The sequence below is a fragment of the Lynx rufus genome, unplaced genomic scaffold, assembly GCF_022079265.1.
Source record: "Lynx rufus isolate CCGP_SWC_20201006 ecotype Redwood Valley unplaced genomic scaffold, mLynRuf1.p SCAF_24, whole genome shotgun sequence".
Lineage (NCBI taxonomy): Eukaryota > Metazoa > Chordata > Mammalia > Carnivora > Felidae > Lynx > Lynx rufus.
In genome coordinates this window covers 22,218,336-22,358,198 of record NW_025814839.1, presented here as the reverse complement: position 1 = coordinate 22,358,198, position 139,863 = coordinate 22,218,336, and the positions used below count along the sequence as shown (strand labels likewise).

At 45.5% G+C, this 139,863-nt stretch overlaps 3 protein-coding genes and 1 long non-coding RNA gene across 5 annotated transcripts; 1 reads left to right on the top strand and 3 right to left on the bottom strand.

Annotated features, from left to right (window-relative positions):
• Window positions 1-20,978: 20,978 nt before the first annotated feature.
• On the bottom strand, window positions 20,979-131,699 carry LOC124518522 (uncharacterized). The gene is made up of 30 exons (XM_047088517.1): window positions 131,449-131,699; window positions 124,734-124,848; window positions 124,400-124,573; window positions 118,293-118,399; window positions 114,289-114,359; window positions 105,816-105,852; window positions 100,346-100,418; window positions 93,007-93,154; window positions 71,381-71,655; window positions 70,991-71,051; window positions 69,998-70,080; window positions 69,263-69,359; window positions 69,065-69,151; window positions 68,668-68,791; window positions 68,447-68,581; window positions 68,133-68,250; window positions 67,899-68,000; window positions 66,993-67,089; window positions 66,772-66,907; window positions 66,433-66,535; window positions 66,297-66,331; window positions 64,188-64,853; window positions 54,483-55,074; window positions 44,445-44,627; window positions 41,401-42,357; window positions 39,471-39,617; window positions 29,900-30,190; window positions 29,145-29,362; window positions 26,784-27,012; window positions 20,979-21,082 (listed from the first exon to the last, which is right to left on the bottom strand). Exons 1-30 carry the CDS (start codon window positions 131,697-131,699, stop codon window positions 20,999-21,001), a joined length of 5,796 nt encoding a protein of 1,931 aa, XP_046944473.1. The 3' UTR covers window positions 20,979-20,998.
• On the top strand, window positions 31,006-37,643 carry LOC124518456 (uncharacterized). Its single transcript, XR_006963674.1, has 3 exons — window positions 31,006-31,044; window positions 31,877-31,977; window positions 37,514-37,643. It is a non-coding gene; the product is annotated as an uncharacterized LOC124518456 (long non-coding RNA).
• Window positions 63,913-65,235, bottom strand: LOC124518453 (platelet glycoprotein Ib beta chain-like). 2 transcript variants are annotated; one of them, XM_047088479.1, is made up of 2 exons: window positions 65,033-65,235; window positions 63,913-64,797 (listed from the first exon to the last, which is right to left on the bottom strand). In XM_047088479.1, exons 1-2 carry the CDS (start codon window positions 65,040-65,042, stop codon window positions 64,181-64,183), a joined length of 627 nt encoding a protein of 208 aa, XP_046944435.1. In that variant the 5' UTR covers window positions 65,043-65,235; the 3' UTR covers window positions 63,913-64,180. The 2 variants fall into 2 exon arrangements, with proteins under 2 accessions (XP_046944435.1, XP_046944434.1); XM_047088478.1 differs by lacking the exon at window positions 65,033-65,235 and adding an exon at window positions 64,888-65,026.
• Window positions 66,159-69,303, bottom strand: LOC124518451 (septin-5-like). The gene is made up of 10 exons (XM_047088474.1): window positions 69,263-69,303; window positions 69,065-69,151; window positions 68,668-68,791; window positions 68,447-68,581; window positions 68,133-68,250; window positions 67,899-68,000; window positions 66,993-67,089; window positions 66,772-66,907; window positions 66,433-66,535; window positions 66,159-66,331 (listed from the first exon to the last, which is right to left on the bottom strand). Exons 1-10 carry the CDS (start codon window positions 69,270-69,272, stop codon window positions 66,293-66,295), a joined length of 951 nt encoding a protein of 316 aa, XP_046944430.1. The 5' UTR covers window positions 69,273-69,303; the 3' UTR covers window positions 66,159-66,292.
• Window positions 131,700-139,863: the final 8,164 nt, after the last annotated feature.

Below are 139,863 nucleotides of genomic sequence, written 5' to 3'. Positions count from 1 at the left end.
CGTTGCTTGGGCAGGGGGCAATGGTGTGCTGGCAACAGGCCCTCTGGGAGAAAAAGGTACCTGATCAACAGCGTTGGCAGGTTTCCATGGTGTAAATCTTCCGGCAAGGCCCATTGGATGCTACCAACAGCTTCACCATCTCGCAGTGGGAGCTGGTCCATGCCAGCTTTAGCACCCAGGCATTCAGTAGGTGCTTAATAAATGATGGTTGAATAAGGAGAGAAGGCTCCAAAGACTTGGAGAGCTGCCAGGCCATACTGTAGCTGAGAGAGGGAGGCATCAGACAGGCTGAGGCCAGGACAAGAGACCACTCTGAATAAGTAACCCGTGGTGAGATGGAGGGCAGAGGGGAAGGAGGACTGGTGTCCTCCCTTCCTGGGAACCTCTGCACCTCTGACCCTGCGTCACTTCTGCTCTGGATCCTCTTGACCTTGGCCTGGTTTGGGCTGTCTGCACAGAATGACCTAGCTGGATCCCAAGCATTAACCTGACAGAGCTCTGAGAAATGGTCCAGACGGGTCTCAAACGTCAGATTCTATTCCCTTGCTTATGCTGTTCCCTCTGCCTGAATGTCTGCCCTGAAACTCTGTCATCCTTCAAAAGCCCCCTCCACCCCAAATCCCACAGACCCTTCTCCCCTTCTGCTGTTTCTCTGGCCTTACAGCCCCTCTCGTGTGCACCCTGCCTGCCCGTAAAAATATTAGTAGCTAACATTGCATCTGTACAGCAACCTGTGATAGAGGTACCGTGATAATCCCTTTTGTAGATGGGGGAATGGAGGCTCTGTCTTGTTAACGACCACCCATCCTTTGCCTCTCGGCTTGAGCATCCGTTCGTTGTGCAGGGAGGCTCCTTGCTGTGGGCTGGGCAGAGCACCACTTCTCTTTCTTCAGTGTGTTTGCTGTGGTATGTTCCACTAGGCCGTGAGTTCCCTATCCTATAGGAGCTCAAATGAATGAATGAATGAATGAATGAATGAAAATGAATGAGTGAGTGAGTGACTTTCAGCCCCAGGGAGCATCCCTGTTCTTTTACCCATTCCTCCTCCCTTTCTATCCCTGTGGGAAGAGACCGACCCTCCAGAGGGCAGCCTCACACCATGGAGGGATAGTCACAGGGACCCTGCTTGGCCACACCTGCCAGAAGGGAAGGGGAAGTGAGGCTTTGGGTGGGGCTGAAAGCAGGCATGGTAGAAGGGTAGTGGACCACCCTCCTGTGGCCTAGAGCGGGGCTGACATGGGCCCACAGCCCTGCCTGTAACCCAGGAAGTTAACGGGGTCCCCAAATACTTTTTCTTGCACCGCCCCAAGTGGAAATTCCCCTGTTGGCCCACTTATTTTCGTTTTATCTAGAGAAATAAAGTTGGAAATAATCAGTCACACACCCTAATTACTCCGTTGCTTTCTGAATTTAGAGCCGGTTTGGCTCTAGACTTTGGCTCCTGCTGAAGGAGGAACCCCCTGGGAGGGGCAGGGTGAGGGCCAAGGCAGGAGGCCAGAGTCTGCGCTGACACTGGGGCCTCCTCAGGGTCTGCCCTCCAGTTGCCCTCTCCTAGCAGGCTGGGAACTTCCCAGAAGCAGCAGCCCAGATGGGGGTCTGAGCGAGGGAGGGTGGCCAGAGGCAGTCTCCAGGATTCTGGTTGACCGAGACCCACAATGGATGACTTCCCAGGCTGTTCTACCCCACCTCGACCTCTGAGTCATAATAATTTGCTGCTATTTATCGAGCACTTACTATGTGCTGGGCGCTGGGCCAAGCACTTTGTCTGCATCATCCCAGCTAGGCCTGCTAACTTCCCTTGAAGCAGGTACTATTATTCTCCCCATTTGGCAGTTTGAGGGTGCCTGGGGGCCGGGGCTCAGGGCCGGAAAGTGGTGGGGCTGGGATTGTATCCAGCCTGTAGGACCCCCAGAGCCCGAAGGGGCCCCTCGGATAGGCCCCTCAGTCACTCAAAAGGGAACGGTCTCTGAAGCCTGGACGCCCGAGACAACCACGTCACTGGTGTCCTGGCCTCCAGGCCACCCTCCTTGTGGCCCTGACTGCCACTCCCTTCTTCCCCATAGTCCTGAGGCTCTGCGTCTGGAAGCCCCGTGTAGCCTCACCTGGGCGGCTTGGGGAAAATACAGATTTCCCAGGCCCTGCCACACCCCACTGAGTCAGAATCCCACTGTGGGAGAGGGGGCTGGAAACCCAGATTTTAAAATGTTGTCCTGGGAATACAGAGGCCTGCGGACTCCCAGAACCACTGCCCGGCCCAGTGGTGTTCAGGCTGCTTTAAGAGACTGCCTTGCCCTTAACCCAGATCCCTATGACCCTGCCCCCGCTTGTGTTCTCAGCCTCTGCCCCCTGCTACCCTAACCAAGCTCTGCACACACCACACCACACTGACCCGCCACGCCCCGATTGGCCTTTATCCAGGCACCTGCTGCCGCTGTTTCCTTCTGGAAACAGGTCCCAGCTGGCCACAGACCCCACAGAGCTTGTGTAATACTGTGGACCGGTCGATCGCGGCCCCGCTCTTGCTAGCCCGGGCCTGGCACACAGCCTGGGGGAATCGTGGTGGGTGAGCGATGGTGGCCGGGGAAGGCAGAGCAAGGGAGGGCTGCCCATGACAGGTGGGGCTTCTAGGCTGGGCGCACAGGCACTGTCTGGGGGCCGGCACCTTGCCTAACATGCAAAAGGCATTTCATGACTGTTTCTTAACTGCTTAATGAATGGTGATGGGTCGTGTGACAGGTGAGAGCCACTTTCGGAAGCAGCGCAGATTGGCCGCTTTAGGCAAAAGATGGAGAAGGTGCCTTCCGGGCCATCTCTGAGGACCGTGAATATTAATGGTCCGAACTCATTTATGGCTCCGATGGGAGTGAGGGGCTGGTGCTTTCTTGCTTGATTTCATTTCAGTATCTCAGGAGCCCTGGGAGGGGTGCTGATGTAATCCTTATTTCGTTCAATGGAAACTGAGCCCTAGACAGGTGACTTAGTAGGGTCACACAGCTGGGAGGGGCTCCTGCAGAACGGAGCCTTGCCCTTTGTGTGAAAAAAAATCAATGAGTCTGCACTCTACAGTTTATGAAGCAGTAACACCTTATCTCAGTTGGTTCCAGCTGTGGCTTGGAGGCGTGGCTCTACGTTTTCACCTATGCCCACATCCCAGGGTCAGAAAACCTGCATCCAGGGGCCTTCTGTGTCTGTAAGGGGCGGTGGTGGGAAGAGATCCCGCCTCTGTGCTGGCAGGAGAGAGAAACAAAGAAGCAGTGCTGGGGGCTCTGGCACACAGTAGGTGTTTGGGGACCCCTGTGGTCGTTTCAGGCAGAGCCAGCTCTGGTCCCATCTGGACCTTGGAACAGCCCAGATCAGGCTTCAGTCTTTGAGCCAAGGCCCACAGGGTGTGGGTGACGGGTCCAAGGTCATACCTGCCATAAGGACTAGAGCAGAGGGTGTGAGGCTCCTCCACCACGGCCGAGAGGTCCAGGGAATGGGTCAGGGGGATTCTGTCTGTGCCGGATGACCTCTTTCAGAGCCAATAAACCACAGAGCCTGGCCCCAAAGGGTCCCCAGGCAAACCCCTCTCAGGGGTGTCCAGGACTGCTGTGGGGCCTGGAATGTTTTTGCTGTCATGGAAGTTCGGGGCCATACGTGAGTAGGGGCAGTGGTCCTGCAGCCACGAGTGGGGGGTGTAACAGACTCTGTGGCCTGCCTCCAAGCACTGGCATGTGGGGAGGGCGAAATGCACCAGCACCCCACCCAGACTAGAAATCCAGGTGCTGGCTTCCCCCACACACACCTCCCTCACCCCTGCCCCGCCCCGCCGCCGGGCCTTTGCAGATGCTATCCCTCTGTCTGCAGTGGCCTTCCCCTCCTCTCCTGGCAGGTGCTGGCTCATCCTTTAAGACCCCTCCAGGAAGCCCTGCCTGACTCCCACCCCAAGGGCCAGGCTGGTCCGCCCTGCCAGGATTTCCATCTGGCTGCTCCACAGGATGCTGAGAACCTTGAGGGCCTGGTCTGAGATGCCAGTGGAGTGGGCAGGGAAAGCAGCTGTAAGGTGCAGTCCAGTTGAGGCGACTGTCCCTGCAGCCCAGAGAGGAGACCAGGCTGGGGAGCCTTGAGGCCAGATAGCTAGCCAAACATGCCCATTTCACAGAGGGAACGTTGAAGGCCCGAGGTGCTTGGGACTGACCTAGAGCACCCTGGGGAGTGGTTGGTAGTCCCTTTGTGGCTTGTAAGAGGAGAGCCCAGGGCTATGTGGCCGTACCCCTCCCCCACTCCGGTCCCCAGCTGGAGCATTTGTCTGTAGGATCCAGGTCAGGTCTGGGGGGGATGGGAAGAAGCCCAGGAGAGCAAAGTCCCCAGGGCTCAGGTCTGCACTCGGTCTTCCCATGTGGAGGACAAAGCTCCTTAGAGAAAATGCTTGCTGTCCTAAAGCTGGCAGGAAATGCACATCGATAGCTCATTCCAGCAAGAAGGTGCGCAGGGGGAAAAAAACCTGTGAGAACTTAGGCCAAAATGTTAGCCCCGGGGATGGTGGGCGATATTAGCCTTCTTTTGCTGTGATTTTCACATTTCCTAGGTTGTAGGTGAAACCTTTATAACCAGAAAAATGAAGTTACCATGGAAAGGAGAGAGGTCTAAGAAAAGGTGCCCTGAGAACAGCCAGCTCCCCATTCATGAGACTCTGGGGTCACCATGTGTGAGTGGCTTCCAGAGGGACCTTGGCCCTGGGCCCATCCCCCAGAACAGGCGCACCTGGGGCAGACAGCTTAGCCCGTGTGTCTCTCTTTCTCGGAATTTGGGTCAGCGAGAGTCCAGACCTGGGGCTACTGGGATGTAGCACACCCAGAATGCCATTCAAACCTCTGCTGTCCTTCCTGTCGTGTGGGTTAGGCCTCAGGGCCCTCACCTTCCCACCTCCACCTGGAAAGCCACCCCACCCACCCCAGGCTGCCCTCTGCCCCTCCCAGCCAGAGGTGGCCCTAGGGCTATTTGCTTCACCTCCATCCGGGTGCCCAGGTGGGTGCGTAGCACTGTTGACTGCCTTCCTTACCGACTCTGGCCCCGAAGTGCCTTTCCAGGGGGTCCCCCTACAATGTAGTCAAGTTCGACCTCGTGCAAATGGTCTTTGGAATCACAGCTGAGCCTTGATCCTGGGTGAGGATTTGATCTCCGTCTCCCCCATATACCTAGTACAGAGCACCCATTCATTCGGTCAGCTGTTATTCAGCCAAGTGCCAGGGCCCAGGCTAGGTGCCAGGGGCACAGATCTGCTGACTTGAGGGTGTGACGTGTCTGTGTTTTTGAGCACGTGTTTTGTGCGCATCACCTGCACGCACACACAGCACGAGCATCTCTGTCATATGTGAACTCTGGTCTTTGAGGCTGTGACAGTGTGTAATCCTGCCGGGACTCTGGGCACACCTGGTGAATTCATTCTGCAAGTGTTTGACAGACGCCCACTAAGGAAGTACCAGGCTCTGACCCCAAAGAAAAATGACCCAACGTCTCTGTCCTCGGGAAGTGCCATCTTGGGGGCTGTCGCAGTGCGGACTGGTGGGGGCAGTGGCCGGCAGGGCTGGGGGTGGTCAGAAACGTGGTCCTGGAGACACGGGGAAGAGTGGGGAAGGGTGTTCCTGCCCAGCTGTGAGGATGATCTCCAGTATCCCCTTCAGCCCAGTGATCTGGGGCCTGGGACAGGCCTCCCCAGCCATTTTCATGCCCCAAAGCAGCCCCGAGGGCCGACGGAACCGGAGCTCCAGGTGGTGACCCGTGGGCCCCGACTGCTGGGGGCTGGGAGAGAATACAGGGAATGAAAATGAAGCATGTTGGCTGGAGGACCTGCCTGGGCTGCAGACCTTTCTGAGAGGCGAACTTGGGGACCAGGCACCAGAACACAGCACCTGGAAAGTAGAACCCCGTGATCCAGACCAGAGAAGCGGGATCACGGAACTTAGAGGAGGAAGATGGAGCAGCAGACCTAGAATGTGGGCCTTCTAGAACCTGGAACACTCAAGTGGGCCGGAAGCTGGAAGATCCAGTCTGTGCCCCTGGTGGTCAGTGGGGGAAACTGAGGTCCAGCAGGAACGGGGAGGCCTTGAGCATTGGTGAGCTGCAGTGGCACGCACGTGGTCTCTGCTGAGCCAGGACCTCCCCACAGCTCGCTGCTGCCTGACCTCGGGCGAGTCCTGTCCCCTCTCCAAACCTCAGTATCCCCCTCTGTGAAATGGTCACGTGATGGTGGGACAAGATGGAGCACCTCACCTGGTGCTCAGGCTCTCCCGGCAAGCTAGTGGCATGGCTAAGGCCTGGACCCTGGCCACCTGACTCCTGAATGACTCTGTCCCCTTGTGGTGATGGTCTGGTCACTGCTGTTCCTTTCTCTTCTTTCTCACACTCAGTGGGACATTTGGGCACTTGCAGCCCTTTTCTGGAATGCTCTCGGGATCTAGCAGAGGGAAAAGACTAATCAGAGGAGCAAGAACAGACTGGCGGCTCCATATGAAGGAACAGGGGCCCGGTGCCTACAGCCCTGCATGGTGCCCTGTGCCATTTGGTGAGGGCTTCTTGAGTGTCCCCCGGTGGAGATGGCCGGGTCCTGAGCCGAGGGCGCCGCGGCCCCTCGAAGGCAGGGGTGGGCAGAGGTGGATTGGGAAGGGAAAAGAGAAAGGGCTCATTGTTCCAGCTCCACGGAGGCTCCCCAGGTGCACCTGCTCCAGGCCACCTCTCCTGAAGGAGGTGGACGACCTTGCTCGGGCTCCCAGAGAGCTGGAGCTGTAGGATCTGGGCCAGAAGCAGCCCGGTCACTTCCCCAGATCCCTGTGAGGCGGCGTTACCAGCCCCCGCTTTTCTGCCTCCAAGAGAGCAGGATTCCAGAGTTGGGGGCGGGGAGCGTTGGAGCCAGGGTTCCAGCCCGTCCTTTGAGCCAGCAGCAGCCGGGCATGGTGCCAGGCACTGAGCACCCAGGGGGGAACCGAGATCCCTTCCTGTTTCCCCTCCTTCCTTGCCGGGTCTCCTCCGGACCATCAGCCATCCTGCTCAGAGCGCTTGGAAGGCTGGAGTCCTTCCCCGTGTCTCTGCTCTCCACCACTTCCCTCCCATTGTGGGGGACCCATCGAGTTCCTGTACATGAACCACCTCATCGGGGTGTGCCTTGCCCAGGCAGGACTAGACTTTTTCGAACCCCAGACCAGTTCTGAGAGCCCAGCAGCACTGACTGCAGGTGCAGGTGTGTGGATTTGGGAGTGGAGGGGGGGGGGTGTCGTTTATTCATTCAACAGGCCAAGGTCAGCGCCTCCTTTGCATCAGGCTCTGCTGGGGACCCAGGAGAGTTGGGCAGCACCGCCCAGTGTGGGGTGAGGCAGCTCAGTCCTTCCTCAGCCTGGGGGAAGTGCAGTTCAGCTGAGCCTCCCTGGGCAGGGAGTGAAAGATGACACAGAAACTTGGAGCCTCCTAGAGGATTTGGACTTTATCCTGGGAGCAGGTGTTCCAAGCTGAGAGGGGCAGCATCAGATGTGGCTTTTGCTTGGCTCGTGGGGCTCAAGCCAGGAGCCCCTTCCCTGGCAAGGCTGCTGCTGTTGTCCAGGTGAGTGTGGCTGGTGGTGCAGGCAGCGTGGGACAGGGGCACAGGGGGCCGGGTGGGACGACAAGTACCTGGGCATGGAAGAGACGTGCCTGGCGATGGGGAGCGCGAGGTCAGCGAGAAGCCAGATTCAGGATGGCTGCCGGGGTCCTGGACTGGGAGACTGGGTGGATGGTCACATCTCGGGTTATCAGCTCAGGTTTAGGGAAGCACTATTTGAGTGAGTTCTTTGTGACTGGTTTTACGGCAGAGGGTCCCAGGCAGGATGGGAGCCGACTCTGCACCCAGGCCTCTGCCCTCCAGCTTGGCCCAGACCCTGCCAGGTCTGCTCCTCTCTCTCCCTTAACCCTACAGGCACTTTAGCGTCTTGAGTGCAGGGCTGCACCTCGCAACTGTGCCCTGTCCACGTGGGGGAGCGCCACTCCACTCCTGCTGCCTGGGTCCACGGGAACCGCCCTCTGCCCAGGCAGGCCGACCCTGTGCTTTGATGTGTCTCATCCCCTCACTGTGCAAGGGCATCCCCCCCCCCCCCACTCCTCAAGGCGCGCAGGTCCTGGAACAAAGCCTCTCCGCACTACAGCTTGAATCTGTCACCCTCCTGGCCCTGTGCTAGAGCAGGCTCCCTGAGGACAGAGGGTGGCTGGGGCACACCCTCCCCCCCCTCCCCCACCTCAGGCCTGTGGGCTAGAGATGGAGCTGAAGCTCCTTGCTGAAGTGGCCCTTTGTACATTGACCCCTGGGGGAGGGGGGAGCCTGGTGGGAGGGGCTGGCACTGCCCAACACCCTGTGCTGATCTCAGTGGCACTGAGGATCCAGGTGGGGAGTGGGGGGGGGCAAGGGGGTGGGTTCTCTGGGCTTGGGATCAGGGGAGAACACCCTGCCAGGTTGGGCTTGCACTGGCCGGCCCTGCCACCCCACACTAGAAGGTACTTGTCATTCAGAGTCTGTCATCACTTCTCAGGCAAGGTGTGTTGTCACACAACAGTTGTTTAGGGAGCACTGCTCCTGGCCAGGCTTTGTCCTAGGGGGTGGGGTGCCACCTCGACCAGTGACCTGTGAGTGAGGCTTACAGGCTTAAGATGACCCTGCTCTCCTGTTGACATTCTGAGTGCCAGGGTGTGGGTGGGGGAGACAGACCAGGAAGAGGTAAACAAGGAGCAGGCTAGCTTCCGCTGTGAGTGCTGGGGAGCAGAAGACCCGGGCGGGGGACAGCCACTGTAGCTGGAGGCCCAGGAAGGCCCCTCTGAGCAGGCAGCCACATTCCAGGCCAAGGAGTAGCCAGTGGGAGCACCCTGCGACGGAAAGGTGGGGACTGTGACTGGAGCCCAGTGGATGAGGGCGGCGAGGGCAGCAAAGATTCGAGGACCAGCTTGGCGGGGTCTGTGGGCCCAGAGAGAAGTTTGCATTTCATTCTGAGGGAGACTAGTGTGTGGGTGGGGTCGAGGGGAGGGGGGACGTGGCCTGGTGGGGACTTTGCAGTGACAGAATTTGTGGGGCCCAGTGCCAAATGAAAATGTAGGCCTCGAGGGGCGCCTGGGTGTCTCAATGGGTTAAGCATGTGACTCTTGCTTTCTGCTCAGGTCAGGAGTCCAGGGTTATGGGATTGAGCCCTGTGTGTGGCTCCGCATCGAGCCTGGCGCCTGCTTAAGAATCTCTCTCTCTCGGGGCGCCTGGGTGGCGCAGTCGGTTAAGCGTCCGACTTCAGCCAGGTCACGATCTTGCGGTGCGTGAGTTCGAGCCCCGCGTCAGGCTCTGGGCTGATGGCTCAGAGCCTGGAGCCTGTTTCCGATTCTGTGTCTCCCTCTCTCTCTGCCCCTCCCCCGTTCATGCTCTGTCTCTCTCTGTCCCAAAAATAAATAAACGTTAAAAAAAATTAAAAAAAATTCTCTCTCTCTCTCTCTCTCTCTCTCTCTCTCTCCCTCTGCCCCCTCCCCCACTCTTGTGTGCTCTCGCTCTCTCTCTCGCTCTCCCTCTGTCTCTCTCTGTCTCTCTGTCTCTCTCTCTCTCCCAAATAAAATAAAATAGGGGCACCTGGGTGGCTCATTTGGGTGACCACTTCTGCTCAGGTCATGATATTGAAGTTCGTGAGTATGAGCTCTGCGTCGGGCTCTGTGCTGACAGCTCAGAGCCTGGAGCCTGCTTCAGAGTCCGCATTTCCCTCTCTCTCTGCCCCTCCCCTGCTCATGCTCGGTCTCTCTCCCTCTCAAAAATAAACATAAAAAAATAAAATAAAATAATGAAAAACACCGAATGAAATCACAACTATATTCAGTTAGTCTGAGAAATGCAAAGTTGGTGTAACATGAGCAAATAATGTAATTCCCCACAGTAACAAATACTTTATTTTGGTTTTTTTATTTTTACTTTTTTAATTTAATTTTTTATTTTTTAGAATTTACATGCAAATTAGTTAGCATAGAGTGAAACAATGATTTTTAGGAGTAGATTCCTTAGTGCCCCTTGCCCATGTAGGCCATCCCCCCTCCCACTACCCCTCCAGCAACCCTCAGTTTGTTCTCCATATTGGTGTGTCTCTTCTGTTTTGTCCCCCTCCCTGTTTTTATGTTTGTTTCCCTTCCCTTATGTTCATCTGTTTTGTCTCTTACAGTCCTCATACGAGTGAAGTCATATGATTTTTGTCTTTCTCTGACTGACTAATTTCACTTAGCATAATACCCTCCAGTTCCATCCATGTAGTTTCAAATGGCAAGATTTCATTCTTTTTGATTGCCGAGGAATACTCCATTGTATCTAGATACCACATCTTCTGTATCCTTTCATCCATCGATGGACATTTGGGCTCCTTTGCATACTTTGGCTATTGTTGATAGTGCTGCTATAGACATGGGGTGCATGTGTCCCTTTGAAACAGCACACCAGTATCTCGTGGATAAATGCCTAGTAGTGCAATTGCTGGGTTGTAGGGTAGTTCTATTTTTCATGTTTGGAGGAAACTCCATACTGTTTTCCAGAGTGGCTGCACCAGCTTGCATTGCCACCAACAATGCAAAAGAGATCCTCCTCCTCCACATCCTCGCCAACATCTGTTGTTGCCTGAGTTGTTAATGTGAGCCATTCTGACAGGTGTAAGGTGGTAGCTCAGTGTGGTTTTGATTTGTATTTCCCTGATGATGAGTGATGTGGAGCATTTCTTCATGTGTCGATTGGCCATCTGGATGTCTTCTTTGGAGAAGTGTCTACTCATGGCTTTTGCCCATTTCTTCACTGGATTATTTGTTGTTTGGGTGTTGAGTTTGAGACATTCTTTGTAGATTTCGGATAGTAACTCTTTATCTGATATGTCATTTGCAAATACCTTCTCCCCTTCTGTCAGTTGCCTTTTCGTTTTGCTGATTGTTTCCTTCGCTGTGCAGAAGCCTTTTAGTCTGATGAGGTCCCAGTAGTTCATTTTTGCTTTTGTTTCCCTTGCCTCTGGAGACGTGTTGAATAAGAAGTTGCTGCGGCCAAGATGAAAGAGGGTTTTGCCTGCTTTCAACTCGAGGATTTTGATGGCTTCCTGTCTTGCATTGAGGTCTTCCATCCACTTTGAGTTTATTTTTGTGTATGGTGTAAGAACGTGGTCCAGGTTCATTCTTCTGCATGTCGCTGTCCAGTTTTCCCAGCACCGCTTGCTGGAGAGACTGTCTTTACACCACTGGATATTCTTTCCTGCTCTGTGAAAGATTAGTTGGCCATAGGTTTGTGGGTCCATGTCTGGGTTCTGTATTCTGTTCCATTGATCTGAGTGTCTGTTCTAGTGCCAGTACCATACTGTCTTGATGATTACAGCTTTGTAGTATAGCTTGAAGTCTGGGATTGTGATGCCTCCTGCTTTGGTTTTCTTTTTCAAGATTGCGTTGGCTCTTCGGGTCCTTTTCGGGTTCCATACACATTTTAGGAGTATAGGTTCTAGCTCTGTGAAGAATGCTGGTGTTACTTTGATAGGGATTGCATTGAGGATGTAGATTGCTTTGGGTAGTATCGACCTTTCAACAATATTTGTTCTTCCTATCCAGGAGCATGGACTCTTTTTCCATTGTTTTGTGTCTTCTTCCATTTCTTTCATAAGCTTTCTATAGTTTTCAGTATATACATTTTCCACCCCTTTGGTTAGATTTATTCCTACGTATTTTGTGGCTTTTTGTGCAACTGTAAATGGGATCGATTCCTTGATTTCTTTTTCTGTTGCTTCATTGTTGGTGTATAGGAATGCAACCGATTTCTGCGCATCGATTTCATATCCTGTAACTTTGCCGAATTCATGAATCCATTCTAGCCGTTTTGTGGTGGCATCTTTGGGGTTTTCTGTATAGAGTGTCGTGCCATCTGCAAAGAGGGAAAGTTTGACCTCCTCCTGGCCGATGTGGATGCCTTTTATTTCTTTGTGTTGTCTGATTGCAGAGGCTAAGACTTCCAATACTATGTTGAGGAACAGTGGCAAGAGTGGACATCCCTGCCTTGTTCCTGACCTCAGGGGGGAAACTCTCCCATTTGTCCCCACTGAAGATGATATTAGCGTCGGGTTGTTCATATATGGCTTTTAGGATCTCGAGGTATGCTCCTTCTCGCCCTACTTTCTTGAGGGTTTTATCAAGAAAGGATGCTGTGTTTTGTCAAATGCTTTCTCTGCGTCTATTGAGAGGGTCCTATGGTTCTTGCCCTTTCTTTTCTTGATGTGATGAATCACGTTAATTGTTTTGCGGATATTGAGCCAGCCCCACATCCCAGGTATAAATCCCTCTTGGTCGTGGTGAGTAATACTTTTCATGTATTGTTGGATCCGGTTGGCTAATATCTTGTTGAGAATTTTGGCATCCATGTTCCTCAGGAAAAGTGGTCTATAGTTTTCCTTTTTAGTGGGGTCTCTGACTGGTTTTGGAATCAAGGTAATGCTGGCTTCATGGAAAGAGTTTGCAAGATTTCCTTCCATTTCTATGTTTTGGAACAGTTTCAAGAGAATAGGTGCTAACTCTTCCTTAAATGTTTGGGAGAATTCCCCCTGTAAAGCCTTCTGGCCCTGGACTCTTGTTTTTTGGCAGAGTTTTGATTACTAATTCGATTTCCTGACTGGTTATGGGTCTGTTCAAATGTTCTATTTCTTCCTGTTTCAGTGTTGGTAGTGTATATGTTTCTAGGAATTTGTCCATTTCTTTCAGATTACCCATTTGATTGGCATAGAAGTGCTCATACTATTCTCTTATTATTGTTTTTATTTCCGCTGTGTTGGTTGTGATCTCTTCTCTTTCATTCTTGATTTTATTTATTTCAGTCCTTTCCTTTTTTTCTTTTTTGACCGGACTGGCTAGTGGTTTATCAATTTTGTTCATTCTTTCAAGGCACCAGATTCTGGCTTGATTGATCTGTTCAACTGGTATTTTTGTGGGGTTTTTTGTTTGTTTGTTTGTCTGTTTCGATAGCATTAATTTCTGCTGTAATCCTTATTATTTCCTCTCTTCTGCTGATTTGGGGTTTTATTTGCTGTTCTTTTTCCAGCTCCTTAAGGCATAAGGTTAGGTTGTGTATCTGAGATCTCTCTCCCTTCTTTAGGAAGGCCTGGATTGCTATCTATTTTCCTCTTATAACCACCTTTGCTGTGTCCCAGAGGTTTTGGGGTGTGGTGTTATCCCTTTCATTGACTTCCATATACTTTTCAATTTCCTCTTTCACTGCTTGGTTGGCCCATTCATTCTTTTTTTTTTTTTAATTTTTTTTTTCAACGTTTATTTATTTTTGGGACAGAGAGATACAGAGCATGAACGGGGGAGGGGCAGAGAGAGAGGGAGACACAGAATCGGAAACAGGCTCCAGGCTCTGAGCCATCAGCCCAGAGCCTGACGCGGGGCTCGAACTCCAGGACCGCGAGATCGTGACCTGGCTGAAGTCGGACGCTTAACCGACTGCGCCACCCAGGCGCCCCCCATTCATTCTTTAGTAGGATGTTCTTCAGTCTCCAAGTATGTGTTACCTTTCCCAATAGTTTCTTGTGGTTGATTTCGAGTTTCATAGTGTTGTGGTCTGAAAATATGCACGGTATGATCTCGGTCTTTTTGTACTCAGGGCTGATTTATGTCCCAGTATATGGTCTATTCTGGAGAACGTTCCGTGTGCACTGGAGAAGGATGTATATTCTGCTGGTTTAGGATGAAATGTTCTGAATATATCTGTTAAGTCCATCTAGTCCAGTGTGTCATTCAAAGCCATTGTTTCCTTGTTGATTGTTTTGATTAGATGATCTGTCCATTGCTGTGAGTGGGGTGTTGAAGTCTCCTACTATTATGGTATTACTATCGATGAGTTTCTTTATGCTTGTGATTAATGGATTTACATATTTGGGTGCTGTCACATTTGGCGCATAAATGTTTACAATTGTTAGGTCTTCTTGGTGGATAGACCCCTTGATTATGCCATAATGCCCTTCCGCATCTCTTGATACAGTCTTTATTTTAAAGTCTAGATTGTCTGATATAAGTATGGCTACTCTAGCTTTCTTTTGTTGACCATTAGCATGATAGATGGTTCTCCATCCCCTTATTTTCAGGCTGAAGGTGTCTTTAGGTCTAAACTGGGTCTCCTGTAAACAGCATATAGATGGACCTTGTTTTCTTATCCATTCTGTTACCCAATGCCTTTTGATTGGAGCATTGAGTCCATGGACATTTAGAGTGAGTACTGAAAGATATGAATTTATTGCCATTATGATGCTTGTAGACGTGGAGTTTCTGGTGGTGTTCTCTGGTCCTTTCTAATCTTTGTTGCTTTTGGTATATATATATATATATACACACATACATATATACACATATATATGTATATGTATATCTGTGTGTATATGTATATATATGTATGTATGTATGTATATGTAATTTTTTTCATCTTTTCTTGCCTCCGAAAGTCCCCCTTAAAAATTCTTGCAGGGCTGGTTTAGTGGTCACAAATTCCTTTAATTTTTGTTTGTCTGGGAAACTTTTTCTCTCTCCTATTTTGAGTGACAGCCTTGCTGGATAAAGAATTCTTGGCTGCATTTATTTTTTATTTTTATTGTTTAATGTTTATTTATTTTTGACAGAGAGAGAGACAGAGCATGAGCAGAGGAGCGGCAGAGAGAGAGGGAGACACAGAATCCGAAGCAGGCTCCAGGCTCTGAGCTGTCAGCACAGAGCCCGACGAGGGGCTCAAACTCACAGACCGCGAGATCACGACCAGAGCTGAAATTGGACGCCTAACCGATTTAGCCACCCAGGCTCCCCCGCATATTTTTCTGATTCAGCACACTGAATATATCCCGCCACTGCTTTCTGGCCTGCCAAGTTTTTGTGGGTAGGTCTGCTGCAAACCTGATCTGTCTTCCCTTTGAGGTTCGGGAACTTTTTTTTTTTCCCCTTGCTGTTTTCATGATTCCCTCCTTGCCTGAGTATTTTGTGAATTTGACTATGATATGCCTTGTTGATAGTCGGTTTTTGTTGAATCTAATGGGGGTCCTCTGTGCTTCTTGGATTTTGATGTCTGTGTCTTTCCCCAGCTTTTGTACATGTTTTCCGCCATGATTTGCTCACATTACCCAAATACCCCTATTTCTCTCTCTTCCGCTTCTGGGACCCCTATGATTCTGATGTTCCTTTTTAATGAGTCAATGGTTTCTCTAATGCTTAAATCGTGCTCTTTTGCTTTAATCTCCCTCTTTTTTTTTTCTGCTTCGTTATTCCCTATAATTTTGTCCTCTATATCGCGGAATCTCTGTTCTGTCTTGTCCATCCTTGCCGCCACTGCATCCATCCGTGATTGCAGCTCAGTTATAGTATTTTTAATTTCATTCTGGCTATTTTTTACTTCTTTTATCTCTGCATAAAGGGGTTCTAATCTATTCTGGACCCCAGCTAATATTCTTATTATCGTGATTCTAAATTCTGGGTCAGACATCTTGCTTCTATCTGTGTGGGTTAAATCCCTGGCTGTCGTTTCTTCATGCTCTTTCCTTTGGGGTAAATTCCTGCTGAATTCTGTGGCTCAGGTTGTGCAGATTGTTGTGTTAGTCCTCCAATCAGTGTTCTAGGTGTGCAGGATGGTTTCGTGTTGGCCTGGCTGTATTTCATGGATGCGAGACACACACAAAACTTCCATGCAGTTCCGCCATCTTGGCCCCTCCCCCATTCACAAATATTTTAAAAACACATCTCAGGGTGCCTGGGTAGCTCAGTCGGTTAAGCATCCAACTTAGGCTCGGGTCATGATCTCACAGTGTGTGAGTTTCAGCCCCACGTGGGGCTCGCATTGGGCATGCCACTGTCAGCGCAGAGCTTGCTTCAGATCCTGTCTCCCTCTCTCTCTGCCCCTCCCCTGCTGGCTTGCTTGGTCTCTCTCCAAAATAAACAGTTAACAAAACCTATCTCAATAAATGTGAAATAAACATCTGTTAGCATTCAATATTCATTCATGACAAAACTTAGAAAACTAGTATTATAAGGGAACTTCCTCAATATACTTGTAGCAGAAAGACCCTAAGTGACTCCATGATATCTGCCCTTTAGTGTTGTCACCTTTTGTTTATAATTCTTTTCTCTTAAGATCTATGATTTGACTCTAGCTATGATAATATGACAAAGATAAAGGAATGTTGCAGACCTATTTCAGTTAATTCAGAGTCAACCAAAAGGAGGATTATGCTAGGCAAACCTGATCTGATCATGTGAACACCCTTCAAGGAGGACTGAGCCTTCTCTGAAGTGACATTCTCCTTGCTGGCCTCCTAAACTAAGCGGCCATATCGAGGAAGTCTACATGGCCACAAACAAGGAACAGCCTTGCTCTAGGCTGAATATTTGTGTCCCCACTCACCGAAACTCATGTGTTAAATCTTAATGTTCAACGTGATAGTATTTAGAAGTGGGAGATTTGGGAAGTGATTATGTCATGAAGGTGGAGCTCATGAATGGGATTAGTGCCCTTACCAAGGAGGGCTGTGAGAGCTGCCGTGGCCCTGCGCCAAGCATGAAGACCACCGTCCATGAACCAGGAAGCAGGCCGTCTCTGGACACTGAATCTGCCAGTGCCGTCATTGTGGACTCCCCAGCCTCCAGAACTGTGAAAAATAAAACTTCTTTTCATAAGCCGATGGTATTTTGTTAGAGCAGCCCAAAAGCAGTAAGACAAGTGTCTGGGAATGCTTCGGACCTAAGCCTCCAACTAGCCAACAACTAGCAAAGACCTGTGGAAATGAGTCCAGTCATACAGTCTCCAGGAGATTCTCTTAAAAACAAACGCAATGGGCTTGGAAGCAGATTCTTCCCCATCGAAGCACCCAAATGGGGAAGCACAGTCTAGCGGACACCTTGGGTACAGCCTTGTGAGAACCTGAACAAAGGACCCCGCTAAGCCATTGCTCAGCTTCTGACCCATACAAATGTGAGATACATGTGTGTGGCTGTAAGACACTGTGTTGATGGTGATCTGTTGTAAACGGCAAGAGCAAACTAAGAGACTGATAAAAGATACACACTTTTAAAAACCCCACTATCTACATAGTTCTAGAAAACTAGTTTTACATGTTGCAATTTCAAGAAGACATGAACACTCACTATCCTCACATTTACTCAACGTCATTCTTGTAGTAGGAAAGAAAAAAAAAAGAAAGCTCTAGGAATTGGAAAGAAACGAAAATGCCACTATTTATAGATGATATGTCACTGCATGCCCCAAATCCAAAGCAATATGCAGATAAGACACTCGAGTAAGAAACAATATATTGTGGGGAATAAGCTTAGACAATTAAAAGACTAGTTATTTGGAAAAATCAATATACGAAATGTCTTTCCTGACAAACTATTGGCAGATTCAATGCAACTCCGATGAGAAACGGCTTTGGAGAGCTTGCTAAGTTGATTAAAGAAGACCTGTGGAGTCCTTCCTTCCTTTCTTCTTTCTCATCCCCAACAGTTTAGTTCCCAGTCCTAGAAACAGAGGCATGGAGTTGTGGGGGTCCAGAGTGAGGTGCTGGAGCTTAGACAGAATGGGGAAGGCATTACGTGTGGGACGGTCACCCTGCACAGTGTTGGAGCTCAAGTGAGAGCATCCCTGAAAAGTGAATGATATAGAATAATGAAGTCCACAGACTGGACAGGGTGGGGAGGCATCTGCACAGGGGAAGAATAGCCCAGCGTGGGTTTTTAGAACCTGCAGGGGGGCAAACCGTCTGCAGAAGAGGTGGCCTGCCACAGGGTGTCTGAGAAAGGAGGTATGTACGTGTCTCAAAGTACTTCCCCACAAAATACTAAATAATTGGAAAGTGGAAAGTTAACATTCCAGGGGAGAAACCTGGCAGATACTACCTCCGGTGGCCAACATTAATATCCCAGTGTTGGGACAAATCAGAATTGTAGGTCTCATGATAGGATGCAATGAAAAGGGTAGGTTGTAGTGATACTCTTGCTAAAAATGTATGATCTGAATTTTACCGTAAGGAAACCTAAGAAAAATCCACATTGAAAGACATTCCACATTACTGGAGTTTACTCGTCAAAAAGGTTAAAAGTCATGAAAGTCAAGGAAAGACAAAGGAACTGTTCTAGAGTGAAAGAGACTAAGACACACAACTGAATTCAATACATGGCTCTGAACAGGACCTTCCTTGGTATTACGTATACTACAGATAAGTGAGCAAACTTTAAAGAATTATGAGGAATAAATGATAGAATTATACTGAACCTTGAACAAAAGAGTTTTAATGGGTGCACTGACTACACACAGATTTTTTTTCAGTACTGGAAATGTATTTTCTTTTATAATTTTCTTCACGGTATTTTTTTCTATAGCTTACTTTATTTTAAGAATATAGTACGATACATATCATATACAAAAGATCATTGGTAGTAGCAGTGGTTAAGTCTTTGGGGGTCAAAAGTTCATGGCTTTTTGACTGTGGGGGCCAGGGCTCTGAGCCCTTAACCCCATTGTTCAAGCGACAAGTGTATTAGAGTTAATGTTCTGATTGTGAAGGTTGTATGGTAGTTATGTGGAATGTACTGACTTGTAGGATTTAAATGCTACAGGAATCAGGCATCCCATTAGTAATTTACTTGCAAATGGCTCTGGGGCAAGGGTGGGGGGGGAGTTCTTTTTTTTTGTTTGTTTCTCTATTTTTTCTTTTCTCTAACTTTGTTTCCAAAAAGCAAATCAAAAATAACTAACTAAATAAATAGAAAAGGTGAAAAGCCTTAGGCAAATCTCATTTCTCCATGTGGAAAGAGCTATGAATCACTGTTTACAATTAAAGTTATAAATAGGTTTTATGGCTCTATAAAAAATTCTAATAGGTACAAACATTGGCAATAGCCATAGCAGGAATACATCAAACTAACGTCTAAATCTTTAGGCCCACATATAGTGATAAAAATTGGAAAATACAAAAAAGCCATCCATAGACACTACTGAAGTATTAATGACAACTTGGTTGTTTGGGTGCTGTTCAAACAGCAGGGAGTGGAACAGTCTGATGTATGTCAAACCCTCTAGTGCTGGTTTCCACGTACAAAATGTGCTTAAAAGTTAATGAGATGCCAAGAAACATAGTTTAAAATATTATACAGATTTTCATTACACACATATGACACAAAAACATTATCCTTTAATCAAGATTTTTCCATATAGTGTGTTCAGTTGGGAAACAATGAAAATGTTTTGTAAGCACCCAGTAAATTTTTTCTATTTATTTTTCAAATCAGATAATTTTTGTTCAAAATCTGTACATATTCTCGTGATGCTTTCCATACTGGATCTTGATTTAGAATTGAATCATCAGTAGATACTAAAGGAGTTCTACAGGATCTTCGTTCAAATTCGGTAGCAGCTGAAAAGGAAAAGAAAGAATTATCTTCTGTCTCCAAAATACTTTTCACTACAAGTCCTTAAAAAAAAAAAAAAGAAAGAAAGATGGGGCGTCTGGGTGGCTCAGTCGGTTAAGCGGCCGACTTCGGCTCAGGTCATGATCTCGCGGTCCGTGAGTTCGAGCCCCGCGTCAGGCTCTGTGTTGACAGCTCAGAACCTGGAGCCTGTTTCAGATTCTGTGTCTCCCTCTCTCTGACCCTCCCCCGTTCATGCTCTGTCTCTCTCTGTCTCAAAAATAAATAAACGTTAAAAAAAATTAAAAAAAAAAGAAAAGATAAGAAAAGAAAAAGAAAAAAAGAAAGTTGGGGCCTTTATGAAAAGGTGTCAAGAAAATTGAAAAATAACTATGTACAACTGCAATTTGAAACCCAAGATTAGTATTAAATATATTTTGCTCAGGGTTGCACACTGAATGAATTGCTATTGTGGATAAATATCAGAGTTTCTGTTTTTTTCATTACAAGGTGAAATTACAAGATGAGGACACAGTCCACCCTGAACAATCATAAACTATAAACTGAAAAATCAAACAGGCATTTCCAAACATTTCTGAACAGGACCTTCCTTGATATACAGATGTAAGTGACAGGTATAAAACACAACACTACTGGAACATACAGAAGGGACATCCCAGTTTTGCATCAATATTGTCTGCTTTTTGGTGAAGGTGATATGTAAGCTGACACCTGAAGGACAAGAAAATAGTATGCTCGGTAGAGTGAAGAAGCACATAGAAAGAGCTAGATGTGAGGAAGAACACTTGTGCAATTATGAGTAGTTTAGTTTGACAAGGTGCTAGAGCAAAGCAGGAGAGTAGGGCAAATAGTGAGACAAGGCTGAATAATCTGGCAAGAAGCAAACTGATTTGGGTGTTTTCATTCCATGCTAAGGAATTTGAAGTTTTACCCAAGGGCAAAAGCAATGACAAAGTCAATGAGTGAAGATTGAAACCTGTTACCTGTCAAGTGACAGCTATATGACCTCTACTTACTTAACCAAGCATTACTAAGACGACTTTGGCTTTTTGGGTCTTCTATCACTAGCGGAAACAACAATTTGATAAAGCACACCTTTTCTGAGACTTGTGCAGGTTGACAGTTCCATAGGGATGGCACCAGTGAAGGAAGATTATCGCCAGAAATAATAACAGATATATAGACTTAGGGAGATTGAAAAAACTTCTTTAGCGTTTATTTATTTTTGAGAGAGAGACAAACCACGAGCAGGCAGGGGCACAGAGAGAGGGAGACCCAGAATCTGAAGCAGGCTCCAGGCTCCGAGCTTTCAGCACAGAGCCCTCTGTAGGGTCTGAACCCACCTGAGCTGAAATCAGTCGCCCAACCGACTGAGCTACCTGGGTGCCCCTAGACTTTTGGGAGATTTTAAAAGAGCTATGGAACATGAGGACTAAATGAGGAAGAAGTGTGTTCTTCATTATGCTCATGCTTTTACATTTTTTATTAGATATGTACAAAAAAAATGTGAATGCAGTATCCATTATCCAAACAATGGAAAGGGATGCCATTTACTATTTATAGTTTATTTCAGAAATCAATGATATCTAACTTCATACATTTTTGGAAACATACCTTCTTCTAGTGCTCTGGTTACTCCTTTGTCCAACTCCCGCTGCATCTGAGAGAAGTCAAATATTATTTAGAATGTGTAAGGTAAACAAAAGACATTGTAGGAATTATATATAGCTTACGACATGTGGTCTTGAAACAAAACTTGTAGAGATTAAACCAAAGTTAGGGATTGCTTACATAGAAAGACAATCACATGAATAAAATAAATTCCTACCTATTTTATGTTAGTTTTAGGTAATGGAGAACAGATACATACATACACACACGTATATATGTGTGTATATATGTGTGTGTGTGTATGTATACGTATATATAATATGTGTATATTATATATATATGTGTATATATATATATATATATATGTATAATGCTATTTAAGTGAATCTGATCAAAAGCACAATTAATATTGATCTATTAAATGTGTATAATCTCTGAAAGGTGATGTTTGATCTTACTGGTACATAACAGTTTAAACAAGAATCATATTGTATACTGAATTATTACTTGGAAATGATTAGAAAACCTGCCATTTATGAAAGTTTAATCAGTTTTTTACCTGAATGAATTGTTCCTTAAAATGGGCTTTCCATTCTTTCACTTTTAGAAAAACAAAATTTGAAGGAATGCTTTTGCTACTAATTTTTCAGGACTGACTCTTAAATACATATAAAATGAAGAAAGTGGGACTGTCATACTGTCATGTGGAAAATTCTACTGGCAAAAAATTGAGTGATAATATTTTGCTATCTGTATTATGACTAAAACACTTATTTCTTTTCATATGCACACAAAGATTTCAGAAAATCTCTTTGAAGAAAGGAAAAATAGAGGGTTGCAACAGTTTTCAAACTTAGCTTCTGATTTATAACTTTCTCAATTAGAGATAAGGAAAACAATATACAATTTTCAATTGTAACTTTGTTTCCTTTCTCCAAATTAGGACCAAGTTTGGAAACACTTATTAAAGTTATGGTTATCTACTAACTTATGAAATGTGTACGAATATTTCCAACTACAGGTGACCCTTGAATAACACAGGGGTTGCGGTGCAGTCAAAAACCTGCATATAATTGTTTCATCCCCCCAAAACTTAATTACTAATCGCCTACTGTTGACCGGAAGCCTTACTGGTAACATAAACAGTCGATGCGTACATGTTTGTACAGTAGAATAAGCCAGGGCAAAAAAATGACATTGAGAAAAACAGAAGGAAGAGGAAATACACTTACAGTACTATAGAGTATCCAAAAATAATCCATGTGTAAGTAAAGTAGGCCCTCACAGTTCGAAACCATGTTGGTCAAGGGTCAACTGTATATTACAACTGTTCCTGTCTAGAATGTTCTTATTTAGATCTTTCTTATACAAGGGAGCCTCTCCCTGAATGCCCCAAACGGGCCCCAAAATAGCGTACTGAACATAATCAACACTGGTGATAAGGATTCCAATGTCTTTACAAATGTAGGTGTGAGGACAAATGTTTTGGCTGACATGTTTCCCAATATTTTCAGAGACTGTTTTCCCTAATACCTTTTTTTAATTGAAGTATAGTTGACAGACAATGTTACACTCATTTCAGTATACAAATTCAGATTGGACAATTGTAGACACTATGCTATGCTCACTACCGTACGTGTAGTTACCCTCTGTCACCATACAACATTAATACAATATTATTGACGATACTTCATATGCTGTATTCTTCATTCCTGTGACTTACCTATTTTATAACTGGAATTTGTACCTCTTCCTCCTCTTCACCTATTTTGTCCTTACTCTCTACCCACCTCCCCTCTACCAACCACCAATGTGTCCTCTGTAGTTATGATTCTGTTTGTTGACTTGTTTGGTTTTTTTATATTCCACATGTAAGTGAAATCAGATGGTATTTATTTGTCTTTCTCCGATTTATTTCACCTAGCATAATACCCTCTAGGTCTATCAATGTTGTCACAAATGGCAAGATCTCATTCTTTTTGATAGCTGAGGTATATTTCATTGTATACATATTACACATCTTCTTTATCCATTCATCTATCGATGGACGCTTAGGTTGCTTCCATATTTTGGTTATTGCAAACAATGTTTCAATAAATATAGGGGCGCACACAACTTTTCAAATTAGTGTTTTCATTTTCTTTGGGTAAATACGCAGTAGTGGAATTAATGAATATCTATTTTTAAGTTTTTGAGGAACCATAACACTTTTTTGACAATAGCATTATATTCAGGCCTTATAAAATGAATGGGACAGCATTACTATACCAGACTTATAAAATTAATAACTCAATACCAGATGATGGGGGAAGGCTTTATTCAAACAATTTTATATTACCATTAATAAATTCGATATAAAATATAAACCACGTTTTTTACATGACATGACTTAAGGAACTACCAAGGTAATGTTGCATCTTTTCCCCAAAAGCTCTGTTCCTAAATATTTACCTCTGTGACCTTTATGTTTATTTCTAGGTAAAAACTGTGTTTCGATGGTGAAAATAGCTTTCAAGTCCATGAATGAGGACACATGTGTACCTTTATGTACACCTTTCCATTTATCAGAAATATAAGAGGGTGAGAAAATTATACACAGAAAAACTATATATCAGCAAATTTTAATTCAAAGAACACTTTTAGAGAATTTTTAATTAGAAGGATTTTCTCAATACTGTTAGCATTCAAATATGGCCCACAGAAATCTAAGGTTCAGTTGGGGACACTGCAGGATTGAGGGACAAGGAAGTCACAGCCATAGCCTCCATCTCTCCTTTAGTTAGACAGCTCTACTTCTCTCTGTTTTACACAATACAGTTTAATGCAAAAAAATTACGTTCTATTCTTAGAAAAAAAATTATTTTGAAGGTATTAAAATCACTAATTTAGTCAAAATCCCGAATTTTGCGTAATAGACAAAAAGGGCTCAGAGAGAGTGTTCTTTGCCTGAGGTCATGAAACCAACTAGATGCAGACCAGGAATACACTTCTGGTCTTACCAAGCCTAGAGTTCTATGCCAGTTACTTCCTCATAGTCAGGAAAAATATGTGTATTTTAAGTATAACTCAGAGGAAATGAATACATAAAACTCTGTCATGTGGCTCAATAATGTTTAGGTATGAGGCACACAATAGTTGCTCTCTAACTAAATTACAAATTTTAAAGTCATGAATAAAAATAAAGGAACAGAAATTATGTTAACTCCTTTTAGTAGCAGTCAATTTTTAAGCACAACTTTTTTAAACGACAGGACAGAGAACTTGAGAGAGAAAATCTTCAGGTGAAGCAAGCAAGCTGAAACTGAGGAAATTCTTCCTGAAAGAATGATTTATTTCTTCCAAAGAAATTTGGTTTATCAAAATCAATCAACAAATGAGTGAACCCATGGTGTGGTTATTTATAGCAAAATTTAAAACCCAACAGATTTCTCTTTCCCATCTAGCATGCTTCTGTCTAACCTCTCATCATTAGTTGGTATGTACAGAAGACACAATTCACTTTATTTATAATTGAAATCCAGTCAGAAATAATAGGTGAACCTTCACTTCTCACATTTGGACTTTTCTCTCTCTCCCTCCCGACAGGAAGGGAGACTTACCTAACGGGTGAATTTGGGAGAAGGAGCTAAGCAGTGCTTATGTGTTTCTGAGTCTCCTCTTTGAAAAGATGTGCCTGCCCACAGTAACATGAATTTGGGTCTGCTCTCAGCTCTGTGGTAAGCACCCTGCCCCCCGGGGTGGGTGTCAAGCATTTGTTTCCTCAATTGACAACTGTGTGGGGAAGTGCCCAATTTGGGAGGAAGCCCCGTGTGGCTAACATAACCTAAATCATATCCTCCAATTTGTTAGTGTGTATTAGTAATAAAGCTACTAAGTTTCTCTCCGTCTCCCTGTCTCCTGTGTTCTGAATTTAGAAAGAGAAGAGCAGTGTTACTTGTCGCCTACCCAGTGTCACCTGTCACAGCTCCACCAAGAAAAATGACTAGACAACACTTACAGAAACATTCTCTTCTTCCTTGACTTCATAACTAATGTACATTGTTCAAAAGCAACGCCCACTCAAAAGAGAGAAAAAGTTGAAAGAAACCATTTTAGAAACAAACATAGAAAGTCAGACAAACTGAGGACACAGAGGAATACCTTCCAAATGAAAGAACATGACAAAACCTAAGGAAAAAGAAAACTAACAAAACTAAGAAAAAAAAAACTAAGAAAAAAAAAACAGAGATAAGTGATGTACCTCATAAAGAGTTCAAGGTAAAGGTCATAAAGATGCTAAGTGAACTTGGGAGGAGAATGAATGGATCCAGTGATAACATCTACAAAGAGATAGAAAATATAAAAAAGAACCAATCAGAGCTGAAGGATACAATAACAAATGACAAATACACTGGGGGAATCAACAGCAGATAAGAAGATGCAGAAGAACAGATCAACAATTTGCAAGACAGGGTAGTAGAAATCATCCAAGCTGAAAAACAAAAAAGAAAAAAGAACTTTAAAAATGAGACTAGGTTAAGGGACCTGTGGGACAACATCCAGTGTAATAATACTTGCATTCAAGGGGTTCCAGAAAAAGAAAAGAGAAATGGGCAAAGAACTCATTTGAAGAAATAAAAGCTTCATTTTAAAAATTCAAATATTTGCTTGATTTAGCTATTTATAAAATGCTCTACAATCGCTCAGCAAGATATTTTATAAAAATTGAAACAGAGGTGCTATGAGTCAAAAAAAAAAGGAAAAAGAAAAAAGAGTGCCATAAGTAAGAGAGCAATTAAAGATGTATTCTCATGTAAGAAAATAGCAAAAATTTAACTTAAAAGAGAAATTAACCTTTTTAGTGTTACAAGTTGATTTAATTCATAAAAAAAGGACTTACCATGGGTTCTTTTTTTTTGTTTAAAGTAGCCTCCATGCTTAGTGTAGAGCCCAATGCAGGACTTGAACTCATGACCCTGAGATCAAAACCTGAGCTGAGATTAAGAGTTAGACGCTGAAATGACTGAGCCACCCAGGCACCCCCTTGGATTCTTTTAAATAGTAAACATTCATATGTCGTTAAGTGTTTGGAGGACGATCATTCACTGACATACAGTGGTGCAAAAACTGGATGATAGCAAAACCTTCAAATGTTTATGAACCACTGCCAACCGAAAATAAGTCCAAGCATCTAAGTGTACCTGTGGTCAACAGGCAATAACATTTACTTTCTAAAATCAAATTTAAATGAAAGGTTTTCAAGAAATTTAACATGGATCAGTTTAGTTATATTTATTGAATACAGTTAATACTAGGTGTCTCTTGTGGCGCACCTGGGTGGCTCAGTTGTTTTCAGTGTCCAAATCTTGATTTTGATTCAGGTCATGATCTCATGGTTTTGAGACTGAGCCCCACATTCGGCTCAGTGCTGAGCATGACACCTGCTTGGGATTCTCTTTCTCCCTCTCCTTTTGCCCCTCCCCTGCATGCACTCACTCATTCTCTCGCTAAAATAAAATAAAAATAAGTATCTCTTGGAAATGGGAGATCAAGGGACTAATATATATATATATATATATATATATATGTGTGTGTGTGTGTGTAAAATTTATATATATATAAAATTTACCTCAGTTCTTTCTTAGCACATATAATTATGACTTTTACTTCGTATGTATTAGTTAGTTAAACAACTCAGAATTTCACCAAATTAAAAGCAACAATTATATCAGATATCTGAAACCCAGAGTAAAACAGATAATATAACTAACCTTCCACAAGGAAGTCTCCCAGTAGGCATATGACGGCCGTGGGTTTAAGGTAGGAATCACTAAGTTTCTTCCTGGAGTAAGGTTTCCATTGAGCACTGAATTATTTTCAAAATGTCCACAATAAGGTGTTTCCAGGCTGAGGCTCATAGTGAGAGTCCTGAGTGAAGTTTGATGCTGCTGTCTCTCCTCAAGAAGTTTTGTATTGCTCTCTGACAGTCTCTCATTAGTCCTGTGAAGATTAAAAAACACAAATACATTTTCTTTTTCCCTAAATCATTCCTAAATGACTTACATCTTTTTAAGTTTCCATAATAGTAAATAGCATTTGCCATTGAACAGTGTTTTAACACTGAACATGTGATAGAGCACACCTACTATCTAAAATTATACTTTTGTTTTGTTTTGTTTTGTTTTTTAATATATATGAAATTTATTGACAAATTGGTTTCCATACAACACCCAGTGCTCATCCCAAAAGGTGCCCTCCTCAATACCCATCACCCACCCGCCCCTCCCTCCCACCCCCCATCAACCCTCAGTTTGTTCTCAGTTTTTAACAGTCTCTTATGCTTTGGCTCTCTCCCACTCTAACCTCTTTTTTTTTTCCTTCCCCTCCCCCATGGGTTCCCGTTAAGTTTCTCAGGATCCACATAAGAGTGAAACCATATGGTATCTGTCTTTCTCTGTATGGCTTATTTCACTTAGCATTACACTCTCCAGTTCCATCCACGTTGCTACAAAAGGCCATATTTCATTTTTTCTCATTGCCACATAGTATTCCATTGTGTATATATACCACAATTTCTTTATCCATTCATCAGTTGATGGACATTTAGGCTCTTTCCATAATTTGGCTATTGTTGAGAGTGCTGCTATGAACATTGGGGTACAAGTGCCCCTATGCATCAGTACTCCTGTATCCCTTGGATAAATTCCTAGCAGTGCTATTGCTGGGTCATAGGGTAGGTCTGTTTTTAATTTTCTGAGGAACCTCCACACTGCTTTCCAGAGCGGCTGCACCAATTTGCATTCCCACCAACAGTGCAAGAGGGTTCCCGTTTCTCCACATCCTCTCCAGCATCTATAGTCTCCTGATTTGTTCATTTTGGCCACTCTGACTGGTGTGAGGTGATACCTGAGTGTGGTTTTGATTTGTATTTCCCTGATAAGGAGCGACGCTGAACATCTTTTCATGTGCCTATTGGCCATCTGGATGTCTTCTTTAGAGAAGTGTCTATTCATGTTTTCTGCCCATTTCTTCACTGGGTTAAAATTATACTTTTAAAATTGTTCTAAAGAAATACTTATGTTTCCAGGGGGATCCCTAACTAACCATTCAAATTAGGGAAGGGAGAGAAGTGGCTATCAGTGATGTACATGGCTTAACGAATAATACTTGCTGTCTTCTGGAATGGCTCTACTGACAACATCCTTCAGGATGCCAGTATATATACACACTTATATTTAGTAAACCTGTTTACAGATATAAAAATAAACCATCCCTCAAAGACATTTTCAAGCGTTTGCTTTCACCACTCTTGTACATTTCACTTACTATCTCAAAGAAACTGAGCATTTGACACCGAGGAATCACTGAGACCAACCATCTCTAGGGGAGATAGTAGATGGCAGACGTGTGATCAGAAAGAATTAAAACAGCTACAGAGGCAATTAGCTTATAACAGTTACCAAGGCACTGGAGGCAGAATCTGCCCTTTCTGTCTTCAGTCTTCCACATACCTCCCTCCCACCACGGTGCTCTTTTTAGCCACTTTGGGAACTCTACTCCCCTTCAGCCCTGTGTGAGTCTTTCTGTATTTCACATGTATGCCATTATGTAAAATAGAAAAACCATAAAGGATAGTTTGTCTCAAGGCCCACTCTAGTAATAATACCAAAGTTCACAATCAAGAGAATAAATGTACCAAGCTGCCAGGATGAGTAGTAGTAGTACTTGACCTTTTAGGTTAAAGATGTCATCTTCCAAAAATGAACTCATCGGCATTTCTATTTAGGGTACTTCTGACAAGCAATTTTATAATAATATGCTTCTAAATGAGAAAGCTTCAAACAATGCACTTGAAGACTAGCAGATCCGATCAATGGAAAATATACAGGGTGGAGGGTGCGGGGGTGGGTGGGAGAAGAGGTCCTGTAAAACCAAAAAGAAGAGGAGGGATGCAAACTGTCCTGGACTAACATTTCAAAGGTAAGTTCACTTAGAAACATCATTTTCCAAAATTACACGATGTAGTTGGCTTTCACTTCCTACTCATCTCATGATCTTGGCTCCACAGAAATTATGCTTTAGAGGCAAATGAATAAGCTAAATTTCTTGTCTATGATTCTGTTTTGGCTTACCTGTTCAGCTCATTTCTCAAGGACTTTCTAACTTTTAATTCTTCTAGGTAGAGTTGCCTGTAGCTTTCCAACTCTGTTTTAGTAGAATCTTCTTGAGACGTCTTCATTGTAGAGACCTGAGATTCCAGATCTTTAATTCTAAGTTCCATTTGACTTCTCGTTGAAGCATGAGCATTTTCTCTTAACTGGTCCAAGTTTTCTTGAGCTGCTGCTTGTGCCTAAAGCAAATTGACAGGATAGTTTTAAAATAGCTATAATCTGAATAATTAATTATACCTGTTTCCTTTAGTTCTGAGTCAATGATTCACAGAGCAATTTTAAAGGAAAAAAAAAAGCCCAAGTGTAAAATATTTATCATCAATGTCAACTGAATTAAATATGATTTATAAAATTAAAGTTCAATCATTCTTGTATTAGTATTCACGCAATCTGATAATTCAAATAATAGAATCAATGACAAAATTTTAAAAGTCAACAATAAACTTAAGAATAATCCAAGTAGAGTGCAATTTTTAAATCATAAGTTTTCTTTTCCTCTTCATACTGAGACTAGTTGTTTAAATCATCATTTTTTCTTATCCGCTCGATTTAGTAGGAACAATGATGAAAACTGAAATCTTTAAAGGGAGGAACAAATGCCTCCAGAAATCTACAAATTTCCATAAAGCAAGTAGAGGAAACCCGTACAATACATCTATCCAAAATGTAATTTGCAGTGAAATGAACGAAAGCACATTACAGATCAATCAATTAACCTGTAAAAACAGGTTGACTTCGTGTAATTTTTGTACTATGTCCAGTCGTGCTCTTTCTTCAATCTCCCGTTTATACTGTTCCACTTGACTGCGTTCTACCATATTCATTTCCATAAATTGTTTCAATTTTACTACTTCTCGTTGTAACTTCTTGTTATTGCTCTCTAGTTTTTCACGTTCTTCTTCGAAAGCTTTCATTGATAATAACTCTTGTTGAAGAATTTGATTTTTTGCATCCAGGTGTAGACATTTTGAAGATGTAGTTTCCAGTTCTGTTGTAAGGACATCAGCCTGCATGGATAAAACACTATAGTTTGGAAGTGGAGTGGAAAGAGTCTAACTCAAAACTACGATCAAAATTTGTTTTCAGATTTTAAGTAATCTCTAAGCCCAGTGTGAGGCTTGAACTCACAATCTCAAGATCAAGAGTAACTGAGCCAGCCAGGCACTCAAAATTTTAAATAAACTCATTTGCAATAAAATGTTACCTGTCTTAGAATGTGGAACCTTAAACAACTCAGAACATCAAGAGCAAACTTAAAGCCATCAGGTGTTACTGAAATAGATCTTTGCTATCATTGTCTTTACTACACAACATTTGCACTTGATTCTATACTTTTATTTTTCTATCATTCTTTCATATCTTTCTTTCATAAATAAGTCCCCTCTTAGGAGAAAGTCTCTTAGCCCTTCCCCCATCTTAACACTCCATCATTTTTAAAGAAGTTTTAGCAATATCATTTTGACTTATGTTTGCCCGCGTCCAAAAATACGTCCCAAGATAAGACTCTGAAAATAAGACTCTAATTCGTGAATCTATAGGTAATGATTCTAATGCCACGGCCTTTTTCTGAGCTGCAAATGTTTTAATGCTAATTTGAACTGCATTCCCAGGAGAAATGATTCTCCAGGTTAAGAAATCACATCTCCCAGTATAAAACTTTAATTGGATAATCCACATATTTTTGAGGCAAAATAAAAACTTATTTCAATACTGTTATCTTGTAATCCTTTGTTACTTTCTAGAAAATAAGAGATCATACTAAACAACAACAACAACAACCACAACAACAAAACTGGCTGGAGTTTCAGTGATGCTGAGTTGGAAAGGTCTTCCATCCGTTACATAGGATTGGTAAGACAAGGTGAGTGGATGTGGTCGTTTTATAAATTTGTTGATACTTCTGTGAACATCGCTCCCCTTAAATATATGCTAGCTTCAGTAACTGGTTTCTAGTGAACAGAATATGCAGAAGTGCTGTGATTTTTAAGGCCAGCTTGGAAAATGTGATACAGCTTCCATCTGACTTTCTTTGTCTAGGGAAGCTCACCCTTAGAACCCAGCCACCACGTTGTGAGGAATCCCAGGCTACCTAGTGAGTCTTCATGTAGATACTCCAGCTGAGACTAGCCAACGTCCTAGCCAAAGGCCAGCCTCAACAGCCAAACACGTGCACGAACAAGCCTTTAGATGATTCTAGTCTCCAGCTTCCAGTTATGCCAGCTGATGCCAAATGAAGAAGAAATGAGTTGCCCTACCCTGCTTTGCCTAAACTAAAGATTGGTGAACAAGATAAATGCTGTTTTGAACTACTAGGCTTTGAGGTGGCTTATTATGCAGCAGTAAATTACTACCACAGATACTGATACTAAAACCGGTGTGCTGCTATTGAAAAAAACCTAAAACTAAACTTCCTTTGAACCGGGAGGTAGGTGGAACCTGGAAAGATGTAGAAAAGCATAAGAATGAGACCCAAACAGGGCCTCCACAAGACTCTTAGTGGAAGCCTGATGGCCTGTGAAGAGGCTGACGGCAAGGGTTTCTAAGCAAGTGAAGAAAATGACACTGGAGGAAAGGGAAGTCATGTTACAAAATACCTGAAAGTAAAGCGGATAGGAAAGAGAAACTAAAGAAAGACTATGCAACTGAAAGGAACCAGGACTTACTGGGTTCAAGTATCTGTTTCTCATTTACAGCCTCTCTACATGTGGAACTGGCAAATAATGCCAACGTGAAGAAATGGTTTTTGGGTTACGAGAAAATCCAGGGTGCTACCAGGAAAACAGAAAGATTCAAGGTATGCCTCCAATTTCTTTAGGGATCTTAAGACTATAAGATTTTTTTTTTTTTTAAAGAAGGTTCCAGGGGCGCCTGGGTGGTGCAGTCGGTTAAGCGTCCGACTTCAGCCAGGTCACGATCTCGCGGTCCGTGAGTTTGAGCCCCGCGTCAGGCTCTGGGCTGATGGCTCAGAGCCTGGAGCCTGTTTCCGATTCTGTGTCTCCCTCTCTCTCTGCCCCTCCCCCGTTCATGCTCTGTCTCTCTCTGTCCCAAAAATAAATAAACGTTGAAAAAAAAATTAAAAAAAAAAAAAGAAGGTTCCACACCCAACATGGGGCTTAAACTCAGCACCCAGAGATCAAGTGTCACATGCTCTACCAACTGAGCCAGACAGGAGCCCCAAGAGTAGACGAATTTTAAAGGCATTGTCACATAAGAGCTTCACAGGAAACCTGAAGCGAAAAGCTGATCTCAAAAGGACTTGGGAGGGTCGCTTTGCTACAACACGGCATGAAATCCAGTACTATTTATAGAAAACTAAAAAAGGTAAGAAATTTATTGTAGCAAACATACTATTTGCTAGCTTGGACTACGAGAGACCAAATCGTGCAAAAGGAAAAGAGGCCTTTGGGTCTTAGAAGTCCCACAAGGAGGAAGCAGGATGAAAAAACAGCTGCAAATACAGGTCATTCCTTATGAAAAGGAAGGAACCAAGAAGTCAAAGAGTAAAGAAAGGGAAGAGACATGGAGAAAGTATTCCCGTGGTTAGGACTAAATCCTATCTTAAGAACTGACAGCATGCATCAGGCTATATTTCAAAACTCTTATGGACTAGGGTGCTTCCTATCTTCTTTTTCTGAATGGGAGAGTCTTCAGCAGTTGAGTAGAATGTTGCATTTGTGAGTGGTAAATAACTGTCTCTTTCGTTCTCAAGTCCTCATATTGAGAACACTTGCACTCAAGGGGTTATACTTTAGATACCATAACCCAGGCAGCTTATCCCCACTGCACCTGATTAAGATGGTAAGATCTTGGACTCAAGCCCTGAACCTGATGCCATGATAACTGAGACTTGCAGGAGGTATTGGAGGGGGAGGGGAGTGAATGTATTTTTCAGGTGGGAGGAATACAAACATTTGTGGCCAGTGGGTAAATTATACTGCTTTTTAAAGGTGTCCATAGGTTTCAAATATTAATTCCATAAAAAAAAGACCATGGAACAACCTTAGTGGCTTGCTCCTAATGAACAGAATATGTGAATATGATGCTGTGTGTATTCCAAGCCTAGGTGACAAAAGGCGATACAGATTCTGCCTTGCTCTGTATCTCAGGCTGCTTACTTGGAATCTAGCTCCCCATCTAGTGAGGAAGTCTAGGCCACAAAGAGGGTCTAGGTGTGTCACTTTAAGTGTTTCTGCTGCCTCCTGAACTGAAGTCCCAGGCAACAGCCAGCATCAACAACCAGATGTTAGTGAACAAGTCTTCAAATGGATCCAGCCCCAAACCTTTCAGTTGCCCCACCTGAAGCTGAGCGGGGCAGACACTAGCTGTCCTGGCCACGCTTTTCCTAACAGATTTGTGAACAAAAGAAATCTAACCTTTGGGGAGTTCGTTAAGAAAGAAACAAAAATGATAAATGGAACAGTGGATGAAAAAAAAAGAGATAAGACACATAAACTTGTATAGGAGAAGTTGGTCTCCATTAAAGTAGGATGTAATAAATGTTAAGATTAATTTATTAACAACCAACAGTGCTAATGAGAAGAAGCAGATAACTAGAAGCAAGATCTAAGAAGTTTTTCTCTCAGTTTTTCCCCATTTAGGATCATATTAGCTGTTCATTTTCCATATATGGCCTTTATTATGTCGAGGTATGGTTCCTCTAAGCCTACTTTGTTGAGGTGTGCTGCTCTTCAAAACATCCATCATGACCATATGATCTTGTCAATCGATGCAGAAAAGGCCTTTGACAAAATTCAGCACCGTTTCTTAATAAAAACCCTTGAGAAAGTCGGGATAGAAGGAACATACTTAAAGATCATAAAAGCCATTTATGAAAAGCCCACAGCTAACATCATCCTCAACGGGGAAAAACTGAGAGCTTTTTCCCTGAGATCAGGAACACGACAGGGATGCCCACTCTCCCCGCTGTTGTTTGACATAGTGTTGGAAGTTCTAGCATCGGCAATCGGACAACAAAAGGAAATCAAAGGCATCAAAATTGGCAAAGATGAAGTCAAGCTTTCACTTTTTGCAGATGACATGATACTATACATGGAAAATCCGATAGACTCCAACAAAAGTCTGCTAGAACTGATACACGAATTTAGCAAAGTTGCAGGATACAAAATCAATGTACAGAAACCAGTTGCATTCTTATACACTAACAATGAAGCAACAGAAAGACAAATAAAGAAACTGATGCCATTCACAATTGTGCCAAGAGGCATAAAATACCTAGGGATAAATCTAACCAAAGATGTAAAAGATCTGTATGCTGAAAACTATATAACGCTTATGAAGGTAATTGAAGAAGATATAAAGAAATGGAAAGACATTCCTGCTCATGGATTGGAAGAGTAAATATTGACAAAATGTCAATACTACCCAAAGCTATCTACACATTCAATGCAATCCCAATCAAAATCGCACCAGCATTCTTCTCGAAACTAGAACAAGCAACCCCAAAATTCATATGGAATCACAAAAGGCCCCGAATAGCCAAAGTCATTTTGAAGAAGAAGACCAAAGCAGGAGGCATCACAATCCCAGACTTTAGCCTCTACTACAAAGCTGTCATCATCAAGACAGCATGGTATTGGCACAAAAACAGACACATAGACCAATGGAATAGAATAGAAACCCCAGAACTAGACCCACAAACATATGGCCAACTCATCTTTGACAAAGCAGGAAAGAACATCCAATGGAAAAAAGACAGTCTCTTTAACAAATGGTGCTGGGAGAACTGGACAGCAACATGCAGAAGGTTGAAACTAGACCACTTTCTCACACCATTCACAAAAATAAACTCAAAATGGATAAAGGACCTGAATGTGAGACAGGAAACCATCCAAACCCTAGAGGAGAAAGCAGGAAAAGACCTCTCTGACCTCAGCCGTAGCAATCTCTTACTCGACACATCCCCAAAGGCAAGGGAATTAAAAGCAAAAATGAATTACTGGGACCTTATGAAGATAAAAAGCTTCTGCACAGCAAAGGAAACAACCAACAACATGAAAAGGCAACCAGCGGAATGGGAAAAGATATTTGCAAATGACATATCGGACAAAGGGCTAGTATCCAAAATCTATGAAGAGCTCACCAAACTCCACACCCGAAACACAAATAACCCAGTGAAGAAATGGGCAGAAAACATGAATAGACACTTCTCTCAAGAAGACATCCGGATGGCCAACAGGCACATGAAAAGGTGGTCAACGTCGCTCCTTATCAGGGAAATACAAATCAAAGCCACACTCAGATATCACCACACGCCAGTCAGAGTGGCCAAAATGAACAAATCAGGAGACTATAGATGCTGGAGAGGATGTGGAGAAACGGGAACCCTCTTGCACTGTTGGTGGGAATGCAAATTGGTGCAGCCGCTCTGGAAAGAAGTGTGGAGGTTCCTCAGAAAATTAAAAATAGACCTACCCTATGACCCAGCAATAGCACTGCTAGGAATTTACCCAAGGGATACAGGAGTACTGATGCATAGGGGCACTTGTACCCCAATGTTCATAGCAGCACTCTCAACAATAGCCAAATTATGGAAAGAGCCTAAATGTCCATCAACTGATGAATGGATAAAGAAATTGTGGTTTATATACACAATGGAATACTACGTGGCAATGAGAAAGAATGAAATATGGCCTTTTGTAGCAACGTGGATGGAACTGGAGAGTGTGATGCTAAGTGAAATAAGCCATACAGAGAAAGACAGATACCATACGGTTTCACTCTTATGTGGATCCTGAGAAACTTAACAGGAACCCATGAGGGAGGGGAAGGAAAAAAAAAAAAAAAAAAAAAAGGATGTTAGAGTGGGAGAGAGCCAAAGCATAAGAGACTGTTAAAAACTGAGAACAAACTGAGGGTTGATGGGGGGTGGGAGGGAGGGGCGGGTGGGTGATGGGTATTGAGGAGGGCACCTTTTGGGATGAGCACTGGGTGTTGTATGGAAACCAATTTGTCAATAAACTTCATATAAAAAAAAATAAAAAAAAATAAAAAAAAATAAGGAAAAAAAAAAAACTGAACATGCTGTTTTCAGTGACAACAAGATATTTCATGGAAGAATTTGAGAAGCAATATCCTAGTAGGGGCCAGAATGCCTGGGTCTGAATTCCCAGTTCTGCTCGTTATGAGCTGTATGACCTTGAGCACACTACCTAAAACTTCCATGTCTCAGTCTCTGCATCTGTAAAATGAAGGTAATAATAGCACCTACTGGGACACCTGAGTGGCTCAGTCGGTTCAGTGTCTGGCTCTTGATGTCAGCTCAGGACATGATCTCAGGGTCATGTAATTGAGCCCCACATCGAGCTCTGCATGGACAGCAAGGAGCTTGCTTGGGATTCTCTCTCCCTCTCTCTCTCTCTCTCTGTCCCCTTTTCTCTCTCTCCCTACATGCCCTTCCCCACAATCTCTCTCTCTCTCTCTCTCTCTCTCTCAAAATAAAGGTCCTTAAAAAAGTTATCTCAAAATAAATAATAATAGTATCTACCCCACTGGGATGTTGGGAAGATTAAATTAGGAAATAAGAGATGAACAACTTAGAAGGGTACGTGGCACATAGTCAGCTCTAAGCGTCTGCATTTAGCATGATTACTGTTGCTGTATTTTGCGTTCCAATACAATGTGATAGTTTAGGCAGGTGGCCTGCCAATACAAGTGTTGCCCTATACAAATTATACTGAAGTTATTCTTCATTCCACCGCAAGTGGCAGCAAATGGGGAGCATGAGGCCCAGAATCTCTCCTCAGTACTTCACACAACTTTCGCCAATGCCACTAGCGAACAGTACTTTTTCCATTTATAATCCTTTTAACTTACTTCCTCTCTATACCACTCAGTGGACAATGCTCACAGACCAAGGTACAAAGAGCACCTCCTTGACTGAGTAGTAGATCCTTTACATGACCATCAGAGGCAAGGGAAAGCCACTGACATGGAAATAACCGAGTCTTGCTAAACTAAAGTTCCTCAATCATTTCACGTCCCTACTGTTTACGTTACGCTGCTTTAACATGTACTCTGATGAAGAGATTAAGGCTTTGTGGTAAAAGCATATCAGAAAAGCTGTCCCCAGATCTTTGCAGTTGGTAAAGTGTTATAAATCTGTAAATCCCAGTTCTGGCTGTGTAAGGAAGAAAGGCAAATTTAGAGAGCTTTTTCATAGTGAGAGGGAAAAAAAAACCAAACATTTGATTGAACATTTCTCCTCTATTTGATTAAGTGCTTTCATTAATAGTTTTATTTATATAAGTGTGTGTGTGTGTGTGTGTGTGTATAGATATACACACATTTTTTTAACATTTATTTTTTGATAGAGAGCACGAGTCTGAGTGACGCAGAACGTGAGGGACAAAACGGATCCAACAGAGGCTCTGCTGACAGCAGAGAGTCCGATGCAGGGCTCAGTCTCAAGAACGTGGAGATCATGACCTGAGCCAAAGGCAGACTCTGATAAGACTGGAGACAGCCAGGCACCCCTCAATTTTGTATTTCATTTCTTAGCATACATTTAGAATAAAAGCTTTGTTATACCAATGTTTCCAAGAAGAATTTATTGATACGGCATAAAGCACTTAATTTTATCGGAAAAACTGTTAAGTTAAAATATTTTCAATTTATACAAGGATAAGTACCACACGTATCAAATATTATTATCCCTTAAATTTATACTTAGGAAGGCGAAATTACCTGTCATTAAAAAAATAAAAACAACGTCAAATAAAGAACTATATTGTTCTGCGCAGGCTAGATGACAAGTGTCAAGAGAGTTAAGGCTAATGGGAGTTACAACAGTCAGAGAAAGTTCATAGGAAAGGAGACTGTGAGACAAGTCTGAATAACATAGGTTTAGGCAAGAGGAACAGAAGCTAAAAAGACAGCATGAGTAACGGCGGGGAGATGGTGAAATCAACCCAATTAACTCAGAGGATAAAATCTGATGGCAGAGACATTAAAAACAGGTGTCCACACAAGAACTACATGAATGTTCATAAGCAGCAGTATTAACAGGCAAAAAGTGGACACAACCAAAAAGTGGTCCATCAACTGATGAATGAACAAGGGCCTTAGCCCACAATGGAGTACTGTTTGACAATAAAAAGAAATGAAGCACTGATATAAGCTGTAACCAACACAGATGAACCCGGAAAACATTAAGTGAAGCTAGCTAGTCCCAAGGGACCACACGTTGTGTGACTCCATTTATATGAAATATTCGCAAGAGGCAACTCCAGTGAGAGGCCAAGTAGTAGACTGGTGGTTGCCTGAGGCTGGGGGCAACGGGTAAGGGTTCCCTTTCAGGGTCAGGAAAGCATTCTACTTGATGGCAGTGATGGTTGCACGAGCGTACACAGAGACGGTGAACTGTGCGTGTCAAATGGGTGACTTTTATGGGATGTGTATTGTACCTCAAAAAGGCTTTAAAAAAAAAAACCCAATGGCAGGACACAGATAATGTTCTCAATTCTCGCTTTTGGGCGTACATACTATACATGATCTGAATATTTCAGATCATGTGCTTTGACAACATGTCTAAAAGGCAAAGAAAATGAAGGAAATGCCTAAGTTCAAGTGGTTTGTTAAGTGATCTTTCTGTACAAGTCATCCTGAAATCAATACAGATTCTTCCCAAAAGTGAAGATGAGAACTAAGACAATTCTCTGAAACATCCCATTAAACATTATCTTCTGATTTTATCCAGCTTGCCTCATCATGGTAATAGAGATATCATTAAAAAACATTGTTTAGCAGGGGACAAAAGTCTCTTGGGGCACCTGGGTGGCTACGTCAGTTAAGCGTCCAATTCTTGCTTTCAGCTCAGGTCATGATCTCACGGTTCATGAGACTGAGCCCACGTTGGCTCTACACTGACAGCATGGAGGCTGCTTGCGATTCTCCCTCTCTCCTCTCTCTGCCCCTCCCCTGTTAACATGCACGCACACACTCTCTCTTGCTCTTTCTCTCTCAAAATAAATAAATCAACTGTAAAATAAGTTTTACATTAAGAAAGAAAAAAGTTTCTCAATTTCTGTGAGGAAGGAGACAAAAGCCTCAACTTTCCTAACTATTACAAGAAAAAAACGTATAACGCAAATAGTAAAATGAAAGTCAGAGTTTACGAAATAAATGTATTGTAAAGATACTAAAATCATAATCAATTAATTATAATGAGAATACAAAAGAAAGCGGTCCATGGAAGCTCGTATCCTAAAACACCTTATATTATTTAACCAGCTATAAGTTAACTGTTGACAGGTTACATTTACTACATACTTGACTTCTGATTCGACCTAATTTCTTCTTGAGATCCCGTCTCTCATCTTCCAGACGAAGATGTGATATAACCTCCGGGGAAGCGTGTGACATAGACTGTTTCTTCAGAGTATCAGCCAGTTTTTGTTGAAGTTCTCTCACAACTACCTAATAAGACATTTCTGTTACTGATTTTCTAAATCATCTTATTATTAAATTATGTTAATAATAGACAACTCTACCATGCGTACTTTGAGAAATATCACCACATACATCAATTCACCTTCTTTTATTTTTTTTTTAATTTTTTTATCGTTTATTTATTCTTGAGACAGAGAGAGACAGTGCATGAACAGGGGAGGGGCAGAGAGAGTGGAAGACACCGAATCTGAAACAGGCTCCAGGCTCTGAGCCATCAGCACAGAGCCCGACACGGGGCTCGAAATCACGGACCGGACCGTGAAATCATGGCCTGAGCCGAAGTCGGACGCCTAGCGACCAAGCCACCCAGGCGCCCCAATTCACCTTCTTTTAGCAACACATACACATTCCTGTTCACTGAATTCAGTTAAAGAACAAAAGGTGTTATCTCCCTGCCTAGTCAGGATGATGTCACTTAGATAATGAATTCAGCCTCACTATCCATTCTCCACTGGTGAATTTGCAAAGCTTCAAAACCTACAGAAGTCTCAAAAAGAAATGGGGACATAGTGGGCACAGCAGTCGTAAATTCTATATTATGAAAGGGTTTCTCTCTTTTTTTATTGCAGGCTTAAGCTACCGTCAGAATTCCTCACATATCCAATCCTCTGCTCTTATCCTTCTAATAGACTCCTATCTCGGGAGTAAAGTAAAGTCATTCCAATGGCCCCTGCTTCCACCCCCCTCCCCTGACCTCAGCTCCTACAGCTCTCTCCCCTACTCACTCCATTCCTGCTAAACAAGAATCCTGCAACCCCTCCTTGGTCTGAAAATGGAGATCCAATGCCAAATTAATAAATCACAGAGAGATACAATTCTCTTTGTACTGGACAAACTTATGCCCACATGACAGTAACTGAGCTTCGAAATGAGCAAATTATTTGTAAAAATATTTAAAATAAGTTATAAACAGCAGTGGGAAGATTACTCAAACATGGCTTTCCTGACACTCACCACAGTTGTCCCAAATTATGATGTAGTGTAAAGTAGATGCCTTTAAAGAATTAAGAGGTTGTAGGAACACATGATTTGAGACTGAAAATTGAAATTTATGTGAATAAAAATAAAATCATACCAACTTAAAATGTATAAAAAGCTACCAAAGGAAAAGTACTACCAGAAAGAGCACCTACACTTCATTTCATCTGGGAAATCTGAAGTGACTGTCCAGTTAACTCAATTAATTGGATCTAAGTTTCAAAATACTCATTTTACCTTTGAGCATTTTCATTTACCAGCTCACCACAGTAATAAAATGCGGTGGCAAAGATTACAATTATTATTGTAGGGGGGGCCTGGGTGGCTTTCTCGGTTAAGCAAGCAACACTTGATTTCGGCTCAGGTCATGAATCTCACAGCTCCTGACTTTGAGAGTCCTGTGTCGGGCTCCACGCTGGCAGTGCAGAGCCTCCTTGGCATTCTCTCTCTCTGCCCCTCCCCAGCTCATGTTCTCTCTCCGACTCTCTCTCAAAACAAACTTAAAAAAATATTATTATAGCAGTATAAGACTATCATCTAGTAACAGTTTATAACTTAACCTCTTAAAGTTTCATAGGTGACATAGTATCTGTACTCAAATCAAAACACCTCTCAGGTCTAATTTTTATTTGCTGCATACGAGTTATGCTTTTTGTTGATTTATAGTCTTTTTTTTTAATATTCAACTAGATTCACAAGTCAGCCATAATCAAATATTACCTGAGTTTTCTTTCTGGAAATCTGAAAAATTGTTATCTTTCTGGATACTTACTTCTAATTTTCCTTTCTCATTTTTATACTTATACATTCTTTCTTTTAAATGTTTACATTCATTGATTAACTCGTTATTTCTTTCTCCCAGCATAAGACCTTGTTCTTCACGTTTAGCTTTAAGGTATTTTTGGACATTCTGAAACTGGTCTTGCATATTAATCACTAGCTTTTCTTCACTGTCAGCTTGGTTGTGAGCAGCATCTAGTTGCTGTCTAAGCAACATATTTTCACTTTGTAGTTGAGATAACCTTTCCTCGAAGGATTCCTGCTTTGCAATGTATTTATTCACTTTACTTTGTTCCTTCTGATACATGTGTTCAATTTCCATCTTCTGGCATTGTGTTTGGCTTAGGTCCCTTTGTTCACATTCTAAAACTACAGTCTTTTCTCTGAGAGCATCTTTTGTGTGATGGAGCTCAATTTCCAGGGCGTTGAATTTACTTTCATCTTGAGAAAGTTGCCGAGAAAGAAGTTCATTGTTATCTTGTAGTTTAGACACATCAAAAGTCATCTGGTCCTGTAAGTGACCATCTTCATCTCTTGGTCTCTGGAAAGCAAGTTCTAGGTCTCTTCTTGATGTCTGACTCTGATCATGATCGTGCACAGCAGTAGCCAGTCTAGCACGGTATGATTCAACTTCTGCTTCCAGGCTCTCTTTCTTTTGTTTTTCATTCTCCAGTTTAGACTTCAGCATCGTAATCTCAGCAGTCAGAGCATTAAGCTGTCCACTATATCGGAATATTGTTTTTGATAATGTTTCCTCATTCTGCTTTATGGTCTTTTGAAGATTGTCATTCTTTTCCTTTACACTTTCAATGTCTTCACAATATTTCGTTTCCTTTCTCTGGTTCTGATTTTTTATGGTGTCTCTTTCCAGTCTTAGCATGGCGATTTCATCCTGCAACATGTGGTTTTTATGCAACAGATCTTGCATTTTCTCACGACTATCAGAAAGCTAAGTAAAACAAAGGACATTTTCAGATCGCATTCAATAAAGTGACATTATCATGCTTTTCTTTGAAATTAAAGCATAATCTATGTTTAAACAATGAAAAGGTTACAGGAGGTGCCAGGGTGGCTCAGTTGGTTAAGTGTCTGACTCTTGATTTTGGCTCAGGGAATGATCTCACATTCTGTGGGTTCAAGCCCTACATCAGGCTCTGTGCTGACAGTCAGGAGCCTGCTCAGGATTCTCGCTCTCCCTCTCCCTGCCCCTCCTCTGCTTGTGTTCTCTCTCTCTCTCTAATGAATAAAGAAACATAGAAAGAAGAAAGAAAGAAAGAAAGAAAGAAAGAAAGAAAGAAAGAAAGAAAGAAAGATGGATTACAGTAAGTGAATATCCAACTGGAAAAAAATGAAGCTGGCTCCAAATCTCAAATTTTATGCAAGCATAAGTTCCCAAAAGTTCAGAACTTTAACTGAAGATAACGAAGGCATGAAAGTAAAAAAGAATTCGTGAGAAGTTTTCAGAATCTCAGAATTGGAAAAGCCTTTCTCTGATTTACAACAAACCAGAAGGCCTGAAATAAAAGATTAATAACTCTGACTACACTTAAAAATTGAGTTTACAGTAGATATCAAAAACACAACTACCCCACAGTAAAGTCGTTAGCTCTGCATCTATTTGGACAGATTAAATTTCCTAAAATGCTTTTCTTTCTGAGAATATTTCATAGATATCTACTTTGCTAACATTTCTATAGTCAGTTATAAGAATAGATCTATTGATAACTGAGAAATCTAGGCAATGTATTATAATATAAACACTTCTCCATATATCAAAGAACTCATTTGGTTATCACAATTCTAGAATGGAGACATTAAAACGGTGAGCTGCAGGACTCTCCCCAGGTCTTCTCACTCCACAACTAGTGCTCTTGCACCAACCACTGCTACTTCTCTAGTGTAAATACACAAATATGAAAGAAGTCTTGGATTTCAAACTGCTGATAGGAAATAAGGTGAAATTTATACATCTCTTAGAAAATCATGAAATTACTGCTGCAATACCTTGTATTTCCTCTTCATGTTGAAAATAGTAATAAATATAAAAGAGGGGAAAGACACTCCACTATTTTATTAGGAATAAAATGCCTATCAATAAATTGTCATTAAGTGTATACCGTAGCATACCATTGTTTTCAAAAGTTCCTTGTAATGAAAGAGGACGCTACTTGAAGCAAACTGTTACTTTTCTCAAAAGTAGGAGACTTGATACCGAAAATATGATCTGGGAACTGGCTATACTCGTCCTCCTGTCCATTAGCAGAAGTGTTCAACTGATCTATTAATATATCAAGGCAGTGAAGTAACTGTTCAAAACCAAAACACATGTTGCTAGTAGCAATAGTTTTGAGATTAGGGAAAGCTCATCGATTCCTACAGAAAGTAATACAAGCCTCTCCTTTGGATGAGGACATTATGAATGTCACTAGTTGTTGCAGACAAATGCATTTAATCAAGAATATTATTTTATCCGATGAAACAAAAATGCCACCGTCCCCCATGCCCCTCCCCAAAAATATATGTGCTCTTAAAACCCTCTATAGTTTCCATGATGTACAGTGTTGGGTTTTTAAAATTTATATATACATACATGGAGAAAAAGTAATAATAATTAAAAAATAGAATGTATACAAATACGTACACACATGTACTTCAAAATGACTAAAGAAGATATTTCAGAATTCGTTTTCTTATGAGCCATTTCTAGCACCTTTTGCTTGTAAAAGTGATTGTTTAGACTTCCATCTTGTAATACTCTGGCCTTCTGTTCTGGAGAAAGTTGCCACTGTCACTGCACTTTTCTACAACCTGGAGATACATTTCATCACGATTTTGGTCTCATACCGTTAAAAAAAAAAAGTCAAAAGCTGAAGAGGAAAATTTTAAACAAATGTTCCAAGGAACATGATCCCATGTTTTAATTTATTTTAAACCTAAATAATATATATTGAATCAAAGGGATACCATAAAATATATGCATAATACACTATATAGTATTGATGGAAATATACAATTTTTTCTCAAAAAGTAATTTACCTGATTCAAATGATCTTTTGCGGCCTTCAATTCCATGTTTCGTGTTCTAAGAGCGAGTTCAAATTCTTGTTTTGTTTCAACTTCTTTCTGATATTGGTCTTCTATTCTTCTTAACTTCTCCCTAATTTTTTCATACAACATCTCAGCATTTCTTCTTTTTTCTTCCTCTTGTTTTAAAGTAAATCTGCAATTTAATGTGCTTATTTTAAAATTTGTTTTGTTAGAAATAAAAAGTTCCTCTTATGATCTGGTTCCATATATGTTGGCTTACTGTGCAAATGAAATTTCTATGTTCTCACGTTTTTATTTTTTTCTTTCTAGGGCTCATGTTTTTAATTTGTCACTTCAATCTCTTCCAAAACATATATACCATTGAAAAGAAGCAAGGACAAAGCGTTATGCAACTTAGTTACTTTTAGTCAGTAATAACTCTGGTAGATGGTGTAGGAAAGAAGTTTGAAATTATTCAAGAAAGTGAGAGTTGAAAATTACCCCTTTTCCCACAGGTATAATTATTCCTCCACAGGACAGATAATTCAGTTACTCATTAAAAAGAGAAGTTGCGGTTGCTGGGAAGATGGCGGCGTAGGAGGACGCTGGGCTCACCGCTCGTCCTGCTGATCACTTAGATTCCACCTACACCTGCCTAAATAACCCAAAAAACCGCCAGAGGATTAGCAGAACGGAGTCACCAGACCCAAGTGCAGACGAGAGGCCCACGGAAGAGGGTAGGAAGGGCGGCGAGGCGGTGCGCGCTCCACGGACTGGCGGGAGGGAGCCGGGGCAGAGGGGCGGCTCGCCAGCCAAGCAGAGCCCCCGAGCACGGCTTGCAAAAGCGGAGGGGCCTGACAGACTGTGTTCCGACAGCAAGCGCGACTTAGCGTCTGGGAAGTCATAAGTTAACAGCTCTGCTCAGAAAGCGGGAAGGCTGGAGGACAAAGGGAGGGTGAGCTGCAGAGCCCCCGGACGACAGAGCTCAGTTTGGCGGGGAACAAAGGCGCTCGCCAGCGCCATCTCCCCCGCCCATCCCCCAGCCAAAATCCCAACGGGAACCGGTTCCGGCCAGGGAAATTGCTCACTCTGTGCAAACACCCAACTCTGTGCTTCTGCGGAGCCAAACCTCTGGCAGCGGATCTGACTCCCTCCGGCTGCCACAGGGCCCCTCCTGAAGTGGATCACCTAAGGAGAAGCGAGCTAAGCCTGCCCCCCCTGCCACCGTGCACCTTGCCTACCCACCCCAGCTAATACGCCAGATCCCCAGCATCACAAGCCTGGCAGTGTGCAAGTAGCCCAGACGGGCCACGCCACCCCACAGTGAATCCCGCCCCTAGGAGAGGGGAAGAGAAGACACACACCAGTCTGACTGTGGCCCCAGCGGTGGGCTGGGGGCAGACATCAGGTCGGACTGTGGCCCCGCCCACCAACTCCAGTTATACACCACAGCACAGGGGAAGTGCCCTGCAGGCCCTCACCACACCAGGGACTATCTAAAATGACCAAGCGGAAGAATTCCCCTCAGAAGAATCTCCAGGAAATAACAACAGCTAATGAGCTGATCAAAAAGGATTTAAATAATATAACAGAAAGTGAATTTAGAATAATAGTCATAAAATTAATCGCTGGGGTGGAAAACAGCATACAGGACAGCAGAGAATCTCTTGCTACAGAGATCAAGGGACTAAGGAACAGTCACGAGGAGCTGAAAAACGCTTTAAACAAAATGCATAACAAAATGGAAACCACCATGGCTCGGATGGAAGAGGCAGAGGAGAGAATAGGTGAACTAGAAGATAAAGTTATGGAAAAAGAGGAAGCTGAGAAAAAGAGAGAGAAAAAAATCCAGGAGTATGAGGGGAAAATTAGAGAACTAAGTGATACACTAAAAAGAAATAATATACGCATAATTGGTATCCCAGAGGAGGAAGAGAGAGGGAAAGGTGCTGAAGGGGTACTTGAAGAAATAATAGCTGAGAACTTCCCTGAACTGGGGAAGGAAAAAGGCATTGAAATCCAAGAGGCACAGAGAACTCCCTTCAGACGTAACTTGAATCGATCTTCTGCACGACATATCATAGTGAAACTGGCAAAATACAAAGATAAAGAGAAAATTCTGAAAGCAGCAAGGGGTAAACGTGCCCTCACATATAAAGGGAGACCTATAAGACTCGTGACTGATCTCTCTTTTGAAACTTGGCAGGCCAGAAAGAATTGGCACGAGATTTTCAGTGTGCTAGACAGAAAAAATATGCAGCCGAGAATCCTTTATCCAGCAAGTCTGTCATTTAGAATAGAAGGAGAGATAAAGGTCTTCCCAAACAAACAAAAAGTGAAGGAATTTGTCACCACTAAACCAGCCCTACAAGAGATCCTAAGGGGGACCCTGTGAGACAAAGCACCAGAGACATCACTACAAGCATAAAACATACAGACATCACAATGACTCTAAACCCGTATCTTTCTATAATAACACTGAATGTAAATGGATTAAATGCGCCAACCAAAAGACATAGGGTATCAGAATGGATAAAAAAACAAGACCCATCTATTTGCTGTCTACAAGAGACTCATTTTAGACCTGAGGACACCTTTAGATTCAGAGTGAGGGGATGGAGAACTATTTATCATGCTACTGGAAGCCAGAAGAAAGCTGGAGTAGCCATACTTATATCAGACAAACTAGACTTTAAATTAAAAGCTGTAACAAGAGATGGAGAAGGACATTATATAATAGTTACAGGGTCTATCCATCAGGAAGAGCTAACAATTATAAATGTCTATGCGCCGAATACCGGAGCCCCCAAGTATATAAAACAATTACTCATAAACAGAAGCAACCTTATTGATAAGAATGTGGTAATTGCAGGGGATTTTAACACCCCACTTACAGAAATGGATAGATCATCTAGACACATGGTCAGTAAAGAAACAAGGGCCCTGAATGAGACACTGGATCAGATGGACTTGACAGATATATTTAGAACTCTGCATCCCAAAGCAACAGAATATACTTTCTTCTCGAGTGCACATGGAACATTCTCCAAGATAGATCATATACTGGGTCACAAAACAGCCCTTCATAAGTTTACAAGAATTGAAATTATACCATGCATACTTTCAGACCACAATGCTATGAAGCTTGAAATCAACCACAGGAAAACGTCTGGAAAACCTCCAAAAGCATGGAGGTTAAAGAACACCCTACTAACGAATGAGTGGGTCAACCAGGCAATTAGAGAAGAAATCAAAAAATATATGGAAACAAACGAAAATGAAAATACAACAATCCAAACGCTTTGGGACGCAGCGAAGGCAGTCCTGAGAGGAAAATACATTGCAATCCAGGCCTATCTCAAGAAACAAGAAAAATCCCAAATACAAAATCTAACAGCACACCTAAAGGAAATAGAAGCAGAACAGCAAAGGCAGCCTAAACCCAGCAGAAGAAGAGAAATAATAAAGATCAGAGCAGAAATAAACAATATAGAATCTAAAAAAACTGTAGAGCAGATCAACGAAACCAAGAGTTGGTTTTTTGAAAAAATAAACAAAATTGACAAACCGCTAGCCAGGCTTCTCAAAAAGAAAAGGGAGATGACCCAAATAGATAAAATCATGAATGAAAATGGAATTATTACAACCAATCCCTCAGAGATACAAACAATTATCAGGGAATACTATGAAAAATTATATGCCAACAAATTGGACAACCTGGAAGAAATGGACAAATTCCTGAACACCCACACTCTTCCAAAACTCAATCAGGAGGAAAGAGAAAGCTTGAACAGACCCATAACCAGCGAAGAAATTGAATCGGTTATCAAAAATCTCCCAACAAATAAGAGTCCAGGACCAGATGGCTTCCCAGGGGAGTTCTACCAGACGTTTAAAGCAGAGATAATACCTATCCTTCTCAAGCTATTCCAAGAAATAGAAAGGGAAGGAAAACTTCCAGACTCATTCTATGAAGCCAGTATTACTTTGATTCCTAAACCAGACAGAGACCCAGTAAAAAAAGAGAACTACAGGCCAATATCCCTGATGAATATGGATGCAAAAATTCTCAATAAGATACTAGCAAATCGAATTCAACAGCATATAAAAAGAATTATTCACCATGATCAAGTGGGATTCATTCCTGGGATGCAGGGCTGGTTCAACATTCGCAAATCAATCAACGTGATACATCACATTAACAAAAAAAAAGAGAAGAACCATATGATCCTGTCAATCGATGCAGAAAAGGCCTTTGACAAAATCCAGCACCCTTTCTTAATAAAAACCCTAGAGAAAGTCTGGATAGAAGGAACATACTTAAAGATCATAAAAGCCATTTATGAAAAGCCCACAGCTAACATCATCCTCAACGGGGAAAAACTGAGAGCTTTTTCCCTGAGATCAGGAACACGACAGGGATGCCCACTCTCACCGTTGTTGTTTAACATAGTGCTGGAAGTTCTAGCATCAGCAATCAGACAACAAAAGGAAATCAAAGGCATCAAAATTGGCAAAGATGAGGTCAAGCTTTCGCTTTTTGCAGATGACATGATATTATACATGGAAAATCCGATAGACTCCACCAAAAGTCTGCTAGAACTGATACATGAATTCAGCAAAGTTGCAGGATACAAAATCAATGTACAGAAATCAGTTGCATTCTTATACAATAACAATGAAGCAACAGAAAGACAAATAAAGAAACTGATGCCATTCACAATTGCACCAAGAAGCATAAAATACCTAGGAATAAATCTAACCAAAGATGTAAAGGATCTGTATGCTGAAAACTATAGAAAGCTTATGAAGGTAATTGAAGAAGATTTAAAGAAATGGAAAGACATTCCCTGCTCATGGATTGGAAAAATAAATATTGTCAAAATGTCAATACTACCCAAAGCTATCTACACATTCAATGCAATCCCAATCAAAATTGCACCAGCATTCTTCTCGAAACTAGAACAAGCAATCCTAAAATTCATATGGAACCACAAAAGGCCCCGAATAGCCAAAGGAATTTTGAAGAAGAAGACCAAAGCAGGAGGCATCACAATCCCAGACTTCAGCCTCTACTACAAAGCTGTCATCATCAAGACAGCATGGTATTGGCACAAAAACAGACACACAGACCAATGGAATACAATAGAAACCCCAGAACTAGACCCACAAACATATGGCCAACTCATCTTTGACAAAGCAGGAAAGAACATCCAATGGAAAAAAGACAGCCTCTTTAACAAATGGTGCTGGGAGAACTGGACAGCAACATGCAGAAGGTTGAAACTAGACCACTTTCTCACACCATTTACAAAAATAAACTCAAAATGGATAAAGGACCTAAATGTGAGACAGGAAACCATCAGAACCTTAGAGGAGAAAGCAGGAAAAGACCTCTCTGACCTCAGCCGTAGCAATCTCTTACTCGACACATCCCCAAAGGCAAGGGAATTAAAAGCAAAAGTGAATTACTGGGACCTTATGAAGATAAAAAGCTTCTGCACAGCAAAGGAAACAACCAACAAAACTCTAAGACAACCAACGGAATGGGAAAAGATATTTGCAAATGACATATCGGACAAAGGGCTAGTATCTAAAATCTATAAAGAGCTCACCAAACTCCACACCCGAAAAACAAATAACCCAGTGAAGAAATGGGCAGAAAACATGAATAGACACTTCTCTAAAGAAGACATCCAGATGGCCAACAGGCACATGAAAAGATGTTCAGCGTCGCTCCTTATCAGGGAAATACAAATCAAAACCACACTCAGGTATCACCTCACGCCAGTCAGAGTGGCCAAAATGAACAAATCAGGAGACTATAGATGCTGGAGAGGATGTGGAGAAACGGGAACCCTCTTGCACTGTTGGTGGGAATGCAAATTGGTGCAGCCCCTCTGGAAAGCAGTGTGGAGGTTCCTCAGAAAATTAAAAATAGACCTACCCTATGACCCAGCAATAGCACTGCTAGGAATCTACCCAAGGGATACAGGAGTACTGATGCATAGGGGCACTTGTACCCCAATGTTCATAGCAGCACTCTCAACAATAGCCAAATTATGGAAAGAGCCTAAATGTCCATCAACTGATGAATGGATAAAGAAATTGTGGTTTATATACACAATGGAATACTACGTGGCAATGAGAAAAAATGAAATATGGCCTTTTGTAGCAACGTGGATGGAACTGGAGAGTGTGATGCTAAGTGAAATAAGCCATACAGAGAAAGACAGATACCATATGGTTTCACTCTTATGTGGATCCTGAGAAACTTAACAGGAACCCATGGGGGAGGAGAAGGTAAAAAAAAAAAAAAAAAAAAGGACGTTAGAGTGGGAGAGAGCCAAAGCATAAGAGACTGTTAAAAACTGAGAACAAACTGAGGGTTGATGGGGGGTGGGAGGGAGGGGTGGGTGGGTGATGGGTATTGAGGAGGGCACCTTTTGGGATGAGCACTGGGTGTTGTATGGAAACCAATTTGTCAATAAACTTCATATAAAAAAAAAAACAAACTGAGAACAAATTGAGGGTTGATGGGGGGTGGGAGGGAGGGGCGGGTGGGTGATGGGTATTGAGGAGGGCACCTTTTGGGATGAGCACTGGGTGTTGTATGGAAACCAATTTGTCAATAAAATTCATATAAAAAAATAAAAAAAAATAAAGTATTTGACTGTTAAAAAAAAAAGAATAAAATATTTAGAAATAAATTTAACCAAGGAGCTGAAAGACAGAAAGCTGCAAAAATCTAGTGAATGAAACTAAAGAAGACCCAAGTTAATGGAGATGCAACCTTAGTTCACGGGGAGGAAGACAGTATTGTTAAAATGTTAATCTCACTTAAAACAACCTACAGATTCAACACAATCTTTATCAAAATTTCAATGACCTTCCCCCCCACCCCAGAAATGGAAAAGCCAACCCTCAAATTCATATGGAATTGCAAGGGTCCTAGATATCCAAAATAATCATGAAAAAGACGATAAAAATTGGAGGGCTGAGATTTCCAGATTTCAAAACTCATAACAAAGCTACAGGAATCAAAACAGTGTGGTCCTGGCACATCAACAGACATGTAGGCTCATGGCATATAATTTAGAGTCCAGAAATAAACCCATACATCTACAACCAATTGATTGTTTACAAGGATGCCAAGTCCAATCAACTGGGAAAGAATAGTCTGTTCATCACATGGGACTTGGAAAACTGGATTTCCAGCAATCAACATGGAAACATGGATTTCCACATGGATTTACACGCACAAGAATGAAGCTAAACCCCTACTCACACTACATACACAAATGTGAACTAAAAATTGATCAACAACCTAAATATGAGGGCTAAAACCATAAAACTCTTAGAAGGAAACACAGGGCAAATGTGCATGACATTGAACTTGTCAATGGATTCTTAGATATAAGTATAAGTAGCAAAAGAACAAAATAAGATAAAGTGGATTTCATCAAAATTAAAAACTCTTGTGCATTAAAGACATTATCAAGAAAGTGAAGAGACAATGCACAGAGTGGGAGAAAATATTTATAAATCATATATCTGATAAAGGTTTAATATTTAAAACATACAAAATACTGAGGTGTCTGGGTGGTTCAGTCAGTTGAGTATCCGACTTCAGCTCAGGTCATGATCTCATGGTTTGTGGGTTCACGCCCCGCATCAGGCTCTGTGCTGGCAGTGTGGAGCCTGATTGGGATTCTCTCTCTCTCCTCTCTTTCTGACCCTCCCCCATTCGTACTTCTTCTCTCTCGAAATAAGAAAAAAAAAACTTAAAATCAAATATACAAAGTATACAAATATACAATATAAATGTACAATATAAATATACAATATATATTGTATTGTATATTATATATAAAATACAATATAAATGTACAATATAAATATACAAAATATACAAACCAAAAACAATAGGACTCAAAAACAAAAAGACAACCACATTAAAAAATGGGCAAAGGACTTGCATAGACATTTCTCCAAGATGTACATATGGCCAATAAACACATGAAAACGTACTTAAGATCATTAGTAATTAGGGAAATGTAAATCAAACCGCACTTTGTCACTATTAAGTTAACTATTATCAATAAAACAAAAAACAAGTGTTGGTGAGGATGCGGAGAAATTGGAACCTTTATACATCGCTGGTAGGATTTGGCGGTTCTTCAAAGAACTGAACATAGAATTATCACTCCACCCACCAATTCCATTCCCAGGTATATACTGAAAATAATTGAAAACAGGAGCTCAAGAAAATATTTGTACATCAATGTTCGTTGCAGCATTATTCACAAAAGCCAAAAAGTGGAAACATTCCAAGTGCCCGTCAACAGTTAAGTGTATAAACAAACAGTGCTGTATGTATACGGTGAAATACCAGTCATAAAAATGAATGAGGGTTTGATACATGCCTGGATATAGAGGAGCCTTGAAAACATTATGCCAAGTGAAATAAACCAGTCACAAAAGTACAAATATTGTGTGATTCCACTTACATGAAATCTCTAGAATAAGCAAATTCATAGAGATAGAAAGTAGATGAAGGTTAGCCGGGACTGGGGGGAGGCCATGGAGAGTTACTGCCTAAGGGTTATACAGTTTCTGTTTGGGGGGATGGAAAGATTTAGAGACAGACAGTTGTGGGGCGCCTGGGTGGCTCATTAAGCATCCGACCTCGGCTCAGGTCATGATCTCCCGGTCTGTGGGTTCGAGCCCCACGGCAGGCTATGTGCTGACAGCTCAGAGCCTGGAGCCTGCTTCCAATCCTGTCTCCTTCTCTCTCTGCCCCTCCCCCACTTGTGCTCTGTCTCTCTCTATCAAAAATAAAGAAACGTAGAAACATAAAAATGAAAAAAAAAACCCAGATAGTTGTGATGGTTGCACAACAGTGTGGATGTAATTAATGCCACTGAAATATACACTTAAAAATGATTAGAATGGCATATTTTATATCAATTATATGTATTTTGCCACCCAAAAATATCTGTTAAAAAGAGTTAAGAAACAATGAAACCATTTTACCTGTAGCATGATAGGATTGCAAATAATATGATTAGAAGTTATGCCAAGTGAAACAAACGGATCACTGTCATCAAAGTTGCTTCAAGTTCCGTTGTGTAGAAATTGATGTCAAGTAGACCACCTGCCACAAAAGTTTAGTCAAGTAAATAACTTTTCATTCCAATATTTGTGTGAGTTACAAACCCTATTGAAACACTATAGCTTACTGATTGAAACATGTGAAGATTTAGTAAAAGATCAAAATATGTGAATCGTGATTTTAGAATAAAGAAGATTAACATAGGTGTGCTTCTTCCCACAAATCTGTGGCACGCTTTCCATAGTTTCTTTCAGAAACCCAAGGTTTAAACCTCCTGAATACACAAAATCTGAGATCTACCTAAGATTGTGAAACCATTCATAATTACAGAAATTGTGGCTTTTTCTAGAATTTTAGTAGGTCGTTGTCTTTTACTATTTTAATTTCATCGATATTTCAGAAGGATCTGGTATTTTTCCAATAGTTGTCTCACTTTGACCAGGCTTATTCACAACTATTAGTTACAGAATAGCTAGCATGTGCCTGGCACTAGGCTATATAACTTACTTGGTAAACAGTGAGCTAATTCGCTTTTCAATAATACCATGGAACTTCTTAAAAGTTTGTTGCTTTTATTCCAATGAACCCCAAACACATTTCAGAGGGTTCCGCCAAATAGCAAAGACTTTAAGAGTAAGGGTTTTAAAGTAATTTGACTGGAAAACCTGATGATCAATGTCTGCACTGAGCAGACCTACCTTAGGGATGTAGGATTTGTGTTTTCCACCAGAATATTATTAAGGATTTATGCTGTGTGGCATCCTTCGGTGTGTGAGATTAAGGAAGTTGGATTAAGTGCCAAACAGAGTGAGCACTCCCAGCTGCAAGTCAAGGACTCCAACAAATAATCCAGGAGTGCTACTACTTGGAAAACGTGTTCTTACCCCTCCCACCTTCTCCTGGTCTCCCTATAAAACTCAGCCAGCAGATACCTGGATCCTCTTCGAGGCCAGACGCTTTTCAATGTTGCTAGATTGGTTCAGAAAATGGGTCAACCATTTCTTACTACGCTCGATGTCCTCTCCATCCTCAGTTTTCAGGTAGTAGAGCAGCCTCACGGCTTTGGCTTCCAGGAGTAACTGGTTCATTCCCATCCTCTCGCCTAAGAAGGTTCCTCCAATGGTGCCAGCCAGGTAGGTGGGCTGACCGGTGTGGTTGTAGATTGGGAAAGTGACATTTCTCAGGTCGAGGTCCCTGTTCATCTGCCAGGCATACAGGAGTGGGTTGGAAGGCACGCAGAGACCCTGGTGCTTGGCACACACCTGATTGTAGTGGATCTGGGTTCCGTTTTCCCCCATCGCATACAGATCCTGGATCACGTCATCCACTTTACTGTCTTCTGATAAGATTGCTGGTTCTAGCAGGGAGGTGGTGTTGGAGACCGCTAGAATACAAGCGAAATAGACCTCGGTGCTCTTCCTGGAGATGGAGAAGCAGTAAGAGGCGGGGCTGCCCGCCCCGCCCGCGCGCGCGCCCGCCCGCCAGCCAATCGCGCCCACCGTGCCCACGCGCGACCCGGCGCGGCTGGCGGGGACGGGGACCCAGGCGCCCCCCAAGGGCCCGCGCCCGCCGCCTCCGGGCGACGCCCTCGCTCACAGCCGCAGGCCAGCGCCCCCCGGGAACCCAGCGACGCCCACGATGCCCCAGCCCACGGCAAGGCGGCTGCCCGACTCCCGCCACACCTCGCGTCTCCCATGCCCAGGCCTGGACTCTGCCTGCCTCGCTCTCGAGGGACCCCAGTCGGTGCCTCAGCCTCTGACCTTCCCAACGTGTGGCTCTTCCGTAAGACCTTGCCCCCCAGGGACTGGCGGCCTCCTGCCAGCCGCTCCTCACCTCACCATGGACGATGGAGGTGCTGGCCTGTGGAGTCCTGCGCCTGGCCACAGCAGGAGAGGTGATGGTCACCCCACGGACGGCCGGATGCCCGGCGCAGGGCCTGTGCCCCAGCTTCCTTCCTGCAGCCTGTTCAGTGCTGTGCACATCTGCTCTGGGAGGAGACACCTAGGCAAGCTGCAAAGTCCAAGCCCCTGGGCCGTTGTCCCTCTTCTCTTTTTCTGGCTTATTTTCTGGGATTATTTCTAAAGAGTAACCGAGCTGACATCTGGGACAGGACGGACCGACCTCAAGCCTGCCTGCTCCCCCACTCCCCACCCCAGCTGTACACCCTCTGCTCTGCAGATGGCAGCCAGAACTGCTACCACCCTGAGAAGGGGGGCAGGGAGATCTCGGCCTCCTGTGCTAGAGGCCAGTCAGTGGCACTGAAGGCAGGGCCAGGGCCTGCACCCCATTTACAGATGGGGAAACTGAGGCCCCAGACCTTCAGTGATTGGCAAGATTCTCAAGCATGAGTGCCTCCTGTCTTCCGTCACTATCACACTCCCAAGTACCTTTGGCTTCCCTGGAGTGCTCTCAGATGTCATATCTGGAGTCTTCGGTCCCACAGAAAGGACAGGCAGACCTGTGGTCACCAGCTCCCCCAATGACAGCGCCCTTAGGAGGACATGGCCTGCTGTACCTTCCACACTCAGGAAGCGCTCCTTTCTCCCTAGCCCCTTGTGTGCCCCTTGGTCCTCCTCCATCTCTGAATCACCAGCACCTAGCACAGAGTTGTTTGCTCAGAAAATGAAAAAGCCATGTAAGCAGCAGCATTGCTCTGCAAAGTTCTGTGTCAAACGCCCATTTCCCCCTCCACTGGGACCTCCATGTAGTCCAGAGCTGTGACCAGTGTGGGGACACTCCACCGCTCAGACCCCTCATCCAAAGCCTCAGGGCCAGATGTGTTTGGAATTCAGAATTTGTCATATATCTCATACAGTACATGATAACTCATTGGAGCCGGCTGCAGCTGCTGGTAACCAAACACATTAAGATGTTTGTAGTGGAGGGGTACCAGGGTAGCTCAGTAGGTTAAGCGTCCGACCTCAGCTCAGGTCATGATCTCTTGGTCTGTGAGTTCGAACCCCGTGCTGGGCTCTGTGCTGACAGCTCAGAGCCTGGAGCCTGCTTTGGATTCTGTGTCTCCCTCACTCTCTACCCCTCCCCCACTTGTATTCTGTCTCTGTCTCTCTCAAAAATAAATAAACATTAAAAAAAAAAAACTTTTAAAGATGTTTGTAGTGAAATGAGGGGTGTCCAGGTGGCCCAGTCGGTTAAGCGTCCAACTCTTGATTTTGGCTCAGGTTGTGATCTCACGGGTTTGGGCTCTGTGCTGACAGCATGGAGCCTGCTTGGGATTCTCACTCTCCCCCTCTCTCTCTGCCCGTCTCCCGCTCACAATCTCTCTCTCTTAAAATAAATACATAAACAAACAAACAAACAAACATTTAAAAAAGGTGTCGGTAGTGAAGTGCGACTATTCACATGAACTGGAATTAATAAAGGCCATAACACATGGTTACACATCAGCCCAGGGCTGCCTTTGTTACAGAGTTTCGAACACTTTAAGTTTCAGAGCTTTGGGGGAATTTAGAATTGGGGATAAAGAATGCAGCAGGGAGGGAACACTTGAAGTGATAGGCAGGACTTCTGAATCTTCCTCAGCTCCGACAGGCTTGGTGGGAACCCCATCTGAGGGGGCCTGAAGCTTTGCAAAATGGTTGAACTGGTCACTGAAAACTGGCACTTGGACCTTTAGTATGAATTGACCCATGCAAGCCTGTGCTTGTGGGGACAAAGGAGGAGACAGGAACCTATCCTCGATGAGGCAGACATGTCTTTGCAAAGGGCTCTCTCTGGGCTCAGCGGGGAGGGGGGCTCCAGGCAGCCCTGGGTGCTGGCCTTGCCACAAGAGAGTCAGGAGTGTGGCCCCCCGGGAGGATTTCTGTGGCGGTGGATCCCCAGCCCGGGGCAAAGGGGCTGACTGGTATCCTGGAGACCACCATGGCAAAACCATGGTACCCCAAATAAGGACAGACAACATCACTGCCCTCCACACTGGGGACCTCCAGATGCAGAGCAGACACCTGGAGAACCGATCTGGGACCTCTGAGACCAGAGACCTCCACACCAGGGACCTGCCAAACGGTGACCTCAGACCAGAGATCCCCAGAGGAGAGACCAGCATACCAGAGACGCCTACACCAGAAATTCCATACCAGGGCTCCAAAGAGAAGAGACCTATAGAGCAGGGGCTCTAGATAAAGGATCTGCAGCAGAGAGACTCATAAAATAGGGACCCTCACTAGGGACCCCCGGAGCAAGGGGTACCCAGGTGAGGCATTCTGTGCCAGGAGAGACCCAGGGCTCCCGCAAACAAGTCTGTCCCCATTTTTCCTATAAAGAGAGCCAATGGTCTTCCCCCACTCCCCCCCTGAATGAACATCTCAGGATGGCATTGTCTATGGGCTCTGGCTCTGCTCTGGTCTGTGTCACTGGTGTCCTCCCGGGTGTGGACCCCCAAGACGCACTCTTGCAGGAGATGAGGCAACTTGAACATGGTGAGCACCTTCAGTGGGCACACAGGGGCGCAGGCGTGTTGGGACAGGCGGCTGTCAGGGGCGCCCGCCCCCCGCCCCCCCCCCCCCCCCCGCAGCCCTGCCCAGACAGAAGCCCTTTCCTCGTATCTGGCTGGAATCCTTCAAGAGCATCTTTAAATAAACAAAGCACAGAGAAAAGTGAGCTCCTAAATACAAGTCACATTAACATAGATTTCCATGCAGAAGCACAGCAGAGCTTGGCCTTTAGGCCTCCCATAGGCCTCCTCAAAGCCCTGCTCAAGCCTGGGAGTTTTAGAGGCCCAGGGGCACAATCACCTGGGCGATGCCCACACTGCCCCGGACACTCACCCCCACCTCCCCAGCCCCCTGGCCCCAGGCTATAGTCTCCCTCTTGGGAATGGGCACACCAGGCCTATGCACACACCTGGGCAAGAGAAGCAGCATGGGGACCCTCTACTTGCCGTGAGGTCTGTACCCCCAAACCCCAGGGGTTCCCTCAGGCAAAGCTTGAAGGATTCCCTTCCAGCCCCTCTCACTTCTTTTTTTTTTCTTTAAAGTTTATTTACTTCTTTTGAGAGATACAGAGACAGTGCAAGTGGGGGAAGGGCAGAGAGAATCCAAGCAAGCTCCACCCCATCAGCACAGAGCCTGACAAGGGGCTCAAACCGACATAGCCGTGAGACCATGACCTGAGCCAAAAGCAAGAGTCAGACGCTTAACCAACTGAGCCACCCAGATGCCCCAGGCCCCTGCCACTTCTGAAGGGGTTTTTTTTTTTTTTTTACCCCACTGGGGACACAGTGACCTTGTGGGGATGATCCCAGGGTCCTGTGTGACTGGGACAGAGGCAGGGAGAGCAGCACTGGGGTGGGTGGAGAGAGCCAGTCAGGCTGTCCTTGTTGTTGAAGGTGCCCTCCCGTCCCCCACCCCTTGCCACATGAGTGTCTATCTGGCCGAGAGCCCCTCAATTTGTCTAACACACTTAAACAGGGTGAGGTGAGGCCCTCCCCACAAGGACACCTGTAGTAGGACAAGGGGTGAGGAGGGTGGGAGCCTCTGATAGGTGAAGGCTGGAGTCCAAGGGACCTGCACCCCCAAGCCCCCCCAGACCATGCAGACAGTAGCCTCCAGATGGGATGGCACACTGCTGGGAAGAATGCTTCAGAACCAACAAATGACTGGATGGAGCTCCCCTTACACATCTGGGGCCCTTCTGCCCTCTCCCTCCTACAGGCTGAGCCCAGGGCACCTCTGGCCCCTGCAACCTCTGTACCCTCCCCTGACAGGCGTCTCCTGGCAGCACAGTGCTGCTCCCTCAGCCTGAACATCCCCAGGAGCCCTCCCCACCACCTGCCTTCGACATACCAGTCAGTGCTTTTGATGTCCCGGGGCTGGGGCACTCAGGTTTGTTCTGAGGGTCAAGGGGATCATCCACATGATGAGGACCAGGGTTTCTCTCAGGCACAGAATTCCAAGAGCTCTGAAGGACGCTCCCGTCCCCGCTCCCTCCGCTCTTTGAGAGATTTCATGGTGGACATTTGTTTCCCTGTGTATAAGTGGCCTTCTTTCTGCCACAAGAGCCCTGAGGGGTTGTCTGCAGGACAGACCCCTGGGCCAGGGATCCATGAGGCCAGTGGCTGAACTGGGGGTCTGGGCAGTGGGGGTGCTGAGCACACTCCATAGGTCTTGGGAACATTTTCATGGGCTCTCTCAAGCTTTGCCCACTGAGTACTCACCCCCCAGGGGATGTCCACAGTAATGGAGGGGTCCCCACCTGGTCGATCTCCCAGCACCCTTTGTCCAGCTGGCCTCCACCACGCTGCGGGGTGGTGGTGACAGGAAAGCAGGACAGAAGGAGGGAAAGACCGTGTTTCCTCTGGGGCAGAGAAGATCCCCATGGGAAGGCTTCTCTGGGAAGGACTGCTGATCCCCAGACCCTGCAGGGCCAGCCCATGGGTTCTCCTGATAGGACAGGACGTCATCCTCTGCAGACATTTCCTGTCTGTGCACAGAGAAGGTGAGGACGAGGAGAGTGTTGCATCCATTGTAGACAGCCCTGGGTGTAGACAGCTCTGGGCACGTGACTGTGTTGGGGAAAAACGGAGGTAGGCCTGGGGGATACCCCAGGGGCTGTTTAAGGAGGGCGGGACACAAGAGCTAAGGCCAGGCCCAGTCACCAGGACCAATGACCCTAAAGGCCCCCCTCAGCCTAGGGGGCGAGTGCTTCCCGAGAGCCCCCTGCTGATTTATGGTTCTCCAGGGTGGACAGAGTTATGGCTGCTAAGGCCTTGCTCCCTCCCTCTTCCTCCTCCCTGTTGGGGGTCGGTTGGGGTGGGGTGGCTCTCAGCTGGTTTCCAGATGGGCCTGATAGAGGGGGCATCTTGGGGTGGGAGGCCAGACACCCTGAGCAAAAGGACCTGGCCAGTGTCAGCTGGCCAGCCATAGCTGCCTTTGTCTCTCTCTGTGGTTGTCTCTGTCTCTGTCTCTGTCTCAGGCTCTGTCTCTGTCACATGCAGCCCCCCTTCCCCGAGGCAGCCTGGGTGGGTGGGAGTGGGAGCCGGTGATTTATCGCCTGCTGCCTGTCTTCCATCGGAAACGCCGGGGGTGGGCGCAGACGGTGCAGTGAGCTATGGGCCCCCAGGGCCCCGCCACCCACCCCAATGTTGTTGCTCTGTCTGGGCGGCGGGTGCACCCCACCCCAACGTGGCCAGGGCTTCGGGGGCCCCCAGACCTTCCCAGGGCCTCGTCCACGCGGGCCCCACTCAAGTCTCCGCCCACCGAGGGGCCGCCCCCCTCCCCAGGCTCCCCTTCATCTCCCCAGGCAAGAGGGGGCCCACAAAGGACCCGCACCCACTCCTCGCCCCCAGGTTGGTCGGGAGGTGGCGAAGCGTCTGTTCCACTCCCCCTGGGGGGCTCCCATTCCACCATCCCCGCCGGCTTCTTCCTTCTAGTCGCCCTCCACGCCACCGGCCACCACGCAGCCGCTCCTTCCAGCCCCGCCTCGGTGCACACAGCAGGGGCCCAATATATGTTTACGGAGCAAACAGGCGGCAGGAGTGCGGCTGGTGCACCTGAGCTGACACTCCCTCCGCCTGGCGGAAGAAGTCCCTTATCTTCCCTGTTGATGAGCTGTCAGCGACCCCGGGGAGGGGAAGGGAGAGGAAGGTAAAGGAGGGGAAGGGTGTAGAGGGGGCGCGCTCACCCCTCCCTGTCAGCGGCCACTTGATGCACCCTTCCCTGTTCCCGTGGGGTGCGCGACCTGTCCGCCGTCTCGGCGATCCACCCCCACCAGCCTGGGCAAATCCGTCCTCTCCTGGCCTCTGTTCCTCTGCGGACCCTGGTTGTCTGCACGCCCAGGGCTCACCTCGGCTGCCCTCGCCCCACGTGGGGGGTTTTCCGCAGACCACGAGCGCCCTCTGGTGGCTCATTCGGGTCGCGGCGCGTGAGGGGAGAACCGGATGCCCATTTGGGGGCGGGAGGTCCTCAGCCGAGGCCGCAACCCATTTCACAGACAAGGACACGAAGATTGCCAGAGGGACGTCACGGCTGTATCTGTCCCAGGAATGCCATCTGGCCCTGCTGGGGCTTGTTCAGAGAGGCTGGGGGTGGGCAGTGATGTGGTCAGAGGACCCCTGGGCTGTAGGGCAAAGGACCCTGAATCGGACAGCTTGGGGGCTGCAGGTGTGGGGGGATGCGTAGTGCCTTGAGTGGCCACCGTTTTGTTCCCATCTGGAAGGAGAAGGAGTCTGAAACCGCAGAGAGGACCAGGCTGTCAGTGGGGAAGGAAGGGCCCCTGGGACAGGTGTGGTGTCCATTAGATGGAGGACCACGCTGGGGGGAGGGGCATGGCAGGCCCTTGAGGTGGGGGTAGAGGTGTACATTCCCCCTCCCTGCACAGGGCCATTCAGGGGCGCTGAGCTGGGACCATCCACTTCCCCACACTCCTTGGAGGCCCCAGGGTCAGTGCATGGAGGGTCAGCTCAGGGTCACAAGTTGGGACCGGGGACTCCCAGGCAGCCCGGAAAAGATTCGCCAGGGAGGCCAGGCCAGCACCCTCTGTGGTCAGTACCTTGGGCAGAAGCCAATCTAAATCATGGAGAACTGACCAAAGAGAGAGAGAGAGTCTAGGAGGAACCATGGAATTCAGCTGCCCTATTTACCAGGGAGTAAGGAAGTTCTTCCTCAGGTCTGACCAGACTGTGACACCAGCCTCTTTCCTGCATCAGAGGAGCTCCAGCTGCTTCTGCAGCTCCGGGCTCTCAGGGTTCCTTGTGCCCACCCTCTCAGAGGGACACAGCCCAGAAGCCCTCAAACCTGTGGGCAGTGGGCCTCGGCTCCTGCTGACCCCTCCCCATAGTGTCTGCTGGAGCCTGGGCTCACAGCCCAGGAGGCTTCCTTCTCTTAGCTTGGGGTCACCTAAGACCCCCAGGCCATCTTCTCCTGAGCCCTACATTTGTTCCCTGAAGGCCTCAGTGAGGAGTAAGAGAGGAGTCCTAGGGGCTCTGCTTCCAGTGCAGCGTGGAGAAAGCTCAGGCCCAGCAGGAAGACCCCTCTCTGGCATCTGGTTTCCTCCTCTGGAAAGTGAGGGGGAACATCCCCTCCCTGTACCATGCTGGGACTGAGTTAGGCTGCCTGTGTACCTTACTGTGACAAAGACTATTACCTCTGACCCCCACCAGGGGCTCTGGGTGTGCTGGGCCATCCCTGAGGGTGTGTGTGGGGGGGGTGGGGGGGTTGACAGTTCATTTGTACAAAAGGGGCCATCCCTGATGTAGTGATAAGGCCGGATGGACGGCTGGACAGTCGGCCACAGCCCACAATGGGCTGGATGCCCCGCACCTGCCCACAAAGGAGGGGGTGGCTCCTGCCTCACGTCTGACCGGCAGCCCTGAGATAGCATCAGCCCAACCGGAGGGCCATCCATCTTGTCCCACAAAGACTGGGACAAAGGCCATGTCAGCGGCAGCCTCCCCGACCCGGCCAATGGGGGCCAGAGCCTTCCTGTGCCAGGCGCCCCAGGCCCAGGCCTGAGGCTTCTTGTCAGGGTCCTGTTTGGGTCCATGAAGAGTGGCCTTCATTGTTTACAGGGCCAGCCGGGTGGAGGCCCCACCCAGGGCAGGAATGGGACTCCAATATTGAGGAAAGTGTCAGCCCTTCATTTGGGCACCCTGGGTCCCTTGTTAGCAGCTTGCGCCACAGTGGGGCACCCTGGAGGAGTCCCAGGCCCTGGCTGCTCAGCCTGAGTTCAGGGGTGGGATAGGGGAGACCAGGGACCAAGGCTGGTCCGAGCGGTCAGAGGCACCTTCCCACGGGAAGTGGTGGTCAAGTGCAGAACATGATTCCAGACACTGCGCAACTCCCTGGTACCCACTCAACCCTGCAGGGACCTGCCTCACCTGTCCTCCAGAGGCTGAGCTTCTAATTCAGATGCCCAGGGAGTTCCAGGTGGGTCATCAGATTATTCTCACCACCCTGACCCATCCCTGACTGCCCTGAAATCTGCCCATCCACGCTCCCAACAGTCCTCAGAGCCTCCTCACGGCCCTTCACTGACCCCCCAGAGACCCCAACTCCAAACATCCTCTCTCTCAACCACACTGTCCTGCAGTGCCCTCGATGTCCCCACTGTCTTCACTGTCCAGTATCCTCACCGTCCCCGTGTCCTCACTGCCCCTCAGTGTCCTCACTGTCTCAACACTGTTTTCACTGTCCCCACAATGTCTTCACTACCCTATAATGTGGTCACTGTCTGAGTTCTTGTGTGCCTTCCACTTGAACTCCTTTGAAAGTGAGTGGTCTGGGAGAGTCACTGATCCCGTGTTGGGTGTAGGAAGATGTGATGCATCCCCCTTGAATCACCTCCTAGGGCTTGTCCTGTGGTTTGGGAGGGGAATTTCCGGGTGGTGGGGCACAGAGACCAGTCAGATTGGGAGAAGGGTTTATTCTGCACTGGAGTTTGGTGTGGGGAACCTCGCAGGGGCTGGGCTGCGGCTCACCCCCTTGACCCGCCTAAGCGTCCTGGGCTTTGGCTCGCCTCGCTGTAGAGGGGCGCGTGTGGCCCGGGGCCCGCAGGGGGGGTGGTGAGGTCTGGAAGACTGTGCCCAGGCGGAGGACGAGCCCCGGTCCGGGTCAGGGCGAGGGCTCCTTGGAGCAGGGTCCTGTCGGGCTGGCACGTCCGCGTCGCTCAGCGCCTCTCAGGACGACTCGTAGAACTCGCTGGCTCCGGCCGTCTCCGCCACCAGCGGGGCGGTCAGCGACAACGGGTGCGCGGCGCGGGCGCGGGCGCGCAGCCGGCGCAGGCGACACAGCAGCAGCAGCAGCAGCAGCGCGTGCAGGAGCCCGAGGCCGAGCACCAGGAGCTGCGCTGCCAGCGCCCCCCAGCAGAGCGCGCCCGGCGCACAGGCGGCGCGCAGCTCGTCTTCCGCCAGGTACCGCAGCAGGCGGCCGCGCAGCGCCGGGGGCGCGGCGCAGCGCAGGTCGCGGTAGGGCGCGCGCTCGGGCCGGCCGGCCAACCAGGCGCGCAGTGGCACCAGGCGGCAGTCGCAGCGCCAGGGGTTGCCGCCCAGGTGCGCGGCGCGCAGCACGGGCAGCGAGTCCAGCAGCCCCGGCGGCAGCGCCGTCAGATTGTTGCCCGTCAGCACCAGTTCAGTCGTGTCCGGCGGGAAGGCGGCGGGCAGCGAGGCCCATGTCAGCCCGCGGCGCCCGCAATCCACGCGCGTCCCCGCACAGCCACACGGCGCGGGGCAGCCCGCGACTGGGCGGCTGGGCGGCGCTAGTAGCAGGAGCAGCAGGCTCAGCGCCCGGCGCGGCCCTGCAAGGGAAGCGCCGCAGTGAGCCTGGTGGCCTGTGTGGCACCTGAGCGGGTCCCTGTACACCCCGGAGACCCGGGGCCCCGCCTTACCCGAAAGCCTCTCCACCTCGACCATCCGCGCGCTGACTGGAAGTCCGCCCTAAATCTCCCTACTGCAGCCCAGATGACTGCAGCGCCTCCCAACCCGACTCTGCTCAAGGAGCGCAGTCCCGGGCCTGCCTGACCCCAAACTCACCGGAGCCCATGGCGAGAGGATGGTGACCTGGCTTGTTCTGGAGCGCTGAGCGTTGGCTGGAGAGCCAAGTGATAATGCCGCCCTGCCCCTGCCAGGCCCCAGCACCCCGGCCAAACCGACCACAGCGCTGCCACCCGCCAGAAATAACCCGGAGGCCCAGTAGACAGACGCTGCGGCCCCAGATAGAGCGCTATCACCAGGGCTCGCAGGCTACCAGGGCTTCCACCCCCCACCAACCCAGGGGAGCACGGATCACCACTGCGACTTCACTAACATTGTTCTCCTGTCACCAGGACAGGATGCAGCATTCACAACTGAACAAAACTGGAGACTGGGATTGGGGGGGGGAAGGTATCATGCTGGGGGTGGGGGAGGGATGGACTAGACAACCCAGGGCAACAGTGCTGCTGGGGAGAAAGGACCTCCAGCCACAGGCAGGGAATGGCAGTCTAGGGGTGAGGGGTTCCCAGGTTGCCCAGCACCCACTGTTCCTGGAGCCCTCAGGCCAGGCCACAGCCCTAGATGAGGAGTTTGGGCAATTGCAGGCGTCCCTGCCCCACCAGCCCCGGGAGATCCTTGCCTGCAGCCAGCTGCTCTCCTTCGGTCTGGAGGGATCCTAAGCGCTTCTGTTGCCCAACCTGCCACTGAGCTACCCAGTGAGGGGTGAGGAGGTAGGGAAGGACTGGCCCACCTCGGCACAAAGTGAGGCCTCAGCGTAAGCTGGGTGGCCCGAGGGAGGGGGCACATGAGGGTTCCCACGTCCACTCTGTGGCACTGGGATGGAGAAATAGACCTGGGATGCCGAGGATCTGCTCCCCTATTCTGCCTTGTTTTACCCCCCTACCTGAGTAGGGCCTGGAGTCGGAGTTCATGACCTTCTGGGGCAGGGGTAGATCTCAAAAGTCATGGCCCAAATTAGCTCCTGTTCCCCCGAGGCCAAAGAGGGCCAGCTGTGGGGGCTGCTGTCCAGGCCCCTTGGAAGCAGATACAAATAAGGGGAGGGACTGGTGCTGAGAATAAATTAGGGTTGTTTGGGGGCTATGAGCCTGCATCTCTGGGTCAGGCTGGGAATAGTCAGGAACAGTCCTGGTCTGGACCATTCCAAGACTGCTGTTGTGCCCAGGTCTGTTGGAGATCCAGATTTATTCCAGGGTGGAGTCCAGGCCAGTTGGGGTCCAGGGACGGGAAGGGCCAGCCTGGAAACTGGCAGTATATCCATGGCAATGCGGGGCTGGGTTGGGGTCACTGGTCCTGCATCTGCTACTTCATCTTCTGCAGCATCTCCTGCATGCGCCTTAGCTGGAGGTGAGACGAGAATAGCAGAAGGTAGAGTGACAAACGTGATAGGAGGGGCTGGACCCCCACCCCCACCCCTTCTCCTCCCCTGTGGCCCCACTAACCTCCTCATCCTTCATCCTGATGAGCTTTTCTGTCTCAGCATCCGGGGTAGGCAGTGGTAGGATGGGGATGGGGCTCTCCATGCGGCTGTCCTGGGTCAGTTTGCTGTGGGGTGGACAAGAAGCACAGTTTGTCTGACCCCCAACACTACCGAGGCTCTGCCCTCCTGAGCTCCCACACCGTTGGGTCGGCTCTGGGAAGACAAGGTGCAGGGTGGGGGGCCTACTTGGGAGTCGGGGCAAAGTTCAGATCTGGGAAGGCAGCAAGGATCAGCCCTCTGTTAGGGAGCCTTGGCTGGGAACATGAGGTGCACGATCCAGGTCCGGGTCAGAGCTGCGCACCTGGTCATCTGCTGGATGCAGTGCGCGCGATAGTTCTCATAGTGCACGTCGCATGTCACGTCCTTGAGATCATGCACGTGTGTGCGGATCAGCATGTTGCGAAGCTTCACAAAGTCGCAGTGTGCCTGGTTCTCCACTGTGGGGCAAGAGCGGGTGTGGGGTGGGTGCAGGCCCGGGGGAGCCACCCCACTCCCTCTGTCGCACCCCATGCCTGAACTCACCCTCCACGATCCCCCAGGGGTACAGTCGCCCCCGGACCCGCTGCCCCTTGGCCTCCACCACTGTGTTGCTGCCGATAACCGCGAAGGGCGCACTCTCCTGGGAAGGGCAGGTACAAGGGCTCGCGCCCAGTTAGTGTGAGTATGGGGTAGTGGCTGAAGAGGGACATGGGCACTCGGCACCTGGTCGCTCCTCCAGTATCACTATCAACAGCCCCTCCCCAAAGAGATCCTGGGGTTGCCCAACCCTTGTGGCTTCTCTGAAGCCAGAGCTGGCATGGCATATACCCGTGGCACAGGGTATGTGCCCAGCCAGGCATATCCTCCCCTTCTGACACCATCCCCCATCAGGAAGTGCTCCATTCAGCTACCATCGCCATCCCTCCCTCCCCAGAGCTGAGCCCCTGCCTCCTGTTACTGATGCTGACTTAGGCTGGGGCCAAGGGCTCCACCCTGCTCTTGGCCCAGTGGCTGCCTATCCCGTGCCTTAGGCTTGGTTATTGCCACTCTAGATCCCGGGGCACCCAAAGCCACAACCACCCTCTGGAGCTCAGAATTCTGGGAGCCAGGGCACACACAGGCTTCTGGCCATCAGGCCAGACCCTTCTGCTCGTGACCCATTGGAAGAAGACTGAGGAGCAGGGTCAGGGTGGAGGCCTGGCCAGGACTGTGCCTTTGGGTCCTGGCAAGTGCTCCGTGACACGCTAACCACACGGGGCCCAAACTGCACAAGCCAGTGGGGACATGAGTGACTGTACCCCACCCCCACCCCCCCACCCCACCCGACCCCAGGTGGAGGGGCTCTGCTGCCCAGACAAAAGACTCTTTCCCCCACCGGGTTGGACCTGGATGCTTGGTGCCATGTAAACTGACCTCCAGTTCCCTCCTCTGCCACCCCAGGCCGCTCACCTTCAGTTCCCGATCCTGCTGCTTGAAGTCCTCATCCTCGTCAGAGTCACATTCAGGGAACTGGTACACGTGGATCCCAAACTTGTCAATCTCCTCCCGGATCTGTGGCAGGGCAAGGGCTGTCAGATTTGAGGCTGGCCAGGGACCCGGGGCCAGGTGCGCTGGCACCCAGGATCAGCACACTTGGTGTTCTGGGTCCTGGAGACTTAGCCCAGGCCCAGTTGCCAGGCTCACCCGCTCCTTCAGCTTCCGGATCTCCCTAGGGACGAGACAGTCAGCTTTGGCGATGAGGGGCACAATGTTCACCTTCTCATGCAGAGCCTTCATGAAAGCCACATCCACTGGCCGCAGCCTGCAGAGAGCATCCAGGGGTGGAGAGGGGCATGGTGGGGGTGGTGGGGGCACAGAGAGAGGGTGGGATGGGCTCAGGGAGGGCATGGTTGTGAGGGCACAGGCAGAAGATAAGCAGTGACAGGTGCAGCCAACGGGGAACCACGGAGGCGGGCCCCACCCCCCACCCTGAGCCTGTTCCCAGGACATTCACGCACCCGTGTCCAAAAGGGGAGATGAAGTAGAGGCAGCAGTGCACGCGGTTGTCTTGGATGTTCTTGCGGTTGAGGCCACTCTCGTCACGAAAATACTGCTCAAACTGCTGGTCCACATAATCGGTGACGGGCTTCCAGCTGCAGGTAGGCAGGAGGGTTGGTGAGGCCAGGGGGACACTGGATCAGCCTAGGCACAGACTGTTCCCCAGCCAGGCTTTCCTCACCACTCAGAGTTGTTGACAGCATCCCCGAAGCCCGGTGTGTCTACAATGGTGAGCTTCAGCTTGACCCCCTTCTCCTCAATGTCCACCGTGTGCTTCAGGATCTCTGTCGTTTGGCTGATGTGCTCTGTGGGTGTCGGGGCATCGTTTGGAGGGGTCTCTCCAACTCTCAGACCCCACCCCCACTGGGCAGCCAGGACCCTTGTTCTCATCCATTCTAGCATTTAGCCCTGGCCTCATGGCCTGACTGTGGTCTGGGCCACTCCTCCTGGACCCTGAACAGGAGAGACCCACGCTGTGGGGAGAGAGGAGCAGGGTCTGGACCCAGAAGGGACCCCTTTGAAGGGTCACACAGCAGAGGATGGGGAACCAATGCCAGGGCTGCATAGGGCCCACTCACCCTCGGCACTGAGCAGCTTCCGGTCCTTGTACAAGTCGGTCAGGAAGAGGCTGTGGACCAGCGTGGACTTCCCCAGGCCCGACTCACCTGCCAGCAGGTACAGTGAAAGAGTCAGGTTAAGTACAGTGAAAGACCCCTCTGACAAAGCCTAGCTGGCTATGGCCCAAGCCACCCCACCTGGGAGTCCAGCCCACTCACCCGCCACCATAAGAGTGAAATCGAAGCCCTTCTTCACAGACTTCTGGTGCACCTGATCGGGCAGTGTGACCAAGCCCACGTACTGCTTGTTGATATCCTGGGGGGCAGGGGCAAGGCAAGTCAGGAGCAGGCTTGGATTCCTGGGGCAGTCCGATGCCCTGTTCCCTACCCGGCTCAGACATGGAGGCATGTCTGTGTGGGGAGTTTCAATGGCAGAAAGGGGTGAGGGCCTGTGAGCAAAGGCCTGGAGCTGGGAAGGCAGGTAAGGGGGTGACAGGCATCCTTGCCCCCGCCTCAGTGAGTAGCTTTGCAGGGACCTGAGAATGTGTCTGTGTGTGTAGAGTTTAGGATGCCTGGCTGCAGTAGTCCTAGGCTGGGTCCTCCCTTGGGTGGTGGGCAGAGGGCACCAGGACCCAGACCCCTCACACACATCCAAGGCCCTCCATAGGCGGGAGAAGCCCCCTGGCCTCAATACTCACCCCTCCTGAGTGTACCAGGGGGTGGGAGGCCACCCTCCACCATCCAGCCGCGGGGGGTGGCTGGCTGCTGCTACCAAGGGGAGCAAGGGCTATTTATAGACAGCGGCACCAAGCCTCCCCCACCCTCGGGGTCCCAGCGCCCAGTCAGGTGGACCCTGGCCCTGCCGGTCCCTGTCACGTCCCAGAGCCCTTGGGACCGGGACCCGGCAGGCACACACAACGCTGACCCACATTCCACTCCCCTCTCCACACACACCTTGAGCCGCCTCTGGGCCCGGGTCCGCCGTGACAGCAGCTGCTCCACCAGGCGGTCCTGGGGCGCTGCCGGCGAGTCCATCGCTGCGTTTGGACCCCAGACCGGGTCAGACCCACAGGGGCAGGGCTTTCAGGAGGGACTCACAGGCGGTACTGCCCTGAAGCTCTGTTCTCGCCCCCGTTAATAGACGCGGGAATTGAGGCCCAGAGAAGGGACGTTGCCCACCCGCGGTGTGGCTGACCCCAGAGGCCACGCGGGCCATGCCTCTGCCAATGCGGACCCGCCCCGAGCCGCGCGCGCGGTCTCAGCCACAGGCAGGCCCGGCTCCCGCACCGAACCAGAGGCGGGGCCTCGCGGGCGCTGGCAGGCGGGGCGGGCGGGGAAAAAGACCGCCCCACCCCCACCCTCATGGTCGCCGGGAAACAGTCGCTTGGAAATTGGGCCGCCGGCGGAGCCACCGGAAGGCTGCTTCGGAGGGCAGGGCCCAGCACAGGCGCGCATAGGCACGGAGGCGGAGTCCCGCTGCCGGACGGGTGGCCTCTGTCCGGGCGTCTCGACCACCCGGGTGGGAGGGTGGGGAAGCCAGGGCCCACCTAAGGGCCCTAGGGGGCGGGGTTTGTGGCCGCCCCGCGTCTCGCCCCCTCCAGGTGCAGCGCGGCTTTCACCCGCCAGAGGGCGCCGGGAGAACGCTCCCGGGACCTATGCGCACCCACGCGGGAAGCGGCCCCTCTCACTCCTTCTCTCCTCGTAGAATTGGCCCGGAAACCTCCCGGCGGTGTCGCGGAGTCCTAACTATCCACGGCCACACCCCTCCTCGTACGCTCCCTCCCCCCTCGTATGTTATGTGTGTGTGATGGGAGCAGGAGTGTTCTGGACTGGTGTGGCCCTTCCAGACACGTGGGAACTGGGAGGGGGCAGAGCCCACCTCCCCTTCGCCCGGGCTTGAAGGGGCTCAAGTGCTCAGTTAGAGCACCAGAGGCCTACCCACCCTACCTCCGGGAAACTTGGAAGCTGCAGCCAGCCAGCACTGGCCACAGCTGCCCCCAGACCACTTCTGCCAGCCAAAGTGGGGGGATGGTGTGTAGAGTGAACTTACCCCCTCCCCATCATTTGTCTCCCTGTCAGCCTCCTCGCCTGCTCTGATCCACAAGACGGACCCACGAGGGCTGGAAAGCTCAAGCCGGTATAGCTCTCACCCTCTGTGACCACCCCAGGGGCCACAGGCCTCTCCTGGCCACCAAACCCTTCCTCACCCCTCTCTCCAGGACCCTACCAGAATCGGAACCAGCCAGCCAGGCAGGAGGGAGGCTTGGAAAGGAGCTGCAACAAGAACAGACATACTTAGGCTGAGGCCAGGCTGCGGGGTGACTGGCCCCTCCGCGCCTTGGCGGTGAAGCGTTCCTGCACAAAGCGCCGCTCGGCCTTGGCTGGGCTCCCTATTGGGGTGTACTGCTCCTCCAGGTTTTCTTCTACATCCTTGGGCAGGTAAATCAAACCGGTGCCCAGAGCGGCCGTCAGCACCATGGGCACCAGCAGGAAGATCCAGGGGTGCGCGCCCACTTCGCATCCCAGCCTTCGGAAGAGGCAGGAGAGGGGCGCCTCCAGGCAGTCGGTGTGGCAACGGGGTCTCTCGGACACCTGGTTTTCCGACGGTGATGCTGGCAGCGAAGAATCCCCCCTCACTGACACCGGATGTGAATGGGGCACCCCAGCGGGCTCTGGCAAGTGCCCCGAAGCCCAGGTCATCTCGGGTTCCTGTCTTCCACCGAAGAACTGCTCTGACTCGTGCTTAGAGGCCGGGAGTGGCTCTGAGCCCGGGCCCTGCCTCGGGTTGCCGCCTCAGCTCTGACCTGGGCCCCGGCTCCTCCGCTGGGGGCTCCCGCTCCGCCTGCGCCTCTGCCTCCGGCCAGGCCTCTGGCACTACCTTGCAGGGACGAAGGCTCATTTCCGGGAAGGAAAGGCCAGGGTCTCAAACGTGACAGCAGATTAGAAAACAGCCACTGGACCGAGCGCCCATCTCCGTCCCACACGACGGTTTCCTGGAGAAATTCTGCAGAAGTCTGAGTTCTGGCCGCTTGAGCCAGGATCCCGGAGGCTTCCGTTGGGGAGCACGTGTTTTGACTCATAGCCCATCCAGCCCCAAATTTGGCTGTGGCGTGCCTGATGCTCCCAGAAAGTTAGTACACAAACACTACCTAACGGTAAGATGCGTGCCTCTTCTACAAAGCTTACACACACACACACACACACACACACACACACACACACACACACACGTGGTGTCACCTTTCCGGGGAGCATCCAGTAACACAGTTCTCCGGTAAGATGAACCTCGTATGCCTGGTTTAGTGACTCTTTTTGTTAACTACAAACGTAACATATATTCTTCTTGTAAAAAGTTAGAAGTAAATAAGTGGGCTGAAAAGTGGGTATTTATCTTGGATCTATTCCACCCGCAGTTCCCAGGATGGAGGGACCCCTGTGTTCATGTCACCGTTTTTACGAAAACCTCTACCTACCTTTCAACATGCTCGCAACCGAGAGGCAGGTGTTGAGCGGTTCTTAAGAATTATGAAAATTGCTTGCCATGTTTTTCATGGTTGGTAGTCACCTAATATTATTGTGATTGTGTTTTTATGTGGGTAGGTCTAGCATTTTAATGAAATCTCCAGATTGTAAGAGTACCAAGTCCAAGAGTTTAAGAAAGATAATTTTAACAGTATTTTCAAGGAGAAAGAAATAGGAGATTTTGTTAAGTTGCCTCTCCAGAAAGTCATTGTTTAAGAGCGACCTTATTAAAATAACCAAAAGATGGCACCCATTTTTTTTTTTTATATATATATATGAAATTTGTTGACAAATTCGTTACCATACAACACCCAGTGCTCATCCCAAAAGGGATGGCACCCGTTTTCTATTTTCAAAGTTATGGTAAAGGAAACTGAAGATTCCTTCTGTCTTTCCTCTGTGTTTCCAAGTCCTAATTATAGCTACATCTTGAGTTCATCGCTGGTGTGCTATAAAGCTAGTGGCTTCTGTATCACATTTCAAGTCTGTAGATACAGGAACTGACCTGAGAATTCCATTTGTTGGACCATGTCTACATTATGGAGAGAATGGCTCAGCTGTTCTCCTAAACATTTAAGAGGAAATGGTAGGGTGAAGGTGTTCACAAGTACCCTATAATGTACACATCCAAACACAGGGCCTCTTCCTGCCCATCTTTATAAAGTATTTCTCTAGCACAACATCAATGTGTGTCTTTCATCTCAAAACACAAGTAAATTTCTACAATTGCTCCTAAATCAGGCATTGTGAAGTGCGAATAAATTCCATAGTAAAATATGCACCCTGGGATTTGATTTTATCTAGTTTCTTAATTATAGATTATTGATTCCAGATTATTTTATTAATCTCGCTATCTAGATTACTAATGTTTGTGCGGGTCTAGAATGTCAATCAAAAATACCACTGTTAGTTATTTTCCACCAGTTTTTCTGCATCATTTCATAAAAGGAATAGAGCATTTCCAAAATGAGCTCATCGCCTATTTTTGAGTGATCAAAGCCTGAAAGGCTCTGAAAGATTGGTTTCAGAACTCTACACTTCTCCAGGTGAAGCTGTCACATGGCCTAGAAGTGACATGGCTTCTAATTAAGGAAGTCTCTAAAGGCTCTTCCTTTCAATTCAGGAAGACCCTCTGGCCTTCAATTTGAGAATGGTGTCTACTGTGTCAGGATAGGATTCCCCATCCTTCAGAAAATGCCTTTTGTATGAGGAGAGGATGGGTATTGGGAATTCAAGAATATAGTTTAGAACTTAAAATTGTATCTAGCCTACTTCTTCTCCACCTTCAGTCTAGATAAAATGAAGCAGACAAAGCATTCCTTTTATCTTCTATCACCATGTAGATTCCATTTCCTTCTGTTCCCCAGTCCTTCTCCAGCAGCCCCTGTGCTCCATTTTTTTTCTCTTCTCCTCCCTTCTCTTTTGCTTCCCGCCCCTTCTCCTTTTCTAATACCTATTCTCCCACATTAGCCAAACTGAGTTTGATATAAATAAAGGGAATTTTATTTTTTTATTAAAAAATTTGCCCATTAATATTTATAAGATGTTTTTGTTTTAACTGTGTATTTTAGTTCTATGATAATCTGTTTCCTACACTTGACCATGAGCTCCTCAGAGAAGCTCTGTCTCATTCATCCCTGCCTACTCAGAGGTACTCAGAAGACACTCAAATGTTAGTCATAACTTAGGTGGTCCTGTTTATCTTTCCATCGCTCTAGAAATTATCTAATTCAAATATGGCAGACATCATGGCTGAAATGTATTCTGTAGATCCCATAGGGTCTGCTCAGATGCCTGTGTTCTCACTGAGACATGAGGTATCTTTTTGCATCTTTTCCCCTGCCCTATTTTAAGCTATTTGCCATTTCCTTTCTTCGTTGCTACAATTAACACAGTGTAGCTGTTTCTCCTAACTTGTATAATAATCTGTCACAGAGCATTACGGAGTCCCTCAGTTTTCCTTTTCTAAACTGAAATGTAAAGATTTAATAAATTGATTGGTCATTGAGAAGAAGCTCTAAAACTGAAACACGAGTAATTAAGAAAGAAACTGAAGAAAAGGCAGCAGAAAGAACTGACCATGAATGTAGTGTTACAGAAGAAACATATGGTTAAGATGCATGTACATATTATGGTAGGGTGGTAGGCTCTTATATTGATGGTCTCCAATGAATCATGGCTCCCAGAATTTATGATTTGTCCTGGTTCCCTCCCACAATGACTCTGGGTTTGGCTATGTGACTTACTTGGTCCAAGCAAGAGAGCTCAGGCTTTTATGGACTTGGGGTTCATAATGCTGATGGTAAAACTCTTTGAAGTACTTTATCATTGGTTTTCATTAAGTTTCTAAAAAAAATTTTTAATTTTATTTTAGAGAGAAAGCGCAGGGGAGGGGGCAGAGGGAGAGAGACAGAGAGAAAGAGAGAGAGAATCTTAAGCAGTCTCTTTGCTCAGTGTGGAGCCTGATGTGGGGCTCAATCCCACGACCCTGGGATCATGACCTGAGCGGAAATCAAGAGTTAGATGCTCACCGGACTGAGCCACTCAGGTGCCCCTAAATTCCTTTTTATATAATAAGGTGAATTTCTCCTTTTCTGTAGTATAGCAATACCTAAAAAGATGGCTTAGGAAACAGCAGAAGACAAGGTGGAAAATGCTTGAGAAAAGAAAAATAGAGATTTCCTTAATGCAAGTGTTGGAATTTGGGAGAACACATTAAACAGAAGAGGAAAAAGGAGATCTTGAAGGTCACGCTCAACATATGGAAAGGATAACACAGCAACAACAACCAGAATGGACAGCTTATGGAGTAGGACTTTAAAAGGAGGGAAATAATTTAGTAACTAACTGGCTGGAGAGAGTGACTAGAGTCTTAAAAAAAATCTAACAGGTGGGGTGCCTGGGTGGCTCAGCTGGTTGAGCATCTGACTTCAGCTCAGGTCATGATAAACATAAAAAAACATTAAATACACATAAGTAAACATTAAAAACATTTTTTAAGTCCCATTCAATGGTGAAAATATATATTTTTTTTTTGGTTTTTCATTAATTTAATGTGAATGCCCAATGTTATTCTGGAATTCATAGAATTATCTCATCTCTCTTGCACCTACCAGTCAGGTTTTGTTGTTGTTGTAGTTTTACTTCTTCTTCTTCTTTTTTTTTTATATATGAAATTTATTCACAAAATGGTTTCCATACAACACCCAGTGCTCATCCCAAACATCCAGATGGCCAACAGGCACATGAAAAGATGTTCAGCGTCGCTCCTCATCAGGGAAATACAAATCAAAACCACACTCAGGTATCACCTCACGCCAGTCAGAGTGGCCAAAATGAACAAATCAGGAGACTATAGATGCTGGAGAGGATGTGGAGAAACGGGAACCCTCTTGCACTGTTGGTGGGAATGCAAATTGGTGCAGCCGCTCTGGAAAGCAGTGTGGAGGTTCCTCAGAAAATTAAAAATAGACCTACCCTATGACCCAGCAATAGCACTGCTAGGAATTTACCCAAGGGATACAGGAAAATATTTCTAATAATAATAGCCCTTATTGAATTACACGTGTTTTAAATAATTTCACACATATTAAATAATTTAACCCTAAGAACTCCACGAGTGAAGTACTATCTTCTCGCTTTGACAAGTGGAAAATGTGACCGAGAGAAGCTAAGTAACTTGCCCCAAATCACACAGGTAGTAAGAGGTAGAGCTGGGATAGGAACCCAGGTACAGTGGCCTCAAAGTCCATACTTATTTAAAAAAAATTTTTTTTAACATTTTTCATTTTTGAGACAGAGCATGAAATGGGGGAGGGTCAGAGAGAGGGAGACACAGAATCTGAAACAGGCTCCAGGCTGTGAGCTGTCAGCACAGAGCCCGACGCGGGGCTCGAACTCACAGACCAGGAGATCATGACCTGAGCCGAAGTCGGCCGCTCAACCGACTGAGCCACCCAGGCGCCCCTATAGCGTTATGGTCAGAAAAGATGCCTGATATTTTTGAATTTGTTGAGGCTTGTTTTGTGGCCGAATATGTGTTCTATTCTGGAGAACGTGCTGTGTGCACTTGAAAAGTACGTGTATTCTGCTGTTTTAGGATGGAATGTTCTGAATATGTCTGTTAAATCCATCTGGTCCAGCGTGTCATTCAAAGCCACTGTTTCCTTGTTGATTTTCTGTTTGGATTATCTGTCCATCGATGTAAGTGGGGGGTGTTAAAGTTCCTTACAATTACTGTATTACTATCGATTATTTCCTTTATTTTTATTAGCTGATTTATGTATTTGAATGCATAAATACAATTGTTATATCCTCTTGTTGGATTGTCCCCTTTATTACACAATGTTTTTGTCTCTTGTTACAGTTTTTGTTTTAAAGTCAATTTTGTCTGATGTAAGTATTACTACTCCAGGTTTCTTTTGACTTCCATTTGCGTGACAAATGTTTCTCCATCCCCTCACTTTGGATCTGCAGATGCCTTTTGGTCTGAAATGAGTCTCTTGTAGGCAGCATATAGATGGATCTCTGTCACCCTATGTCATTTGATTGGACCATTTAGTCCACTTACATTCAAAGTAATTATTGATAGATATGTACTGATTGCCATTTTGTTAAGTGTTTTGTGGTTGTTTCCATAGATTTTCTCCGATCTTTTCTTCTCTTGCTCTCTTTCATGGTTTGTTGGCTTTCTTTAGTGATATATTTGGATTCCGTTCTCTTTATTTGCGTATCTATTACTGGGTTTTGATTCTTGGTTTGGATATAACATCTTCTGTATATAGCAGTCTATATTAAGTTGATGGTCACTTAAGTTTAAACCCATTCTTTTTTTTCCCCCAGGGGTAGAATTTAGTGATTCACCACTTACATACAATATCCAGTACTCATCACAAGTGCCCTCCTTAATACCCATCACCCATTTAGCCGATCTGCCACCCACCTCCCTCCATCAACCTTCAAGTTTTTCTCTATAGTTGAGAGTCTCTCATGGTTTGCCTCTTTCCCCACCCCCTTCCCCTATGTTCAGCTTTTTTGTTTCTTAACTTCCACATACGAGTGAAATCATACGGTATTTGTTTTTCTCTGATTTGATTTGCTTAGCATAATATACTCTAGCTTCATCCATGTATCCATATTGTTGCATATGCCAAGATTTCATTCTTTTTTAGAATTTTTTATTAAAATTTTCTTACTATTTACGTTTAAATTTTAGGTTTACTTACTTTTCCAGAGAGAGAGCGAGAGAGAGCGAGCGAGCGAACATGGGTGGGGGAGGGGGAGAGAGAGGGAGATACAGAATCTGAAGCAGGCTCCAGGCTCTGAGCTGTCAACACAGAGCCCAATATGGGGCTTGAACTCACAAACCTTGAGATTATGACCTGAGCTGAAGTTAGATGCGGAACTGACTGAACCACCCAGGTGACCCAGATTGTTGACATTTTAATTACTATGTGTCTAGGTGTGGACATCCTTGGGTTGAATTTGTGGGGAGGGGGGATCTTTATGCCTTCTGAATCTGGATGTCTATTTCCTTACCCAGATTAGGGAAGTTTTCAGCTATTATTTCTTCAAATAAAATTCTGCTCCCTTTTCTTCTTCTGAGAACACGATAATGCAAATGTTTTTATGCTTAATGGAATCTCTGAGTTCCCTAAGACTGTCCTCAATTTGCATAATTTTCTTTCCTCTCCTTCGCTCATTACTTTCCATTACTTCTGCCTTCTAGGTCATTAATTAATTCCTCTGCTTCACCTACCCTGTTATTTATTCTACCAAGCGTATTTTTATTTTCATTTATTGTGTTCCTGCCTTCTGATTGGCTGTTTATCTCTGTGTGAAGGGGTCTTACTGATGTCCTATGCTCTTTTCTCAAGTCCAGGGAGTATCTTTACCATCATTAAATTCTCTATCAGACATATTATTTATATCCAGTTTGCTTAGATATCTTACTGTGGTTTTGTTCTGTCCTTTCATTTGGAAGATACTTCTTTGCCCTCTCATTTTTTTCTCCTCATTGTGTCTGTTCTGTGTTAGGAAAATCAGCGACTTCTCTTACTCTTAACAATAATAGCCTTATGAAGAAGAGGTACTGAAGTGCCCTGCAGTGCAGTGTCCCTTCTTTCCTAGGGCCTGGGGCTTCAGGGAATGCCTCCTATGTGTGTTGCCTATGTGCTCGTCTGTTGGGTCTTGGCCTCTTTTTTTCTTCAGTCCAGTTGTCTGCAAAGTCTGTCTTTGCCTATTGTGGGCAGTATTTGGTCCCCAGCAGGAGTGGGATGAATTTTAACAAGGTGTGCAGTTGTCTCCTTGCAAAATGAGACGTGCCCCTGCTGCTGCAGGAACCGAGGCCCTGCAAGACCTGTGGGTCCAGAGATGGGGTAGACAGGGTTTGGGCCGATCTTCCAGGGGAGGGGCCCTGCATGACTGGGAAGGGAAGATCTGGAGAACTGAGGGGTTGGGGGCTCGGTGCAGACAAGTTCTGTAGTATAAGCATAGCACTGTTCCCCACAGATGGCCGTTGTTTATGCTGGGGGCAGGGGAGGGAAATGGCACCTGCCTGCTCCTTTGCTCTTGGAGGGGTCTTTCCATGATCCTTGTCTCTCTGGGCCACACTCTGATAGGAGCAAATCACTCTTCCTCCTGTCTGCACCCTGCGTTTTTCAAACTGCTGGTTCTATGTTATATCTGCAAGGGCTGTTGATTGTGCTCTCTCCCCCTGAGCCCAAGGCTGGAGCCTGCTAATTTTTAAAATTCCAGGTTTTAAGACCCTCCTGGTTGTAAGAGCTCATGAAATTCGGCCCCTCTCTCTTCCAAAGGCAATGTTATGGGGATTTGTCCCCCTCGTCGCTTGGCTCCCCGGTGTGAGAGTCTGTTTTACACCCTTGTCTGCACCACCAGCTCCCTCTCCACCAAGTATGGCTTTGGTCTGTTTTGCTCCTAGACCATGTCTTCACTCTTCCAACCTTCTTCAATGTGCCCTCTTCTCTACCTGTAGTTGTGGAGTTTGTTCTGCCAGTCTTCAGGTCATTATCTGGGTTAGTTGCACTGCTGTGAGTATTGTCTAGTTGTATCCAGGGGGGGAGGCAAGCTTAGGGTCCTCCTACTCCCTCTTCACAACCAACCAGAAATAACCTGTTTCATGAAAGGTTGATGAATCTCTCCCGTGACTTATCTGGGTCCTAGTGCCTTTAAGAGATTGAAATGTTTAACAACCAGTTCAATTTTATTGATACTATCGGGTGAATCAGGTTTTAAATTTCTTCTTCAGCCAACTTGAAACTTTTTCTAAAAATATGTTTATATTATTAATTTTTAAAATGTCATAACATTTTCATGTGTTTTTTTAAATTAAAAAAATCTGTTCTTTATCTGTACTTATGGCCCTTTTCCATTCCTAATATTAATTTGTGCCTACTCTCTCTTTTCCTTAGGAAGGCTTTTATAGCTTTTTTCTATTTGCCACTCTTTTAAGAGAAGCAGGTATTGATTTTGCAGCTTAACTCTATTTTAAAATTCTTTGATCATTGTTTATTTAATTTCTCCATTGCCTTTATTTCCTTCTTCCAACTTTTGAAATTCTCTTCTGACTTCTTAAGTCGACTGCTTTTTGTTTTATAATAAATGCATTTCAAACCATGAGTTTTCACTTAAGTACTTGGTTAATGACTCTATAGGTTTTGATAGGTAGTGTTCTAAAGATGAATTTTCAAAAGTTTACTAATTTCCTTAGAACTTCTATTTTATGTCATCTGTTTTTAAAAAAATTTTTTATATACATTTAGTTTTGATAGACAGAGACAGAGCACAAGTGGGGGAGGGGCAGAGAGAGAATCCCAAGCAGGCTCCAGGCTCTGCGCTGTCAGCTCAGAGCCCGATGTGGGGCTCCAACCCACAAACCACGAGATCATGACCTGAACCGAAGTCGGAGGCTTAACTGACTGAGCCACCCAGGTGCCCCTTACGTTATCTGTTTACCAGGCTTTTATCCCCACTTGCTTTTTCTACTTTTATTCTTTGCTCCTTTTGGTTTTCTTAATTCTCATGGTTTCCTTTAAAAGGTGCTCTGAAATTTTTTTTTTTTAAGAATTTTTTTTTTAATGAAATTTATTGACAAATTGGTTTCCATACAACACCCAGTGCTCATCCCAAAAGGTGCCCTCTTCAATACCCATCACCCACCCTCCCCTCACTCCCACCCCCCATCAACCCTCAGTTTGTTCTCAGTTTTTAACAGTCTCTTATGCTTTGGCTCTCTCCTACTCTAACCTCTTTTTTACCCTTCCCCTCCCCCATGGGTTCCTGTTAAGTTTCTCAGGATCCACATAAGAGTGAAACCATATGGTATCTATCTTTCTCGGTATGGCTTATTTCACTTAGCATCACACTCTCCAGTTCCATCCACGTTGCTACAAAAGGCCATATTTCATTTTTTCTCATTGCCACGTAGTATTCCATTGTGTATATATACCACAATTTCTTTATCCATTCATCAGTTGATGGACATTAGGGCTCTTCCCATAATTTGGCTATTGTTGAGAGTGCTGCTATGAACATTGGGGTACAAGTGCCCCTATGCATCAGTACTCCTGTATCCCTTGGATAAATTCCTAGCAGTGCTATTGCTGGGTCATAGGGTAGGTCTATTTTTAATTTTCTGAGGAACCTCCACACTGCTTTCCAGAGCGGCTGCACCAATTTGCATTCCCACCAACAGTGCAAGAGGGTTCCCGTTTCTCCACATCCTCTCCAGCATCTATAGTCTCCTGATTTGTTCATTTTGGCCACTCTGACTGGCGTGAGGTGATACCTGAGTGTGGTTTTGATTTGTATTTCCCTGATGAGGAGCGACGCTGAACATCTTTTCATGTGCCTGTTGGCCATCTGGATGTCTTCTTTAGAGAAGTATCTATTCATGTTTTCTGCCCATTTCTTCACTGGGTTATTTGTGTTTCAGGTGTGGAGTTTGGTGAGCTCTTTATAGATTTTGGATACTAGCCCTTTTTCCGATATGTCATTTGCAAATATCTTTTCCCATTCCGTTGGTTGTCTTAGAGTTTTGTTGGTTGTTTCCTTTGCTGTGCAGAAGCTTTTTATCTTCATAAGGTCCCAGTAATTCACTTTTGCTTTTAATTCCCTTGCCTTTGGGGATGTGTCGAGTAAGAGATTGCTACGGCTGAGGTCAGAGAGGTCTTTTCCTGCTTTCTCCTCTAAGGTTTTGATGGTTTCCTGTCTCACATACAGGTCCTTTATCCATTTTGAGTTTATTTTTGTGAATGGTGTGAGAAAGTGGTCTAGTTTCAACCTTCTGCATGTTGCTGTCCAGTTCTCCCAGCACCATTTGTTAAAGAGGCTGTCTTTTTTCCATTAGATGTTCTTTCCTGCTTTGTCAAAGATGAGTTGGCCATACGTTTGTGGGTCTAGTTCTGGGGTTTCTATTCTATTCCATTGGTCTGTGTGTCTGTTTTTGTGCCAATACCATGCTGTCTTGATGATGACAGCTTTGTAGTAGAGGCTAAAGTCTGGGATTGTGATGCCTCCTGCTTTGGTCTTCTTCTTCAAAATTACTTTGGCTATTCGGGGCCTTTTGTGGTTCCATATGAATTTTAGGATTGCTTGTTCTAGTTTCAAGAAGAATGCTGGTGCAATTTTGATTGGGATTGCATTGAATGTGTAGATAGCTTTGGGTAGTATTGACATTTTGACAATATTTATTTTTCCAATCCATGAGCAGGGAATGTCTTTCCATTTCTTTAAATCTTCTTCAATTACCTTCATAAGCTTTCTATAGTTTTCAGCATACAGATCCTTTACATCTTTGGTTAGATTTATTCCTAGGTATTTTATGCTTCCTGGTGCAATTGTGAATGGGATCAGTTTCTTTATTTGTCTTTCTGTTGCTTCATTGTTAGTGTATAAGAATGCAACTGATTTCTGTACATTGATTTTGTATCCTGCAACTTTGCTGAATTCGTGTATCAGTTCTAGCAGACTTTTGTTGGAGTCTATCGGATTTTCCATGTATAATATCATGTCATCTGCAAAAAGCGAAAGCTTGACTTCATCTTTGCCAATTTTGATGCCTTTGATTTCCTTTTGTTGTCTGATTGCTGATGCTAGAACTTCCAGCACTATGTTAAACAACAACGGTGAGAGTGGGCATCCCTGTCGTGTTCCTGATCTCAGGGAGAAAGCTCTCAGTTTTTCCCCATTGAGGATGATGTTAGCTGTGGGCTTTTCATAAATGGCCTTTATGATGTGTAAGTATGTTCCTTCTATCCCGACTTTCTCAAGGGTTTTTATTAAGAAAGGGTGCTGGATTTTGTCAAAGGCCTTTTCTGCATCGATTGACAGGATCATATGGTTCTTCTCTTTTTGTTAATGTGATGTATCACGTTGATTGATTTGCGAATGTTGAACCAGCCCTGCATCCCAGGAATGAATCCCACTTGATCATGGTGAATAATTCTTTTTATATGCCATTGAATTCGATTTGCTAGTATCTTATTGAGAATTTTTGCATCCATATTCATCAGGGATATTGGCCTGTAGTTCTCTTTTTTTTCTGGGTCTCTGTCTGGTTTAGGAATCAAAGTAATACTGGCTTCATAGAATGAGTCTGGAAGTTTTCCTTCCCTTTCTATTTCTTGGAATAGCTTGAGAAGGATAGGTATTATCTCTGCTTTAAACGTCTGGTAGAACTCCCCTGGGAAGCCATCTGGTCCTGGACTCTTATTTGTTGGGAGATTTTTGATAACCGATTCAATTTCTTCGCTGGTTATGGGTCTGTTCAAGCTTTCTATTTCCTCCTGATTGAGTTTTGGAAGAGTGTGGGTGTTCAGGAATTTGTCCATTTCTTCCAGGTTGTCCAATTTGTTGGCATGTAATTTTTCATAGTATTCCCTGATAATTGTTTGTATCTCTGAGGGATTGGTTGTAATAATTCCATTTTCATTCATGATTTTATCTATTTGGGTCATCTCCCTTTTCTTTTTGAGAAGCCTGGCTAGAGGTTTGTCAATTTTGTTTATTTTTTCAAAAAAACAACTCTTGGTTTCGTTGATCTGCTCTACAGTTTTTTAGATTCTATATTGTTTATTTCTGCTCTGATCTTTATTATTTCTCTTCTTCTGCTGGGTTTAGGCTGCCTTTGCTGTTCTGCTTCTATTTTCTTTAGGTGTGCTGTTAGATTTTGTATTTGGGATTTTTCTTGTTTCTTGAGATAGGCCTGGATTGCAATGTATTTTCCTCTCAGGACTGCCTTCGCTGCGTCCCAAAGCATTTGGATTGTTGTATTTTCATTCTCGTTTGTTTCCATATATTTTTTAATTTCTTCTCTAATTGCCTGGTTGACCCACTCATTCGTTAGTAGGGTGTTCTTTAACCTCCATGCTTTTGGAGGTTTTCCAGACTTTTTCCTGTGGTTGATTTCAAGCTTCATAGCATTGTGGTCTGAAAGTATGCATGGTATGATTTCAATTCTTGTAAACTTATGAAGGGCTGTTTTGTGACCCAGTATATGATCTATCTTGGAGAATGTTCCATGTGCACTCGAGAAGAAAGTATATTCTGTTGCTTTGGGATGCAGAGTTCTAAATATATCTGTCAAGTCCATCTGATCCAATGTCTCATTCAGGGCCCTTGTTTCTTTATTGACCGTGTGTCTAGATGATCTATCCATTTCTGTAAGTGGGGTGTTAAAGTCCCCTGCAATTACCACATTCTTACCAATAAGGTTGCTTATGTTTATGAGTAATTGTTGTATATATTTGGGGGCTCCGGTACTCGGCGCATAGACATTTATAATTGTTAGCTCTTCCTGATGGATAGACCCTGTAACTATTATATAATGTCCTTCTCCATCTCTTGTTACAGTCTTTAAAGTCTAGTTTGTCTGATAGAAGTATGGCTACTGCAGCTTTCTTTTGGCTTCCAGTAGCATGATAAATAGTTCTCCATCCCCTCACTCTCAATCTAAAGGTGTCCTCAGGTCTAAAATGAGTCTCTTGTAGACAGCAAATAGATGGGTCTTGTTTTTTTATCCATTCTGATACCCTATGCCTTTTGGTTGGCGCATTTAATCCATTTACATTCAGTGTTATTATAGAAAGATACGGGTTTAGAGTCATTGTGATGTCTGTATGTTTTATGCTTGTAGTGATGTCTCTGGTACTTTGTCTCACAGGGTCCCCCTTAGGATCTCTTGTAGGGCTGGTTTAGTGGTGGCAAATTCCTTCAGTTTTTGTTTGTTTGGGAAGACCTTTATCTCTCCTTCTATTCTAAATGACAGACTTGCTGGATAAAGGATTGTCGGCTGCATATTTTTTCTGTCTAGCACACTGAAAATCTCGTGCCAATTCTTTCTGGCCTGCCAAGTTTCAAAAGAGAGATCAGTCACGAGTCTTATAGGTCTCCCTTTATATGTGAGGGCACGTTTACCCCTTGCTGCTTTCAGAATTTTCTCTTTATCCTTGTATTTTGCCAGTTTCACTATGATATGTCGTGCAGAAGATCGATTCAAGTTACGTCTGAAGGGAGTTCTCTGTGCCTCTTGGATTTCAATGCCTTTTTCCTTCCCCAGTTCAGGGAAGTTCTCAGCTATTATTTCTTCAAGTACCCCTTCAGCACCTTTCCCTCTCTCTTCCTCCTCTGGGATACCAATTATGCGTATATTATTTCTTTTTAGTGTATCACTTAGTTCTCTAATTTTCCCCTCATACTCCTGGATTTTTTTCTCTCTCTTTTTCTCAGCTTCCTCTTTTTCCATAACTTTATCTTCTAGTTCACCTATTCTCTCCTCTGCCTCTTCCATCCGAGCCGTGGTGGTTTCCATTTTGTTATGCATTTCGTTTAAAGCGTTTTTCAGCTCCTCCTGACTGCTCCTTAGTCCCTTGATCTCTGTAGCAAGAGATTCTCTGCTGTCCTGTATACTGTTTTCCAGCCCAGCGATTAATTTTATGACTATTATTCTAAATTCACTTTCTGTTATATTATTTAAATCCTTTTTGATCAGCTCATTAGCTGTTGTTATTTCTTGGAGATTCTTCTGAGGGGAATTCTTCCGCTTGGTCATTTTGGATAGTCCCTGGTGTGGTGAGGGCCTGCAGGGCACTTCCCCTGTGCTGTGGTGTATAACTGGAGTTGGTGGGCGGAGCCGCAGTCAGACCTGATGTCTGCTCCCAGCCTACCGCTGGGGCCACAAGTCAGACTGGTGTGTGCCTTCTCTTCCCCTCTCCTAGGGGCGGGATTCACTGTGGGGTGGCGTGGCCTGTCTGGGCTACTTGCACACTGCCAGGCTTGTGATGCTGGGGATCTGGCGTATTAGCTGGGGTGGGTAGGCAAGGTGCACAGGGGCAGGAGGGGCAGGCTTAGCTCGCTTCTCCTTAGGGGATCCGCTTCAGGAGGGGCCCTGTGGCAGCAGGAGGGAGTCAGATCCGCTGCCGGAGGTTTGGCTCCGCAGAAGCGCAGAGTTGGGTGTTTGCGCGGAGCGAGCAAGTTCCCTGGCAGGAACTGGTTCTCTTTGGGATTTTGGCTGGGGATGGGCGGGGGAAATGGCACTGGCGAGCGCCCTTGTTCCCCACCAAACTGAGCTCTATGGTCCGGGGGCTCAGCAGCTCTCCCTCCCTTTGTCCTCCAGCCTTCCCGCTTCCGAGCAGAGCTGTTAACTTATGACCTCCCAGACGCTAAGTTGCGCTTGCTGTCGGAACACAGTCCGTCAGGCCCCTCCGCTTTTGCAAGCCAGACTCGGGGGCTCTGCTTGACCGGCGAGCCGCCCCTCTGCCCCGGCTCCTTCCCGCCAGTCCGTGGAGCGCGCACCGCCTCGCCGCCCTTCCTACCCTCTTCCGTGGGCCTCTCGTCTGGGCTTGGCTCCGGAGACTCCGTTCTGCTAATCCTCTGGCGGTTTTCTGGGTTATTTACGCAGGTGTAGGTGGAATCTAAGTGATCAGCAGGACGCGCGGTGAGCCCAGCGTCCTCCGACGCCGCCATCTTCCTTAGATTCAAATTTAAGTCAGATTCAAACTTATTTTCATTGGCTACTTTGGAAATTTGCTTTATTGACTTCTTGTATCCAGTATTGCTATAATGAAATCTGATACAAATCAGGTTCTGCTCCTTTGCTGATAATTATTTTTCTCCTTTGAAGGCTTTTGAGATATTATTCTTTTCCTGTAATATTTCATAAGAACATATTATTGGGGAGGAAAAAAATTTCCTTCTTCCCTTCAACATCATTTGGCTGGTCTAATAATTAAATTACCATATGACAGATAAGCAGGAGAAAACAAATTTAATTACATATGTATGAGGAGCACCATGAAAATATGATACTCAGGGGCAAGCTGAGGAGTTGCTGCCTATAGACCATCCTGAACTAAGGAATGGGATAGGAGCCTGGGGCTTCAGAGGGGAGGAGGTGATTCACAGCACAATAAGGAGAGCAGATTTTTGGTAATTAGGTGTTTGCCCTACCATACAGATATAGCATTCAGATAAAAAAAAATTATCTCTGATAACAGCTGATAACAGAACTTCCCCAGCCCTTCAGTATACACTGTTCAGTTTTAGGACGAAACACCCCCTCACAAAGTGTGTTCTATAGCTATTGTACTTTGCAGCATGGCCAAACCATAGCAAACAGACTCTCCCTGGCCTTATTTCCAATGGGAAGTTAAGGAAGAAGGATTTGGCATTCCAGTTGGATAAAGTTCTAACCTCTTGAGACTGTCTCCTTCCATTGCTAGAGAGTCTATCTAGACCCACCCCACATCACACAGGAGCATGATCCCAATGTGAGTGCTATGTAGTGGTTCATGATGTCCCCATTAGGTGACACACATCTAAAGAAATCATGCTTTTTTTCATGGAAGGCATATATCATCAGATCCTCCACTGATGAGCAACAAAACAAAACAATATCTTGAATGCCTACATTCAATTACCCGGGAATTTAATTTTCTAAACATTCAAACATATCCACTGTATGATTCTAACTATAGGACACTCTGGAAAGAGCAAGACTATGGAGGTAAGGGTTGGAATGAATGTAGGGATAAAGGGGCACAGCACAGAGGACTTTTAAGGCAATGAAACTCTTTGACACGATACCACAAAGGTGGATTCACACCATTACACATTTGTTAAAACTCATAGAACGTATAACACCAAGGCTGAACACTAATGCAAATTACAAACTTTGCCTGAAAATGATGATTTAGTGTCCGTATAAAACGCACCATTGTTGTCAGGGTGCCTGGGTGGCTCAGCTGGTTCAGCGTCCAAGTCTGGATCTGAGCTGAGGTCATGACCTCACAGTTCATGGGATCAAGTCCTACATCAGGCTCTGTGCTGACAGCACAGGATTCTTTCTCCCCTCTCTCTCTGCCCCTTTGCTGCTCACACACATGCATGCTCTCTCACTCAAAACTAAACAAAGGAACTGAAAAATACATACTACTAAAAATGGACCACTGTCGTGCAACATGTTGACAACAGTGGAGGCGATCCGTGCGACGGAAATCACAGCACCACACATGCCGACATTGCAGTGCTGCGTAGACGTGGATGGACACGTTTGGGTTAGGACAGGTAAAAGCCTGGCTCTGATGTCAGACAGACCTGGGGGTGAAGTCCCTGGCTCCGCACCCTATCGGCTGTGTGCACTTGAGCAACTCACGCCTCCCCTCCAAGCTCGGGTTCTCTCTCTGTAAAGTGGGGACAATCGCACTCACCTCAGAAAGTTACCTGTACACACAGGGTACGGCACAGAGTAGCCCCCAGGAAATGGAAGTTCTGATTCCTGAAACGATGTGCCCCACGAAATACAGAGTTCAGAATCAGCCACCAACTCACTACTGTAAGCCGTGCCTTCTGACTGCAGATCCGGAGTCAATGGGCGCTAGAGGCCTTTTGCCCAAATTTGCAAGGTTCTGTCCCTGCCCCACTGAGGCACCAAGGGGGATGCCACACAGGTCCCTCTGATCAGGCGATGGCCTTGGCCTCATGTCAGGCAGAAAGCTCATTCCATGCCCCAAACTCGGCTGCTCCCAGGAGAGAGGATGCAGGCCCACACCTCTGGTCACCAGGGGCAATGTATACCCACCGCACCCCCCCACGCTGCGGCCAATAATCCAAACTAGACTGACATGGGTAGGACCTCCAAGGACGCTCCTTCTCCACATGTGGAAACTGAGTCCTCGAGAGGGGAAAGGACTTGTCCAGGGTATCGAGGGAGCTGCTGGCAGAGCTGGGACCAGGGTCCCAGCTGGAGCCCTGCCCAGAAGCAGGTGCCTTGTTCACACATTCTTCTGCCTGTGGCCCCCACTCCCACTTGAACAGCCAACCATTTCCTTGAAAACGCAGCCATTCCAGTTGCAAACATCTGCAGAGCACATATTACAGCTAGGTTTGGTTAAACAATGAACAAAGAGTCTGCAGGTTTTTAACCTGAAGGCTTTTGGGGGAGGTTCTAGAGACACCCTCCCCTAACATAGTCATCAGAATACTGTAGGTCTGTACGTTTTGTTGGAAGGTGGTCTATCTACATAGACCTTTCTTCAGTTCCCCACAGGGCCTCTAAGAGGGCTAAACTGAAAACATCTGGGCCTTTCTGAGGAATTCCACACATCCCACCTTATTCAGAAATGCTAGAATGAGGGGTGCCTGGGTGGCTCAGTTGGTAAAGGGTCTGACTGTGGCTCAGGTCATGATCTCACGGTCTGTGAGTTCCAGCCTCGCGTTGGGCTCTGTGCTGACGTCTCAGTGCCTGGAGCCTGCTTCAGATTCTATGTCTCCCTCTCTCTCTCTGACCCTCCCCCATTCATGCTCTATCCCTCTCTGTCTCAAAACTAAATAAATATTTAAAAAAAAAAAGAAATGCTAGAATGTACAGTCAGCTCTGGAGGTAATTCTTTCAACACGCAGGACATGCCACACCTAGAGACCTATATGCAGACATATGCCCGAGCTTTCTGAGCAGGGAGGGGCAGCAACAGGTCCAGGCTTCAAGCCTGTCCTTTGGTGGCTGTCTGCCACCAGGCGGCGAGGGGCTTCTTGGTGCTCAGTGCTGACACCAGATGCGGACACCCTCAACACACATACACGGGCACAGGTATGAGGCCAGCCCCCAAGGTCTGAGGGCATTTCTGGTCTCAGGCTGAGGACTCAAGATACAGGGGTGAGGCAGCTCAGCAGTGACGGGTCCCAGGATGGGAAGTGACATAAGGAAGGCAATAGACACACATACAATCACACATACACGGTCACGGCCTCACCCATGTACACAGAGACTCATGCATCACACAGATACACCTCATACTCACGAAAACACATAAACACACAGACCCACGTACACGCAATAAGAAGATATACTTGGATATCTCCAGACCGATGCACAGACATGCTCAGAGGCACCCCCTCACAGCCACATGTCCTCGCCCACATAGGCGTGTGCATGCTTTACACACACGCACACACACAGTCCAAGCTCCCCGGGAACCAACCACTATGCATTCTCCCCTCTGCGGGCAGTCCAGGGCTACAAACTAAAGGCTGGACTGGGTTCCCAGTTGGCCCCAAAGAGAGGGAAGGGGCAGAGGGACAGTTGAACCTTGCTTGCTTCTCACTCGACTGCATGTGGGGGTGGGGTAGGGGGTAAGGGAAACCCACCTGCCAAAACAGCAAGGGACAAGCCCACAAATGGAGTAACCCACTTGCCAGGGGCTATCAGGAATGGGGGGCGGGGGGAGTCTCTTGGCTCCTGGGGGTGGCTCCAAGCACTGAGAATTTGCGGGAAAGGGGAGATCTGGGATGAGGGGCATTTTTCCACAGTGAACCTTTTCCCCCTTCTGAAGCGTGGTCTTCCTTCTGCAGCTGCATTCAGCCCCCCCACCACCCAATACGCCCAGTCAGCACCCCTAGGCGCTTGCCTCACCTTACTGAGATACAACCACCAGCTCCTCCACAAGAGGAGGTCCTACCCAGACATATCCAGGGGTGCCCCACACCCGGGGGGCCCTCCCGCTGCACCCGCTCCTGCACACAGCATAAAAACATCCAGAGTCCCCCTATACTCCAACCCCCAAACTCACCCGCCTCCAGTTCCGCGGGAGGTAAATACCCAGCCAGGTGAGCCCCAAACCGGAAATGGCCGTCCCCGCCGCCGCCACCTCTCCTTCGGAAACCCTTCCCTGGGTTCTTGAAAGCCCCCTCCCCCAGGATCGCGACCCCACCCCTGCCTCCTTTTGGACGGTGTGCAGCAGCCTCTGTCAAGTGTCCGCCTCTGTGGGACGAGACGAGAGGGCAGCCGGTCAGCCAAGCGCTGGGGGTAGGGGCCTGGGGGGCTGCCCTCCCGCCACTCCCGCGCCCTGCGCCCGCTTAGCCGAGGCGCCAGAGACCATGGCCACGCGCGCTACGTTCTCAGCCCAGACTGTCTCGGTGCCCGCTCTCTGGCTCCACAGCTGCAGCTGCGGGGGAGCGGGGCCGAGCGCCCGGTGACGTCAGGCCCCGCAGCGCAGCCACCCAGGACAGCCGCCCCGTATGTCCGGTAGAGGAGCTGCCGCCACCCCTGTTTGTGTTAGGCTGGTTTAGCAAGGGTTACAGGCTCTGATGGCCATGAACTCCAAAATCCACAAATATCTTTTAAATCCTCACAAACAAAATAAAAAAAAAATCTCCTACTAAATTTCCTACTTTAAAAGCAATTACACATAAAAATCAAAAAGTATATATATATTAAAACCAGAACATTAAAGCAGAAGCCCTTGTATATGCTCTCTGGATCTAAACTACCTTTCCGGCCTCATTTGGCCATTAACTCTATGAACTGAGCATGGAAGGTCAGGGTTAGGATACCGGAATGCTGACCTTACCAACAATATAAACAGTCGATTAATACATGTTTATTCTTACACTATAAACTAAAGAAAAGGTTACTAAGAAAATCGGAAGGAAGGGGTGCTGGGTGGCACTGTCGGTTAAGGGTCAGGCTCTTGACTTTGGCTCAGGTCATGATCTATACTTCTTCCGTTCAAGCCCCATGATAGGTTCAGCACTGGCAGTGTGGAGCCGGATGAAGATTCTCTCTCTGCCCCCGCTTCCCCTACTAAGGTGCTCTGTCCTCTCTCTCTCTCTCTCTCTCAAAATAAATACTTAAAAAACAAGAAGAAAAAGAAAATCATAAGGAACAGAAAATACATTTACAGGATAGTACTCTATATGTTGAAAAATATCTGTATGTAAGTGGACTCCCACGGCACAAACCCACCTGGTTCAAGGGTCAACTGTATACCTATATGATGTCTCCACTAAGAGATTACCGGAACTTAACATAGCGCCAAATTAGAAAATCAAACACCCATTCCTGCTTTCCCTTCTTTTCTGGACACTATGGCCATTTTATTGGCCTTCAGACATCTTCACATTTAAAACAAGCATTTTCTTGGGGGACCTGGGTGACTTAGTCGATTAGGCACCCAACTTTGACTCAGGTCATGTTCTCACATTTCATGAGTTCGAGTCCTGCATTGGGCTCCTTGCTCTCAGTGCAGAGCCTGCTTTGGATCTTCTGTCCCCCCACTCCCCTCTCAACAATAAACAAACATTCACCAAAAAAAAAAAAGCATCCTCAATATTTACTAAGTCAATACATGCCACTGTGATCATTTTGTCTTCTATTTCTATAGCACCCTTTACAGGTTACAAAACGTTGCCACATTTGTTCATTACACGTAACCAAGAGGTGGGTATTAGTGCCATTTTTAGGAACGAGGTCATTGGCATTCAAGCAAGTTTTTCCAAGGTCCCACAGCTAGGAGGTGAGGGAACCAAGATGCTAGCATGTCTTTTGATTTCAAACACAGCGCTTGCAGCATTATGCAGCAGCTGCCTGGGCCTAAGAGATCAGGACCTTTTTACCTCCTTCCCTAGTTGTCACCTTAGAATAGGTCATCATTACTTTACTTATATTACTGCAAGTATGACTGCGATGTTATTTTAATTATCCAAAAGTCAAAGTGAAAGCACCTCGTGGACGTTTTAACATCACTCCTCCATGCTTATACTTAAACATAAGAAGAAGACAGTACCTCAGGAAGAGAAGGTGATTCTACATCTTCCTCTTCTCCCAATTCTAATGCTGACATCATATCTATAGGATACGGTCACAGATAAATTAATGTGTTACAGATAAAACATGTGTTACTATGAATTGTAAACACAGACACAAGTCCATCTCCATTCATGACTATTTCAAGAAAATAAAAGCAATAGCAGAAAAGATGTTCAGGGGGTTCAAGATTTTCCGGAAGCAAAAGGGGGCAGTACTTGGGATACTTGTAAAGAAAGATAGCAACAGAAAAATATCTTCAGGAAAAAAGGATAATATATTTGGATCTACATACTTTCAGATTTTTCTCATACTAGCATTTAATCATAGGAAAACAACTCACAGAGATTCACTAGCTTACCGCTTCTGTAATTTTTATGCACTCCACCAGCAGAAGTCAAACTGTCATTAACTGTTTGCTCCGGTGGCACATTTTCAATAATACCAACACCATCTTGCTTTGCTTCCATTGCTGACTTTGCTGTTCCTTCCTAGAAAAACAGCACAAAACAAAAACCCAACTTCAGAAAAACATCACATTCATTCCTCTGGTCACGCACTCACCCACTCAGAAAGACGAGCACATACTGTATCTGTCAAGTCATAGCCACGATCCGGGGACGAGCTGGAAATATAAATAAAAGACAGAGTCTGTTCTATACGCTAGTAGCGGTAGAGATGCATGAAAACAGGTAAGGACAGAACAATAGCATCCACTAGTTCTGCAAGGGAAGTGAATCACGTACAGTGAACGCACAAAGGAGAAAACACTTACATTTGGGAAGCTCAGCAAACTTCCCAGCTCAGCTGGGAAGATAGGGCTGTATCTTAAAAGACAGACAAAGCGCACGGGGAGGGTGTGAAGGGCATTCTAGAATGAGCAAAAGGATCAACTATGAAATAATATAGTAAGTGACAACACCTATGCAATATGGCAAAACTGGAACAGAGTTATTGGGAATGGGATAGATAGAGAGATATTATTGGAACATCAGGACGAAACCAAAAAAAAAAAAAAAAAAGAAAGAAAGAAAAAAGAAAAAAGAGCAGTGTTATGCTAGAACATGAATTTTCTCCTTCAGGTAATGGGGATCCATTGAATAAGCAGAGGAGTGACATCGTCACAAGTATATTTTAGAAAGGTCACCCTGGCAGCAATGTAGGATGAACATAAAGGAAGCAAAACCAGAAGAGAACTGCAAAATTATAGGTGAGCGAGTGAATTACGGGAATAACATATGAAAAATGGTCAGCAGGTACAAAATATCGAATGTGGTGAGTGACTGGATGCGGTCATTTCAGGGGAGTTCGGAGTCCAGGACTTTTCCTGTTTCAGGGCTGCTATTTTTGAGGCTAGGGAACACAAAGGACAGAGCAGATTACAGTCAGGAAAGAGGAAAGGGAAAGGGTCAGAAACAATGTCTTGAAACTAGGGCATATTAAATGTAAAGTGCCCAGGGGACTTCCAAAGAAAATGTTAGGGCCGCCTGAATGCCTCATTCAGTTAGCACCTGACTCTTGATTTTGGCTCCAGTCATGATCTCACAGTTCAAGGGTTCAAGCCCCCCGTCTGGTTCTGCGCTGACAGTGCAGGGTCTGCTCGGGATTTTCTCTCTCACCCTCTGTCTCTCTACCCCTCCCCACGTGTGCTCTCTCTGTCTCTCTCTCTCCAATTAATAAATGAATAAACTTTAAAAAAACAAAAAGAAAATTGAGATCAATGAAGTTCAAGTAAGAAAAGGCCATCGTAAATATCTATAAAACATATTAAACTGATAGAATAATGCAATCCTACACAGAACTGTGAAATTGTGAAAAGGAAAGTAAAAGGAGGCGGGAGGAGTTAAGATGGCAGAGGAGGGGGATCAGCGTTTCCCTTGTCCCTCAAACACAGCAGTATTGAGGTCACAACACTTGGAATACCAGCAATACAGGCTGCAGAGGGACAGGAAAATCTCCACAGGTGCAAAGAGACAGCTTGGCGGGACAGAAGGGTGTGGATGCGAGTTGGGAGAAATAAAATGGGCAGCGCAGGCATGGAGTCGGGGAAGCCCTTTGGTGGAGAAACCAAAGGAAGAGAGAGAGAGGCTGTGGGAAGTGTAGTTGGATATGAGAAAACCTGTCCGGACCACAGACCAAGGAGATGTCCAGAGAGCCAGTTTCTACTTTGCAAAACAGCCTTAGAAGCTAAAAAACGGAATTTTCAAGGCTGCCAGACTTTCTCTAGACCAGAGCTGCCACCTCCCATGCCTGGTGGGGAGGGAGCCGCCCCTAGGCTCTCAGGGAAACACTGGGAGAGAACACCTTGAGTATGGTGGAAAGAGGAGGTATTGCCCTCCCCAAGGGAAAAAGAACCTGCAGGCACGAGCCAGAGGCCCTTTGTCCACTGCGCAGAGTGGCCCTACTCCAGAACCAGGTCTGAGCAAAGCGGGATCCTACAGGGTTTTGAATCCCAGCTCAGCGCTCAGGGAGCACAGGAGACTGTGCAGCAAGGCAAGCTGGCCCCCCAGGCTATTCTGTGAGGACGGCCTGAACAGTGAGTTTTGAGACACCTCGTGTGGCCAGGAGAGATTGGGGTGTCGCCATTTCTCTCCCCATGACCAATATCGTGGGGCTTCAGGGAACGGACAGTGAGCCTCAGTGGAGCCAGGCCCATTACACCAAACCCTGCCTCTCTGTGCCTGGTAACTGCTTCTCTATGGGAGTGAGACTGACACTGATGGGACCAGACAGCCCCTCCCCTAGACCAGCACAGCCACCAGTCCCAGGCACCAATAGACAACGCTCCTCTGGTTTTCTATCTTTGTTTGTTTGTTTGTTTGTTTTCATTTGAATTATTATTCTTTTTTTCTTTTCGTTTTTAATGCTTATTTCTTTATTTTGAGAGAGAGAGAGAGACAGTGATCAAGCAGGAGAGGTGCCGACAGAGGGAGAGAGAGAGAATTCGAGCAGGATCCATGCTCTCACTGAAGAGCCTGATGGGTGTCTCAAACCCACCTACAGCGACAACATGACCTGGGCCAAATTCAAGAGTCAGAGGCTTCACCAACTGAGCCACCCAGGCGCCCATCTTTTCTTTCCTTTTCTTTCCCTTTCTTCTCTTTTCCCTTTTTTCTCTTTCTACTCTCCTCTTTCCTCTTCTCCCTTGGGAATCAGCCTAGTAGTCTCGGGTTGACTTTGGGTCAAAGCTATTTATATATATTTATATGTTCCCTTTGTTCTTCTGTTCAGTTCTTTGTTTGTTGGTTTCATCAGGCACGTTCTCTATACTTTTCCAGGTCTCCTTCTTCATTTTCCTCCCTCTCTTTCTGGATTAAGCCCTACAGCTCCTTTGAGTCACTGCCTGTGACTTTTTTTCCACTCCTGTCATTTCTCTCTTGTTTGGGCTAAGGATTCTTCACCACCCTCTTCTCCTTTTTTCCAGGATTACTTCAACAAACAAATCAAAGCACACCTGGTGGAAGGCCCAAACCACCACTCCAAGTAGCGAGAAAAGCAGCCAAAGACGCACCAACAGAGTGCACACGACACACTCCAAAAACACGTGTTCAACTGTCAGGCCCTGGAGAGTGTAGGACCCCTTTGTAATATGGTAGTGCTCGCAGGTGTGGGACACAGAACAAGCTAGTAAAACACATAAAGGACAGGAAACTAGCCAAAACGACAAATCAGAAGAATTCTCCTCAAAAAAAATTCCACGAAGAAAGACAGACAGAGAAGTGCTTGACAGAGACAGAAACCATATATCTCATCAAGGTTTTGGAATAACACTCAGAAGACTTATAGCTGGGCTTGAAACCAAGCTGCTTCAGAGATCAAGGAACTAACGAATCATCACGATGAATGCCGAAAATGAAATGTTGTAAAGGAGATACTAAATAAACTAGATGCAGTGACAGCAAGGATGGGAGAAGCAGCAGACAGAATAGGTGAAATAGAAGATACAATTATGGACAAAGATGAAGCAGAGAAAGGAAAGAAAGGAAATTACTAGACTACGAGGCAGGTACCAGAGACCTAAGTGATTCGGTGAGATGAAATAATAGCCACATCACAGGAGTCCCAGAAGAAGAAGAGTGAGAGAAAGGGGCAGAAGGTTTATTTGAACAACTTAGAGCTGAGAACTTCCCTCATCTGGGGAAGGAAACAGGCATCCAAGTCCTGGCGGCACAGAGAATTCCCTTCCAAATCAACAAAACCAGGTCAACACCACGACATGCCATAGCGAAACCGGAAAACTACAAAGATAAGGAGAGAATTCTGAAAGCAGCTAGGGACAATCGGGTCTTACTTAATCTACAAGGGAAGACACATAAGGGTAGCAGCAGACCTGTCCCATGAGACTTGGCAGGGCAGAAGGGAGGGGTAGGAAACGGTCAATGTGCTGAATGGGAACATATGCAGCGAAGAATCCTTTCCCCAGCAAGGCTGTCATTTAGAATCGAAAGAGAGAGAAGGGCTTTCCCAGACAGACAAAACCTAATGGAGTTCATGACCACTAAACCAGCCCTGCAGGAGATCCTAAGGGGCCACTCTGTGAGTGGAAAGCAGCAGAGACTACAAAGGACCAGAGGCCTCACCTAAAGCATGAAACCTTCAGATAACACAATGACACTAAATCCGTATCTTTCACTAATCACTCTGCATGTGAATGCACTCAATGCCCCAATCAAAAGACACAGGGAATCAGAATGGATAAAACACAAAACAAAACCAAAGAACAAGATCCATCTATATGCTGTCAACAAGACACTGATTTTAGACCCCAGGACACCTCCAGATTCAAAGTGAAGGTAATGGGAGCCACCTATCATGCTACTAGAAGTCCAAAGAAAGCTGGAGTTGCCATACTTCCACCAGACACACTAGATTTTAAGCCAAAGACTGTAGTAACAGATTCAGAAGGGCATTTTATCATAAGTAAGGGGTCTATCCATCAAGAGGAGCTAACAATTGCAAATGTTCATGTCCCCAAAGTGAAAGGCCCACAGAGATGAATCCATTCATCACAAACATGAATAAAGGTATACATACAAATACCATGATTGTAGCCGACTTTAAGACTCCACGCATGGCAATAGGCGGATCATCAAGGTAGAAAATCAGTAAGGAAACACAGATCCAATGTGTCATTGGACCAGATGTATTCAGATATACATAGATATATATTGGACTTAACATATACATTTATATACATGGATATCAATACAGATGTAGTGAGATCTTTTCATTTAACAGCAGTAGAACGCACATTCTTCTTAAGTGCACATAGAACATTCTCCAATATCAATGACATCGTGGGCCACAAAACAGCCCTCCACAAATATAAAAGGACTGAGATCATACCTTGCATATTTTCAGATCACAACAACGAGCACTTGCTCATTCTTTCCCTCTCTCCCTCCCTTTCCAAGAGAAATACAAACATTACAAAAACATTTAGCTCACCTCCTTCCAGGATAGAGAAAAAAAGAATAATAAACCTTGTGGGGCAATGAGTCATGGACGAAAACCACACACAGACAGTAGAATTCCATAACCAATATGTTGACAATGGAGTTGACAGAAAGTGATGTACTAAAAGAACAGACACTAAAGAAATGGTTTCTGCAAGGAAACATTAGGCTAGGGGTAAACGATTAAAAAAGAGCATGCTGGTGGGAACACGTAGGTGGCTCAGCCAGCTCAGCGTCCACCTTCAGCTCATGAGTCATGTTCTCACGGATTGTGGGTTGGAGCCCCACATTGAGCTCTGTGTTGACAGCTCAGAGCCTTGAGCGTGCTTTGGATTCTGTGTCTCCCTTTGTCCCTGCCCCTACCCTGCTAGCTCGCTCGCTCTCTCTCTCTCTCTTTCTCTCTCTCTCCACAAAATAAACTTAAAATTTTTTTAAAAATACCTTAAAAAGCATGGGGGGAGAAGAGGAAAAAAGGAAACAAAAAAATAAGACATGACCAATCAATCAAGCATGAGCTTTTTAAGACAAGGAAGAAAAGGAAAAATGTGAGCAAAATAAGGTAAGTGGAAACAACATACATTTTTCAACAGGTACATAGGTAGGATTGGGAATATACTATGGACAATAGTCTCTTTTAACCCTTTTAAAGATATATGTGTGTATATGTATGCATATATGTATATGTATATATATATATGTATATATGTATATATACATATATATGATGTGTACATAAAACAGTCTTTGATTCACAGAATACCCCTAATAATACTGACTTTCATCACTCTACAGTTATCTAGTTATAAATACTGTAATGAAGAATTTAATTTTTTTCACTCTAAAATAAATTGTTCAATTACTGGCATCTATCACTTCCTAAGAGCTATAAATTATTACTACACTAACAAAAGAACAGAACAAGAAAGGTTCCTAACACATCAACTTTCACTATGGAGGAAGAATTGGGAATGAGAGTTCTAGGAAGAAATGTGAACCTTCAAAGGATGTATGTAATGGGACACAGATGGGGTTAACAAAACAAAGGCTGAGGAGTTTTTCTCTGCAATTCTAAGCTCACAATGGGAGGATACTAAAAATATACTGTAACCTTCTTTCTTATGTAACTCCCGATTTCCTCAATATAATTCATTTGCGTTTTTACATATAAAACACCAAAACGGAATATAAACTGAAGCCTTACTTTTTAAATTCACATATTTAATTGTGACATATCATGTGTATTTCGCTACTTTCAAATTCCATTCTACGGAATTCCATTTCCCTACTCATTTATTCACATTCAAAAACTATGACATTGCTTCTTCCAAGCAAGACTTTATTCTAGGAGCTCCAGGAGTCAATCAAGTATGTTTCCTAACCTCCAGTACCTTAATTATAAGGTAATTTAGGGGCTTTGGAATGAATATTTAAATAAATATCGGATGTCTGAAACTTTAAATTTTAGAATCTGACACAAGGACTAGGAGGAGATAGTTTTAAAAGCTAGAATAGGAAAGATTTCTGAAATTAGAAATTTGACAACTTGGCTATGAAGAGCCTCTGCTCATAGAGCTACTCTTTTCAGCAAAATACGTATTCTTCAGGGAGATGCACAATCGTAACTTACTCTTTGTGGAGTTATTTCAAAAATACAGGGGAACGCTTTTGTAAGGTAAATGTTGAGAAATAAGGTAAACATCTAAATTTCTACGTTTTCTAATATTATTTTAGTCTAAATGTAGAACAAAGGATAGAGACAAAGGAAAATCCTGTCTCTCACCAAAAGAAAAATTGCCTGGGGCGGAGCGCAACCTACAATAGATACTCAGATCCAATAAGATTTCATTTAGGCATGAGTATTATCAGTCATGCTACTATCACAGTAAGAATCCTTATCCTTAACCAAATGTCATATTTCCTCCATTATGGGAAAGCTTTTCCCAATATAATTGCATGGTCATTATATATTTTCCAGCCCATTCTTTGATCAGCCTCCACCTCTAGGATTTACCAAAGGAAAACAAAACAAAACAAAACAAAACAAAACAAAACAAAACAAAACAAAACATTCAACGCGTCATGTATCTGTAAAGTGGTTTGTTCTTGCTAATTTTCCGTTACACACGTAAAATGATGATACACAGGCTACTGTTAAATTTTCAGAGTAAATAAGGGAGAAAACTAAATTCAGAGCAGGAAAGTGAGTTTCACAGGAGGGTACTTTACCTTGGTACCAAAATCGAAGTCTTGGCTAGCTGATGTAGGCCATGAATCATCAAGACCAGGTTTGTCGGAAAGCCTTTAGAGCAAAAATATGCAACAAAAACATGTTCATTTGTTGAAAAACAAAATTTCAAAAATTAAGGGAAAGGTCAGCTATCTGTTTCTTCAACGAAGTTTCTTGGTATAATTAAACGTTGGCCTCTGTTGTTTTCATTAAGTTTTACTTTAATTCCAGTAATAGGAACATCCAGTGTTATATTAGTTTATGAATATAGCGATTCACCAACTCCATACTCACCCTGTGCTCATCATGACAAGGGCACTCCTTCATCCCCATCACCTCTTTCACCCCTCCCACCACTCACCTCCTCTCTGGGAGCCATCTGTTTGTTCTCTGCAGTTAAGATCCTATTTCTTAGTTTGTCTCTACCTTTTTTTTTCTCCCTTTGCTCATTTGTTGTTTCTTAAGTGCTACATGAGTAAAATCATATGGTATTTTTCTTTCCCTGACTTTGCTTACCATACTACTCTCGGGCTCCAACCAGGTCATTGCAAATGACAAGATTTCACTGTTTTATGGTTGAGTAATATTCCAGTGTGTGTGTGTGTGTGTGTGTGTGTGCGTGTGTGTATGGATACACATATACACACACATACATACATATAGGACTTCTTCTTCGTTCACTCGTTTGTCCATGGACGCTTGCACTGCCTATTGGAAATAATGCTGCAATAAACACAGGGGTGCATGTGTCCCATGGAATTCGAGTTTTTGTATTCTTTTGGGTAGTATCCAGTAGTGCAATTACTGGATCATAGGATAGTTCTGTTTGTAATTTTTTGAGGAACCTCCATACTGTTTTCCACAGGGGCCTCACCCATTTGCATTTCCACCAACAGTGCCAGAGGTTTCCTTTGCCTCCACATCCTCACAAACACTTGCTTCTTGTGTCTGGGAGTTTAGCCATTCTGACAGGTATGAACGTGGTATCTCGATGTAGTTTTGGGGAGCATCTTTTCATGTGTCTGTTGACCATCTGCATGTTGTCTTTGGAAAAATGTCTGGTTATGTCTTCTGCTCATTTTTAAACTGGGCTTTTTTGGAGGGGGGGATGTTGACTTGTATCAAGTTTTCATACATTGGGGATGCTAACCCTTTACAGGATTTGCAAAACATTTGCAAATATGTTCTCCCATCCCAGAGGTTGCCTTTTAGTTTTGACGGTTTCCTTCACTGTGCAAAAGCTTTGTAGTTTGATGTAGTCCCCATAGTTTCTTCTTGCTTCGTTTCCCTCGGCTCAGGAGACATAACTAGTAAAATGTTGCTACAGCCACACGTCAGAGAAATGATGGCCTGTGCTCTCTTCAAGGATTTTTTTATGGTTTCAGGTCTCACACTTAGGTCTTTAATTCATTTTGAGTTTATTTCTGTCTATGGTAAAGAAATTGGTCCAGGTTCATCCTTTGGCATGTGGCTTGTCCAGTTTTCCCAACACCATTTGGTGAAGAGACTGCCTTTTCCCCACTGGATAGTCTTTCCTGTTTGTGGAAGATTAATTGACCATACAGTTGTGGATTTCTTTCTGGGTTTTCGGTTCTAGTCCATTGAGCTGTGTGGCTATTTTTTACACCAGTACCCACCATACTGTTTGGATTACTACAGCTTTGGAATAAAACTTGAAATCTGAGATTGCGATACCTCCAGTTTTCCTCTTTTGCAATATTGCTTTGGCCATTCAAGGTTTTTTGTGGTTCTATACAACGTTTAGGATTGTTTGTCTAGCTCTGTGGCAAATGCTGTTGGTATGTTGACCGGGATTGCATTACATCGGTAGACCGCTTTGGGTAGTGCCGACACTTTAAAAATATGTATTCTTATTTACATTCTGTGAGCATCGGATGTCTTTCTCTTTCTTTCCGTCACCTTCAATTTCTTTCATCAGTGTTTTACGGTTTCCAGGGTACAGGTCTTTCATACTTTGGACCCTGTTTTAAAAAAGCTTTCAGTTCTCTATTTTGCCTCCACCTCTCCTAACCTGTGAAATCTCCAGGAAAGACCCAGTCTGAGTTTCCATAACCAAGTGTGACAGGCAGGGAATTCCCTGAAATGGTTGAAAATTAAATGTATAGAAGTTACCACAATGACTTCTCACCTCACATCTGTCAGAATGGCTCAGTTTCAACACACAGGAAACAACAAGGGTTGCTCAGGGTGTGGAGGAAAACAACCCTTGTGCACTGCTCATGGGATGTAAATTGGTATCGCCACAGCAAAAGCCAGTATGGAGGGGCCTCAACAAATTAAAACACAAATACCATAGGATCCAGTAATTCCACTACTGGGTATTTCTTTACCCAAGGGAAATGGAAATACTAATTTGAAAAGACATATGCACCCCTATCTTTATTATAGCATTATTGACAATAGACAAGATATGGAAGCAATCCTAGTGTCCATTAATACATGAACAGACCACGTACACACACACCCATACAAACACACACACACACACACACACACACACACACACACTGGAATATTACGCAGCTATAAAACAGAATGAGATCTTGCCATCTGCAACATCATGGACATACCTAGATGGTATGAGGCTAAGTGAAATAAGTCAGACAGAGAAAGACAAATCCTATATGATTTCACTTCTATGTAGAATCTAAAAAGGGGAGCAAATGAACAAACAGAAAAAAAGCAGAAACAGACCCATAAATGCAGAGAATTGACTGTTGCCAGGAAGGAGGTGAAGAGGGGGGATGGACAAAATGGGTGAAGGGGAAAGGGAAGTTCAGGGTTCCAGTTACAGAGTAAATAAATCACAAGGCTCAAAGGAACGCCATAGAGAATCTAGTCAGTGATATCGTAATAGCATTATACATTAACACATGGGAGCGACACTCATGGCGAGCATGGTGGAACATCCAGAGTTGTTGCATCACCTATTACATTGTGTGTCAGGGAGACCTCCATTTAAGTAAATATACCAAAGTGAAGGTTTCTATGTTATGAGTGGAAGTACTAACTGGAGATTAAAAGATGAAAAGTTCCCAAGGCCAACTTTGTTCCTACACTGGTCTTGCCTTATTGAGGTCCATAAGAACTAGCAAGACCTTCCAAGCCTTCAGGGGCATTCAGCTCCCCAAGGAGAGAGACTGCGATCAAAATGGTCCTGGTAGTTGTGCCTCCATTTCTCTCTACGCTGCCTGAATACTTTCTTCCCTATGAGCTCCCACTCCTCCATCACTCTTCGGCACGGTTCAGTGACATTCTCCAACCTTTCAATCTTTAGCCTATGAAGGCACAGACTCCTACAACAAGGATGGGCTCAAATGACCGAGGGTAGGAGCCATGTCCTGCTCCTGGGGAACAAGCTAATTGGGAGTCTCAGTCACCCACACAGTCACCTCAACATAGGCATGTTATCACCTATCCAGATGAAGCTCCCCTACTGATTTGACAAGTCAGTCCTACCCCTGCCCAGCCCTACAGGTACATGGGAAGGGCATCACAGATTTAGGAAAAGAGGTGGAGTGAGGGGACAGCTTGTCTTGGGCCATACATCTCTGTACTTCAGAATCTCCACGCCCCCACCCGCAATTCCTTGAGAGGATCTAAGCCTTCCTCCCTAAGTGGGGGTGGAAGGAGAGGATATCATATTTCTATTTGCTGTAAACAGACTCTTCCCAGCAGCTCAAATGATTTTTAATCTCTCTCATCAGAAAATCGGAGGTATGCTCGCACCTTCAATGAAACCAACACACACACACAAGCAGAAACCTGGTCAGGACCCTCTTGAACTCTCTATTTGAATATGCCTTTCTTAACAACTGCCCTGATCCTGGGTCCTTCATTCCTGTCATTCATCTTTATGTCACTTAGCATAAACCCCCATATTCTGACATCTTTTCTAAAACTCTTATTCCTATCCAACTCAGTGTTGTTCTTCTTGAAACCTGATCTCCTCTGCTAATTCGATTCTTACCATCCTTCATTGTATTCATTAGACCCACTCCCCAGCTTTCTATTATTAAGACATTTGCCTGCAAGATGAAGACAAAAAACAAAGAAAGGAAAGAGAGAAAGAAAGAAAGAAAGAAAGAAAGAAAGAAAGAAAGAAAGAGAAACAAAACCCGAATTTAAATCTCATTTCTGTCACTTATCATATCCAAATAGGTCACTTCAATCTCTTTTGAGTTTCAAATTCTCCATGGAAACAACCATTGGGCAAGGAGGTTAAACATAGTTTGAAGTACCAGAGGGTATTTTGATGAAGTAATCTCTGAGGTTACCTACATATTGAGATCCTAAGTACTTTTGATTTGGCCTGGACAAATGGAGAGTCCTTAGCTGGCAGAAGTGGAAAAGTTAATGGGAAAAAAAAAAAAAGAAATACCAAGAAAACCAGATAAGAAAGTAAAAAGGCCAAAACACAGTACAGAAAAGTCATGGGGAAAGAAATCTCGAAAAAAAGAAAAAGTTTCCTAGAACTAGTCAAGGGTACTAGCCCAAAAGGAAACCAGACTGGGAACCTAGGCAACAGAGAATCATAGAGCAATATCCTCGAAATAGAGGCTGAATTTAATTAATGTAACATGGTCTGCAACTAGATATCCTTCCCTTACAGAAAACTCATTTGTCTCAAGAAGAGGGGATATCACCACATCTAAGGAGCTGCCTGACTAGATCTTGCTTATTATGTATAAAGCGTGACACCATGGCCATAGCTGACATCCACCCTAAAATCTCTGATGGTAAAAACAAGGGACTAGTTACCACTGCACTAATTACTTTTGTTAGCACTAGTGGTCAAACATATAAGAGCAAATGCTTGGACTAACCTGGTTTCTTAAGAAAACCCTAAATTAGAGTTCCGACACCATTACCTTTGACATTCTGAGTTGATCTGTCCTAGGATCTGTATCTTCATCTCAGTGCTGCTGAGGAACCAGAGAATAGATGTGGAAGCTACACAGTCTGATGGCCAAAGCCCCTCAGCTACTCATTAACTATGGAATCACGGGGCGAGTAATCAACCTCCCTGAACCACAGTTGCCAGAGTAATTAAAAGTAGGCTACAATAACACAGCTACTTTGCAAAGCTATGCAATGACTATATAACTTAACAGATGTTATGCATATGATATAATGTCCAGTCAAGGGTAGAAGACTCAACAACTGCTTTTGTTCTCTGCGTTCCCTCAGGAAACACATAACTTTCAGTTCATTCCTTTCCTTTCCTTTCCTTCCATTTTCCGTTTCATTTCATTTCATTCCTTTATACTGTGAGAGTGAGTGCACACAGAAAGAGGGAAAGATATCCCAAGGAGGCTGTCAGCGCAAAACCCGACGTGGGGCTTGAACTCACAAACCCGAGTTGAAATCAAGAGTCACACCCTTAACCGACTGAGCCACCCAGGTGCCCCAATAAATGTCATGATTACAAATGCATAAAAATCCTACCTGGTTATAGAGTCTTCCTCAGCATTCTTATCTGTTCCTAAAGAAAAAAGCAAAATACATGTTAAATCAACAATCGAAAAATATAGGAAATTACAAGTGTATGGCTCATGATTTGTTCAAAAGTATTCCTTTGGGACCACACCTGGAAACCACACTACACTGAATGGTAATTATACCATTGGTAGGCTTAAAGCACTAACAAATCTGACTTTCTCCTCTATATTGACCAAAGGCAAGAATGGGTTTCATCGGAATTTGACACCTACAGGTGAACTGATGATCATCACTGACCGACTCTATGACACTGAAGGAAAATGGTATCGTTAGGAGAATGATTATCCTAAGCTGACAATGTCACACTGAAACTAGCATGATTTTTCTGGACTTCCACTACTAGAGGAGTTAAAAGAGAGTATATTTATTTTTGCTGTAACACGGCAGAACTTCCCCAGCCCTTCAGTACAGACTGTTCAGTTTTAGGACGAAACACCCCCTCACAAAGTGTGCTCTATAGCTATTGTACTTTGCAGCATGGCCAAACCATAGCAAACAGACTCTCCCTGGCCTTATTTCCAATGGCAAGGTAAGTAAGAAGGATTTGGCATTCCAGTTTGATAAAGTTCTAACCTCTTGAGACTGTCTCCTTCCATTGCTAGAGAGTCTATCTAGTCCCACCGTACATCACAGAGGAGGATGATCCCAATGTGAATGCTATGTAGTGGTTCATGATGTCATTTTTCTCAACCCTCCCCAGTAGGTGACACACATCTAGAGAAATCATGCTTTTTTCATGGAAGGCAGGTATCATCAGATCCTCTACTGATGAGCAACAAAACAAAACCAAGGGCAAAGAATATCTTGAATGCCTACATTCAATTACGGGGGAATTTTAATTTTCTAAACATTCAAGATGCCCACTGTATGATTCTTACTATATGACACTCTGGAAAGAGCAAGACTATGGAGGTAACGGTTGGGGTGAATGTAGGGATAAAGGGGCGCAGCACAGAGGACCTTTAAGGCAGTGAAACTCTTTCACATGATACCACAAAGGTGGATTCACATCATTACACATTTGTTAAAACTCATAGAATGTATAACACCAAGGCTGAACACTAACGCAAATTAGAGACTTTGCCTGAAAATGATGAGTTAGTGTCCGTATAAAACACATCACTGTTGTCAGGGTGCCTGGGTGGCTCAGTTGGTTCAGTGTCCAAGTCTGGATCTGAGCTCAGGTCATGATCTCACAGTTCATGGGACCAAGTCCTGCATCAGGCTCTGTGCTGACAGCACAGGATTCTTTCTCCTTTCTCCCTCTGCCCCTTCGCTGCTCACACGCATGCATGCTCTCTCACTCAAAACTAAACAAAGGAACTGAAAAAAAGATACTACTCAAAATGGACCACTGTCGTGCAAGATGTTGACAACAGGGGAGGCTAGGCGTGTACGGGAGCATGGTATGGTATATGGAGACTCTCTGCACTTTCTATTATATTTTGCTGTGAACTGAAAACTGCTGTAACAATAAGGCTCATTAAATGTAAACAACAACAACAACAACAACAACAGAACACGGTATCCACTGAAGCTACTCTTACCATATATTAATGCAAGATACAGTCACCTTGAAAATTAAGATAGATATAAAAGTAACACAGTAGGGGTACTGTCTCCCATATGGAATTATATGAAAATACATAAGGCAAAATACAAAAATACAAAAGTTACTTGTATACTTAGGAAAGAAAACAATTGGTGAATATGATCAAATATCTTATAACTATAAACAGGAATTCAGCACTATATGAATCAAACCTGGGTTTTGCATACAATTAAGAGATTTTATTCTAATTTTAAATCAAAAATCATTATGTTGATCGTATCTAAGAATCATAATGAAAGCTTAATCACATTAAAAGATTATAATGACCTAATATGGCCCTAGTCTTTTTTGTACAAATACCTACTTCATATGGATGATGAAACTGAAACCAGTACCATGGGAACCATCATATTACTTGCTAGTAAAATAAAATTTTAAGACACCACCAAAAATTAAGTCAGGGCTATAATTCCTATGCAGAACAGATTTCATCCAGCAGGCCAAAGATGGCTACCCTCAGAACATCCTCCTTGAATGACTGGCCCTTGGTTGTTCCCTGGGATCTTGCACTTAAGGAAGGTTCCCACCATTTCCTAGCTGGTTAAGAGTGGCTCACTGTGCCTAAGTGCTGGTACAATCAATGTGCTTAAGGCCGTACACTTGATTTCCTTCTGGAAACCTGGGATTTTGGCACATGCTAAGGAGAAGATGCCTATGTGATTAGCGTTTGATGAAAACCTTGGGCACTGAGTACCCATAAGCCTCGTACTGGCAGACAACATTTCACTTGTGCTGTCCTAATTTCATGCTGGAGGAATTAAGCACATCCTGCTAACTCCATAGAGAAAGGATTCCTGGAAGCCTGCGCTTGGTCTCCTCTGGACTTCACCCCATGCACCTTTTCTCTGTGCTGATTGGCCTTCCTAGCCTGTCCCCATACGAAACCACAGGCATGAGTGCAACTATATGCTGAGTCCTGTGAGCTCTTCTAGTGAATAATCAAATCTGGGTGCCGTTGGGGAGCCTCTAACACAACTGCATTATATGAAATTTTTATTATTTGGGTTGATGTCTTACACGTGGTTACAGTCAGAAGGTTATGTCACAGAATACCTGTCCTGGAATCTCTTTTTCTTGGTATTTGCCTAGAAAATTCCTACATTCCTATATATCCATTTGAGGAAAGGTTTCAAAGGAATAGATGAAATCATGATGTCAGAAAGTGTGAAACAAGCAACACTCCGATTTTACTCAGAAAAACAAAAGAGAGAGAATCCTGGTGGTTGCCACTATGTTCTACCATATACAAGTTCCTCTCAAATATGAAAAATAAGTTCATTTTCTCCAACTCACTAGGACTTAGTTCATTTTTCTGGCAGATAGGAATCAAAGAAGTAACAGGGATCGTTCTAGAAAAAACAGAACTATCAGACCCAGTATAAAAACATACTACCGATTATATTCTTTTTGTCTCGTTTCCTTAATTTCTTAGAAAATTAAAAATATAGTTCACCTATTAAAGGCAGTTATTGCCAAAATAATCAAAAAGTCATAATTACTGTGTCCAAATTGTCAGGGGAATTATCCACTCCACCCTGAAAACAGCAGATTTGAGCATTGAAGATCAATAGGACCCATTTGGGGGAAGGCAAAGTGAGTTATCTTCTATATAATTGGTTCAAAACTTGGTATTCCAATTGGCCACATATTCTTGTTAAGTCACAGCTTACCAATTTGTGAAAAAAATATTAAAGCAGTTCACTTTAAAACTGTACCCTACAAAAATTTCTACCTGACAATCCAGAAAATGCTTTCAATCTTGACAGGACATCATCACGGACACTATCACTGTCACTATCACTGTGTGTACAGGTAGAAAGTCGTTTTGCCTAAGAAACTCATAAAGATGTCACAAACTTGAGATTAGGTAGCCCAATGCCTTAGAAGGAAATATACATATATGTTCAACATGCATATGGTGGAAATGTATTCTAATAGTAGAAGATTCCAAGACAATTTTCCTTAGAGCTTTCTTTAGGGATGAAATTCAGAAAGGCAGACTAAAAGGAGAGATATCAGAAGAAGGCCAATCAAAAGAAAATAAAGAGAGACAGCACTAACAAAATACAGTCAGGTATTCAAACATAACAAAAAAGACACAAGCAAAAATAATCCCACATTGACTTTTTTACTGACATCACTAGAATTCCCAAACTACGGAGAACTAGTAGATTCAGCGCATCACCTGACATTTTCTCCTTGTTATGATATTAGTTTTCTGCAATAACATATTGACACGAGGTCGGTTTCTCCAGTCTGCTGCTCTAGAAACTATTTCTGATCAAAACTTAAAGCTATTAAAAATACAGCTGTCTCGGGATTCCGTGCCAGAGACAGGGCCTGACAGTGGCTTCCAGCTGTTGCTGCCAGATTTTTGTCCCAGTATTCATCCAGAAGAGTTCATCAAGGACTTGAGGAAAACCCCAAGTACTCCCACAAGCAGCAGGTAAGAACGACAACACTTTTCCTCACACTTGACTCCTAGGTTTTGACAATTATGGAAAAATGCTGGGCAAGTATACTCACCAGGCTAGACCATTTTCCCTTGACCCTGCCTGGGTAGGTGTTGCATTTACAAAAAGTTAGATAGGACCTTGGTTGATATGTTATTTTTCCACGTTTGGACACCGAAAGCACCAACCACGTAAATAAAAGGCCTTAACTCACAAATTGTTCTTTTGAAAAGGTTACCACCAGAGAACTTTTAAAAGTTAAATCCAACTTTCTTTGTAGTAATTTGATAAAATACTCCTGCTTGAAGTTTTTGAAAATTTTCTCCACATCACTTCCTCTAATTCCTCGCCTACTTTTTCCCTAGCACTCCTCAGTCTTCTTTACTAACTGCCATTCTTCCATCCATCCTCTCTAAAATGGTATCCCCAGGGTTTGTTCACTGGCCTTCTCATTCTCCATGTTCTCCATCATGGACAAGCTCAATCTTTATCCAAGCTATGACTCTGCCTAATAATTCTAAGCAGATTATTTCAAATCTGCACCTCCAATCTTGAAGGTCTATCTCCAGCTGGAAACTCCTATTATTCAATTATCCAAATACTGAGAATATCCTACATGGATATTCCATCAAAGTCAACATATACAGAAAACTACTGGTCTTCCTCATTCCTGCTGCTCTCCTCTGTTCATCTGATAAAGTCCTACTCATTCTTCATGTCCAATTTAAATGCTGGTGCACAACCTGGAAACCTCTGAATCTTCTGAGAGTTCTCTCTCACCCCCTAACTTTTTATATTCAGGAATCACAAACTCATATTAACTGTACTGTTTCTGTCTCTGCTTTATCTTTCCCCTGCCACTGCCCTAGTCAAACATGAGTTCTTAACTGATGATTTTCACAGGGGAAAAAAAAAGCCACCAAATATTATTGTTATTTCTTAAACGACTAAAAAATTTTCAGCAAAACAAATGAGAAAGACCCAAGGCCCAGAAAAAAAAAAATTAATGGAGTAAACTGAACCCCCTGACGTTTTCAATCTACACAGCTGAAAGTTTCACAATGGACTAATACCAGGCTAAGAAAACAAGAGCTTCCTTTGCCTCCCAGTCTCTTTATGTGGTTTCCTATAACCTATCCTCCATATGAGGGTTCAGAAAACTACGGCCACAGGCCAAATCCAACCTGCCATCTGGTTCTGTAAATAATGTTTTATTGGGGCATAGTCCCAGGTCTTCACTTACATATTGCTACGGCTGCTTTCACACTACAAGGGCAGAGCTGAGAGACCACATCACCTAAAATATTCACTGGCTCTTTAGGGAAAAAGGCTTGGTGATCTGTATTTTATGCCATAACCAGAGTGTCCTAACTCAAATCTAATCTTCTTAGTCTTCGGCTTCAAATTCTCCAAACTCCCTGCATCAAATACTGCCGCCTCCCTCCCTAAGAGCCCTTCCATATTCTTCATTCTTGCTAGAGAATCACAACTTTATTTGGATATTGCTGTCTCCATACACAAAGAAGGTGGCCTCACCCTGGCTTCAAAAAGAGAAAGGATTATTCTAAGCTAATCACAGTACCTGATTTACCAGGGACCAGTTTAGGAGTGAGTATGTGATGTAACCTAGTCTTTAAAATGCTAGAGGAAGGCTACTGCAAGCCTCTTCCTAGTGAAAAGAAACACCTAAAGAAAAGCAGTCCTTCCCACCCACTGGATGTTGCCATGTGAGAGTATGATACCTGGAGCTGTCGCTAATTAGCCACCCCAGAAAGGAGAAATAAAAACACCACCAACTCCAAAACTGAACAAGAGATGACTGGGATCCTGATGACATCACCGAACCATCAAAACATTTCTGGTTCCTACTGTTTTCGTCGCTGTTAGAAGTCACCTATTATTTGCCGCTAAAAGCATTCTACCGAAGAAACTTCCCAAGGCCTATCGGGTAAGATCTACTCCTTTCTATAGCACTGACAAACTTCCATAAGCTTGTCTTACCTAGGTATTCACCTCATTCCCAACCATTCCCATAGCACACGTTTTCTACCAGCAAAACCCAACTGCTCATAAATCCTGCTAAGTTCACTCGTACACCTTCGCCTCTGCACTGCTGTGTACTCCGCCAAACACGTAATCGTGACAGTTTACAAACATTGTCAAACATACAAATGTTGGTCCTGCCAAACATTGTCATTCTGCCTCTCTACCTGGCAAACTGAACTACTCACCCTGCATGCTTACCGTAGATTCTACCCAGTCTTTGAAAACTCTGACTCCTCACCGTGAACTTACGGTAACTGGAACAAATGCCAATACAAAATAACAATGATAATTATAAACTCTACGAGACTCTGGCACCTAGTAAGCACTAAAGAGAGTAAATAATACAAATGACAGGGATAACAACAAACTCCTGGGGTGCAGAGACTGGTTTTTGAATGTTTGTATTCTACAACAGGATAACACTTAGTAGCTAAAAGGCACTTAAGAGTGACTTGTGAAGTGAACAAATGGACGTGAATAAAAATGATTCCTTTGAAAATTATTTTTAAAAACCACAGAAACTTTTCTGTTTCAAAAACCGCAAGGACAGCTCTATTCTCTTATGAGCACCTTCATGATCCAAACGCTGTCTGCTCGATCTTTGCCTTTGCTGTAACTTCCAAAACTAACCTACAGAAGGTCTTTGGTAACAGTCTACCAGGTTAAAGCTTTCTTCCTACTTTTCAGATTGTGCAGTGCACTAGGTGCCACAACTAGGGAGCAACAGTAGCATTTTGTGTGTGTGTGTGATTGTGAAACATCTTTGTGCTTTTATTATAATTCCTGGAGCCCAAGTTGCCCTATTTGAATACTTATGAAGATAAAATTTTGACTAATGGCAACAGAGTATCTTATTCTAACAAAATTACACTGTCGTGACAATTCTCCAAGAAACAGAAGAAAACATTGTTCTAATGAAGTCAACATATCTCATTCTGGATTTGTTGTTGTTGTTGTTTTTAAATATTTATTTATTTTGAGAGAGACAGAGCATGCATGTACAGGGGAGGGGCAGAGAGAGAAGGAAAAGGGAAAATGCCACACAGGCTCTGAGCTGTCAGCAAAGAGCCTGACAGAGAAGTCTGACACAGGACTCCGACTCACCAACTGTGAGATGATGACGACCTGAGCTGAAATCAAGAGTTGGACACTTAACCGACGTAGCCACCCAAGCGCCCCTCTCTTTCTGTTTTGATTTATGAGGAGTGAAGTTGATAACGGTGAGACCTTGATACAATATGTGAAATAACCTATGCCTCTCAACAAGGCATTGCTTTTCTTTGGTACTACTGGCAGCTATCTGTAAAAAACAATCTCATTGGCATTGCTGCACACTAGCTAAGTTTTGCAGTTCTTATGATTTGCCATTTGTTTATGGTACCAGGGCAGTACTGTAGAATTCCCAGTTTTAGGGCTGGTTAATTTTTTTTCAACGTTTATTTATTTTTTTGGGACCGAGAGAGACAGAGCATGAACGGGGGAGGGGCAGAGAGAGAGGGAGACACAGAATCGGAAACAGGCTCCAGGCTCTGAGCCATCAGCCCAGAGCCTGAGGCGGGGCTCGAACTCACAGACCGCGAGATCGTGACCTGGCTGAAGTCAGATGCTTAACCGACTGCGCCACCCAGGCGCCCCTAGCTGGTTAATTTTTTAATGAGACAAATCACTAGGTAACAATATTTACTAAATATAATCCATTTATAAACATTTTATAAAAGATCCATTTTTATAGCAAGTGCAATTTGTTATAATATGTTTATGGACGAAACATAAAACCTACTAACTTAAAAATCTTTTTTCCTCTGGGCACCTGGATGGCTCAGTTGGTGAAGCATCTGACCTTGGCTCAGGTCGTGATCTCGCAGCTCACGAGTTCGAGCCGCACATTGGTCTCTCTGCTGTCAGTGGTGGAGCCTGCTTTGGATCCTCTGTCTACCTCCCTCTGCCCCTCTCCTGCTCGCTCGCTCTCTCTCTCTCTCTCTTTCTCTCTCAAAATTAAATAAACAGTTAACAAAGCATTTTCGTATTTATTACACAAAGATGTCACATGGTATTTTAGGGGTCACGACTAAAATAATGAATTTCTTCTCAGATAATACTGCCTCATATTTTCAATTACCTACAGTTAACTTCTTAAATCATTCTGAACATTAGACTCTAAAGAAAGAAATTAAGAAAGAAAATGAATACACATGCAATTTACACATTGGTGTTCTTTTCTTCATTGTTCTTTCATTATCAAAACACCCTTACTCTGACTTTACCTATGTTAGGACCACCAAGAGCAATTCACTATGTAAAGTCTTACCTGGATTGCTATTTTGCAAAGAATTTTTAAGCATGATTTCTTCTTTATGGTGGCAAATTATTTCGTCACTGCTATGTATAAAAAAGGGTGATAAATAATATTACTATTTTAATGCTGATATGAAAAACATTTACGAAATGCATCAAATTCTTAGAGTATTTCAAATAATATCAGAGCAAATATCAAAACTTGAATTACCCCATATACTTCAAATTTGTACATTCTAGAAGCCTTTCATTAAGTCTCTACTTAAAGAAGAAAAAAACAGGAAGATGAACCAGTCATGAATTGAGGGCATTCTAGCTTAGTCAATTAAAACTAGCTTGCCAGGGGCACCTGGGTAGTTAAGCACCCAACTTTAGCTCAGGTCATGATCTCACGGGTTATGGCTTTGAGCCCCACGTCAGGCTCTGTGCTGATAGCGCAGAGCCTGGAGCCTGCTTCGGATTCTGTGTCTCCCTCTCTCTCTGCAACCACCCCCCACCCCAGCTCATACTCCGTCTCCCTCTATCAAAAGTAAATACACATCAAATAGTAATGAGAATAATTAGAATTCGCTTGCCAGGATGGAAAGAGTTTGGAACTCAGAAGTCCTAGCTCTATAACCTATAGCTATTTGTTCTTGGAGAAGCCACTTCTCTTTGGCTCAAAATCTCCCTCTATAAAACAAGGGAAATTACTGCCTTAGTTTACAAGGTTGATAAGAGGATTTAATGAGATATTATACCCAAAACATGGCCTCTCAGGCCATGGCCTCTTAGGTGATGCTCATTACTCTGGGAAGGGCAAGATGAGACCTTCCATGACCTCAGAAAAGATGCTCCAACAGGATTTAAAGTGGTGATCCAGGGGCACCTGGGTGGCTCAGTCCGTTGGGCATCCAACTCTTGATCTCAGCTTGGGTATTGATCTCAGGCTCATGAGTTCGAGCCCCATGGTGGACTCCACGCTGGGCATGGAGCCTACTTAAAAAAAAAAAGGCAGGGGTACAGATCTACTAACAAAGGAGAAAGGGAAGTCCGATCTCTTCCTGCAGCATCATTTGAACCTCTCTGACAGCTTAGAATGGTCCCAACTAACATCTTCTGGCCAAAAAAAAGACAAACAAGATCCTCAAAGGGTAACTCATAAGGAAAGTCTAGGCTAAGATATGGGTTCCACATAAGGTCTTTGAGCGTGGAGGGACAGGGGTGTATGGCGAAAGCCAGGAGGCCCAGCTGCCCCAACAGGGTGCTGGTGCTTTGGGAGAGCTGCTGAGCATATGTGCATGTGCAGTGAACAAAAGAAACTTTGTAACTTTGAAATCTAAGTGTGGATCACCATGAAGACTGAAAAATCTGGATCAGCAAGGGAATCCTGGGAGCAAAGGTCAATCACCACCAGACTGCAGCACCAGTTTCAACAGCAATGGCACAGAAACAGAATCAAAGAAAACTGTAGAATGATCAGATGCCCTTTTGTCCCCTCCAAATGACTTGTGAAAGAGGACTGTCTCTTTGGTCTTAGGGTGCTCCTTAGGTTCTTGTAAAATTCAAGGGACAGAGTACAGGAGATAGCCCTCAAAGGAAAGTACAGGGTCCTCTACAAAACTGAACATTTCAAGACCCAGGTTACTAGTTAGAAAACGCAGAGATGTAACATTATTTGTGCCCCATGAAGACGGGTTATACTTGAAATGAAATGCATAATCCTGGACGATAAAGGTCTCAAAAGTCCTGAGATAAAGAATCCTGCACACATTCCTACTTCTAACTAGTCTAGTCCTTTGCTTGATTTCTGGCTCATGTTGTGGACTAACCGACTGCCATTCCAAAACTGCCTGACCAAACTACGAAATCCCATCTGTTCCATACGAAGATAACAGTTACATTATTTTAAAACTCAGTTTAGTAATAACTAGCATTTTAATACAAACACTTACAGATTAAAACCCTTAATATAAGCATATTCATCTGTAGCCCATCCATATACATCTTGAGGAAAAGGGTCAATACCTTGCTGAAGAAGAAGCCTGACTACATTTGTTGCGTCATAATTTACAGCAAGCATGAAGGCTGTTCTAAAATAACAGAGATAACTTCACTCTTAGGAATCTAGAGTTATTTAAACAGCTAATTTGATACGCTGTATCAGGTTAATATCTTGCCTATCTGTTCAGAATCGACCATTTACATGTTTCAGTGTTCATCTTTGTAAATGATCTCCAAGGCCAAAATGAAGGGACAAAAAGGAAGCTTCTTGTCCCACTTGGGTGATGTATTATAGAGTTGCTAATTTAAAGTCCTTTGATAAACAAGAAACTATGCTGAGGTCACTTATCCGAATAGGTAAAGATTTTAAAAAAGAATTCCCCATGTCTTCCTTAATCTGATACGGTGCACTTCAAAGCCATCTAGAGGTCAAGTAATTATAGAAACTATCTGCAGGCTTAAAATGATAATATTTTAATGCGAATGCTAACAAAATAGGCATAATTATAGTTAAGGATGCTGATAAGCGTATGGTAGGCGCTAAATTAAATGCTATGTATATAAAACATTATTTACGCACAACCACCCTTGAAGGATATATTATCATCATCCTTTTCATATCAGGAAACATATTTAGTGATGATACGTAACTCTCCCAAGGTCACAACACCTAGCCAGTAGGAAAGCTATGAATCAACTTAGTCTTGTGTGAATCTAAAGCACATCTCTTCCTTCTTTATCACCCACCTATTACTTATCCTCATTAAAGGAAAAGTCTATTCAGTTAAAGTTATCTTTCATCTTTCTACTCCTACCAATTAAAAATAAAATCAAAAATACATATACTGGACATGAAAAAGGGTAACACCTGATGAGACCTGGTAATAGCAATTAATCATCACTTAGAGATCACCTAACGACATCAGTATTCCTCAAAAAAGAAAAAAAAAGCAATTTAAAGAAAAGTGTCATCCAGAAGACAAAACAAATCCTATTTATGTTTAATACGCATCTTTTTTTAAACATTTATTTGCTTTTGGGAGACAGAGCTCAAGCAAGGGAGAGGGAGAGAGAGAGGGATACACAGAATCCAAAGCAGCTCCAGGCTCCGAGCCGTCAGCTCAGAGCCCGACGTGGGGCTCGAACCCACGAACCATGACACCATGACCACAGCCAAAGTCATAGACTTAACCAACTGAGCCACCCAGGCACCCCAATATACTTCTTTGAAGGAAAAGTGTATATGAAGTAGAAGTTCTTTTTGTTTTAAGTTTATTTACGATTATTTTGAGAAAGAGAGAGAGTGTACGTGAGAGTGTGGGCAACGGGCAGAGACAGAGAGAGAGAGAGAGAGAGAGAGAGAGAGAGAGAGAGAGATTGAGAATCTGAAGCAGGCTCTACACTGTCAGCACAGAGCCTGATGTGGGGTTCAACCCACGAACCATGAGATGATCACATGAGCCAAAGTCGGATGCTTAACTAACTGAGCCACCTAGGTGCCTCTACGAAATAGAAGTTTAAAAAAATACCATAAAAGGGTTAAGAAGGCCAATATTGTGTCATAAAGTAAATTAAGAGCTGAGAGTTCACCCTTTATAAAACTAATATGAAATCCCTTTAGTTAACACAAAATCATGTGGCAGAAAAAACAAACACACAAACAAAAAAACCCACTGCAGGAGCAACTGGGGGACTCAGTTGGTTGAGCATCAGACTCTTGACCTCAGCTCGGGTCTTGATCTCAGAGCCATGAGTTCAGGCCCAGTGTTGGACTCCAGGCCGAGCATGGAACCTACTTAAAAATAAACCCTGCAAATGACATGAGTCAACATCATCAAGGAATATGAATTCTGCTATACCCTGTTCTTCATGTTGCCCAGTCAGATTAATTGCTTTCTGCCTAACTGGTGATGTGTTGACATTTTTCACTATATAATTATAAATTAATCTTCTTCTTCTGAAGTTAATCTTCCTGACTTGAATAATTATTACCACTCTAGAACCATACTAAGGCTTAAAAGAAAACTACTGCACCTTTTTAATTTATCCTCTGCATGTATATTTGCCGCCTTTTCTACTAAAAATTCCACTATTTGCTGTTTGTTTTCATTTACAGCAACTAGAAGTGGTGTGAAGTTATCCTGTAAAAGAGCAAAAACAATTCAGAATTTACAAAATTACACCTTTCCATACGGAATTTTAAAACATACAAAAGATCCTCTAAACTTAAACATATAATACAAAAAGTAAATAAAAAATGGCCTCTTCCTTCCCACCCCTGTGCTTTCACCTGCTGCTGCTCCTCTTTAAAATAGCCCTCCTCCACTGGGGCACCTGGGTGGCTCAGTTGGTTAAGTGACCAATTGCAGCTCAGGTCATGATCTCAGGGTTTGTGAGTTTGATCCCTGCATTGTGCTCTATGCTGACCGCACACAGCCTGTAGCCTGTTCCAGATTCTGTGTCTCCCCCCCCCCCCGCCCTCGCTCTCTCTCTCTCTCAAAAAGAAATACACATTAAAAATTGTTTTTAATAAAATAGCCCTCCTCCACCTTCTTCAACAGATTATATGCAGTCATTCTCCCAAACTCAATTCAAACACTGACTGGTTCCAAGATCGTTGCTTCTATCACAGTACTCATGGTGGTATACTGTAGTTATTGTTCCCTGTCTAAACCAAGAGCTTCTTGAGAGCAGGGGCTATTTCTTATCTCTATATCTCCAAACTCCAAAACACAGCAGTAAATGCTTTAAGTACTTTTACTGAATTAATAACCTAAACGATGATCTCTGGAGCAGTGTTTCTTAAATTATCTTCCAAAGAATACGTACTTTGCCAGAAGGTAAGTACTATGTCCCAATGGAAAGATTTCATGATCACCTATGTTTGAGAAATATTATAAAACTGCATTATATGTCTGGCATTACAAAAATCCATTTAAATCTGCTCAATCCCCATCTGACAATCCTTTTTGTGGCAAACATTCACATTTGAGGAATCAGAGTTTCAGGGATATAGTTTGGAGAGCTTTCTGATAAAGGTGAAGCTTTTCCCCAAGTTATACAAACTTGCTTGTCTTCTGTCAGTGGTATCAGGATCCACTGACATCCGAGATGTCAACATAAGGCATTCCTGCTCCAAATGGGTCACTAAGGAGATGGGCTCAGAACTCCAAGAGATAAGCTTCAAATGAACTTTGATTCCTTAATATTAAATAGCCCATGGGCTTTCTCTTTAGCATTTATAAAATGCTAAAGTTTTATCTTAACTGTTAGGAAGCTCAATATGAAATTTTATTCTCAATTATAATAATCCTGGGACCCTAATGCATACCTACTACTAAAACAATCTGTTTGTATTCTAGTTGTATTCCAGTTTCCACTGGAATAGCTACTTACTTTATATTTTAGGCAAAATATAAATCGGAAATAAAAATATAATGGCTTATCAGTAAAAACTCAAACACTGGTTTCTACAGATCATGTTTAGCATAATGAAAGTGACCACATTATCTGCACTTTTTGGGGAACAATGCTGAGGAGAAAGAGAATATTGTCTGCAATAGGCATAACCTATTCAACTGTAACCATGATTAATCTAATACGGTTTGCAAATATTCCAATAGGAATACGATTATTCAAATTTTGTTTCTTTTAATGTTTATTTATTTTTGACAGAGAGAGAGAGAGAGACAGAGCATGAGCGGGCAAGGGGCAGAGAGAGACGGAGACACAGAATCCAAAGCAGGCTACAGGCTCTGAGCTGTCAGCACAGAGCCCCACACGGGGCTCGAACTCACAGACCGCGAGATCATGACCTGAGCCGAAGTCGGACACTCAACCGACTGAGCCACCCAGGCGCCCCAGGAATACGATGATTTATAGTACACAGAAGGAAAAAGTGTCTTGTTTTCAAACTAACTTATGGGGCACCTGGGTGGCTCAGTCAGTTAAAAGGCCAACTTCGGTTCAGGTCATGATGTCATGGTTTGTGAGTTCAAGCCCTGCACTGGGCTCTATGCTGACAGCTCAGCCTGGAGCCTGCTTGGGATTCTGTGTCTCCCTTTCTCTCTGCCCCTCCCCCACTGATGCAGGTGCTGCCTCTCCTTCAAAATCAATAAACATTAAAAAAATACCTACAATACAAAAACAACTTAGAAAGTCTAACTTGGAAAATTCAATCCTATTCCGAAGACATTAACATAAAATACAAAATATAATTACAAATCAATATGGATTGCCTTCAAAACCTTGAAAACTTTATCAAAATAGACCATAAAACAGAGGCGCCTGGGTAGCTCAGTCAGTTAAGCATCTGACTCTTGACTTTGGCTCAAGTCATGGTCTCATGATTCATGAGTTCAAACCCAGTGCCTCCTAGGGATTCTCTCTCTCTCTTTCTCAAAATTAACTTAAAAAAAATTACCAAGGTTTCTTTGTGTCCCAAAAGAGATCTGATTAGCACAGTCTAAGAATATATATATATATATGTATTTACGTATATATATGTGTGTGTATATGTATATATATATATACATATATATATATATAGAGAGAGAGAGAGATCATAAAACAGTAATTGCAAACGCAATGCTTATGGAGGCAAAGTAGGTGACTCGAGTAAGTGAAGAACCTAAGTGGGACAGTAGCAAACTGGAGACACACATGCCTCATATAAAAAGGGCAGCCGCTGGAATGCATACCAAACAGTAGTATGGGCTCAAAGTACCCGGTATGATTCTGTAAGAAAAGTCTGAAATCCAGATTTCTGCATGAGTGTCATAATTTTAAACGTTGACTCAATTTATGGAGGAAACTAAACACATCCAGGGGCCAAATTTAGTCAATAGCCCACGGGTATTTTGGTTGTGCATAAAGCAAATATTTGTATGTAAATCTTTCCTGAAGTATCAGTATCACGTTTTACCAAACACTTAGGCCCCAACATGTAATAAAAATTGCTATTAAGACTCATAAGAGGGGAGCCTGGGTGGCTTAGTCAGTTGAGCATCTGACGCTTGACTTCAGCTCAGGTCATGATCCCAGGGTTGTGGGCCTGAGTCCTGCATCAGGCTTGGCACTGAGCTTGGAGCCTGCTTGAGGTTCTCCCTCTCTCCCTCTGCCCTTCTCCCCCACTCACACTCTCTCTGTCTAAAAGAATCACAACAAAAAGACTCGTAACACCCACTTTAAGATTTTTTCCAACGCTTATTAAAACTGCAATCTATCTGTGTTTAATTCTCCCAGAATGTTAATCAAATAGACAAATTAGTTCACAACCATGCTGAAACTAAATTATTCAAACAATTCCCAACTGTATTGTCACTAACTACATTTCCATGTTTAAAACTACCATTTGGCATATGCCAGGGCTATATGAACTTAACAGACATCATAAGACAGTCTGTCACATAGCTTCAACTAATAAAAAAGATTCAAGACTCTCCTCTTGCAATCAGGAAAACACTGCTTGTAATAACCAAATGGCTATGAATATGAGAGAGAGAGAGAGAGAGAGAGAGCAAGCGTGAGCGAGTAGGGGAGGGGCAGGGAGAGAGACTCTCATGTGTCTCTGCACCATCAGTGCAGAGCCCAATGTGGGGCTCGAACTCACAAACCATGAGATCACAACCTGAGTGGAAGTCGGACGCTTAATCAACCGAACAACCCGGGTACCCCTCCCTTCAGTAGTTAGCTTTTTCTTTTTCTTTTTTAAATGTCCACTTATTTGTGAAAGAGAGAGAAAGAGCACGAGCAGGGGAGGGGCAAAAAGAGAGGGAGACTACAGAATATGAAGCAGGCTCCAGTCTCTGTCTAACCTGTCAGCACAGAGTCCAACACGGGGCTAGAACTTGTGAACCGTGAGATGATGACCTGAGCCTGAAGTCAGATGCTTAACCGGCTGAGCCACCCACACACCCCAGTAGTTCTGAACCAAGAGTTGTAGCACAGTCTCAAAGAAAATATTTCTGAATATCCATGTCTATGTATACATGTTACTAGATTTACTCAAACTCTTCAGGGGAGAGTTTAGGCTTGTAAAAAAAAAAATTTGAAACTTCCTCAGGGCACTGTGATTCCCCACCACAATTCTAGCTGAGAGCTGGTGCAGCAGACAGTCACATCAGTCTCATGTATGTGGCCAACTCCCTCTATCATTTGAAGATTTAGCCAAAAGAATGACTTATCAAAACTGCATTTAATCTCCCTGAGCAGAGGTAGAACAGGGACTAAATGTAAAGTCAAAATGCAACTTGATTTCATTACTTTTAAACTTCTTACTTCCCATCAAGATATTCTAGATTTCAGAACAGAGTTTAGACTCTTATCTAAGTGGCTTTTTCTGCCAGAATAGGATTATATGACAGTTAATTATTTGTTCTTTCCTCTCCTTGCCCACTTCATCAACCACCTGTTCACTGCCAATCTGATTTCCTCTGAGTCCTCCTACACTTGGTCTCTAGGCAGGTTTACAACTCACTCTTTCCCTAAGTAACAATTATTCCCCTTGAAAATTGAAGACTCCTTGACTAAACATATAAACTGAAGGGGAAAAAAAATAAAACAAACAGCCTCTTCTTGTTATTTTCTCTCACTTGCCAAATTTCCAAATTGGCCCACTTAGTTCTGACTGCTCCCTCCTTTCCCCTTTTTCCTCTTAAGCCTTGGCCAATAAAAGATAAATCCCATTTTTATAAATCACTTTTCTACCAAATGTGAACTTGTCAACAGCAGCAATATTTTTTATTGTAAAATGCATTTGTTTTCTTTGAGTTTTAAGACAAAGCCTAGGGCAAATTTTGCTTTCCTGTGTTGTTTTTCACTAATAAAAAAAATTGGATGGGAAAAAATATTTGAAAACAGAGTAAGTTTTACGTTTAACAAATATATTGTTTTCATAAGTATTTGCCATAAATACATAAAACAAGGCAGTATTCTCTAATGTTTCTTTAGAAGTATCCTTATTTAAAATGAAATCTTAGGGGTGCCTAGGTGGCTCAGTTGGTAGAGCATCCAACTTCGACTCAGGTCTTGATCTCATGGCTCATGAGTTCATGCCCTGCATTGGGCTCTGTGCTGACAGCTGGGAGCCTGGAGCCTGCTTCAGATTCTGTGTCTCCCACTCTCTCTCTCTGCCCCTCTCCCACTCTTGTTCTGTCTCTGTCTCTCTCTCTCAAAAATAAATAAAAAATAATAAGAAGGAAGAAAGAAAGAAAGAAAGAAAGAACAAAAGAAAGAAAGAAAGAAAGAAAGAAAGAAAGAAAGAAAGAAAGAAAAAGAAATCTTAGATAAATAAGTTATTTCCAAATATTTTCATTCAGGGAATACTTGAACTTCCAAATACGTAAAATTGACCCTACCCGTGTCAACCAAGGGTGTTCCTTCAGGGGCTTCAGCAGTGAGAGGTAATGCATGTCAAGGAAAAGGCAGGCGGGCCAGCAAGTGTGGCCATCATCTACTCCCCATGTACAGCTACAACCCTGCTGAGGAGCTACACAAGGTTGAGCGGGAGCTACTCTCTGAAGTGGGACACCCCAACATGGTACATGGTTGGCCGAGTGGCTACCAACACAAGTAGATGCCTTTGCTGGATGTCAAGACATGACCTGACCCCAATGCCCTCATCTTGAGAGCACCGGGGCCTGCAGTGCCCAGCACCTACAATTGCTGCTTTTTCCTCCTGCTTGCACACAACCAAGCTCTCCCTGCTGGGTCTGGGTCTCCATTCCTCCTCCCACCTATCCCCAGCAGCACCCCTTGCCTAAGCTCCTGCATAGCACCCAGCCTCCATCATCACCTCACTCCCCTCACTAGACCTTTAGTCCTTTATGGGCTCTGAGACTACCATCCACTTATAGGCACTAATGGAAACATTTTCTTTCTGGGGTGGAAGGGTGGCTGGGAGATACAACTTTGCCCTTTCTGTGGACACTACCTTTTTCTAGCCCTCCCTGACTTGGCATTGGAGTTATTTCCATGATGACAGGGCCTGATGGATAGAATTCAGGAGTGAGTGTGTGTGTGTGTGTGTGTGTGTGTGTGTGTGTGTGTGTGTCTGTGTGTGTGTGAAATAAAACATTTTGAGGCTAAAATATTCATGTATATATATAAAATTTCAAATAATGTATAAATTAGTTCTTTACCTTATTTCTTGCTTCAGTATCCGCATTGTATAGCAGCAGCTTCTCTATTATGGATATATTATCACCAAAGGCCGCATAGTGGAGAGCAGTGTTGCCACTCACATCCCTAATATTTGGATCGGCACCGTTTTCCAATAGTATGTTTACACATTTCTCTTCCTGGCACTGTACGGCCTGTCAGTGATATGCCAAGAAACAGAGTGTAAATTCTGAGAATTTTAAGTAAGCATGCCACAGGTTTCACCGATTCGTTTTGTTTCAAGGCAATAACTTCATTTCATTCTAAGGAATGACATCAAATCCATCTCAGGCAGACATAGCTGCTACTACACACCTTCATGAGAGCTGTCCTGTTTTCATGATCACAGAGGTTAAGCTGGCATTTCCTCTCTACTAGGAGGGTCACCACTTCTGGATGGCCATTGGCACAGGCCAAATGGAGAGCAGTCCTAAAAAAGTGAGAGGACTTTTTAGGAAATGATAGTGCACTCTCTCAAAACATGCAGTTAATTCAGGAAATTGTAAACATTAAGTAGCATGTTATTCCTATGCCTCCAAAACAAAGATTCAGTTTTCCTCTGGAGAAAGTACAATATTTAGTAGTGATTACTCATCACACCAATAAAAGAGCAGCATGTTTGAAGAGAAAGAGCATGACCTCGGGATTCAGCTCCACCAGGGTTTCAATCCTAGTTTAACTCTGTCACTCACTAGTTATTGCTTAGACTTATCCTCAATGTCCTCAACAAAAGGGGATAAAAATAGTAGTTGTCTCGGGTCACCTGGCTAGCTCAGTCTGAAGAGCATGTAACTCTTGATCTCAGGGTCATGAGTTTGAAGCCCCACAGTAGGTGTAGAGATTACAAAAAAAAATGATCATAAGAAAATGAAATGAAATGAAATGAAATGAAATGAAATGAAATGAAATAAAATACACAGTAGTTATCTCACAAGACCTCGTTGTGATGCTTAAGTGAGGATCTATGCAAGTATTTAGAACACTTCCTAGCACAAATAACATCTCAATAGTTGTTGGGTAGTATAATTTTTACCATTACTACTGCTTTACATAGACAACACTTCAATTAGGTACCTTGATACAATTACACCTACTTTGCAGACATGTTTTAAGGATTAGCAAGAATACTGCATTCCAATGATTCTAAGATGCTCATTTTGTCACATTTTAATATCTCTGACATTGGAATGCAATTTATAACTCAAGATGTCTTACAACTGTAACTGGCAGGACTTTAAAAAAAAATTATTGGTACATAAAATAGTGGGACACCATAGAATCTTGGTGCCTTCCATTATGTGAAATGATGGTATATACAATAGGTCTATTGCAGTTCTAGTCATATGATTGGCATTTAAATAAATTTTAGTTCTAAAAAGCATTATAGGAAAAGAGGACTAAATTAACCAAAGGAAAACATTTTTAAGGACTTCTTACTTTGCCTCTCAAGAAAGTTTAAGCCAAAGGAAACTCAGGATTCCAATGACCAGGACCAGCTCATTTTATTAAATATTGAGGTCTACAGATTGTACGAAAATCAAGTATTTCCAATGATCAATATTAGTACTTACTCCTCTCATAAATTTCAAAAGGGCAGGTAAAGGTTATCTTTTACAATTTCCTATCTCCAGAAACTTTGAAAGGAAGGAGGAAAACTTCCATTGAGATTAAGTCCTAATACTTCAATGTAAAATTTCTCATGTTAGGGGTGCCTTGCCGGTTCAGTCAGTAGAGCATAGGACCTTGATCTCAGGGTTGTCAATTTGCCCCACGATGGGTATAGAGATTACTTAAATATAAAATCTGGTGCAGAGCCTGCTTTAGATGCTCTGTCCCTCCTCTCCCTGTCCCCCTCCCCCTGCTCATGCTTTCACCCTCAACAATGAACAACACTTAAAACATAAAGTAAACAAGATAACAGCTGGGGCACCTGGGTGGCTCAGTCTGTTAAGCGTGCAGCTCTTGATTTGGGCTCAAGTCACGATCTCATGTTCACTGGCTCAAGCCCCGTGCTGGGACTCTTTGAAAAGTGTATTGGACTAACAATGAAGCCACAGAAAGACAAATAAAGAAACTGATCCCATTCACAATTGCACCAAGAAGCATAAAATACCTAGGAATAAATCTAACCAAAGATGTAAAGGATCTGTATGCTGAAAACTATAGAAAGCTTATGAAGGTAATTGAAGAAGATTTAAAGAAATGGAAAGACATTCCCTGCTCATGGATTGGAAAAATAAATATTGTCAAAATGTCAATACTACCCAAAGCTATCTACACATTCAATGCAATCCCAATCAAAATTGCACCAGCATTCTTCTCGAAACTAGAACAAGCAATCCTAAAATTCATATGGAACCACAAAAGGCCCCGAATAGCCAAAGGAATTTTGAAGAAGAAGACCAAAGCAGGAGGCATCACAATCCCAGACTTTAGCCTCTACTACAAAGCTGTCATCATCAAGACAGCATGGTATTGGCACAAAAACAGACACACAGACCAATGGAATAGAATAGAAACCCCAGAACTAGACCCACGAACGTATGGCCAACTCATCTTTGACAAAGCAGGAAAGAACATCCAATGGAAAAAAGACAGCCTCTTTAACAAATGGTGCTGGGAGAACTGGACAGCAACATGCAGAAGGTTGAAACTAGACCACTTTCTCACACCATTTACAAAAATAAACTCAAAATGGATAAAGGACCTAAATGTGAGACAGGAAACCATCAGAACCTTAGAGGAGAAAGCAGGAAAAGACCTCTCTGACCTCAGCCGTAGCAATCTCTTACTCGACACATCCCCAAAGGCAAGGGAATTAAAAGCAAAAGTGAATTACTGGGACCTTATGAAGATAAAAAGCTTCTGCACAGCAAAGGAAACAACCAACAAAACTAAAAGGCAACCAACGGAATGGGAAAAGATATTTGCAAATGACATAACGGACAAAGGGCTAGTATCTAAAATTTATAAAGAGCTCACCAAACTCCACAGCCGAAAAACAAATAACCCAGTGAAGAAATGGGCAGAAAACATGAATAGATACTTCTCTAAAGAAGACATCCAGATGGCCAATAGGCACATGAAAAGATGTTCAGCATCGCTCCTTATCAGGGAAATACAAATCAAAACCACACTCAGGTATCACCTCACGCCAGTCAGAGTGGCCAAAATGAACAAATCAGGAGACTATAGATGCTGGAGAGGATGTGGAGAAACGGGAACCCTCTTGCACTGTTGGTGGGAATGCAAATTGGTGCAGCCGCTCTGGAAAGCAGTGTGGAGGTTCCTCACAAAATTAAAAATTGACCTACCCTATGACCCAGCAATAGCACTGCTAGGAATTTATCCAAGGGATACAGGAGTACTGATGCATAGGAGCACTTGTAGCCCAATGTTCATAGCAGCACTCTCAACAATAGCCAAATTATGGAAAGAGCCTAAATGTCCATCAACTGATGAATGGATAAAGAAATTGTGGTATATATACACAATGGAATACTATGTGGCAATGAGAAAAAGTGAAATATGGCCTTTTGTAGCAACGTGGATGGAACTGGAGAGTGTAATGCTAAGTGAAATAAGCCATACAGAGAAAGACAGATACCATATGGTTTCACTCTTATGTGGATCCTGAGAAACTTAACAGGAACCCATGGGGGAGGGGAAGGGAAAAAAAAAAAAAGAGGTTAGAGTGGGAGAGAGCCAAAGCATAAGAGACTGTTAAAAACTGAGAACAAACTGAGGGTTGATGGGGGGTGGGAGGGAGGGGCGGGTGGGTGATGGGTATTGAGGAGGGCACCTTTTGGGATGAGCACTGGGTGTTGTATGGAAACCAATTTGTCAATAAATTTCATATATATAAAAAAATAAATAAATAAATAAATAAATAAATAAATAAATAAACGTTAAAAAAATTAAAAAAAAAAAAAAAGAAAAGTGTATTGGAAAAGTTCCTGCTTTCAGCACGGGGTCTGCTTGGCATTCTCTCTCTGTCCCTCCATTCCCCCCACTCCCCACCCCCACCCCACCCCTCTCAAAAAATAAATAAATAAACTTCAAAAAATAAAATCTTTAGAAAATAAATCAATAAAATTTCTCATCCTGCTCATACAGTGCAAAATGAAGTCTTTGAGAACTAAAGGATCTTGGGTAGAGTATGTCCGCTATAGAATATATGTGCAGGTTCTAGTTGATAAATAAATGGATGGAAAGAGTGCATAGTTGGAGAGTTCAATAGTTTTAAAGAAAAGGTATATAAAGGAAAGCATACTTCTGAAACAGTAAATAATCACTTATATTTGCTAGGTCTTATTTTTTTTTTCATAAGCACACAACTAAGATATTTTATTTTCATGACTAATATAAATCATTTACCTATTACATGTAATAAAGCTACCTATAACAGAAAACATATGTATATGCTTAATATATGCATAATAAAATCTACAAGTGCAAATAAAAAATACTCCCTTTACTTCTGAAGAGGCCAAAAGTTGTCCAGATATGCCAATCCTCAAAAAACATTTTAATTAACTCATTTTTCTTATTTTACATCCGAAAATATTTTTTAACACAAAGTGAGAAATTATTTTTATGTATATAAGATTCATATTCTTGCTCTTCTCCAGGATTACTTCAACGATAATCAACCCTTTCTGTTGATAATAAACTTTTAATAGGACCTTTATATACCTTTTCCTGTAGAAAGCACAGATTTTCTTTGAAGGAAAAGAAAAATGCATGTAAATACAAAGGTTCAGAAATCACAAATGTCATCACATTTTGTGCAATTTGGGGCTTAACATAAAACCATAGTCTGCTTGTGTGTACCTATGATCACACTGATTTTTGTTCTCACTTAATGATCAGCTAAAGCACAGCTCTGCGTCTCTGTGTATATCTATTATCTGTGCCACCTTCAATGATCACATATCCATCTTATGGATGTAATGCCATTTACTTATAAAAGCCATTATACGAGTTCTTCTTAATACATTGCTATTTTAAATAGTGCTGAGAAAAGCAAAATGTATGTCATTTATCACTAGTGATTTCCTAAAGATATTTTAGTAGAAATAAAATTGATGGGTAAAAGGAATACATATTTTTTAAATGTGGTACCTACACCAAATTGTCTATTGGAAAGTCGAAAACAACTTAAACTTTAAGCGGCAGTATAAGCACCATCACTCTATTTTCACAAAGGTTGTAGATGGAAAACGGTATTTCAGTCCCTTTTTAACTTAAATTTCTTTTTTCCCAGGGACGCTATATTTCCCTATGTCCACTGGTCCCTTGTAGATATGCAAAGAAGTACTTTGCACGATTTCAAATTACAGATTGTTGTTCGTTTTGATTTCAAAGACTTCTCTGTAAAACGAAGATATATCCTGTTGTCTGATACAAATATGTTGTAAATATTTGCAAGTGCATTGTCTTTTATTTTAATAATATTATTTTCTGATAGAGGCTTTTAGGTTTTTATGTTGCTAAACCAATCTCGAGAAATCTTGATTTAAAAATTTTTTTAATATTTATTTGTTTTTGGGACACAGAGACACAGCGTGCAAGCAAGGGAGGGGAAGAGAGAGAGGGAGACACAGAATCTGAGCTGTCAGCACAGAGCCTGAAGCGGGGCTCCAACCCACAAAGCACGGGATCATGACCTGGGCCAAAGTCAGACCGCTCAACCAACTGAGCCACCCAGGGGCTCCAATTTTTTTTGAGAGGGAGAAATAGAGAGAGAGAGAGAGAGAGAGAGAGAGAGAGAGGCAAAACAGAATCCCAAGCATGTTCCACATTGACAGCAGGGAGCCCGGCGAAGGACTTGAACCCACGAACCCCTGAGATTATGACCTGAGCCGAAATCAAGAGTCAGAGGCTTAACTGACTGAGCCACCCAGGCACCCCCCCAAAAGTCTTGTTTTCAAGTCATTTTTAGGATGCTAAAGAGGCATTTGTGGGTTTTTTTTTCTGTTACTTTTCTTATTTTGCATATTACAATTTTTAAATTTATATCCCATCTGGAACTTATTTTAGGGAGATAAAATTCTAATAAGTTTTCTCCAAATTGGCTGTTTCTCCACTACTTACGAATAATTCACCTTTTCCTACTACTATGAAAGGTCACCAGTGTCAAATTTTAAAGTCTTATGTATATTTGAGCGTTGGTCATGGTCTACTCTGCACCACTCCTTTATCTGTCTTTTCAGCTGTTTGTAAATGAATAATTTGTGGAAATTTCAGGTACATTTGGATATCTGGAAGGGCAAATCTACCTCCTATATAAAAACATAAGTTCTTAGGTTAATTCCAGTTCGTTAACATACAGTTTCTATCAGTTTCAGATGTACAAGACAGTGAGTCCAAAAATTTCCTTAATGACATCACAAGAAGAGCACGTGTAGCTCAAAATTCTAAAAACCAGGAGGCTTTCATTTGCTTTACCTAAAACTGACAAATACAGGAAGGGTACACATTTTGAGAAAAAGAAGTCCTCCTATTCAGAGCCATCTTCCACTTCAAAATGTCCTTCCCAGGTCCCTCAGTGAATAGCACACATACCTAAGTGTACACAGACATAAACTGGATACTGGATTTTGTCCCAAGAATTTCTAGCCCAGAAGTTGATTACGGGAATTATTTCTCCCATTATGCACTTTTCTATGTATGACATTATGGTATGAAAATGAGTCCATTAAAAACAACATGTTGTCGACACTTAATTTCGTGTGTATTACTATTGAAATTTGGGTAAATCACGTCAAACTTGAGAGTCAAGTGGTCTATTCAGGAAGTAACGAGTACGTGCCAGGGCAGCTGAAGATTTTGTTTTTGCCGCTCACGCTGTCGGCCTGGGTGCTAGACCACGTAGGGTTCCCACGACCGAGGGGCAGCAGGACCTCAGGAGGGAAGAGAACCCAGCTCCCCGAGGGAGGGCTCCGATGCACAGGTAGAGCTAGGCCAGGTGTGCTCTTCTCCCAGGTCCGTCCCGCCTCCTCCCTGCCAGCCTCCAAGCCCCTATTACCTGTTCATCTTGTCTCTATCATCCACGCCAATTTCCCCCAAGAGCAGAATCTGCTGCACTTGCGCTACGTTGCCCACGCAGGCAGCCTTGTGGATATTTCTGAGATCTCTGTCTCGGACGTGGTAACCCAACAGCAAGTTGTCAGTTCTATTATTCTCCTGCCCAACGCCCCTGCCCTGCCTCTGCAAGCCAGAAGCGGAGCCCAAGGGCGACAGGCCTTTCTGCCTCCCGAACCCCCAAACCCTCTTCATTGCGAGGCCTGCGGGCTCCACGGAGACTTCACCCCGCCCTCCCTTTCCACTACCTCCCGAGCCCAACACTAGCGCCGGAGATAGGCCAAACCCGCCTGGCCACAACACCCCAGCAGTGAGGATCCGCGTTTGCGTAGCTGCCACTTCTCGGTAACCCGCCGCAAGCAATACCGCCAAACACAAGCGCGCTTGCGCACTTCAGAAGAGGCAATCACTGCGCATGCGCACAGAGGCCTAACTGTCAACGGTACCCACAGCTCGGACACCGCCCCCCCCCCCCCCCGCCAACGCCCAGCGCGGCGCAGCGATCGGAGGAGAGGGGGCTCCGGTGGGGGGTGGGGCGGGGGCCCAAGCCGCGGAACCCAGCGGGAGCCAGCACCTCTGTTCGCCACGCTCCGGTGTCGCCTCGGCACCCTTCTCGCCCCACGCGCGCCTCCGGGGGGCCCGTCCCCCGCGCCGCAGCCCTGGGTGCAGCCAGGCGGCCGTGCCTGGACCGCGGGAAGGGGTGGAGGTGGGGGCGTGAGGCGGGGATAGGGACCGGGCCCGGCGACGCCCTCGAAGCCTGGAACCCGCTGCAGCCGCCGCCGGACCCGAGATGGGGCGAGAGGCTGCGGCGGAAGCCAGCATCTCCCAGCCTGGGGCTCCGGGGGCCGCGGAGCCAACGCCGCCGCCGCCGCCGCCGCCGCCGCTGCCTCCGCTGCTGGAGGCAGTGGCTGGAGATGGGTGAGTTGACCCTGGCGTCCCGGGGGACCCGCGCTGCAGCCCCTCCATCCACGCACTCCTGGCCCTCCGCCTCCATCTCCGTGCTCCCGGCACGACCCCCACCCCACGCTGTCAGGGCTCCCACAGCCCTCTCCCTCCCTGAGAGTGACCCCAGGTGCGGGAGCGGGAGCCCCAGGCCCTGGGGTTGGGCGCTTCGAGACAGGGAGGTGGGGGCGGGATGCCAAGAAGACTACTGGGCTCCGACGCGCCCCCACCCAAGCCCCGCGAAGTGCAGCGAACGGAGGGGAGGGGGCTCCAGTGGGAGGGGGGCCCAAGCGGCGGAACCCAGGCAGAGCCAGCACCTCTGCTCGCCGTGCTCGGGTCTTGCCTGGGCACCCTTCTCGCCCCACGCTCGCCTCCCAGGGGGCCCCTTCCCCACGCCGCGTCCCGGGGTGCAGCCAGGCGGCCGTGCCTGGACCGCGGGAAGGCGTGGAGGTGGGGGCGTGAGGCGGGGATGGGGGCCGGCCCGGGGCCGCGACGCCCGCGATGCCGGGCTCCAGCCGCAGCCGCCGCCAGAGACTGAGATGGGGCAAGAGGCGGTGGCGGACGCCAGCATCTCTCTGCCGGGGGCCCTGGGGGCTGCGGAGACGCCGCCGCCGCCGCCGCCCCCGCCGCTTCTGCCTCCGCTGCTGAGACCAGACTGGAGATGGGTGAGTTGACTCTGGCGTCCCGGGGGACCCGCAGTCCCTGCATCCATGCCGCAGCCCCTCCATCCACGCACTCATGGCCCTCTGCCTCCATCTCAGCGCTCCGGGCCCAACACCCACCCCACCAAGCCGTCAGGGCTTCCACAGCCCCCTCCCTCCTGAGCGTGACTCTAGGGGCGGGAGTGGGAGCCCCGGGACCGGGGGTTGTGGGCGTCCAGACAGGGAGGTGGGGACGGGATTCCAGGGAGACTACTGGGCTCTGACGCCCTCTCCCCCAACCTGGCTGGCCCCAGGACCTTTCCCAGGCCCCAGAGGGCAAAGCCTCATGCCTTAGATGCCCTCCCTAGACCTGGGCTGGGGGCGTCGCCCAGGCGCGGGGCTCAAAAGGCGCTTTGTGCGCTGTGCCCCCCACCACCCAAGCCTCCGGAGCGGTTCCAGAACAGGGCGGGTGCGGAGGCTGGGACTGTGGCTGCTTGTGGGGACCAGGCGGAGAGGCGTGGGTAGAGCACCCCTAGTCCTTTCCTTGGGGTTGGGGTTGGGGCGGGGGCGGGGCGCGGCGAGGCTCAGGCGCTTTTCACTGCACTGCCCAGAGTGGGGAAGGGAACCTGGCTGGGGGAGGGCGCTATCAATATCTGCAAATAGAGAGTTCTGGAAGCTGGGGTGGGGAGGAGAGCTTGGGTGTAAATGGGAACGGTGGCGCCTGAGCTGGGTGGGGTGCCATGAGAAGCAGAGGTGGGTCTCAGCCAGCCCTAGTAGCTGGAGGTCAGGTGACTCTCCTGGCTCTGGAAGACTCCCTACAAGGCCTGTGGGCAGGAATACTACCCCAGAGAGACCCCTCCATGGCCCCCCAGAAGTGGCACTGCCCCAACCCCATAGCACTCCTTGCCACTCCTGGGACACCAGTCCTGACCTGCCTTGATGGGGAGCTGTGGATGCTGGCGGGTCACCTCCCCGGGCAGGGCAGGTACTGAAGATCCAGGCCTCCGGGTGCTGAGGAGATAGGCACAGGGTCTTGGGAAAGTTTGGAAGAGGTTCTGGCAGCCCAGGGAGGAGAGAGAAGTTGCTGGAAGAGTTGGCTTGCTCAGCACTGAAGGGAAGGGCACTCTAGGTAGAGGCAATGGCTGGAGCAGAGGCTGTGAGATGTGAGCGCCTGGTCGGGGTGGAGAGTTGTGGAAGGGGGGTCTGGTCAGGCACGGGAGTGACCCACGTGAACGAAGGGAAGGAGGGCCGGGTGGAGGTGAGGTGTCAGGCCATCCCAGGGAGCTGGCACAAGCAAGCTCCCAAGGACAGCGAGGCGCTGATGGGGCGGGCAGTGCTGGCATCTGGCTCAGCAGGCCCTCTGGAGTCTGCCCAGGGTCTCTGCTGTGGTCAGGACTGCTTGGCCCACATCTGCCGGTGGCTGGACCACCCCAAGCAAGTCCGCTTTCTGAGTCTCAGTGTCCACATGTGTCAAATGGGGCGACTCCTCCACAGGGTTGTGGGGAGGTCTGCATGAGGTGATGAGTGTAGGGAGCCCAGCACCTGAGAAGGCCTCGGGAAATCCTTGGCCGCTGTGCCAGTTTGTGTACCTGGAAAACGGGGGCGTTGATGTCAGCTGGTGGGCCAGGCTCACTTTACCCGGTGGCGATGAGGATCCTGTGAGGGCTGGATGTGACCCGGGGAAGCCAGGGGCTGGGGGCACTGCAAGTCCGTGTGCTCATGCTATTCTGGAAGAAGAGAGAAGCAGTGGGCGGTGGCCGGGGCGGGGTGGTCCTCCTTGTGCCCCTATGGGCACCTTAGCCATGGCATTCAACGGACCCTGCTGTGTTCCCCAAGGCCAAAGCCTCTTTGTTCTCCATGCTGCACGATGCACCCCTCCCTCCTAGTCAGCCCTAGCCCTGCACATGGGGGACCAGGGCTCCCTTCCAGAAGGGTCTTCAGACACTGAGACCAACAAACACAATATCTTCCTGTGAGGGGCACTGTCATGGGCAGCCGGGTGGAGAGGGCACAGACCTTAGCCCCAGGAGAATGGAATGTAGTTGGGCAGTAAAGCCAGTCGGGTCTCCATGGTCTTGTGCAGCACTGTGCTGGCTGCTTAGGGGTGTGGGGGGGGGGCCGGGGTGGGGGGGTGGGGGGTTGGGAGTTGCACTAATTGCACCATGGGACAGTCAAGGGCAGAAGTGAAAAGCAAGGACTCCAGATCCAGTGGCCCACGTTCAAATCTCAACTCTGCTACTTCTTATTGTGTGAACGTGGACTAGTGACTCTGCCTCTCTGTGCCTCTGTTTTCTTGCCTCTGAAATGGGAACGAGGCACATTAGTGCTATTTGAACAGCTCGGTTCAGATTCTAGTGGGCATTTACGCCCCGTTTTCCAGAATGGGTCTCCCAGGTCACCCCTGCCTCCTGGAAGACTACACAGCCTGCTCCAGTAGGCTATTGTCTTTTTTGTGTGTGTGAGTCCCTATAGGTGGGGGCCTGCCTTTCTGTGTCCGTTGCTTGGGCAGGGGGCAATGGTGTGCTGGCAACAGGCCCTCTGGGAGAAAAAGGTACCTGATCAACAGCGTTGGCAGGTTTCCATGGTGTAAATCTTCCGGCAAGGCCCATTGGATGCTACCAACAGCTTCACCATCTCGCAGTGGGAGCTGGTCCATGCCAGCTTTAGCACCCAGGCATTCAGTAGGTGCTTAATAAATGATGGTTGAATAAGGAGAGAAGGCTCCAAAGACTTGGAGAGCTGCCAGGCCATACTGTAGCTGAGAGAGGGAGGCATCAGACAGGCTGAGGCCAGGACAAGAGACCACTCTGAATAAGTAACCCGTGGTGAGATGGAGGGCAGAGGGGAAGGAGGACTGGTGTCCTCCCTTCCTGGGAACCTCTGCACCTCTGACCCTGCGTCACTTCTGCTCTGGATCCTCTTGACCTTGGCCTGGTTTGGGCTGTCTGCACAGAATGACCTAGCTGGATCCCAAGCATTAACCTGACAGAGCTCTGAGAAATGGTCCAGACGGGTCTCAAACGTCAGATTCTATTCCCTTGCTTATGCTGTTCCCTCTGCCTGAATGTCTGCCCTGAAACTCTGTCATCCTTCAAAAGCCCCCTCCACCCCAAATCCCACAGACCCTTCTCCCCTTCTGCTGTTTCTCTGGCCTTACAGCCCCTCTCGTGTGCACCCTGCCTGCCCGTAAAAATATTAGTAGCTAACATTGCATCTGTACAGCAACCTGTGATAGAGGTACCGTGATAATCCCTTTTGTAGATGGGGGAATGGAGGCTCTGTCTTGTTAACGACCACCCATCCTTTGCCTCTCGGCTTGAGCATCCGTTCGTTGTGCAGGGAGGCTCCTTGCTGTGGGCTGGGCAGAGTACCACTTCTCTTTCTTCAGTGTGTTTGCTGTGGTATGTTCCACTAGGCCGTGAGTTCCCTATCCTATAGGAGCTCAAATGAATGAATGAATGAATGAATGAATGAATGAATGAAAATGAATGAGTGAGTGAGTGACTTTCAGCCCCAGGGAGCATCCCTGTTCTTTTACCCATTCCTCCTCCCTTTCTATCCCTGTGGGAAGAGACCGACCCTCCAGAGGGCAGCCTCACACCATGGAGGGATAGTCACAGGGACCCTGCTTGGCCACACCTGCCAGAAGGGAAGGGGAAGTGAGGCTTTGGGCGGGGCTGAAAGCAGGCATGGTAGAAGGGTAGTGGACCACCCTCCTGTGGCCTAGAGCGGGGCTGACATGGGCCCACAGCCCTGCCTGTAACCCAGGAAGTTAACGGGGTCCCCAAATACTTTTTCTTGCACCGCCCCAAGTGGAAATTCCCCTGTTGGCCCACTTATTTTCGTTTTATCTAGAGAAATAAAGTTGGAAATAATCAGTCACACACCCTAATTACTCCGTTGCTTTCTGAATTTAGAGCCGGTTTGGCTCTAGACTTTGGCTCCTGCTGAAGGAGGAACCCCCTGGGAGGGGCAGGGTGAGGGCCAAGGCAGGAGGCCAGAGTCTGTGCTGACACTGGGGCCTCCTCAGGGTCTGCCCTCCAGTTGCCCTCTCCTAGCAGGCTGGGAACTTCCCAGAAGCAGCAGCCCAGATGGGGGTCTGAGCGAGGGAGGGTGGCCAGAGGCAGTCTCCAGGATTCTGGTTGACCGAGACCCATAATGGATGACTTCCCAGGCTGTTCTACCCCACCTCGACCTCTGAGTCATAATAATTTGCTGCTATTTATCGAGCACTTACTATGTGCTGGGCGCTGGGCCAAGCACTTTGTCTGCATCATCCCAGCTAGGCCTGCTAACTTCCCTTGAAGCAGGTACTATTATTCTCCCCATTTGGCAGTTTGAGGGTGCCTGGGGGCCGGGGCTCAGGGCCGGAAAGTGGTGGGGCTGGGATTGTATCCAGCCTGTAGGACCCCCAGAGCCCGAAGGGGCCCCTCGGATAGGCCCCTCAGTCACTCAAAAGGGAACGGTCTCTGAAGCCTGGACGCCCGAGACAACCACGTCACTGGTGTCCTGGCCTCCAGGCCACCCTCCTTGTGGCCCTGACTGCCACTCCCTTCTTCCCCATAGTCCTGAGGCTCTGCGTCTGGAAGCCCCGTGTAGCCTCACCTGGGCGGCTTGGGGAAAATACAGATTTCCCAGGCCCTGCCACACCCCACTGAGTCAGAATCCCACTGTGGGAGAGGGGGCTGGAAACCCAGATTTTAAAATGTTGTCCTGGGAATACAGAGGCCTGCGGACTCCCAGAACCACTGCCCGGCCCAGTGGTGTTCAGGCTGCTTTAAGAGACTGCCTTGCCCTTAACCCAGATCCCTATGACCCTGCCCCCGCTTGTGTTCTCAGCCTCTGCCCCCTGCTACCCTAACCAAGCTCTGCACACACCACACCACACTGACCCCCCACGCCCCGATTGGCCTTTATCCAGGCACCTGCTGCCGCTGTTTCCTTCTGGAAACAGGTCCCAGCTGGCCACAGACCCCACAGAGCTTGTGTAATACTGTGGACCGGTCGATCGCGGCCCCGCTCTTGCTAGCCCGGGCCTGGCACACAGCCTGGGGGAATCGTGGTGGGTGAGCGATGGTGGCCGGGGAAGGCAGAGCAAGGGAGGGCTGCCCATGACAGGTGGGGCTTCTAGGCTGGGCGCACAGGCACTGTCTGGGGGCCGGCACCTTGCCTAACATGCAAAAGGCATTTCATGACTGTTTCTTAACTGCTTAATGAATGGTGATGGGTCGTGTGACAGGTGAGAGCCACTTTCGGAAGCAGCGCAGATTGGCCGCTTTAGGCAAAAGATGGAGAAGGTGCCTTCCGGGCCATCTCTGAGGACCGTGAATATTAATGGTCCGAACTCATTTATGGCTCCGATGGGAGTGAGGGGCTGGTGCTTTCTTGCTTGATTTCATTTCAGTATCTCAGGAGCCCTGGGAGGGGTGCTGATGTAATCCTTATTTCGTTCAATGGAAACTGAGCCCTAGACAGGTGACTTAGTAGGGTCACACAGCTGGGAGGGGCTCCTGCAGAACGGAGCCTTGCCCTTTGTGTGAAAAAAAATCAATGAGTCTGCACTCTACAGTTTATGAAGCAGTAACACCTTATCTCAGTTGGTTCCAGCTGTGGCTTGGAGGCGTGGCTCTACGTTTTCACCTATGCCCACATCCCAGGGTCAGAAAACCTGCATCCAGGGGCCTTCTGTGTCTGTAAGGGGCGGTGGTGGGAAGAGATCCCGCCTCTGTGCTGGCAGGAGAGAGAAACAAAGAAGCAGTGCTGGGGGCTCTGGCACACAGTAGGTGTTTGGGGACCCCTGTGGTCGTTTCAGGCAGAGCCAGCTCTGGTCCCATCTGGACCTTGGAACAGCCCAGATCAGGCTTCAGTCTTTGAGCCAAGGCCCACAGGGTGTGGGTGACGGGTCCAAGGTCATACCTGCCATAAGGACTAGAGCAGAGGGTGTGAGGCTCCTCCACCACGGCCGAGAGGTCCAGGGAATGGGTCAGGGGGATTCTGTCTGTGCCGGATGACCTCTTTCAGAGCCAATAAACCACAGAGCCTGGCCCCAAAGGGTCCCCAGGCAAACCCCTCTCAGGGGTGTCCAGGACTGCTGTGGGGCCTGGAATGTTTTTGCTGTCATGGAAGTTCGGGGCCATACGTGAGTAGGGGCAGTGGTCCTGCAGCCACGAGTGGGGGGTGTAACAGACTCTGTGGCCTGCCTCCAAGCACTGGCATGTGGGGAGGGCGAAATGCACCAGCACCCCACCCAGACTAGAAATCCAGGTGCTGGCTTCCCCCACACACACCTCCCTCACCCCTGCCCCGCCCCGCCGCCGGGCCTTTGCAGATGCTATCCCTCTGTCTGCAGTGGCCTTCCCCTCCTCTCCTGGCAGGTGCTGGCTCATCCTTTAAGACCCCTCCAGGAAGCCCTGCCTGACTCCCACCCCAAGGGCCAGGCTGGTCCGCCCTGCCAGGATTTCCATCTGGCTGCTCCACAGGATGCTGAGAACCTTGAGGGCCTGGTCTGAGATGCCAGTGGAGTGGGCAGGGAAAGCAGCTGTAAGGTGCAGTCCAGTTGAGGCGACTGTCCCTGCAGCCCAGAGAGGAGACCAGGCTGGGGAGCCTTGAGGCCAGATAGCTAGCCAAACATGCCCATTTCACAGAGGGAACGTTGAAGGCCCGAGGTGCTTGGGACTGACCTAGAGCACCCTGGGGAGTGGTTGGTAGTCCCTTTGTGGCTTGTAAGAGGAGAGCCCAGGGCTATGTGGCCGTACCCCTCCCCCACTCCGGTCCCC

What these genes read in the sequence shown, in the direction of transcription:
- LOC124518522 (XM_047088517.1), bottom strand. Translation starts at nt 131,699, where the DNA reads ATGAAGAGGGTTTGGGGGTTCGGGAGGCAGAAAGGCCTGTCGCCCTTG. An exon ending in GCTGTCAACAACTCTGAGTG is followed by an intron (nt 68,582 to 68,667) that starts GTGAGGAAAGCC and finishes GCCTACCTGCAG; the next exon opens with CTGGAAGCCCGTCACCGATT. An exon ending in TGGCCTCGAAGAGGATCCAG is followed by an intron (nt 44,628 to 54,482) that starts GTATCTGCTGGC and finishes TTAAATTGCAGA; the next exon opens with TTTACTTTAAAACAAGAGGA.
- LOC124518453 (XM_047088478.1), bottom strand. Translation starts at nt 64,912, where the DNA reads ATGGTCGAGGTGGAGAGGCTTTCGG. An exon ending in CGAGGTGGAGAGGCTTTCGG is followed by an intron (nt 64,798 to 64,887) that starts GTAAGGCGGGGC and finishes CTTCCCTTGCAG; the next exon opens with GGCCGCGCCGGGCGCTGAGC.
- LOC124518451 (XM_047088474.1), bottom strand. An exon ending in GCTGTCAACAACTCTGAGTG is followed by an intron (nt 68,582 to 68,667) that starts GTGAGGAAAGCC and finishes GCCTACCTGCAG; the next exon opens with CTGGAAGCCCGTCACCGATT. An exon ending in TCAGGATGAAGGATGAGGAG is followed by an intron (nt 66,332 to 66,432) that starts GTTAGTGGGGCC and finishes TCTCACCTCCAG; the next exon opens with CTAAGGCGCATGCAGGAGAT.